Source organism: Salvelinus fontinalis, chromosome 6 (assembly GCF_029448725.1).
Source record: "Salvelinus fontinalis isolate EN_2023a chromosome 6, ASM2944872v1, whole genome shotgun sequence".
Taxonomy (NCBI): Eukaryota; Metazoa; Chordata; class Actinopteri; order Salmoniformes; family Salmonidae; genus Salvelinus; species Salvelinus fontinalis.
In genome coordinates this window covers 55,999,374-56,141,565 of record NC_074670.1, presented here as the reverse complement: position 1 = coordinate 56,141,565, position 142,192 = coordinate 55,999,374, and the positions used below count along the sequence as shown (strand labels likewise).

Here is a 142,192-nt window from a genome sequence, read left to right as displayed (position 1 = left end):
CCTTTTGTTTTCAGATCACTGTGTCATTAATAGTCTCTTGATTTGTTTGACATGTTTGAAATGACTGTCTTCATCATCTTAAGTAGAAAAATACATTTGCATTCCATAATGAGCCCTGTCATTGTAATGGTGTCATGAAAATGTTATTCAGTTCTGTGTGTTCGCCAGGGGTATCTTTCAAAGCTTACCAGTGGCACAAATACTTAAAACGGCCTGATGCTTCAAAATATACAGTATATATTATATTGCGTCATGTATTGTATAACATACAGAACATACAATTAAGGAGAGGTCAAATCAACATATGGAGTGGATCCAGATGGCTATAAGCACACTATAGAGACCATTATTGGAACATGGGCCATAAATAAGGGTTGAGAGTAAGAAATATAGTTAGATCACTAACTGTGGTGTGTTATCTTTATACAATAGAAGTGTCTCAAACACTTTTCTCAATGCAAAGGTATAATGCATTATAATAGTCATACTGTATTAAAATAGTCATAATGCATTATAATAGTCATATGGTATTATAATAGTCATAATGAATTATAACAGGCATAATGCATTATAATAGTCATAATGCATTATAATAGGCATAATGCATTAAAATAGTCATAATGAATTATAATAGTCATAATGCATTATAATAGTCATGAATTATAATAGTCACAATGCATTATAATAGGCATAATGCGTTATAATAGGCATAATACATTATAATAGTCATAATGAATTATAATAGTCATAATGCATTATAATAGGCATAATGCGTTATAATAGGCATAATACATTATAATAGTCATAAGGAATTATAATAGTCATAATGCATTATAATAGTCATGAATTATAATAGTCATAATGCATTATAATAGTCATGCATTATAATAGTCATAAAGCATTATAATAGGCATAATGCGTTATAATAGGCATAATGCATTATAATAGTCATAATGAATTATAATAGCCAAAATGCATTGTAATAGCCATACGGTATTATAATAGTCATAATGAATTATAGTAGTCATAATGCATTATAATAGTCAAAATGCATTATAATAGCCATACGGTATTATAATAGTCATAATGAATTGTAGTAGTCATAATGTATTATAATAGCCATAATGCATTATAATTGCCATAATGCATTATAATAGCCATACTGCATTTTAATAGCCGTACTGCATTATAATAGTCATACTGTATTATAATAGCCATAATGCATTATAATAGCCATACTGCATTTTAATAGCCGTACTGCATTATAATAGTCATACTGTATTATAATAGTCATAATGCATTATAATAGCCATAATGCATTATAATAGCCATGCTGCATTTTAATAGCCATAATACATTATAATAGCCGTACTGCATTATAATAGTCATAATGCATTATAATAGCCATACTGCATTTTAAAAATCATAATGCATTATAATAGCCATACTGCATTATAATAGTCATAATGCATTATAATAGCCATACTGCATTTTAAAAATCATAATACATTATAATAGCCATACTGCATTATAATAGCCATACTGCATTTTAATAGCCATAATGCATTATAATAGCCATACTGCATTTTAATAGCCATATTGCATTATAATAGTCATACTGTATTATAATAGTCATAATGCATTTTAATAGCCATACTGCATTTTAATAGCCATAATGCATTATAATAGCCATAATGCATTATAATAGCCATAATGCATTTTAATAGCCATAATGCATTATAATAGCCATAATGCATTATAATAGCCATAATGCATTATAATAGCCATAATGCATTATAATAGCCATAATGCATTATAATAGCCATAATGCATTATAATAGTCATAATGCATTATAATAGCCATAATGCATTATAATAGCCATAATGCATTATAATAGCCATAATGCATTATAATAGCCATAATGCATTATAATAGCCATAATGCATTATAATAGCCATAATGCATTATAATAGTCATAATGCATTATCACTTGCTGTGAGAACCATATAATGACATTCTATCCTGACTAACAGCCGTGTCTGGTGAAGTGTTGCATAGATGTATAACATATTAAGAGCCATATGATCTCACATAATAGGCTGTCATACACAAGTAGTAATAAGGTATTATAACTGTCTGTTAGGTAAAGTGTTAACAGTGTTGCTCAACTGCTGAAGGATAAAGAGAATCTGTAGAGAAAAAGTAGCCCACTTGACCAAAATAACTCTCTTTCAAGAGGAAGCAGAGAGGGCTAAGACCTATAACCGAAGTGTTCGGGTGGTATAGGGTCTCAACTTAATCCTCCCTGCAGCAGCAGTGCCCCAAAGAGCTGTCATTGTAAAACTTCTCACACAACAAGCGAGGAAGCATTATAAATAATAAGGCAATTTGCTGGAGGTGTCATCTCCCTCCTGCTTTAATAAATAACCTGCTACAACTACTAGTCTCCAGATCTCACAGAGCATGCACCTAGGATGCTACTTAAACTACTAGTCCCCAGATCTCACAGAGCATACACCTAGGAGGCTACTTAAACTACTAGTCCCCAGATCTCACAGAGCATACACCTAGAAGGTTACTTAAACTACTAGTCCCCAGATCTCACAGAGCATACACCTAAAAGGTTACTTAAACTACTAGTCCCCAGATCTCATAGAGCATACACCTAGGAGGTTACTTAAACTACTAGTCCCCAGATCTCACAGAGCATACACCTAGGAGGTTACTTAAACTACTAGTTCCCAGATCTCACAGAGCATACACCTACTTAAAGATGCACTCCGGAATCTTTTAAAAACATTTTCTCCCCAATTTTGTGTTATCAAATTGGTAGTTACAGTCTTTTCCCATCGCTGCAACTCCCGTACGGACTCTGGTGAGGTGAAGGTCGAGAGCCGTGCGTCCTCCAAAACACAACCCAGCCAAGCCGCACTGCTTCTTGACACAATGCCCGCTTAAACCGGAAGCCAGCCGCACCAATGTGTCAGAGGAAACATCGTACACCTAGCGACTGTATCAGCGTGCATTGCGCCCGGCCCGCCACAGGAGTCACTAGTGCACTTTGGGACAAGAACCTCCCTGCTGGCCAAACCCTCCCCTATTCCGGACGACGCTGGACCAATTGTGTGCTGCTCCATGGGTCTCCCGGTCGGGGCCGGCTGCGACAGAGCCTGGACTCGAACCAGGATCTCTAGTGGCACAGCTAGTAACTGCGATGCATTGCCTTAGACCATTGCGCCACTCGAGAGGCCACACTCCAGAGTCTTAAGCACAATAAATATTTGTAACATATTGTACTAATTGGATTTGTAACATATTATACGAATTGCAAAACTCGTATGATATCAAACTAATTGTGAAATTCGTAACAAGTCACACGAAATGGATGACCTAGTACACAAAGAACGGGGAGACGTTTTGGATCTTGAGCACAACTTTCAAAACTATTAGCTGAAATTATGCAAAAGTTTAAGAGTGCATCTTTAAGCCGGGCTACACACATATAACATGGCTTGATTTTCACTAGGAGAGAAGATTTGCTATTAGCTGTACAACTTCTATACAGTATCAAGTGGATTTTCTGTTTGTAAACACATTTTTCCAAGAGCACCTTTGCCTATACTGTTTGGTTGGTTAATTTTGAGAGTTGTTACTGCTCCAATCTGCGTTTCCTGTAAACTTATTCTCCCCTTCACACGGGCCTATAATTAATAGATGTGAATAAGGTGTAAGAAGCACAGAGCAACAGTATAGTGTATAGTGAGATTACTACCTTGTCAAATCTCATGAACTTCAAATAAAATGTTACTTTATGTTTGAACTGTTTATCAAAACTTAATTGAGTGATATGGCAAAAATCTGTAAGGTGGTCAGCTCCGGTTCGACAGTGGGTCCACAGCAGCACATTAAAGCATATCAGCACGACTTGTACATCAATCACTGAGATAGTCTCTCATCACCTTGGAAACAAGACCGAGTTTTCCCTCCTTACATAACCCACTCGAAAGGTGCCCAAGTAGGCTACTGTCAAGTGCTCAAAGATGTCAAAACTTTTCAAAGCAATGTCAAATGTTAGAGGCTTCCCATAAGTGAAGAGTAACCAAATTAACAATTTAATTCCTCCAATTAACTTTTCAGGGGTTTCCTGCACCTTAACCCTAATCAAACTAGCCGCTCAAAGGAAGGACTGTATAATAATTCTACAATCAAAGCTGGTTGGAGATAATTATGGAATATCCATTAGTTTAGGTGACAATTCTCATTACATTGTTGAGAAGAATGGGGAGGCTTGGCAATATAATGTAGTTGAACCATTTGGATGGCATCTACTGAGCGATTTCCCATTAACACCTGTGGCAAGGAGGTTAACATTCCCATTTTAATAGGCGTTTTAGCCTTGTTTCACATGCATTTTTAAAGCAAACTAAACCATACCCGTCAAGCGAACGTGTTGATCAGTCCCATAGAAAATGGATCATCATACTGTAGCCCCTGTGTGTTCTGTCGAGTGAATGTGCTTATTAGTTTGCATGGTCAACTATTGAAATCAAGGAAATGCTGTCCTCTGTGATAATTTAATCACTTCACTGTGTTGATTTATACTGACATCAACCCATTCGTACATTGCTAGACAGTGTTCTGAGTTCATGTAAAATTCCCATGGACTGACTCATCCTTATTTACTCTACATGTTAGTGAGTGAAATATGAGCCAGGGACACCAGTAAATAATGTGCAGTGTGTAGACACTCCCTTGTAAATGAAGGCAACCACAACACTTAGTTTGATCTATTATGTACTTGGATGCGTGTCCCTAGCATGAGTGACACACCTAGCCCAGTTTGAAAAGGAGCAAGTAAAGTCACAGTGACTAGCACTAGCAACTTTCCACATACAATTTATATGTCAACGGTCACAGTATCAAGAATGAGCATTATGTTTCAGGAAGGAATTCCAGAATGCAACAGGAGGGAATTCCAGAATACAACAGGACGGAATACCAGAATGAGATATGGTCATTCAAACATATTTGTTCCTATAGGGGCAATAGGAGTGGTCTCGCACTAAATCCCATGTTTAATGGTATTTGTACCTCATTGAATTTCATGGGAAATATGTTTAGCTGATCCTCTTGGGAGAGAGTGAATAGGAAGATTCCCGATCTGCTGGCGGCTGGGAGGAACAGGGATTACATCCCAGCCTCCTGGGGAGATTCACAGATGCAGCATTGATGGGGCTGGTACACACTTAATGGCTGGATACAAGGACCGGTGTCAGGTTTCTACAAATGGAAACACCAAGACGGCTCGGGATGGGGCTTTAGACACCATATGGAGGGTTTGGAGATCCATGTAAGATTAGCCAAAATCCTAGACTATTTCTCAAACAATCTGTCTACAGTTACATTGGCTACTTCCGCATAGTTGTACAATGGGCCGGATTTGTACAGATGGAAATTAGATCTCATGCTCCTGCTCTTTGATTTGCGCAACATGCAATGACTGTTTCCAAGGGTACAAACATTGCCCAGTGGCCACCCACTAGGTAGGAACTCTATAGAACTGTAGAGTGTGCTGGGTTTCGAGAGGCCCTCATAAATTAGAGATACATTCAGTGAGTTGCAGGGGAGGCCAGCTAATTGCCTTTAGCTCTGCTAATTGATTAGGTACAAGGTCAGAGCTTGAGTGACAGAGGGTAAGGGGGAGGAATTTCCTGTTTCTGTATCTATAATTCAGTGGCTTCCTGTAGTCCTGTGTTCCTATGTGTGTGTGTGTGTATTGCTGTAGAGATATGTTGTAACGGTTTCTCTCCTCCTCTTCGTCTGAAGAGGAGGAGTAGGGATCAGACCAAAATGCAGCGGGTTGTGAAGATATAAAGAATATTTATGAACAGAACGACGAAACACGAAAACTCTTTAACAAACTACAAAACAAATAAACGACGTATACTGACCTAAAACATGAGAACTTACAAATACACGAAGAACGCACGAACAGGTACAGACTACAAACCAACGCTACAGTCCCGTGTGGTACGAACATACATACAGACACGGAAGACAATCACCCACAAACAAACAGTGAGAACAGCCTACCTTAAATATGGTTCTCAATCAGAGGAAACGTCAAACACCTGCCTCTAATTGAGAACCATATCAGGCAACACATTAAACCCAACATAGAAACACAACACATAGAATGCCCACCCAGCTCACGTACTGACCAAAAAACAAAGGATTAACACAATAACTAGGGTCAGAACGTGACATATGTAGTATTGCTGTAGAGACCGTATTGCTGTAGAGATATGTAGAAAATAGATCTCTATAGAAAATTATATTTGAAGCAATTTCTCATTAACTTCACATTCGCAAAGGGTCAATTGTCAGCTCACAAATCTAGACTTCCTCTTGTAATTAAATTTGCATTCCTTTATGAACCTTTACCAAGCTCATACAGCCTATGTTGTAATGTATAAGGCCCATTTCAAGTCACCGTTGGGAGAGAGCACTCACATGGCTAGGCGTTTAATTCTGGGGAAGTGCCCTGCTTGAGGGCAAAACAGCCAGTCTCCTCTCATGGGATTTGAAACAGCCGCCCTCTGATCGCCATTTCCTCAACCACTGGACCAGGCCACCGCTGATGAACCACTGCTTACTAAATGAAAGGGGGAGGTGTGTGTGTGTGTGTGTGTGTGTGTGTGTGTGTGTGTGTGTGTGTGTGTGTGTGTGTGTGTGTGTGTGTGTGTGTGTGTGTGTGTGTGTGTGTGTGTGTGTGTGTGTGTGTGTGTGTGTGTGTGTGTGTGTGTGTGTGTGTGTGTGTGTGTGAGAGAGAGTGCGTGTGTGCGTAAGTGCTCGTGTGTGTTTGTGCACATGTGCGTATGTTTGTGTGTGTGAATTTGTGTATCCTCTCTCAGGAAAGCGAGAAGGTGTATTTCCCCAGTAGCACCCAGGAGTTTCAGTGAGTATGTTGGAGAGCCTGGCTCAGCTCTGGATTTCAAACAGCCCAAAGCAACCGCAGACTCTCTTGCCTCTTACCTAACCCACAAAGTGTCCAAGAACTACTACCGCATTAAACAGAAGCATCTGTCACTTGAGGGGGCTTCATCATGTGTCACAGTAAACAGGTTTATGTCAAATAAATGCTAAGTGTTTCCTGAGGAACCATAGCAGAATTACAGTGTTGGTTTGAAGGCTCTGTGGATCATTCTCTTCCAAAGCAGGTTCAAGCCCTAATCACATTTCCAGCTCATGTCCCAGGCCAACTTTGTGTCCTGATTAGGGTTGCAAAGTTCCTGGTAATTTACTAAAGTTACAGGAATCTTCAGTAATTGGTAATTAACAGAGAATCTATGGCAATCTATCAAAACTTTGGTAATTTATACTTTGGTAATTTATATCTATAATTGTTTTTATTGATAAATAGTATTAATGTTGTATATTTGTGTTCATATTGTCCATGAGTTTCTAGTAGATAGACCACATGGTTTCAGAGAAAATAGCCTAATATTTTTTTTAAAGCATCTAATCAACAATGGAATTATATTCAATTAACTCTGCAAACTATTGACTGTTTTCATATTTTGTGCTGAAACCCTCATATTAAACACCAATGGTGTTCACTAAGTTGGTTTAAATTGAGGATAATGTTTAACAGCTTTGTCATTCTATTTTAAAATCTTCTTATTTCGTTATTTCATATATTTGACATGTAATAAAGCCACACAGATGGCCAGATACTGTAATTACAGACACCTGTGATAATGTGAAGTACCCAAAAGGGCCACTAGATTTCTTGTGATAGATTACACAAAATCCTTGAAAAGATACCAAAATTCTGGTTGTTTACTGGTAAACTTCGAAAGTTACCAATAATATTGCCTCCCTTTGCAGCCCCAGTCTTGATGGATTTGCACCTTGAATCTTACTCTGGAAACTTTTTGGAACACTTCAAGTTAGATAGTGCAGACATGTGGCGCCATAGGAATTTGGAGTGCAACACTTTTAACGGAGACAGTGATAACCCACTGGGGCATACTGTAAGATGGACTGTCGATTGGCTATAGGCTTATTACCCTTTTAGCTGCAGACAGAATTGGCCTTCAGACTACCTTACTACCAACACTGTCAATTATAGAATACAGAGTATTCTATGTAGAGCCTTTAGATTTATCAAAGTGCATTCAGAAAGTATTCAGACCCCTTGACTTTTCCACATTTTGTTACGTTACAGCCTTATTCTAAAATGGATTAAATACATGTTTTTCCTCATCAATCTACACACAATACCCCATAATGAAAAAGCAAAAACAAGATGTGAGATTTTTGGGGCAAATTTATAAAATCTTAAAAACAGAAAGAATCTTACATAAGAATTCAGACCCTTTGCTATGAGACTCGAAATTGAGCGCAGGTGCATCCTGTTTCCATTGATCATCCTTGAGATGTTTCTACAACTTGATTGTCCACCTGTGGTAAATTCAATTGATTGACATGATTTGGAAAGGCACACACCTGTCTATATAAGGCCCTACAGTTGACAGTGCATGTCAGAGCAAAAACCAAGCCATGAGGTTGAAGGAATTGTCTGTAGAGCTCCGGGACAGGATTGTGTCGAGGCACAGATCTGGGGAAGGGTACCAAAACATTTCTGCAGCATTGAAGGTCCTCAAGAACATGGTGGCCTCCATTATTCTTAAATGGATGAAGTTTGGAACCACCAAGACTCTTCCTAGAGCTGGCCGCCCGGCCAAACTGAGCAATCGGGTGAGAAAGGTCTTGGTCACGGAGGTGACCAAGAAGCCGATGGTCACTCTGACAGAGCTCCAGAGTTCCTTTGTAGAGATGGGAGAACCTTCCAGAAGGACAACCATCTCTGCAGCACTCCACCAATCAGGACTTTATGGTCGAGTGGCCAGACGGAAGCCACTCCTCAGTAAAAGGCACATGACTGCCCGCTTGGAGTTTGCCAAAAGGCAGAAACAAGGCAGAAACAAGATTCTCTGGTCTGAGGAAACCAAGATTGAACTCTTTGGCCTGAATGCCAAGCGTTACATCTGGACGCTGGCACCATCTCTATGGTGAAGCATGGTGGTGGCAGCATCATGCTGCGGGGATGTTTTTCAGCGGCAGGGAAGGGTAGACTAGTCAGGATCGAGGGAAAGATGAGCGGAGCAAAGTACAGAAAGATGCTTGATGAAAACCTGCTCCAGAGCGCTCAGGACCTCAGACTGGGGCAAAGGTTCACCTTCCAACAGGACAACGACCCTAAGCACACAGCCAAGACAACGCACGAGTGGCTTCGGGACAAGTCTCTGAATGTCCTTGAGTGGCCCAGACAGAGCCCAGACTTGAACCCGTTCGAACATCTCTGGAGAGACCTGAAAATAGCTGTGCAGCGACGCTCCCCATCCAACCTGACAGAGCTGGAGAGGATCTGCTGAGAAGAATTGGAGAAACTCCCCAAATACAGGTGTGCCAATCTTGTATCTTTATACCCAAGGATGTAATCGCTGCCCAAGGTGCTTCAACAAAGTACTGAATACTTATGTAAATGTGGTATTTCATATTTGATCAAATTTCAAAAAAGCTTTTTTGTTTTGTCATTGTGGGGTATTGTGTGTAGATTGATGAAGGAAAAAACGATTTAATCATTTTTAGAATAAGGCTGTAAAGTAACAAAAATTTTTTTTATCAAGGGGTCTTAATACTTTTCAAATGCACTGTAAAATTAAAATATTACTACTACTACCAATACTATTACTACTACTACTACTAATAATACTATTATTACTACTACTATTATTACTACTACTACTACTATTACTTCTGTTACTACTACTACTACTACTACTACTACTACTACAACTGCTATTGTTATTATTAGGGAGTAAAGATCTGGTCACATATTATACCATATATATTGGTATAATATTGATAAACCCTCCCCTTGCATCTTGTAGTACATTTGTCATTCTGTCTATGACACAATAGGAGTGGATGTAAGAGATCCTGTAGGGATTCAGCTTTGATCTGTCCCATTAGGGCCACCATAGTCCCCTCAACTTATCAGAGAAATCACATGAGTGTGTCAAAGATGAGATGAAACCACAGGCTGTTCCCACTACATACTAGGACATCCTCTTACTGAAACCCAGGTCTCATGCTACCCTGAACCATTTACTGTAGATTCACTCTCCTCTTTTTTTCTGCATAGTAATTCAATGATAGGAAATCAACTGAACCCACTGATCGCTCCTAATGACTTCTGTTTATATGAACCATTTGTTTGTTTGCTGACACCATCATGTTGCTTAGTTCAGTCATTTCCTGAGTAAATTGTGACAATTCTATTGACTAAACCTCAGATACTAAAGGATATGTCATTCAGCTGCACATAACTGTATCAACACAGACTATGCTTGGTCTTGTCTCACTCAAACTGTAAATGTTTGAAGACCCACATTTTACAAAAGCCCAAACTTCAAATCATCAGTATGGTTGTTTGTGAATAAACAGAACATACATAATCAATCATTTCCCTCCAACTTGATAATTACAATAAGAGTTTTTTATAAACCTTGATAATTACGTAAGAGTTTTTAATAAACCATACTGTTGCTGCATGAACGACAGACAAATAAAGCCCTTTGTTTTACTTTTGCGGGCCAAAGCAAAGAAGAGGGATCATGTGAAACCAGTCGCCCTATGTGGTCTCTGATCAATGGAAATTGTGGGACCCACGAATAACTGCTCAAAGCGCTGGTATTTTTAATGGTATGAACTTCCTCTCTCCTCCCCCGTGGTGGTCAAAGCATGACTGGAGGGTATGCTGATGGGGGTGGTGGTGGTGGTGGGGGGGGGGGGGGGGGGGGGGGGGCAGGGGGTTGGGGGGGTGCTGCTCACTTTCACTCACAGGCTTTCATTTGAGACCGGGGACTGAATATTTACAGAAGAAGGGATCTGTTTCTTTTGGATCCAAAAAACGGACGCCATACATCTTGAAAGGGTCTGTTCCCAGCGGCACTCAAGCCTCTTAAGGGCATTTCCATTAAAGATTGACAGGAACAAGAAGTTCCCATGGGACCCACAAAATGGCGGCTGAGCAGGACTGGGTGATTGGGAAAAGTGAATGGGGGTAGGCTTACACACAAATAACAGAAGTAGAATTTACACACCTAGTATTAGAATCAATTATTGTGTGTTATTGTCAAATCAACAGGTACTCATTTCTATATAATCAAATTAATTCTGATCCAAAACTGATCCTATTGCAGCACTCCTACTCTCATACCCTTCATGAATACGGGTCCAGATTTCTGAATATTCACATATAAGGCAAAAATGATGAACAATATTGAATACAAGCAACATCTACATGGTGTTTTCAGTATAATACCCCAATTGCATATTGTAGAAGTTAATAGAGACCTTTTCTCCATGATGAGCTCTCCTGACATCAGTAAGACTCCCAAACAGATGGTATTAGTCCATATTGACTAGATCTACTGTCTTAATGGAAAATCTAATGGTAAACGACCAAGTCTTTTGAAGTCAACAGCCTGCCTCCATTGTGTAGCTACTGGCTAATATTCGTAACCAGGAAGGAGCACGCTCACATCATAGCACCAAATCAGCGAGACGTCTGATGGCTTTTCTCAGTCAGTTTCATGACATAAAGGCTTTGGCTTTCAATGCCATGGAAACCTTTTATTAACATTGCTTATCACCACCATCTCTCCAATTTAGCTCCCTGCGACCACTGAGCTCAATCCACAGAACACAAATCCATGCTAATTAAGGTGACTTTAGGTGAAAGTTAGAACATTTAGTTGGTGTCCTTTTTTTAGATCACTGAAAAGCGATTAATCAGTGGCAAATTCACAGTAAACACAACGGAATCAATTAAAAAGTCTAAAGTCTACTTCACTACTTTATGTTTGAAAGTGAGGCTTAAATTGAGTGGCTATTATTTTTCAGCAAGTCTCTCTCTCTAATGAGCTCATAAATGGGTATTGAAATTAAACGTTTTATTGTGCTGTACGCTAGGAGAGTGCCACATTGTTTGGGCCCAAGTATCCCGGTCCAGTGAGTCCAGCTAATGAACATGTTTTATTTTCAAATTCACTTTATTTTTTATTTCAGCCTTTCCTATTGGTTTCAGTTCCAAGCCTCTGGTGTGAGGTTGTGACCATAGGAGAGAGATGCAGGTCTTATCAAAAGATAACCCAGTGGGCAAAATTTGGCATAATAACATGATATTATAGTAGTAAACTGGTTTTCTGGTACTACAAATTTCAGGCAAACTTTTTTTTATGACGTCAAAAAATATATAAAGGAAAGATGTCATATTTTGGTTCTTATCTTTCAGTTAACTAGTTAAAGCTATAATTTTCTGGTTTCAACTAGCAAAAAACGTTACAATGACCCCACAAAAGAACCCATTTTTAAGTATCAATAAACTAGCAGACTGTAAAGCCAAGTTTTCAATCACCAAAGATCAGAGCTATGCATTCCCAAGTGCCATAGGCTCATCCTTACTTATACTGTACTGTTATTGAATACAATCATATACAGAGCCTTGGAAAATAATTCAGACCCCTTGTATTTCTTCACATTTTATTGTGTTACAAAGAACTATTCAAATGTATTTATTTGTCAACAATCTACACAAAATACTCTAATGTCAAAGTGGAATTTTTTATTTTTTTTTAAACATTTAAAATGAATACAAATTAAATAACTAAAATATATTAATCTCAATAGTATTCAGAAACACCTTTGGCATCGATTACAGCTGTAAGTCTTCTTGGGTAAGTCTATAAGAGCTGTACACACCTGGATTCTGCAATATTTGCACATTATTCTTGAAAAAATTAATCAATCTCTGTCAAGATGTTGGGGTTCATGGCTAGACAGGCATTTAAGTCTTGCCATAGATTTTCAAGCAGATTTAGGTCAAAACTGTAACTTGGCCACTCAGGATCATTCACTGTCTTCTTGGTAAGCGACTCCAGTGTACATTTGGCCTTGTGTTGTATGCTATTGTTCTGCTGAAAGAAGAATTCCTCTACCAGTCTGGTGTAAAGCAGACTGAAGCAGGGTTTTCTCTAGGATTTTGCCTGTGCTTAGCTCCATCCCATTAACTTGTATCCTGAGAAACTCCCCAGTATTTGCAGGCGTCAAGCACACCCATACCATGATGCAGCCACCACAATGCTTGAAAATAAGGGAGGCAGTTACTCAGTGATGTGTTGCATTGGATTTGCCCCAAACATAAGGCTTTGCATTTAGGCCAAAAAGTGTATTCCTTCGCTGTTTTTTCCCCCTCAGTATTACTTTATTGCCTTGTGGCATACAGAATGCATGTTTTGGAATATTTTTATTCTGTATATTTGTAATATTTTCACTCTGTCATTTAAGTCATTATTGTGGAGTCACTATGATATTAATCCATCCTCAGATTTCTCCCTTTACAGCCATTGAACTATAGTAGCTGTTTTAAAATCACCAATGGCCTCAGGGTAACATCCCTGAGCAGTTTCCTTCCTGTCCTGCAGCTTAGTTCAGAAGAACAACTGTATTTTTGATGTGTCTGGGTGGTTTAATACATCATCCCCAGCATAATGATGAACTTGACCATGCTTAAAGAGATATGCAATGTCTAATTTGATATTTTTACCAATCTACCAATCACTGCCCTTCTTTATGATTGTTTCGAAAAGCTCCCTGGCTACTGTAGTTGAATCTGTGCTTTAAATTCAACACTTGACAGAGACCTTACAGATGTTGCATTTATGGGGGACAGAGGAAGAGGTAGTCATTCAAAAATCCATGGAACTTATGTGATTTGTTAAGCAACATTTTACTCCTAAACTAATTTAGGCTTGCGTAAACAAAGGGGCTGAATACTTATGCATCAACTATATTTTAGCTATGATTTTTTTGTGTGTAGATTGTTGAGATTTTTTTTTGCAATTAAATCAATTTTAATATCACTTTGTAATACAAAATGTGAAGAAATCCAAGGGTTCTCAACACTTTTGCAAAGCACTGTATCTCAATGCATTTCAATTATAGATGATTCGGACTGGAAACCTGGTAAAATAACAGGATTGTCTTATAGAGTTCTACAAGTCTATTTTGTTGGAGTCCCAAAAATGATTCTGATATAATTGCTTCATGAACGTGACCTTTTGTATGATAACCAGCCCATCAGAAAGCTACCCGCAGGATTTGAGGGAAGCTCTTGATATTGAAAAATGTTTTATCTAGCCGAGCCATCTCGCTAGCCTGCAAAATATTCTGACTACTAGCATTGGCTGGACATAATTGGATACTGTTCATCCTTTTGTATCCCAGATTTTTTAAATGCCACAGCGAAAAGAAAGCATCAGCTTTATCCAACAAGGACGTGTAGAATGTCCAACAGAAAAGGATCTGAAATCGAGATAGTAGATAAAGCTGAATAGCTGGAGTGTTTCAAAAGTCTCATTTGCACTTTGTGACTCCAACCACATTTTGGTCTCTATGGGACTGCCTGGTCTGGCCTTCGAGAAAGAATTCATCTGGACATATACGCTTCGCTTCTTTCACAAGAAAGTTGGGCGGTTTTATTTTGATTGTCTACAACTCAAAATTGGAAAGGGTTGGAGAAATTTGGAAATGTCAACAAGTTCAAAAGGTCCCAAACCACCAGCGGGGAGAAATAATAAAGGAGAACTTCAACTGCCCGTGTTGAAGAATTAAAAACACTCAAACCAGTTCCTAATATAAATAAACACCCATCATTTTGTAGCAATATCATAGGCCTAATATTTTTTCAGGTTAAAGTATGGCTTATTCAGAAGACTTGACTTAATCACAAAAAGATGTCTGTCCGCACAAATGTTAGTTCTCTACTCCTGCAGCCTGTACTCCATCTGCTGCAGAATAAACTAATGATGCAGTAATTCTGTTCTTGAGTGATCCTGTTCTCTTGCTCTGGGCTAGACCTGTACATGACTTCTGATGGAGTTCCTGTTCTCTTGCTCTGGGCTAGACCTGTACATGACTTCTGATGGAGTTCCTGTTCTCTTGCTCTGGGCTAGACCTGTACATGACTTCTGATGGAGTTCCTGTTCTCTTGCTCTGGGCTAGACCTGTACATGACTTCTGATGGAGTTCCTGTTCTCTTGTTCTGGGCTAGACCTGTACATGACTTCTGATGGAGTTCCTGTTCTCTTGTTCTGGGCTAGACCTGTACATGACTTCTGATGGAGTTCCTGTTCTCTTGTTCTGGGCTAGACCTGTACATGACTTCTGATGGAGTTCCTGTTCTCTTGCTCTGGGCTAGACCTGTACATGACTTCTGATGGAGTTCCTGTTCTCTTGTTCTGGGCTAGACCTGTACATGACTTCTGATGGAGTTCCTGTTCTCTTGTTCTGGGCTAGACCTGTACATGACTTCTCCAGATGAGTTTCCACCATGGAAGAGGTTGCTGAACTACGATTATAAGATCCTAAACACATGACAACCTGACACTCTCCAAACAGATGGAAAAAACTGAAAACAAAGGACATTATTGCAGAATGATAACTTTACACAAACTTTAGCATTTTGACAAATTTCAATAAGCAGACACTGATAAAATCAAACAAACATACATACATACCTTCTTTGAACACTCGACCACATTCCAAACATTTCTTCAAAACAGAAACAACACAGCTCATAGCACACATGACCTTCAGGCAGTGGTGTATATTGCTTAAGTAAAAATATTAAAGTACGTAAATAGTTTTTTGGGGTATCTGTACTTTAAATATAAATAGTAAAGTTTTGACAACTTTTACTCCAATACAATACTAAAAAAAAAATGTACTTTTTATTCCATACATTTTCCTTGACACCCAACAGTACTTTTTGAACGAATTTTGAACGATTAGCAGGACAAGACAATGTTCAAAATCACGCATTTATCAAGAGAAAATCCCTGGTTATCCTTACTGCCTCTGATCTGGCGAAATCACTAAACACACATCCCTCGTTTGTAAATGATGTTGGAGTGTCCCTGGCTATCCATAAATTAAAAAACAAGAAAATCATGCCGTCTGGTTTGCTTAATATAAATAATGTGAAATGATTTATACTTTTGATACTTAAGTATATTTTAGCAATTACATGTACTTTGATACATAAGCATTTTTAAAACAAAAAACTTAGATTTTTACTCAAGTAGTATTTTTCAATTTTCTATTAAGATACACTATATATACAAAAGTATGTGGACACCACCTTCAAATAACTGGATTCAGCTATTTCAGCCACACCCGTTGCTGACAGGTGTATCGAATTGAGCACACAACTATGCAATCTCCATAGAATTGGCAGTAGAATGGCCTTCCTGAAAATCTCAGTGACTTTCAACGTGGCACCTTCACAGGATGTCACCTTTCCAACAGATCAGTTCATCAAATTTCCGCAAAGTGGTAGGCCACACAAGCTCACAGAACGGGACCGCTGAGTGCTGAAACGCGTAAGCGCTTAAAAATCAGAACGCTACCTGCCCCAATGCATAGCGCCAGTGAAGGGAAATCTTAATGCTACAGCATACAATTACATTCTAGATGATTCTGTGCTTCTAACTATGTGGAAACAATTTGGGGAAGGTCCTTTCCTGTTTCAGCATGACAAAGCCCCCATGCACAAAGTGAGGTCCATACAGAAATGGTTTGTCAAGAGCGGTGCGGAAGAGCTTGACTGGCCTGCACAGAGCCCTGACCGTAACTCCATTGAACACCTTTGGGATGAATTGGAATACCGACTGCGAGTCTAATCGCCCAACATCAGTGCCTGATCTCGAATGAAAGCAAGTCCCCGCAGCAATGTTCCAACATCTAGTGGAAAGCCTTCCCAGAAGAGTGGAGGCTGTTATAGCAGCAAAGGGGGGGACCTACTCCATATTAATGCCCATGATTTTGGAATTAGATTTTTGATGAGCACATGTAGTATATCTTTACTTTTACTCAAGTGTGACAATTGTGTACGTTTTCCACCACTGCCTTCAGGGACAAAAGCTCTCACCTGGACAAGTTTAAGGGGTGGTTTTATCAGAGAGGAAGAGGCGAAGCGAGAGGGTTTACACCAAAATCTGCAGAAAAAATAATCCCAGGATCATGTGCTAGTCGGAACTAGGAAACTGACATTTCCGGCTTGCTAACTGGTTGAACCAGTCACATGTATAACTACAACCAGCTAGGAAGTCTAGAATTTCTGAGTTTCCTAGTTCCTACATGAAATGCTCTATAATGTCAAAGTCAAAGAAAATTCTATAATTTGTAAAAAATAAAAATATTCCTTGATTAGATAAGAATTCAACTCCCCGAGTCACCTTTGGCAGCGATTACAGCTGTGAGTCTTCTGGGTAAGTCTCTAAGAGCGTTCCACACCTGGATTGTGCAACATTTGCCCATTATTATTTTCATAATTGTTAAGCTCTGTGAAATTGGTTTTTGATCATTGCTAGACAAGCCTTTCAGGTCTTGCCATAGATTTCCAAGCAGATTTAAGGCAAAACTATAATTCGGCCACTTCATTCACTCTCTCCTTGGTAAGAAACAACAGCGAAGAGTTGGCCTTGTGTTTTAAGTTATTGTACTGCTGAAAGATACATTTATCTCCCAGTGTCTTGTGGAAAGCAGACAGAACTAGGTTTTCCTCTAGAATTTTGACTGTGCTTAGCTCTATTCCATTTATTTTTTATCCTGAAAAACTCGCAGTCATTAATGATTACAAGCATACACATAACATGATGTAGCCACCACTATGCTTGAAAATATGGAGTGGTACTCAGTAATGTGTTGAATTGGATTTGCCTCAAACATTTTTTGTATTCAGGACAAAAAGTGAATTGCTTTGCCACATTCTTTTGCAGTATTACAGTACAGTCGTGGCCAAAAGTTTTGAGAATGACAAACATTCATTCTCACAAAGTTTGCTGTTTCAGTTGTCTTTAGATATTTTTGTCAGATGTTACTATGGAATACTGAAGTATAATTACAAGCATTTCATAAGTGTCAAAGGCTTTTATTGACAATTACATGAAGTTGATGCAAAGAGTCAATATTTGCAGTGTTGACCCTTCTTTTTCAAGACCTCTGCAATCCGCCCTGGCATGCTGTCAATTAACTTCTGGGCCACATCCTGACTGACAGCAGCCCATTCTTGCATAATCAATGCTTGGAGTTTGTCAGAATTTGTGGGTTTTTGTTTGTCTATGCGCCTCTTGAGGATTGACCACGAGTTCTCAATGGGATTAAGGTCTGGGGAGTTCCCTGGCCATGGACCCAAAATATCAATGTTTTGTTCCCCGAGCCACTTAGTTATCACTTTTGCCTTATGGCAAGGTGCTCCATCATGCTGGAAAAGGAATTGTTCGTCACCAAACTGTTCCTGGATGGTTGGGAGAAGTTGCTCTCGGAGGATGTGTTGGTACCATTCTTTATTCATGGCTGTGTTCTTAGGCAAAATTGTGAGTGAGCCCACTCCCTTGGCTGAGAAGCAACCCCACACATGAATGGTCTCAGGATGCTTTACTGTTGGCATGACAATGGACTGATGGTAGCGCTCACCTTGTCTTCTCCGGACAAGCTTTTTTCCGGATGCCCCAAGCCATCAAAGGGGATTCATCAGAGAAAATTACTTTACCCCAGTCCTCAGCAGTCTAATCCCTGTACCTTTTGCAGAATATCAGTCTGTCCCTGATGTTTTTCCTGGAGAGAAGTGGTGTTTTTCCTCCAAAAGTCTTTGCCTCACTGTGCGTGCAGATGCACTCACACCTGCCTGCTGCCATTCCCGAGCAAGCTCTGTATTGGTGGTGCCCCAATCCCGCAGCTGAATCAACTTTAGGAGAAGGTCCTGGTTCTTGCTGGACTTTCTTGGGCGCCCTGAAGCCTTCTTCACAACAATTGAACCGCTCTCCTTGAAGTTTTTGACGATCTGATAAATGGTTGATTTAGGTGCAATCTTACTGGCAGCAATATCCTTGCATGTGAAGACCTTTTTGTGCAAAGCAATTATAGCAGCATGTGTTTCATTGCAGGTAACCATGTTTGACAGAGGAAGAACAATGATTCCAAGCACCACCCTCCCTTTGAAGCTTCCAGTCTGTTATTTGAACTCAATCAGCATGACAGAGTGATCTCCAGCCTTGTCCTCGTCAACACTCACACCTGTGTTAACGAGAGAATCACTGACATGATGTCAGCTGGTCCTTTTGTGGCAGGGCTGGAATGCAGTGGAAATGTTTTTGGGGGGATTCAGTTCATTTGCATGGCAAAGAGGGACTTTGCAATTAATTGCAATTCATCTGATCACTCTTCATGACATTCTGGAGTATATGCAAATTGCCATCATACAAACTGAGGCAGCAGACTTTGTGAAAATAAATATTTGTGTCATTCTCAAAACTTTTGGCCACGACTGTAGTGTCTTGTTGGAAACAGGATGCATGTTTTGGGATAGTTATTATTTTTGCTCTGTCAATTACATTAGTATTGTGGAGTAACCACAATGTTGTTGATCCAACATCAGTCTTCTCCTATCACAGGCATAAAACTTTGTAACTGTTTTAAAGTCATCATTGGGCTCATGGTGAAATCCCTGAGCAGTTTCCTTGCTCTCTGGCAACTGAGTTAGGAAGGACACCTGCCTGTATTTTTGCAGTGACTGTTTTAATACACCATCACCATGCTCAAAAGGATTTTCAATGTCTGCTTTTTTGTACCAATCTACCAATAGGTGCCCTTCAACGATTAATGTGAGGCAATTGGCTAGCCCACAACGTTTCCACAAGGTAACATTAGTCCTATTGACTTTGCAGTCAAGGTACTTTTGACACACTTCAACCCCATTTTGACTTTGTCAGGGAAATGGTTCGGGAAAACTGACCACAGATATCCAATGCATTCTATCTAAACCCTAAAAGTGTTATTTTACTACGGTACTGGTAGTGATCATGATATTGCTGTCCATCATGTTTGTTTTCATACATGGTTAGCTACGGTGCAACCACCCTCCCTCAGGTTGGCTGGTCACAACTCAAGTGGCCATCTATCACTCAACCTTGGAGTAACCCTCCAAGGCAGTCATGGTATTCATTGCAGTAACCGATTTGGACGGGCCTAATGTAGATTGTAGATTGTTTCCATATGGTACCCACTTCAACCCCAGTGACTCGTTCTGGTCTCGAAACGGCTTCCATTTCAACACTGCCCCGTCAATCATGGTGTGCCCACTTTAAACACATTTTGGTATAAATCTATAATATTGGTAAGTATTAGCAATATCACTCTCCACCTAGAGGAAAGGGACTGACAAAAGAGAAACTGTTGGACCAAAATAAAACAAAAAGTAATCTGATGCCTCCAAGATGAGAACGCAATCCAATATGTTACAAGTAGGTGCAAATTCAGTCAAATAAGACTGGGAAACATAAAGCCTATATTTGTAACTGATGACTTTGAATGTTTGTCATTACTTGTGGGGGACTCCTGGTAATTGAAAATGTCAGTTATATGCAGAAGTCAGTTGGGTAGATGTGGCACTGAACCCCATAAAATAAAAACATATTTCAGTGTGACAATCGGAGTGGTGCCATGTTTTTCATATTGTGATGCTTATTATGGAATTTGGCTACATGTTAAAATTGATTACATTTCGATTTTGTGTCACTGATCTACACACAATACCCCATAATGTCAAAGTGGAATTTTGTTTGTAGAACATTTTAGAATTTAATAAAAAATGAAAAGATGAAATGTCTTGAGTCAATAAGTATTCAAAATAAGTTCAGTAATACAAATGTGCTTAACAAATCACATAATAAGTTGCAAGGACCCACTGTGTTCAATAATAGTGGTTAACATTATTTTTTAATGACTACCCCATCTCTGTACCCCACACATACAATTATCTATAAGTTCCCTTAATCAAGTAGTGAATTTTAACAGATTCAACCACAAAGACCAGGGCATTTATTGGTAGATGGATAAAAATACAAAAAGCAGACACTGAATATCCCTTTCAGCATGGTGAAGTTTTTAATTAAGCTTTGGATAGTGTATCAATACACCCAGTCACTACAAAGATACAGGCGTCTTTCCTCTAACTCAGTTTCCGGGGAGGAAGGAAACAGCTCAGGGATTTCACCATGAGGCCAATGTTGACTTTAAAACAGTTACAAAGTCATGGTTGTGATGTGAGAAAAATGAGGATGGATCAACAACACTGTAGCTACTCCACAACACTAACCTAAATGACAGAATGAAAAGAAGGAAGCCTGTTCAGAATACAAATACTCCAAAACATGCATCCTGTTTGCAACAAGGCACTTAGTAATACTGCAAAAAAATAAAAATAAACTTTTTGTCCTGAATTCAAAGCGGTATGTTTAGGGCAAATCCAACACTACACATCACTGTGTACCACTCTCCAAATTTTAAAGCATGGTGGTGGCTGCATCATGTTATGGGTATGGACTGGGGAGTTAAGGATAAAAATAAACGTAATAGAGCTAGCTTGCACAGGCAAAATCCTAGAGGAAAACCTGGTTCAGTTTTCTTTCCAACTGACACTGTGAGACGAATTCACCTTTCAGAAGAACAATAGACTAAAACACAAGGCCAAATCTACTTTGGAGTTGCTTACCAAGACAACGAATGTTCTTGAGTGGCGTAGATAGTTGTGACTTAAATCGTCTTGAAAATCTAGCAATGATCAACAACTTGAGAGAGCTTTTAAGAATTTTAAAAATAATAAAATGGGCAAATATTGTACAATCCAGATGTGCAAAGCTCTGAGACATAAATTACAATCAAATCCATTTGAATCCCACTTTGTAACAACAAAATGTGGAAAAAGTCAAGGTGTGCAGATACCCGTCAATATGAGACTCTGTATATGAATATTTAATCAGATACTGAAGGTTTTGTATTATAAATCACAGTGTGAACGTCAAACCTGCACATCTAAGTCTGACATGATTTGATCTGATTTTACCGTTTTAAATCATGAGATGCTAATTTTATAATTTCTCTCCATCTGCATGTCTTGGCAATGATTATAATGCACCAACTTTTCTTCCCTTCCAATTTCATTACTGAAATATAGATTGTGAGTGTTTTGGCCTTGGTGAGATAGAATAAAAGCCTCTTTCTCTAGACGCGTATAATTGCCTTTTATTTAGACACCGCCACCCCCCTCAACCCACTTCCTGTCCCCTTCCATCTTCAAATGAGGCTCTGGGTCAGCCCCTTTCTCCTGGGGTGTGACCTTTGACCTTCACACTTTCTCCATTTGAAGGGAGTGCAGTGTGTGGCAAACTGCACTCGACCCCTACTGTGGACCGCTCCGCTAAAAGCAGCCACATTCCAGAACTGCAGAGGCCCCGTGGGGATGCTGGCATGAGCTCAGAGGATGACAGCCGATGGGTGTTGGACTTCACTCCAAGACGCGTCCAGAGGTCCAGCCTCCAGCCACGCCAGATCCCAGGTGTGCATCCTCTCATGGAAGTAAAAATATGTTCCCTTTCATCTCTCATGTGAATATCCAGCGTACATTTGCATTTGACTCTTCTAAACCAATCCCATAGGGAAGAAAAGCTGACACTGATGATGTCCACAGAGAAAAATTTGCGTCACTGAAAAAATTGGGGGCAGGTGTGAAATCACAAAATAGGTCACTTAGAAAATGTGGCTATCAGATTTTTTTTCTTCCTATTCTAAAGATCTGCCGTTTTCTCGCTTCCTGTGTCGGCATCTTAACATCCAAGCAGAGTGGGAACAGCAAACACATGTTCACTGCTCCAATAAGATGTAGATGTATTTGCAAGGCTGTTCTTGAGTCACAATCTAGTATCAATAGAAAAGAGCCTATAGCAAAGGCAAGGTCGCATGAAGAGTCAACAGGCACAAATGAAACGGTCATTAAAATACCCATTGAGGTAGAAAATATGACTAGGAAGGAATACTTGTCAAATCTTCATGGTGTCACAGATGTTGGCGATTACTCACAAATAAGATTTAATGACTTCCCGAATATCCAGTTATCCACAGGGTATCGGTCTGCTTCAAGGCAATGCTGACGTGGTCATAGTTGGTAAAGACTGCCAGTTGGCTTAACTTATGCATACAATCAAATTGCACTAAGCAGAATACAAATAAAGAAAATAAGAGAAGACATTTTAATCTCAATGGTTTATGCCAGAGTGGTAAAAATTACAATTGCTAGGATTCTCATAGTGTTTGCTGCTGTTCTTATGCTGCAGCATGTCCTTGTGTGACATCAAAAGCAATTTGTTCTCATGCACCAGTGCTCTGAATGCCAACTGAGATAATTGAGGTTAGTCATTTGATGTTAGCCATATTTGTTCGGTAACATTGAAAACGTTGGCATTGAAGATTACGGTCATTGTAGTTCTATTGATTCATGAGTGGGCAGTAGCAGCAATTTCACTCATGTGAAAATAACAGTTCTCCTCAATAAACGGGGAAATAGCTAACAGACAATAGCTTTCTACTGGTCAAGGTTATTCTGGCTGATGGTTAACTTATAGGTTGCAATGAATGTTTCTAATGTTCCTTGATAGATCTCACATCACATGAAAATCGATGTACTTAATTTGGCCTGGTTACTTCAGCTACACTGTACATACTTTAATGTTATCACTACTAGATTGGCCAAGTGCATTATCCTTCTCAGAACAGACATTCTCACCGGACAGTTTATTAGGTACACACATCTAGTACCGGGTCAGACCTTCCTTTTCCATTAAATATGGGTGTCTTTAATGTAAACGTTTCCAATGAGCAGAAGCTACACTAGAGGTGAGAGACGAGGGCTGATGCTGCAGAGTCATGTGACCAAATGCTTTTCAACCGGGAGATCCAAAGCTTCAGGCCATTGAGTGACTTTTTCCTTGAAAAATTCTATTTTGGTACACAACTGAAGTTGATATGCTTGGAGTTTGATATGTCGTCTTTGAAATTGGTCTTCACTGGGCAGAGATGCAGTTAGCTAGCGTGGCTGAGTGGGATTGGGAGGTGAGTAGGAGGAGGGAGTTCCCCCTCAGACATCCGTTATCTCCTCCTCCATGTCATCCCCCTCCTCCTCCTCCTCCGTCAGATCCAGCTCATCCATCTGAGAGCCACATTTTGGACACGAGCAGACGAACAGGTAGTTCTCTCTGGGAAGACAATAACGATGTTACATAAGTCACACAGCTGCCTGTCTCGTTCTGGAGAGCAAGAAAGAAGATAACGCAGACTGATAGAATGCATTTGCGTCAATCTATCATCACTTCTGTTAAAAAAGAAATGCCATTATTCAACACGCATACTGTAAACACTATGTATATAACATAATAAAACAATATATAAGCATAATACACAGTGGGTCTGAATTGTTATCATTTGCTGAGAAAAAAGAGACAGAGGCCAGTCTTTGTTCACGCTTCACTACGTCCAGTTTCTGGGAGTTACGGCATTTCAAGGTAAAATGCCTTTCAACAGGATACAGTGAATCCAAAGTGGGCTTGCAGAGCAAGCCTGCCCTGGATTTAAAGTGCGACAACCAAAAAAACCTACTTCTACTTTTGAAAATGGCATACGTGGCATCGATATGAGTCAGAAACATTTATTCTAGTGTCAAAACGTAGTAAAGTGTAAATAGGATAATTTTGGTCATGAAGTCGGTCTGAGATTTGCGAGATGAATAAGGAAAAAAATTGTGACAAATGAAGGATACCCTAAGTTACAGTAGAGTTGGGTTTATTTCAATCCTGCCCACAGCTGGCAGCACCCAAGTAATCATCAATTCAGAGCTCAGCTGCATACGAGCCAATCGTAACGCCCATGGTCAATTTGGTTTGACATTCAATATCCCTATGGGGCAAGTTAAGGACCATCAGTACATTACAAAATGTACATGGGACAATATTTTTTAAAATGTGAATAACTCCAAATTTTATTGACTTAAAAACCTAAAACCAACTACAAATTGCAGAAATCCACACAAATATTGAAAGCATTTAATGAAACTAAAATATTGTCCCATTTACAATGTGCAATTTCTTGACGGCACCAACTATCCCCACAGATGGGCTATCCAAAGACAAATGGTCTGCGTTCGTGAGGCCAGTTGAACATACTGTCAAATTCTCTAAAACGACGTTATAGGAAGCTTATGGGAGAGAAAAGAACATAAAATTCTCTGGCAAAAGCTCTGGTGGACATTCCTGCAATCAGCATGCCAATTGCACGCTCCCTCAAAACTTGAGACTTCTGTGGGACTGTGTTGTGTGACAAAACTGCACATTTTGGAGTGTCCTTTTATTGGATAGATTATTTTACCAAAGGAGAATTGCTCACTAACAGGGATGTAAGCAAATTTGTGCACAAAATTTGAGTGAAATACGCATATTTTGCATATGGAACATTTTGGGGATCTATTATTTCAGCTCATGAAACCAAGACTTTACATGTTGCGTTTATATTTTTGTTCAGTGTTGAAGGGTGAGTTACTAACTGTACTGTTTTTGCAATGAACGTACAAACGCTTCCAATGTTCAAACACACACGCCTCCAAAACCCAAATCTCGTTCTCAGGTGCATTTCCCAATGAGGAGAATTAAAACAGAGGCTAAATCAGGAAGTTCAGCCCCAATTTAAGGGGGTAAAAATCGGTAGTGGATTGACAGCTTGCTAATCGATCAAGAGCGTTGTTAGGCACCGGAATAACCACCAGAACCCCTCGGCTACCTGGGAGGGTGGCCATTGAACTGGGAACAATTTGAGTCTGTCAAAGGGACACAGGGGATTTCAGTTGTTTACCTCAGGATTTTCTGTCTGCTATGACAGCTCCGGTCACGCTGACAGCAGTCTAAGTAACTGATGCAGATCTCCTGGAGATGTGAGGAAACAAAAGTTAGCAGATGAGGACATTCACATCAAAAGACCTCCCATTACTGTTACTATATTTACACAACAATGCGCTATTATTTTGGTGCCAGAATTCAATCGATGGCTGGCAAAAGATTTCTCTGGCCTCCTCAGACACTACATTTACAGGCAGATGCAAGCCTTCTCAATATCTGATAGCTTGACACATCAGCCTCAATCCTCAGTCTCTGACCGCTAAAACTGACTGACAACTGAACACAAAGTTCTCTCCAGTTTATCCATGGACAGAATGTATCCTCCCCGACCCAGCATCCTCTTCTGACCTCTCCAGGGCTGATGTCACTAAGGGCACTGAGGTGAAGCAAGAAGTTGTTGTTCGGGAAAGATGCCTCCGCTTTCGGTATGCAGCTGTGGTTACCTAGAGTAGACGACACAACCAAAACAAAAGTATTTGATAACGACTGTAAACATGGCCTTTTGACCAGCGCAGTAGTTAATTAAATTTATCCTGTATGATGTGTGTGTTTGTGGATTATGGAAGCTGAGGTCAGAAGCCACCTGATTGTGACGACTCACATGAGCTCTGAAGTAGGAAGAGCCCAGAACCCTCGCAGTTCAGGAAGTCACCGGTCTCTGTGGAGACAAATCAAATTCAGCTCTGACCTCCATTCTCAGTTGCAGAGATTTATTCAATTTTAGTAAGGATTTCAAATATGCTGAGTCAAGCCAACCCAATTCAGAGGCGCCAAGTATCCTTTTCAATCTATTATAAAATGTGAGCTGCACAAGGCCTTGCTTGGTAATGTAGGTTTAGACAAATGTTTTATCAGACAGCTTTTCCCCAGTATTCCTCAATAAACGGAACAGATGTCTCATGAAGCAGTGTAAGAAAGGAATTGTGACCTTTCTCGATGTCCTTGTATAGTTGATCAATGAAGCAATCCAATTGCTCCCTCTGCTGGCCAGTCAGCTCCAACGCATCACATGCATGAACCCATTGGCTATGTAAAGAAACATGATAAAACGATGTCAGCACTTTAAAAAAAAAGACTAATATTGGGACTAATGGCATTCCATAAGTGCATAATTTATGTCCATAACATCAATCATTTATGAGTTGGAAAGATTGAGAGCTGAACCTTACCTGGTACCTATGCCCTGTCCATTGGTGCCTACAAGGGCGAAGAGGGAGCGAAATCCCTCAGGTGTAAACCACTGTAACGTGAAAGGACACCCCTTATATAGCATACAGTATCTGCATCATTATCACACATGTTCAGCTCAGAGCTCACTCATGGGAAATTATTAAATCCAAGACAGATATTATTTTATATTCTTGTCTCCAGGCTGACAAGGAAGTAGCCAAGTACTTGTATTAGCTTGACAAACATGTATGCCCATAAATAAATTGGTAATGTAAAGGGAAATCGTGCCATACTTACCATATTGAGATTATCATCGTAAAGTGCTGTCGTAAACAGGGTTCGTAGTAAGGTCAAATGTCCCTACAAAATGCAACATACCATAAAACTTTAATTACACGCAGACTCAAATAGCTGCATGTCATTTTTTATATCCGGGCAACAGCACACATTTCAGCAAATAAAGGCTTGATGTAAATTAAATGTTTATGAGGTTTAATGTTTGATTTGTTACATTAAATACACTGAACAAAAATATAAAACGCAACATATAAAGTGTTGGTCCCATGTTTCATGAGCTGAAATAACACCCCCTGAAATTTCCCATATGCACAAAAAGCTTATTTCTCTAAAATTGAGCACAAATTTGTTTAAATCCCTGTTAGTAAGCATTTCTTCTTTGCCAACATAATCCATCCACCGGACAGGTGTGGCATGTCAAGAAGTTGATTAAACAGCATGATCATTACAGAGGTGCATCTTGTGCTGGGGAAAATAAAAGGCCAATAAAATGTGCAGTTTTGTCACACAACGCCACAGATGTCTCAAGTTGAGGGAGCGTGCAATTGGCATGCTGACTGCAGTAATGTCCACCAGAGCTGTTGCCAAAAAATGGAATGTTAATTTCTCTACCATAACGTCGTTTTAGAGAATTTGACAGTATGTCCAACCAGCCTCACAACCGCAGACGACGTGTATGGCGTCGTGTGGGCGACTGGTTTGCTGATGTCAACGTTGTGGCGGTGGGTTTATGGTATGGGCAGGCATAAGCTACGGACAACAAACACAATTGCATTTTATCAATGGCAATTTGAATGCACAGGGATACCATGACGAGATCCTGAGACCCAATGTGAGGCCCATTATTTTTAAGGTATCTGTGACCAGATGCATATCTGTATTCCTAGGCATGTGAAATCCATAAATTAGGGCCTAATGAATATTCCAATTGATTGATATCCTTAAATGAACTGTAACTCAGTAAAACCTTTGAAATTGTTGCATGTTGCGTTTATATTTTTGTTCAGTATAATTTGAAAACTAAAAAATGATGGCACTCATACGTTTTTAATCACCTGTAAGAAACTGCTAGCCATTTGGCTGCTAACAGCTGAGAACTGCTAGCTAACTGGCAAGCACAAAAACAGTCAACTTCGAGAGTACAGAGCCCTACAGTTTGGCTGATCCCTCTCTAACAGCGAAAGTACGAACTTACAAAAATGCACAGTTGGAGAATAATTATGTACATTTTTGTTTTTTTTAAAATAGAGACATACTAAGACAAAATAAACATCAATGTGTAAATAAATGATAGCAGTGCAGGAAATTAAGAAATGTATTAAAATGTTGGAAGAGAATGCTGGAATTAAACAATTAAAGTAAAGATGTGCCCATTTTGAATGTTATATTGTTTTTGTGCATCTGAGCTGTTGTCGTTCAAGCAGGCAGAAATTCGGCAAGTGTGACATGGAATTGCGATAAAGACGCCCTCACTACACTTAACAGGAATGTGACTTTTAGGTCACAAAAATGTCTATCATGCATGTCAGATTTCAATACTGGCCAATGTCATAACAGGGTAGTGTCATGACGTTGCCTGTTTGGGTACATCAAGCCCCATCCCCCTCTCCCTGCCTCCCCCTTTCCTCATTCAACCCATGCTGTGGCCAGAGAGACGTCGTAAATTCCTGAGAATCTCCTCATGGACACACAGTATAGCAGTGGGTAAAACTTCCATAGAGAACAAAGAGATTTCTTCCACCTCACAGAACATGAGGTACGAACACATTTCATGTTCCTGAAAAAGTATAAAAGATCAGTGAAGATTCCAGCTATTTACCGGTCCATTTGTCACAACTTGGAAAACTCATGAGAGACTGTGTGGCTACATTACCATACCGCTGTTTATATAATAACCTCAGATATGAGGTTTACATCTAATTGTTGTATAAAATGAATGAGTGAGTATGATACTGTTTGTATAATTGTGTAATATGATTTTGGACTGTTTAATGAAGAAAAATACAAATCACTTTTGATTTGAACTAAATCCGAGGACCCGCCCCTGAGCCCAGTTGGGTCAGACATCCTGGGACAGCCCCTCCGCCATCCTAATAAAAACCCAACTCTGAGAAATTATCACTAGACCATGTTTTTCTCCATAGGAGGAGAACGAAGGTTGAGTAACATTGCTGAATCTGTTAACCATACCAAGTGGTTAACTTCTTTGGGCTGCAGGGGCAGTATTGAGTAGCCTGGATAAAAGGTGCCCATTTCAAACGGCCTCGTACTCAATTATTGCTCGTACAATATGCATATTATTATTACTATTGGATATAATTCAAACGGTTTTAGAAACTAGAGAGTGTTTTCTATCTGTTAGTAAAACAGAACTCATTTTGCAGCAAACTTCCTGACAGGAAGTGGAAAATCTGAAATCGATGCTCTGTTCTAGGGCCTGCCTATAAATGTGCTTGATATGTATTAGTATACATGCACTTCATACGCCTTCCACTAGATGTCAATAGGGAGTGAGAGAAGAAATGGAGTGTATAACTTGATCTGTGGTCGAATAAGAGCTCTTGGCATGACGTGTCACCAATTTCTTGTTTTCAGGAAGGCGCGAAAAGTACCCGGGGATTGCCTTCTGAAAAGCTGTCGTTATAGACGGCTACTATCTCCGGCTTTGATTTTATTTGATAAATGTGACAATAATAATATTAGATTATTGACATTTTTTCGGGACGTTAGGCGTGTTGCGTTGTCTGCGTTTGTTCACGAAGGAGAGCTTCGCGCCACTTTGCTAGCTTTCCGTGCTAATTGACTGGAGAAGAGGACATTCTAAAACCAAACAACGATTGCTCCCGACAAAGGACCCCTTGTAAAACATTGTGATGGAAGATCATCAAAAGTAGGACCCATTTATGATGCCATTTCATATATCTGTCGGAACATGTTTACTAATAGTTTGCGCCCAGATTTTGGGCACTCTCTCGCTATAACGTAAGCTGGATGTCGTAATGAAGTTATTTGTAGAATTCTAACACAGCGATTGCATTAAGAACTAGTGTATCTATCATTTCCTATACAACATGTATTTTTTAGTAACGCTTATGAATAGTTATTTTGTCAGAATAGGTGAGTGTCATAAAAATATCCGGACATTCTGGGGAAAAGATGCTACGTTAGCACAATGTATAACCACTGATTTCAGCTCTAAATATGCACATTTTCGAACAAAACATAAGTGTATGTATAACCTGATGTTATAGGACTGTCATCTGATGAAGCTTATCAAGGTTAGTCAAAAATTATATATCTTTTTCTGGTTTGTTACGATCGCTAACTTTTGCTGCTGGTAAATGGCTTGTGTTTCTGGCTATTGTGGTAAGCTAATATAATGCTATATTGTGTTTTCGCTGTAAAACACTTAAGAAATCGGAAATATTGGCTGGATTCACAAGATGCTTGTCTTTCATTTGCTGTACACCATGTATTTTTCAGAAATGTTTTATGATGAGTATTTAGGTATTTGACGATGGTGTCTGTAATTACTCTGGCTGCGTCGGAGCTATTTGTGACGGTAGCTGTGATGGTAGCTGCAATGTAAAACTGATTTATACCTCAAATATGCACATTTTTCGAAACAAAACATAGATTTATTGTATAACATGTTATAAGACTGTCATCTGATGAAGTTGTTTCTTGGTTAGTTAGGTTGGTTTTGTGCATGCTACCTGTGCTGTGAAAAATGTCTGTCCTTTTTTGTATTTGGTGAGCTAACATAAATATACGTGGTGTTTTCGCTGTAAAACATTTTAAAAATCGGACATGTTGGCTGGATTCACAAGATGTTTATCTTTCATTTGCTGTATTGGACTTGTTAATGTGTGAAAGTTAAATATTTCTAAAAAATATATTTTGAATTTCGCGCCCTGCACTTGAGCTGGCTGTTGTCATAAGTGTACCGACACGGGCTTGCAGCCATAAGAAGTTAAACACTTAGACGAATAAGAACAAGTCTTTGATATTGACTACTAGTCTGCAGCTAGGAATTCGGTATCATTGAACGCGAAGAACGACAACCGCCGAAACATCCATTCTATAACGAATGTCACTCTGAACTATCCACAATAACCAAGACAGAGACAGACGAAACTCTCCAACAGAAACTAACTTTTCTCCAGCGATCAAGACGACACACTGAGTGTAAATATATATATATATTGATTGCAATTGTTCCCAAATGAGTGAGCGTTCATGTGTAAAGGATTAGCATGTCAATTGTTATAGTTATGAACTCTGTAGTGACTTCTTAGTCGACCCCCAATTTTCCCTTTGTCTAACAAGCCGCCATGCCGGTTCAGCCCACTAGGGCATATTTCTCCCATCATTTCATGTAACCATTTTAAGTTTGTTTGTTTGTTTATGCATTTCTGTGAATTACTTAGTTAGTAATAAATAAATGATTTAAGACAATTGATGTATGGATGACTCAGTGAAGACTGGGTTCGTGCAGATAACCAACAATTTACGACGTTTGGAATGAGACTAACGTGAGGTAAAAATAAATAGTCTTCAAGTCTTCAATTTAATGACAGTAAAGACACGACAGTAGGTTGTCTTCTTTCGAATATTCTTTTGTGATGTTCCTACCTCGAGAAATGTGTAATTTAACAGAGGGTCTAACACATTTCTCCTAATTGTCTGCCTCTTCAGTTCAGGGTGCATTGCATGATGCCGTTGAGATTGTCAAACTCCACTCTGTGAGCCACATCAATCTGCAGGTTAAACATGGTGAGATTGTACTACAAAATTGATTGCGCAGTTTGTTAGAGCCATTTTACAGCTAACTAGATACTTCACATGCTGATATTGACTTTGGTATTATTGTGGGTACCTACACTCGCTAGCTAGCTAAATAGCCAGCCCATAGAGCATTGCATTGTGGGTTTTGTAGTTGACTTGCGCTGCCAGAGACTTCCACAACGATTTTCACATGTTGCTACCAACCTTATTTTAGAGTCAAAATTAATCATTTGTTCAAAAAAACTATTTCCCACATATTAGCATTATGTAACACTAAATTACAGGAATGAGTGGTTTTGGGTGGATTTTTCCTTTAACTATGCAAATAAGCAAAAGCTGTGTGCATTAAGTAAATAGACGCCGGGCTCAAATAGAAGCCTATCTGTAAGCGCCTGTTGTGTTCAGTGATTTAAGCAAATAAACACACAGGCAATTAATTTAAGTTTTACAGTAGTCTATAATCTATTACAATAACAATGAGTCAAATCTAATAGTTAGCACAAATGTGAAAACTAATTTGAAGCTCAATCCCTGTTCCCTCAATTCCTCTCTAAGCACATTGGAGGAGAGGTTCCAAGGTCTCTTCCTCAGACCTCCTCCTCCAAATGAGCCTTAAGGGGAATTGATGAAACATGGATGAGGAAGCAAGGATTTGACAGCTAGTAGTTAACATTTTCAGGCACAGCCACTACCTCTATTCTTACCTGGAACGTCTCTCCCAGCAGCTTGTGTGCAATTTCCTCCTCCTCGTTGGCCGCACGGCTGCAGAACTGAAAGAACAACTTCTGCCAGCAGCATTTGTCTTGGGCCTGCATGACAAATTCAAACATTATATAGTGCTTGAGTTACCTATTATGCACAGGTATGCACATATAGTATTATAATAGCAAACTGACAGGTTAAATGCTTCTCCAGACATTGTAAAGGTCTGTTCATCTACAGACACCCGATTTTCAAACAAGCATTCACTACAAATCGTCACTGTCTGATAAACCTTTCAACTCTATTTTTGCAAATGTTATTTTTCCCCCCCACATTTATTGAAAGCAGTAACTTCCCTCAATGTACTCTGAACATGACTCTCGGACCAAGAACACATTCGAAATAGCTTCTGACTTTTCATAATTGAATGTTTGTTAAATGGGGGATTTTTTAAATATTTTTTTCCGTTTTCAGCCGACAACGAAATAGAGAATGCAAATATAGAGAGCAACTCACTTTGGAATTAAAGCAGCTGAACAAAAAAGGCAAAGGTAGGAGGTGGCTCACCTGTTTGACAGTGGCCACCATCCTGGCCATGAGCATGATGCTGGAGGTCTCAGGAGGGTAGTGCATACTCCTAGGGGACAGATGGAGGGGATCATGTCACCTCATGCAATTACAGCCAAAATATCACTGAGGCTGGATCTGAAAACATTAATGGCTGCCAAATCCTTGCTTTCTCGTCCTCATTTGCTCCAATTCCTGTTTCCCTGTCAAAGCCAATTGAAAGAGGAGTTGCAAGGGAGGGAGCTTTGAGAGGGAGATAAAGAATTGGAGTAAACAAGGACAGAGAAAGCTAGTAACATTGTTTCAAAACCCAGAGACTCAGCACACCAGGGTTTGGCAAGTCAATGGGAGAAGTGAAAAATGTGTCATTAATTTCCTCAAAATTTAAAGGCAAAACCTAGATTTGAGATAATGTCTTAGGTAGCTGAAACTGTAATTACTACAACCTCGTGAAATTGACATACTGACATGTTTTTATTTTCATCAAAACATTTTATCGAAGTGGTGCTTTTGATTTGACGGCCTGCACATAAGCAGTTCGGCACGACAACCGTTAGTCCCGATGACGTGTTTCTGCGCATGAGCTTGGCTAGCTAACGTCGCCATGGCATTTACCAGCATGATTGGGGATTCTATTTGAGAAGCAGTTTCTATACATCTTCATAATGTACTGTCTTTGGTAAAATTTTCAGATTCAGTGCAAGAGAAATATGGGCCCCATCAATTGGAATTAAATTAAACAGCAAATCCATCTCACCTCCAGGCATCCTTAAGTTTGTTGACCGGATGGTCCGGGTCCTCTTGGGAGTGGCCTAAGCACAGGGCCCGATGGTACTGGTCTGCCGACACTCGTTACTACAGTACATCACCTGGAGGGGGAGATAAAGTCTACTTCAGTGAGAGGTCTTGTTTGGTCCAATAAGTTGGACCTGTTCCTGACCCGAATAAATTTGTTTTAAATATAGAGACAACGGTTCAAATGGACCCAAAGACAACCAGACCCGGCCCTGTATAGACCCGGTCTGATCCGATCCCAGTGAAGGAAGCAGCAGAAAATATATATTTTAAGCTACGTTATTAACTGAAGCTGTTAATGCATGCACAGAGGGAGAGCGGAACGGAGCTAAGAGGGGACTCGCTGTGTTTGTGACTGTGTGGCTCGAGGAAGAGACACAGCAGCAATCAAGCCGACTCGCACCACTAAATTCTAGCTGCAAAAGCTAGATGACTTATCATCCAATCTTACATAGTACCCGTTTTGACTGCATCAAACCAAGAAGAGAAGCTAGTTAAGATAGCTTGGCTAAGCAAGCTATTTAGGATGCACTTTCCCCCTCGTCCTACACAATAACTCCATTCAAAGTATTAAGCAGCAGACCATCTGCTGGCTCTTGGTCGTTGAAAGGGAAACATATCCTTCTCATTTAACTTTTAACTCCATGGATCTCCTAACTTGTTTACCAATACACATACGGGGCCAGAGTCTAGTGCCTCTTTGATGACTTGTGATTGGCCAACAAAAAAACAAGCTACACTCCTGTGAAAAATATGCGTCTCTCTCAATAAGCCGAAGCAGCATAAACGAGACAATTTTCTCTCCCTCCCTCTACTTCAGCAGTCGGGTCTGTACCTTGCCTTACCGGCAAATCAGTTCTAATTACACATAACCGAGAAAATTAAATCAGAACCAGATCAGAGGTCAACTACAGAATTTCGGACCTGGCCTGGTCGGGGCCTGGGTAATAGAGTTTCGGGAGGACCCGTGAATAACTACACTGAAGACCAAAGCGAAACACTGGACTAGGCTGGAGGAAGTAGCTACAGTATATCAACGCATCTCCATATGGAGTACAGGCATTGGGTAGGTGTATCACATTTAAGTGGCTTCTAATCCTTCATCTTTACCGATCTAAAAACACAGGCTAGGAAAAAGCATATAGGCATGCTCCATTTTGCTTTCAACAATGTATTTGTAGATCCGTAGTGTCCAGTCCTTAAAGCTTAAATATGTAACTTTTTGGGCGATCCAACCAAATTCACATATAAATGTGATTTATAGATCTACCATTCTCAGTGAAAGCAAGTCTAAGAAGCGGAAGATGTGTTATGTGCACTATTTCTATGCCTCCCATTATTAGGTTTTGTTATTGCATCTTTTACTTTCGGTTTTGTCCACCAGCTTCAAACAGCTGAATATACAATATTTTTAGTTAGGGAAAAGATTTCACAGTGGTTCACACAGTACAATGATTCTCTATACTATACTTACTTGTTTGTTTACAAATTAAAGTTAGGCGATCTATAAGAATTTTTGCAACCAGGAAATGGGAGTGATTTCTGCATAGTGCACCTTTAATTGGCAGTGCAGATGGGGGAAGACTTGTGAGAGACACTCACCTGGCATTGTGGGCAAGCTTGGTGCAGCTCTGGGCGCACCTTGCACAGCTCAGTGTGGGGTAGACTTAGGCCAGGGTTGCCACTCAGTCTTCGGGCATTATCCTCAGCTGTCTCCAGAGCACTCAAGCAGTATTCACAGGCTGGAGGAGACACAGGGATGGATGATTAAATGGGAGATAACTAAGGGTGATTTTATCACTAAATACACTACATGACCAAAAGTATGTGAACTGCTCGTCAAACATCTCATTCCAAAATCATTGGCATTATGGAGTTGGTCCTCCATTTGCTGCTATAAACAGCCTCCACTCTTCTGGGAAGGCTTTCCACTAGATGTTGGAACGTTACTGCGAGGACTTGCTCCTGCTCAGCCACAAGAGCATTAGTGAGGTCAGGCACTGATGTTGGCCAATTAGGCCTGACTCGCAGTCACCATTCTCATTCATCCCACAAGTGTTCCGATGGGGTTGAAGTCAGGGCTCTGTGCAGGCCAGTCAAGTTTTTCCACACCAATCACAGGGGATTTGTCATGCTGAAACAGGAAAGGGCCTTCCCCAAACTGTTGCCACAAAGTTGGAAACACAGAATCATCTAGAATGTCATTGTATGCTGTAGCATTAAGATCTCTTCACTGGAACTAAGGGACCTTGCCGGAACCATAAAAAACAGCCCCAGACAATTATTCCTCCTCCACCAACCTTTACAGTTGACACTATGCTTTGGTGCAGGTAGTGTTCTCCTGGCATCTGCCAAACCCAGATTCGGCCGCCAGACGGTGAAGTGTGATTCATCACTCCAAAGAACAAGTTTCCACTGCTCTACAGTCCAATGGCGACGAGCTTTACACCACTCCAGCCGACACTTGGCATTCCATGGCTGCTCAAACCCATTTCATGAAGCTCCCAACTAACAGTTCTTGTGCTGACGTTGCTTCCAGAGGCAGTTTGGAAAAATCGGTAGTGAATGTTGCAACCGAGGACAGACGATTTTTACGCGCTACGTACTTCCGTTCTGTGAGCTAGTTTGGCCTACCACTTCGCGGCTGAGTTGTTGTTGCTCATAAACATTTCCACTTCACAATAGCAGCACTTACTAGTTGACCGGGGCAGCTCTAGCAGGGCAGAAATTTTACCAACTGACTTGTTGGAACGGTAGCATCCTATGACGGTGCCACGTTGAAAATCAGTGAGCTCTTCGGTAAGGCCATTCTACTGCCAATGTTTGTCTATGGAGATAGCGTGGTTGTGTGCTCAAATTTGATACACCTGTCAGCAAAGGGTGTGGCTGACTAATTTGAAGGGGTGTCCACATACTTTCGTATATACAGTAAGAAACACCATTAATAAACCCCAGCAGTTCCCCCTGGCCTATGTCTATCTAAAATATGGATTACAAAAGCAAAGCCAGCTGGAACATTTTGCTCCAAGATTTTCAGTCATCAACAGGAACATAAGAGGATTTGTTGTTACTTCTTAGTTGTTCAGTCTGTCAACCACCTAAATCTTGAAACTATATGGCACCCCACCTTCATATTTGTACTGGGAATTCCACAAGAACTGGGAAGAGACAAGAGGGCGCTCTACAAAAATGGTGTCTCCCTTCTTGATGGCCTTCTTGGCAAATAATCCTTTGCCCTAAAAGCAAATGTTTGTTAGTTTGCTATGACAATTACATTACGCACCTAGCTACATATACTTTATCTATACCAAGTGCATCCTATTGAGTCAGACCAGGATAGCCTTTGCACTTTATTAGCCCCTTCAAAAAGGTATAACGTTAGGAGACTAATCTGTGCATACCTTTCATTAGCTAGCTAGCTACTTAACTAGCTAGCATCATGTAACGTTAACATTAATCAGTTAGTCACCTCCATGAAACATGGATTGCTAACTGACATTTCCTAACTAGCTAGCTACAGTAATAAACATAGGCCATATGTGACGTTTTAAATGTATGAATTTCAGTCCTTGACTAACAATGTTACTCTGTACTACTGTATGTATTGTCATGTTTCATGTGGACCCCAGAAAGAGTAGCTGATGCTTTTGCAGTGGCTAATGGGGTTACTAACGTTAAATACCAACAAAAAAAATATTAACAAGGCTGGTAGCTAAGTAACCGCGTAGATACTTAGGTAACATTTTTTTTTTTTTTTAACAGTGTAGTAGCTAGCTATGGCCAGCCAGTAAACATAAACAAAAAAAGTGACAAGAGATTCTGCCCTGCTCATAATTTGAGCCAGCCAGTTTGACAGCATGCGTGGCACTGCATTTGGCATCAAAACGGTGCTAGAAAACGACAAACTTGAAATTAGCCCTTTCAAAAGAATCCCTGTCGGCACATTACCTTATCCTTGTCAATGAATCGGATTTCCACAGAACTGCAAACTTTAGTTGTGTCCACGCAGAAAGAAAGCATGTCATCTTGGGAGGCAGCCATCTTCAAATTAAACCTTGGCCTTTGAACTCTATAGTTTTTAGAGGAGCCTACGCGTAAACATTTAGCGGCCTCTATTTCTTTTATTTTTCACCTTTATTTAACCAGGTAGGCTAGTTGAGAACAAGTTCTCATTTACAACTGCGACCTGGCCAAGATAAAGCAAAGCAGTGCAACACAAACACAGAGTTACACATGGAATAAACAAACATACAGTCAATAATAAAATAGAAAAAAGTCTATATACAGTGTGCGCAAAAGCAGTTGATATAGTACTTTTATTTTCAGTAATACGCTACAGTGAGTGCCTTGCAAAATTATACTACATGATTTCATCTTCCATTAGATGCAATGAATTATACCATGAAGACCAAACTTCCAATACTGTTTTAAAATGTACACACAGTGCCTGATGAATTAATTCAAAATGCTGGAAGCGTACCCTCAGTTGTCACACACTCGGGGAAGATGGCTCACATTGTCTGTTACACACATATGACTGGAGACAAATAAAAATGATATATATTTTATCAAACATTATTATTAAACATTTTGATATACCATTGAATAACATTTAGTACATTTTGAGTAGCAGATCATCCATTGAAGCTAGAGTCCTTACTTGAAACAATAACAACGTGCAAGCGGTCACCCGTTTCTGTAAAAAGCTGAGGGATGGGCCTTGAGAAATGTAACCACTCTCAAATTCATAGAGCTATAGATGCAGGGACTGACCATACATGATATCAACATCATATACTGTACAAAAATATAAACGCAACACGTAAAGTGTTGGTCCCATGTTTAATGAGCTGAAATAAAAGATCAGACACTTTCCATTTGGACAAAAAGCGTATTTCTCTCAAATTTTGTGGACACATTTTTTATATACTTGTTAGTGAGCATTTCTACTTTGCCAATATAATCTATCCACCTAACAGCTTTGGCATGTGAAGAAGCTGATTACAGCATGATTATTACACAGGTGCACCTTGTGCTGGGGACAAAAGGACACTAAAATGTGCAGTTTGTCACACAACACAATGCCACTGATTGCCGTTGGCATGCTGACTGCAGGAATGTCTACCAGAGCTGTTGCCTGAGAATGTAATGTTAATTTCTCTACCATAAGGCGCCTCCAATGTTGTTTTAGAGAATTTGGCAGTACGTCAAACTGGCCTCACAACCGCTGTCCATGTGTATGGCGTTGTGTGGGCGAGTGGTTTGTGGATGTCAACATGGTGAACGGGGTGCCCCATAATGGCGCTGGGGGTTATGGTTTGGGCAGGCATAAGCTACTGACAACGAACACAATTGCATTTTATCAATGGCAACTTGAATGTACATAGATACCGTCAGAAGATCCTGAGACCCATTGTCGTGCTATTCATTCACCGACATCACCTCATGTTTCAGCATGATAATGCACGGCCCCATGTCACAAGAATCTGTACACAATTCCTGGAAACGGAACATTTCCCAGTTCTTCCATGGCCTGCACACTCACCAGACATGTTACCCATTGAGCATGCTTGGGATGCCCTGGATTGACATGTTCAATAGTGTGTTCCAGTTACCGTCAATATCCAGCAACTAAGCACAGCCATCGAAGAGGAGTGAGACAACATTCCACTGGCCACAATCAACAGCTTGGTCAACTCTATGTGAAAGAGATGTGTTGTGCTGGATGAGGCAAATGATGGTCACACCAGATACTGACTGGTTTTCTGATCCACACCAGTACATTTATTTAAGGTATCTGTGACCAACCGATGCATATCTGTATTACCAGTCATGTGAAATCCATAGATCAGGGCCTAATTTATTTCTTTAAATAGACTGATTTCCTTATATGAACTGTACCTCAGTAAAATCATTGAAATTGTTGCATCTTGCGTTCATTTTTTTGTTCAGTATAGTTTTAACCTTGTTTCGAGGTGATAGCGTTTGTTTACATTTACATCGTTTACAAACATTGGAGTAAAACGTGCTTATTGGGATGTGATGGGGTACGGCTGTTGAACAAAGCTCATTGTGCATTTCTAGGTTATATTCTAAGAATTAATGAGCATATATATAATTAATTAAGTCCAAAAATGGATGTAGAAACTAAGAATTCCAGCTTTAAATACAGCGCATTCAGACACCTTGACTTTTTCCACATTTTGTTACGTTACAGCCTAATTATAAATGAAATTAAAACAAAAAAAATCCTCAATCAACACACACACACAATACCCCATAATGACAAAGCGAAAACTGTTTTTTAGATTTTTTTAGCAAATATGATAAAAAAAACAGAAATACCTCATTTACATAAGAATTCAAACCCTTTGCTATGAGACTCAATTGATCTCAGGTGCATCCTTTTTCCATTGATCATCCTTGAGATGTTTCTACTTGATTTGAGTCCAACTGTTGTAAATTCAATTGATTGGACAAGGCACACACTTGCATATATAAGGTCCCACAGTGCAAGTCAGAGCAAAAACCAAACCATGATGTTTAAGGAATTGTCCATAGAGCTCTGAAACAGGATTGTGTCAAGGCACAGATCTGGGGAAGGGTACCACAAAATGTCTGCAGCATTGAAGGTCCCCAAGAACATATTGGCCTCCATCATTCTTAAATGGAAGCCGTTTGGAACCACCAAGAGTCTTCCTAGAGCTGGCCTCTGGGCAGCTGAGCCATCGGGGGAGAAGGGCCTTGGTCAGGGAGGTGACCAAAAACCCGATGGTCACTCTGACAGAGCTCCAGAGTTCTTCTGTGGAGATGGGAGAACCTTGCAGCACTCCACCAATCAGGCCTTTATGGTAGAGTGTCCAGACGGAAGCCACTACTCTGTAAAAGGCACATGAAAGTCCGCTTGGAGTTTGCCAAAAGGCACCTAAAGACTCTCATACCATGAGGAACAAGATTCTCTGCTCTGATGAAACCAAAATTGAACTCTTTGGCCTGAATGCCAAGCATCACATCTGGAGGAAACCTGGCACCATCCCTATGGTGAAGCATGGTGGTGGCAGCATCATGCTGTGGGGATGTCTTTCAGCGGCAGGGACTGGGAGACTAGTCAGGATCGAGGGAAAGATGAACGGAGCAAAGTACAGAGAGATCCTTGATGAAAACCATATCCAGAGCGCTCAGGACCTCAGACAGGGGTGAAATGTTCACCTTCCAACAGTACAATGACCCCAAGCATACAGCCAAGACAACACATGAGTGGCTCCGGGACAAGTCTCTGAATGTCCTTGAGTGGCCCAGACAGAGCCCAGACATCTCTGGAGAGACCTGAAAATAGCTGTGCAGCGACACTCACCAGCCAACCTGACAGAGCTTGAGGATCTGCAGAGAAAAATGGTGAGACACTCCCCAAATACAAGTGTGCCAAGCTTGTAGCGTCATACCCAAGAATACTCGAGGCTGTAATCGCTGCCAAAGGTGCTTCAACAAAGTACTGAGTAAAGGGTCTAAATACTTCCGTAAATGTAATATTTGAGGTTTTTATTTGTAATATACTTACAAAATTTCTAAAAAACAATCTTTTGCCTTGTCATTATGGGGTATTGTGTGTAGATTGATGAGGTGAAAAAGCAATTGAATCAATTTTAGAATAAGGCTGTAACATTACAAAATGTGGAAAAAGTGAAGGGGTCTGAATACTTCCCGAATGCATTGTATGTACAAGAGGATGTGGATAACACATATTGGTTAGTACAATATATTCTGGTAACAACGTTATTATATATACACACAAACATTTTACTGTGCAAAAATAAGTTATTCACCAGTTATTTAACTTATTCAATACTGTATTGTACCATTTCTCATACTATGATCATTTAAAGGGGAATGTATAAAAATATAAAAAGTAGAATATAAAACTTTTTTTTTTAGGAACCATCTTCCACAGACCTTCCTCTATAATGTCCTAGAATGGCCCTTGTCAAGAAACAGACCTAAGCTGCATCCCAATTCTCCACCCTTCTCCCGAAGCGTGCACTTGCACATTACCCATCATGGTGGCAGAAACGTCCTCCAGCCAACGCTTACAGCAATCCAGTGCTTTTAAATCCATGATGGTGTACACTTAGGGAGGAGAACTGGGATTCAACAGTAGCTTGTAGGACAGGGTGTAGAGGCTAGGACAGGGTGTAGAGGCTAGTGCAGGGTGTGGAGGCTAGTGCAGGGTGTAGAGGCTACAGGCTGATTCTGAACAGGGTCCTCTTTGTTAATCTTTCTATCAGAATCAAGTGGCTTACTGTGTAGCCTAGCCTAGTCTACTGAGTAGCGTAGCCTGATATGTAGCGTAGCCTAGCCTACTGTGTAATGTAGCCAAGCCTACTTTTTAACATTATATGGGGCATCATAAGACATGAACAGCCAATCAGGATCTATCACTCAATACTGATTGATATGTTTGTAAAACTCTTGATTTAAAAAATACAAAATAATTCAGAAAAATCCTACAAATGTTTGTCAGTACATGTACAGTTGAAGTCGGAAGATTACATACACTTAGGTTGGAGTCATTAAAACTCGTTTTTCAACCACTCCACAAATTTTTTGTTAACAAACTAGCATTGGCAAGTCGGTTAGGACATCTACTTTGTGCAGGACACAAGTCATTTTTCCAACAATTGTTCACAGACAGATTATTTCACTTATAAGTCAGAAGTTTACATCCACTAAGTTGACTGTGCCTTTAAACAGCTTGGAAAATTCCAGAAAATGATGTCACGGCTTTAGAAGCTTCTGATAGGCTATTTGACATCATGTGAGTCAATTGGAGATGTACCTGTGGATGCATTTCAAGGCCTAACTTCAAACTCAGTGCCTCTTTGCTTGACATCATGGGAAAATCAAAAGAAATCAACCAAGACCTCCACAAGTCTGGTTCATCCTTGGGAGCAATTTCCAAACGCCTGAAGGTACCACGTTCATCTGTACAAACAATAGTACGCAAGTATAAACACCATGGGACCACGCAGCCCTCCTACCGCTCAGGAAGGAGACGCTTTCTGTCTCCTAGAGATTAATGTACTTTGGTGTGAAAAGTGCAAATCAATCCCAGAACAACAGCAAAGGACCTTGTGAAGATGCTGGAGGAAACAGGTACAAAAGTATCTATACCCACAGTAAAACGAGTCCTATAAATTGACATAACCTGAAAGTCCGCTCAGCAAGGAAGAATCCACTGCTCCAAAGCCAGACTACGGTTTGCAACTGCACATGGGGACAAAGATCATACTTTTTGGAAAAATGTCTTCTGGTCTGATTAAACAATAATAGAACTGTTTGGCCATAATGACCATCGTTACGTTTGGAGGAAAAAGGGGGAGGCTTGCAAGCCGAAGAACACCATCCCAACCGTGAAGAACAGGGGTGGCAGCATCATGTTGTGGGGGTGCTTTGCTGCAGGAGGGACTGGTGCACTTCACAAAATAGATGGCATCATGAGGTAGGAAAATTATGTGGATATATTGAACCAACATCATCACATCAGTCAGGAAGTTAAAGCTTGGTCGTAAATGGGTCTTCCAAATGGACAATGACCCCAAGCATACTTCCAAAGTTGTGACAAAATGGCATAAGGACAACAAAGTCAAGGTATTAGAGTGGCCATGAGAAAGCCCTGACCTCAATCCTATAGAACATTTGTGGGCAGAACTGAAAAAGCATGTGCGAGCAAGGAGGCCTACAAACCTGACTCAGATACACCAGCTCTGTCAGAAAGAATGAGCTAAAATTCACCCAACTTATTGTGGGAAGCTTGTGGAAGGCTACCCGAAATGTTTGACCCAAGTTAAACAATTTAAAGGCAATGCTACCAAATACTAATTGAGTGTATGTAAACTTCTGACCCACTGGGAATGTGATGAAATAAATAAAAGCTGAAATAAATCAATCATTCTCTCTCCTATTATTCTGACATTTCGCATTCTTAGAATAAAGTGGTGATCTTAACTGACCTAAAACAGGGAATTTCTACTTGGATTAAATGTCAGAAATTGTGAAAAACTGAGTTTAAATGTATTTTGCTAAAGTGTATGTAAACTTCCGACTTCAACTGTATGTCCTCCTCCAAACATTCAAACAACTACAGCAGTTTAGGTCAACAATAAAAATAAATTTCATATTAAAGTTAAAGACAAATGGGTTGATCAGCACCACCAATTGTAAAATAGCTGGTATAGGCATAACATTATAAAGCTCCATCATAAAATATTATTAGTCTATTATTTCCTTAACTTCCTCAATCATTACTGATGGGCCTCATAGGTGGCATGTAGTCTAGCGGTTGGAGTGTTGGACCAGTAACCGAAAGGTTAAAAAAATCTGCTGATGTGCCCTTAAGCAAGGCACTTAACCCTAATATGCTCCAGGGGTGCTGGACTGTTATGGCTGACCCTGTAAAACAACACAATTCACTGCACCTCTCTGGTGTAAGTGACAATGAAACACATTTGTGTATATGTTGTATTAAAACCATTGGTTAAGACAGCACATGATAATATATGTTACACTATATTAATGCAGCAGAAAGTGCCTGGACCTGTTACCATATTAGGCTATGGGAGAGAGAGCTCTGGAGTGAAGCTTCCCCTAGTTACAGATCTAGGATCAGCTACCCTTCCGCCAATCCATTAGTGGGGAAACTGGAGTGTCCGTGACAGCCAATCAAAAAGGAGGCTCATTTGAATCGCTGTTCCCGGGACGGTCATCACAGTCCCTTGTTGTAGGTCACCACCTTGCTATTGGTTGCCATGGCAATTTCAGGCTCAAGCTGAGACACCTCAATCTATTGACATTGAACCAGAGAAAGAGAAGTAAGTACACAATACGCCTACCAGTACTCTGCAACACCTAATAGCCCTTCACAGTACCTCCAAACCCAAAACCTTTGTAGTTCGTTCTTAATTACAAGTGAAGAAGGAAATGACAAGTGAAGTGTGTGTGAGGTGAATTCCTCCCCAGCTGTCCAGGCACCCTCCAGGGATAGCAGCAGCAGTAGTACCTGAGACATCTGTGGGAATAGGCTGATGGCCAGGGGCAGCGAGAGGCTGAAGGTAGCCAGACACACCAGGCTGTGGATGGGCAGCAACAGCCTCCGATTCGTCTGCAGGAATGGAAGTCTAACAGACATGAAGGGAAGCACACATTTTGATATTGCCATTTCTATGGAGTACAATCTCAACACTAATACAATATTTCTTACACACGATTCCAATAGTAATTGTCAACAAGACAAAAAAATGTATACCACAGACTGTTGATCTGTAATAAACATTGTCCTATCCAGGGCCCCGTTTCTCAGGCTTTTGGTATTTCAACTGATACTATCCTGACATTAATGCAGGGACTTGACAAGGCAGTACACTAAATATTTCTGACCCATCTAGAAGCATGACATACTTTTCTAGGTAGGACATGATGATGGGAGGAAGGACAAAGATTGGCATCGGGAGGACCACTCTGGTAAAGGCAGTTTCCATAATTGCCTGGGGGGAGAGAAAAATATTCTGCACATGATTCAATTCAAAATATTGCAATGTGTTGGGATAAATTCCCCCTCATGAGATTAGGATATGGCATATGTGGAAAAAGGCATAAATATGTTAGACTAATAATAAATCATCAAATAAACCTGTTGTTTATTCAACCTCATATGATGAATCATACTGACTTCAGTAGTGGACAGACTATTCAGAAACGGATTCTCCACACAAAAATAAAAATTTCGCATTGAATATACAATACTAACAGTTTACAGACAACATATTTTGTCAGGAACACATCAAATAAAACACTAGAATGGTCATATATCGACAACGTGATAACAGGACGGCCATCTTGGTCAGGGTATCTTTCAGTCTAAAGACCCCTCAAATTTGGTAAAATATTGCATTTGATATATCTGCACAGTATGTTTGATAGCTAGCTAGCCAGTCAGTTTTTGTGGAATGATTTCATACATTTAATGGCCAGGAAGGAAACAGTGTTTTTATACAGGCTAGTGTGAGTTCCGATAGCCAGCCACTCACATGTTTGGCTGCAATCTTTGAGGAGCCCACCACGTTCCCATTTCCGTCCAGCACGTCGATGCCCTCCGACAGCTCATTGTGCCTCATGAGGCCCACATTGCAAATGTTGGCACTGGCTGAGGAAGTGGAGAAGACTGGTTGTGAAAGTGCCGCCGCATAACATTCAGCTGACATTGAGACCTACCTGTTAAAAGACTGTAAAAATGTGTCTTTCATCCCTCCCATCCTTGAAGTAATCACTAATCCAACGACTAGACTACTTTAAAAATGGAAGGAAGTATAGATGCATTTTAAGAGTATTCCAACATGGCCAACGCATACATTTCACATTAATTTGTTTGGAGGATTCCACTTCAGCAAGTGATTTCTATAGACCAGCCCTCAGTAAGGACAGGTTTCACATGTACAACTAGGGAGAGCTTACAGTATAACCTTGTCAACATTGAACAGTGATCTAGGTAGTAGGAGGATAGCTATTAGCTACACAAAGCTAACCACACAAATCTTAGGGAGTGAACGTTATATATAATAAAAGGATTACATGGAGAAAAATCAGGCTTCTCTAAAATGAAAATGGATGGCCATCCCTTCAGCAAAATATATTTTACCGAAACTCTCCCTGAACGTTTGAAAAGAAACAACTGACCATCCCCTATACCCAAAATAATAACAAAACAAAAAAAGTGGATAGCAGAAAACATGTCTACAGTTTCCCCTCACATCTTGGATAGACCAGAGCCTTAGATGTGCAGGTTACGAAACTGTTCTTCATCCAGTAAGCATTACATGGCAACACAGACATTTTGATAGAGCAGATGGCTGAGGGCCAGAAGGTTGTGGGTCCACAGATCACCATGCACAAGAGTAGGGGTGGAAAGAGCTCCTTTAGATTAATGCAATCTCCTTTAGATTAATGCAATGCTTTTATCATCGTATTTGCAGGTCCAAGAAAAAAGTGCCTTTTATAAAAATTTCATGCAGTTCCACGTCATTTTACATATCAGAATGTTTATTTATACCACACAAATTACAGGCTAAATTGAACTAGGCAAGTCAGTTAAGAACAACATATTTACAAAGACAGCCTACTCCGGCCAAACCCGGACAACTCCGCCCTATGGGACTCCCAATCATGGCCGGATGTGATATGGCCTGGAATCGAACCAGGTACTATAATGACACCTCTTGCACTGAGATGCAGTGCCTTAGACCATTGTGCGACTCGGGAGGCCAAATCAGTGTGCCTTGTTTGCAACAAAACTGTCCGTTTACAAAGACGTCATTATGAATCTTTCAAAAGCTAGGCCTACCTTTCCACCCCAGGCAGAGTAGGCCTACCGACGCAGAATAATGTAAGCTTTATCTGCTGGCTACTCTTCTTCTGTGGCTCAACCCAACGAGAGATGGTCACAAGTGTTTCTCAAAAAGCTGTCTGGGTTCAAACATCTTCTATTCTACAGAAAGTGAATAGCTTAATCAATTGATAGTGACAGTAATAAATTACTTCCCAAGCAAAGTAAATTTTTTGTCTCCTCGACTATAGAAGGTTGGTTTGTTTGACATTTAGAGGCTGAGCTACAAACAATGATATCCCCATATGCATTGGAGTCACGGTCTTTCTAGCATAAAGCAACACGGACCAAAGCTCTGCTATAGATCCATTTATTTTCTTCAAAATTTAAGCTAACAAGGGGCAGGTCTGTGATTTTCGCCATTTTCTTTAATAAAAGGTAGGCCTATGGCATACCCTCTCATAGCCCCTCAATTCGAGTCTTGGTTTGAACTTAACAGCCGTTCACTGACACGAAGGTAGGCTATTTAAAGAGTGCATGGTGGGTGGAGGATATAGCAGCCTATAGCCTAATTTCGTCATTCAAACAGATAGGCCTACCTCTTATTTCTTAAATAGGAATAAATAGGCCCCAACACAAATCTTGTTGGTAGTAAAGTGTAATTAAAATGAGGACTGTTGAAATGAATTATGCCTACTCGAATTTGCCGATTGATTGTGCTATGGCTGCCGCTTCAAGGTTCAGAACCACAATGTAAGTTACTAGAATCTGGCATACATTTAAACATATACAGTTGAAATCAGAAGTTTACATACACTTAGGTTGGAGTCATTAAAACTCGTTTTTCAACCACTCCACAAATTTCTTGTTAACAAACTATAGTTTTGGCAAGTCGGTTAAGACATCTACTTTGCGCATGACAAAATACATTTTTCCAACAATTGTTTACAGACAAATTATTTCACTGTATCACAATTCCAGTGGGTCAGAAGTTTACATACACTAAGTGCCTTTAAACAGCTTGGAAAATTCCAGAAAATGATGTTATGGCTTTAGAAGCGTCTGATAGGCTAATTGACATCATTTGAGTCAATTGGAGGTGTACCTGTGGATGTATTTCAAGGTCTACCTTCAAACTAAGTGCCTCTTTGCTTGACATCATGGGAACATCAAAAGAAATGAGCCAAGACCTCAGACATTTTTTTTAGACCTCCTCAAGTCTGGTTCATCCTTGGGAGCAATTTCCAAACGCCTGAAGGTACCACGTTCATCTGTACAAACAATAGTACGCAAGTATAAACACCATGGGACCACGCAGCCATCATACCACTCAGGAAGGAGACGAGTTCTGTCTCCTAGAGATGAACGTACTTTGGTGTGAAAAGTGCAAATCAATCCCAGAACAACAGCAAAGGACCTTGTGAAGATGCTGGAGGAAACAGGTACAAAAGTATCTATAGAGACAGTAAAATGAGTCCTATATCGACATAACCTGAAAGGCTGCTCAGCAAGGAAGAAGACACTTTTTGGAGAAATGTCCTGTGGTCTGATGAAACAAAAATAGAACTGTTTGGCCATAATGACCATCGTTATGTTTGGAGGAAAAAGGGGGAGGCTTGCAAGCCGAAGAACACCATCCCAACTATGAAGCACGGGGATGGCAGCATCATGTTGTGGGGGTGCTTTGCTGCATGAGGGACTGGTGCACTTCACAAAATAGATGGCATCATGAGGTAGGAAAATTATGTGGATATATTGAACCAACATCTCAAGACATCAGTCAGGAAGTTAAAGCTTGGTCGCAAATGGGTCTTCCAAATGGACAATGACCCCAAGCATACTTCCAAAGTTGTGGAAAAATGGCTTAAGGACAACAAAGTCAAGGTATTGGAGTGGCCATCACAAAGCCCTGACCTCAATCCTATAGAACATTTGTGGGCAGCACTGAAAAAGCATGCGCGAGCAAGGAGGCCTACAAACCTGACTCAGTTACACCAGCTCTGTCAGGAGTAATGGGTAAAAATTCACCCAACTTATTGTGGGAAGCTTGTGGAAGGCTACCCGAAACGTTTGACCCAAGTTAAACAATTTAAAGGCAATGCTACCAAATACTAATTGAGTGTATGTAAACTTCTGACTGGGAATGTGATGAATGAAATAAAAGCTGAAATAAATAATTCTCTCTATTATTCTGACATTTCACATTCTTAAAATAAAGTGGTGATCCTAACTAAGACAGGGGATTTTTACTAGGATTAAATGACAGGAATGGTGAAAAACTGAGTTTAAATGTATTTGGCTAAGGTGTATGTAAACTTCCGGCTTCAACTGTATGTATGTATGTATGTATATATATATATAAATATATATATATATATATATATATATAAATATATATATATATATATATATACATATATACATATATACATATATACATATATACATATATATATACATATATGTATATACATATATACATATATACATATATACATATACGTATATATATATATATATACATATATACATATATACATATATATATATACATATATGTATATGTATATGTATATATATATACATATATACATATACATATACGTATACGTATACGTATATGTATATGTATATATATATATATACGTATATACATATATATATATACATATATATATACATATACATATATATATATATATATATACATATACATATACATATATACATATATATATATATATATAGCAATGGTGAACCCCCCCCAAAAAATATATATTACATATATTTTTGCAATATTTAGATTTTTTACTTATTTTTTTTTTAACAAACAAATATCAACAATCAAAAGAGGAATAGTCACATGCAAACAAGCATACATAAACTATTTACATTGCCAGGAATCCTAAACTAACAAACATATTCATTAAGAATAAAAGTTTTAATTGCCTTTTTTTAAATATATGTAAGCAGTGACATATTGTTTAAATTCAATTATAAAGTGAACAAAACGTTTTTCTGAATTGGACCATTTGCATTTGTGAATATTAAATGTACCTAATATTATTAGCAGTTCAATTAAATATCTTCAGTCAGAATTTCTGAAATAAATCATATCAAAATCTTTAAAATTGTACAACCTGTCCTGTTTTCTTTGTAACAAAGTTCTGTATGTCAATTCCAAAAAAGTATACTATAAATATAGGTAAAAACAAATAATGGTCTCCTTCTCCATTCCAAAGAAATCACAACTTGAATCTTTCTAAAACATGTTTCACAGGATAAATTATATGTAACATTTTGAATGAAACATGCTTTACCTTGTTACTGATACAATATTTGATAGAAATTTTAGCAAGTTATTTAACTGAAAAAATCTTGCTGAGGGAAATGTAGTATCACAAACAATATTACTAATCTGTTCATTACTACATTTATCTTTGAGGATATTAATATTGCTAATGAATATATTTGAATGTAAATCTGTTACATCAACCACAGAGAAGAAATGTATATATTGGAGTCGCATAGAATTTGCAACAACAACAAAAATTCTGGGTTATTGGAATTCTAAACGTATCAAAAAATTCCCCATATGAGAGTAGATATCCATCCTCATTCAGTAACTGACCAACCAAAATAAATGTATTCTCAAACCAGTTCCGAAAAAAACAAACTTATTTTTAATTGTATATCTCTGTTGTTCCATAGAAAGTATCTGTGTGGGGGACAATTATGTTTATACGCTAACATCCAAGCTAAAAGTGCCTGACTGCTTATGAAATTTGGCCAATTTTATTGAGATTTTATAAACATCAAAATTACACGGAAGCAGAAATTCTAAACCACCACCAGTCAAATAAATACTTAGGGTAGACATTCCAAATACTGTCCTGGGTGGCGCAGCTGTCTAAGGCACTGCAGTGCGTGAAGCGTCACTACAGATCCGGGTTCGAGCCCGGGCTGTGTTTGCAGCCGGCCGCGACCGGGAGACCAATGAGGCGATGCACAATTGGCCCAGCTTTGTCCGGGTTAGGGGAGGGTTTGGCCGCCCGAGATGTCTTTGTCCCAACGCGCTCTAGCGACTCCTGTGGCGGGCCAGGCGCATACACGCTGACACGGTCGCCACGGGTTAAGCAAACAGTGTGTCAAGAAGCAGTGCAGCTTGGCAGGGTCGTGTTTTGGTAGACGCATGGCTCTCGACCTTCGCCTCTCCCGGGTCCGTACGGGAGTTGCAGCGATGGGACAAGACAAACTACCAATTGGGTACCAAGAAATTGGGCAGCAAAAGTGGTAAAAAAAAGTTTTTAAAAATAAATATAAAAATCTATTATTTAGAGTATTGAAATGTAAAACCTCAAGACCTCCTTGTTCTTGGGTAATACTGAGAATATATTTCCATAGATATTGAGGCTTGTTCTGAATCTGGCTTATTTTGAGGTCATTAACTCTGATAAATACATCATGGGCAATAAACATGACTTTTAATCAAATCTATCAAAGTTGACCTCTGGTCCTCATCCTCCTCACTCTCTCCTTCTCAAATTGAACATAGGCTAGTCCACGACACAAGATTTAAAAAAATGTGTGCTCTGTAGGTCTAATCACATATTAGTTTTGGAAAGAAGCTTTTGACTCTCTTCCTGAACTGCCACCGTATTCCTACACAGCACAGCCATTGATTAGGCAGCACACAAAACAGTTTTTGATCAGCAAGAGCAGAGCAGGCCAGGGCTCAGGGTTGGAATATTCATTGCAATGTGTAATGCAGCCTAGTTGTATTTACACCATCCCAGCAGCTATCTTAGAAATATAACTTTGCTCTGAGCATGCACTTGGCAGTATATAGTCTATAGCCTATGGATCATTTGATTGAGACCACACTAAATATTCTATAGACACTTAATATTGCACGCCCAGCGGAGAATCAGAGATGAGGGGTGGCATCGGGCACACATCGATGTGTAGCCTAATAAGCAACTAATTCTAAAACACTGAGAAATATAGAAATGTCATCAATAACAAATTACATGACCATCCCTGGACTATATATTATTATTTTTTAACTTAACCTTCCCCTTAACTGACATTGAAAAGCATGACCCTCCCCATTATCCTCTAGGTAACCCTTCTGTACATTTTTATCCATCCCTTTTGAGGAGAAGTCAACAGCAAAACATCAGCAAGGACATTTTATAAGCCTGCAAAACTCTGCCTCCTCTGACACCAGTTTATTTGTAGCTCTTGTTAAAGGTGATTTATCCATGTGAGGGATGCAAAGGGGGAGACCTACATACAGGAGAGGACAGAGAATGAACCCAAACGTAAATGGCAGTATTTATTTGCACCTGTAGCTCATATTACATTGTGGTAAACGGGTGTCTAGATTTTCACATTAATACTGTCATGATAATCACTTAATAAATCATTATTTATGAATACATACCCACAGCTGGGAAAGGGATGAGTCTCTTTATGATTATTTGGGTTGCTGGACTCAACCTGTTGGCTCTCTGAATCAGTACATTCAGTCCCACCTAAACACAGCAAAAACTTTAGGATAAACCCTCAACTAAATGAGGTACTGTTTTACACCTGTCGTATCCTATGCATGTGGCAAATAAACTTTGAAACTTAAACCTATTCAACTTGTAGCACCTATGTTATTACATATAACACAAATAGGCAGGACAGAATCCCTGCTCTGAGACTGAATATTAATTACCATAAATGTATAATAAATCAACAACTGACCGCAAGGGAGACAGCACTGGTCACAGCTCCGAAGTAACCTTGAAGAAACGTGGATGTTGGTGTAGGCTAATATGAACAACAACATGAATGACTTAGTATTTCACAGCCTCTCACATAAGTCTAACGCTGGCTTGAATACCAAAACTCTAAATAGAAAATGGACACTTCGACATCAGCCATATGTGCAAAACACTTTTTTTTTAGGGCAAACCATAGCAAAACATTTCTTATTGCAAGTCCAGGTAATCCCTCCCTGTTTCAGTCAATTGTATTCTGTTTGGGCCTAATAAACATGACCCATGGTTAAATAGGTCATTATTAATACAACATCACAATAAGGTGCAGAGAGTTTCAATTTGCCTGCTGGGGAGAAATTCATTGCTGTATAACTCTGATGATGGAACTAAAAGTGCATTGTTTTGCATTGAATAATCTGAAATTTGTAGTTCTGACTATGCTCTTCAAGAGGTGATAATGCAATAAAATAGTTCACATTTATTTAACAATCCCTTGAAAACGGAACGTACTTGTCAATGGTTTTAGCTGAGCTGGGGTTCTCCTTGCCCTAGGCTACCTTAGAAACATCCTAGGCTACCTTAGAAACATCATACGCTACCGTAGAAACATCATACACTACCTTAGTAGCATTGCGGTTTGAGTAGTTGACACAGGCATTGTGACTTTGGTTCAGCCACTGAAAGGAAAAAAAACATTCAGTAAAATTAAAGTACATCAGTTAACAGAACTGGAAAGGAGAGCATATCCAATGAAAAGGTGTCTTGGCATTTTTTTACCTGCCAAAAAATAGTAGATACCACAGTCTGATTTGGAAGAAGAAGGCCCACAACCTAGATGACACCAGATAGGGAGACAATAGTTCAACTACGTTCTTACATTGCCTCTATCAGATCCAGAATGACGGCTTCCATTAGCTCTGGTCATGTCGTTAGCGCACATTCCTCTACTAATTGCAGTAAAGCACACTAAAACCCTGGACCAGAGCTAAGCTTCCATCTACCCCAAGAAGTCAGTAAAGACAATGTATAATTAAACAAATGGCCAAAGTTGAATATTCTTTCCATAGATACATATGAAATACAGTCATATTTCATATAAGACTTACAATTGGTGTTCCAAATGGGACATAACCTGTTTAGATACAAAATAATATAAAATCAGTGTAAAAATGACCAGTAACAAAATAAGTCACTGTCGAAAATCTTCATTCGGAAGTCATACCTGACATTCGGAAAGGCATGAAGATCTTCTCTCCTGTGTCAGGATGAATGATGGCCTGCATACAGATATGAGATATAGAGTGTAACATCATCATCATGCTGCCAAGAGGAGAGGGGGAATGTACTGTATGGCAATAAATGCATGGGGTCAAAATGGGGTCAAACTGCTTTATACAAAGCAGACGTGCACCAAAACTTACCTGCTTCACCTTTTGGGCTTCCCATAGCTAGAGAGTCAAAAACAACATCTGTGTCATTTCAGAGCAGTGAGGGAAAATTTTGGGCTGCTAAATGTAAGGAGTATGCTACAACTACATATTGCAAGCGTCACAAACAATATGCTTGTAAACAAAAAACCTCTTTGGAATAGTACAGTGCCTTCAGAAAGTATCCATACCCCTTGACTTACTCCACATTTTGTTGTGTTACAGTCTGAATTCAAAATGGATTAAATAAAACATTCTCATCCATCTACACACAATACCCCATAATGACAAAGTGAACAAAATATTTTCAGAAATTGTTGCTAATATATTGAAAATGAAATACACAAATATCTCATAGCTGAGTAAATACTTTGTAGAAGCACCTTTGGCAGCGATTACAGCTGGGTGTCACGCCCCCTGACCATAGTTTGCTTTGTATGTTTTGTTTGGTCAGGGTGTGATCTGAGTGGGCATTCTATGTTGTATGTCTGGTTTGTCTATTTATGTGTTTGGCCTGATATGGTTCTCAATCAGAGACAGGTGTTTTGCGTTGTCTCTGATTGGGAACCATATTTAGGTAGCCTGTTTTGTATTGTGGGTTGTGGGTTATTGTCTGTGTGTTAGTTGCTTGTGTCTGCACTATTAATTATAGCGTCACGTTCGTTTTGTTGTTTGTATTAGTTTGGTTAGTGTTTCTTCTTAAATAAATAGAAGAATGAACGTTACCTCGTTTCAACAACCCGGTCGCATTCCGCTTCGCTCCACGGGTAGTATCACATTTCATTTCATTACAGTACAACGGTTTGACTTGTTTGATCTTAGCTAGCTACATAGCCGTCTTTGTATCAAAGATAATTGTGTAGTTTAGAGCGATTTTCTAGGTTAGCTAGCCAGCTATTTTCGTCCTTTTAACGTAACGTAACGTAATCAACACTGCTAGCTAGCCAGCTAGCCACCTAATAGCGGCACTGTAGAAACTATTACATTCAACGGAACAACGGAACGACTTGATTAGTGTAGTGTTAGCTAGCTACATAGTTGTCTTTGCTGTCTTTGTATCTAAGATAACTGTGGAGTCTAGAGTAATTATCGGTTAGCTAGCCAGCTATTTTCGTCCGCCGCGCTGCCGTTCTCCTACCTAGTCAACACTGCTAGTCAACACTGCTAACACTGCTAGCTAGCCAACTTCTACCGAATAGCAGCACTGTAGAAACTATTACATTACAACGGAACGATTTGATTAGTGTAGTGTTAGCTAGCTAGTGTTAGCTAGCTACATAGTTGTCTTTGCTGTCCTTGCATCTAAGACAATTGTGTAGTTTAGACTAATTATCTAGCCAGTTACCGAGGTTACCTAGCCAGCTATCGAGGTTACCTAGCCAGCTACACTTTCAAACAAAGTCAACAACACAGCCACTGCTAGCTAGCCTACTAGCTAGCCTACTTCAGCAGTACTGTATCATTTTAATCATTTTAGTCAATAAGATTTTTGCAACGTAAGCTTAACTTTCTGAACATTCGAGACGTGTAGTCCACTTGTCATTCCAATCTCCTTTGCATTAGCGTAGCCTCATCTGTAGCCTGTCAACTATGTGTCTGTCTATCCCTGTTCTCTCCTCTCTGCACAGACCATACAAACGCTTCACACCGCGTGGCCGCAGACAGCCTAACCTCCACCCACGTGGAGTTCCAGGTCTCCGGTAGCCTCTGGAACTGCCGATCTGCGGCCAACAAGGCAGAGTTCATCTCAGCCTATGCTTCCCTCCAGTCCCTCGACTTCTTGGCACTGACGGAAACATGGATCACCACAGATAACACTGCTACTCCTACTGCTCTCTCTTCGTCTGCCCACGTGTTCTCGCACACCCCGAGAGCTTCTGGTCAGCGGGGTGGTGGCACCGGGATCCTCATCTCTCCCAAGTGGTCATTCTCTCTTTCTCCCCTTACCCATCTATCTATCGCCTCCTTTGAATTCCATGCTGTCACAGTTACCAGCCCTTTCAAGCTTAACATCCTTATCATTTATCGCCCTCCAGGTTCCCTCGGAGAGTTCATCAATGAGCTTGATGCCTTGATAAGCTCCTTTCCTGAGGACGGCTCACCTCTCACAGTTCTGGGTGACTTTAACCTCCCCACGTCTACCTTTGACTCATTCCTCTCTGCCTCCTTCTTTCCACTCCTCTCCTCTTTTGACCTCACCCTCTCACCTTCCCCCCCTACTCACAAGGCAGGCAATACGCTTGACCTCATCTTTACTAGATGCTGTTCTTCCACTAACCTCATTGCAACTCCCCTCCAAGTCTCCGACCACTACCTTGTATCCTTTTCCCTCTCGCTCTCATCCAACACTTCCCACACTGCCCCTACTCGGATGGTATCGTGCCGTCCCAACCTTCGCTCTCTCTCCCCCGCTACTCTCTCCTCTTCCATCCTATCATCTCTTCCCTCTGCTCAAACCTTCTCCAACCTATCTCCTGATTCTGCCTCCTCAACCCTCCTCTCCTCCCTTTCTGCATCCTTTGACTCTCTATGTCCCCTATCCTCCAGGCCGGCTCGGTCCTCCCCTCCCGCTCCGTGGCTCGACGACTCATTGCGAGCTCACAGAACAGGACTCCGGGCAGCCGAGCGGAAATGGAGGAAAACTCGCCTCCCTGCGGACCTGGCATCCTTTCACTCCCTCCTCTCTACATTTTCCTCTTCTGTCTCGGCTGCTAAAGCCACTTTCTACCACTCTAAATTCCAAGCATCTGCCTCTAACCCTAGAAAGCTCTTTGCCACCTCCTCCCCCTCCCCCCCCCTCCTCCCTCTCTGCAGATGACTTCGTCAACCATTTTGAAAAGAAGGTCGACGACATCCGATCCTCGTTTGCTAAGTCAAACGACACCGCTGGTTCTGCTCACACTGCCCTACCCTGTGCTCTGACCTCTTTCTCCCCTCTCTCTCCAGATGAAATCTCGCGTCTTGTGACGGCCGGCCGCCCATCAACCTGCCCGCTTGACCCTATCCCCTCCTCTCTTCTCCAGACCATTTCCGGAGACCTTCTCCCTTACCTCACCTCGCTCATCCTTGACCGCTGGCTACGTCCCTTCCGTCTTCAAGAGAGCGAGAGTTGCACCCCTTCTGAAAAAACCTACACTCGATCCCTCCGATGTCAACAACTACAGACCAGTATCCCTTCTTTCTTTTCTCTCCAAAACTCTTGAACGTGCCGTCCTTGGCCAGCTCTCCTGCTATCTCTCTCAGAATGACCTTCTTGATCCAAATCAGTCAGGTTTCAAGACTAGTCATTCAACTGAGACTGCTCTTCTCTGTATCACGGAGGCGCTCCGCACTGCTAAAGCTAACTCTCTCTCCTCTGCTCTCATCCTTCTAGACCTATCGGCTGCCTTCGATACTGTGAACCATCAGATCCTCCTCTCCACCCTCTCCGAGTTGGGCATCTCCGGCGCGGCCCACGCTTGGATTGCGTCCTACCTGACAGGTCGCTCCTACCAGGTGGCGTGGCGAGAATCTGTCTCCTCACCACTGGTGTCCCCCAGGGCTCTGTTCTAGGCCCTCTCCTATTCCCGCTAAACACCAAGTCACTTGGCTCTGTCATAACCTCACATGGTCTCTCCTATCATTGCTATGCAGACGACACACAATTAATCTTCTCCTTTCCCCCTTCTGATGACCAGGTGGCGAATCGCATCTCTGCATGTCTGGCAGACATATCAGTGTTAATGACGGATCACCACCTCAAGCTGAACCTCGGCAAGACGGATCTGCTCTTCCTCCCGGGGAAGGACTGCCCGTTCCATGATCTCGCCATCACGGTTGACAACTCCATTGTGTCCTCCTCCCAGAGCGCTAAGAACCTTGGCGTGATCCTGGACAACACCCTGTCGTTCTCAACTAACATCAAGGCGGTGGCCCGTTCCTGTAGGTTCATGCTCTACAACATCCACAGAGTACGACCCTGCCTCACACAGGAAGCGGCGCAGGTCCTAATCCAGGCACTTGTCATCTCCCGTCTGGATTACTGCAACTCGCTGTTGGCTGGGCTCCCTGCCTGTGCCATTAAACCCCTACAACTCATCCAGAACGCCGCAGCCCGTCTGGTGTTCAACCTTCCCAAGTTCTCTCACGTCACCCCGCTCCTCCGCTCTCTCCACTGGCTTCCAGTTGAAGCTCGCATCCGCTACAAGACCATGGTGCTTGCCTACGGAGCTGTGAGGGGAACGGCACCTCAGTACCTTCAGGCTCTGATCAGGCCCTACACCCAAACAAGGGCACTGCGTTCATCCACCTCTGGCCTGCTCGCCTCCCTACCACTGAGGAAGTACAGTTCCCGCTCAGCCCAGTCAAAACTGTTCGCTGCTCTGGCCCCCCAATGGTGGAGCAAACTCCCTCACGACGCCAGGACAGCGGAGTCAATCACCACCTTCCGGAGACACCTGAAACCCCACCTCTTTAAGGAATACCTAGGATAGGATAAAGTAATCCTTCTGAACCCCACCCCTTAAAAGATTTAGATGCACTATTGTAAAGTGGCTGTCCCACTGGATGTCATAAGGTGAATGCACCAATTTGTAAGTCGCTCTGGATAAGAGCGTCTGCTAAATGACTTAAATGTAAATGTAAGAATGTATTCACTTCACGCTGCGCCTTGGTCCTACTCTCTTCCACATTACGACGATCGTGACACTGGGAGTCCTTCTGGGTAAGGTACTAAGAGCTTTGCACACCTGGATTGTGCAACATTTGCCCAAGCTCTGTCAAATTGGTAGACAACCATTTTCAGGTCTTGCCATAGATTTTGAAGCATACTGAACAAAAATATAAAACGCAACATGCAAAACTTAAAGATTTTACAGAGTTACAGTTTATTTAAGGATATCAGTCAATTTAAATAAATTCATTGGGCCCTAATCTATGGATCTCACATGACTGGGCAGGTGTGCAGCCATGGGTGGGCCTGGGAGGGCATAGGCCAACTCACTTGGCAGCCAGTTCCAACCACTGGGGAGCAAGAATTTAGGACAAAAAGTGAATTGCTTTGCCGTGGCGTGTATTCATGGATGCCAAGGGAAGCCAGGCTTCCGCAAACAATTCCAAGACAAAAAGAAAAAAACATACAAAATAATTTATACTTCGTCTCTCTGTGTTCCATACATTTCCATCAATTCACAAGAGGCTGCTGAATGTATCTTACCGGAGAAAGCATCAGAGCAAACAAAACAGCATTCCTCTGTCTCAGTAAGTGTAGGGTATCTATCTGAAGCTGTCTGGTCAGAAAGAGTATGACATTGTTGCCCCCGTAGCATTGTATGCAAGGGAAGCCAGCGAGCATTTGGGCTCCCTTGATAAAAAAAACTAATAAACCAATAACCATTGAGCTAAACTGAGTAATCTCAGCTGTGAATGGTCCTGCAGCATCGGGGGGGAAAAAATAGGTCAATGGAAGTCAGTTTGGATTTGGCTTCAGACCAATTACGTCACAAGCCAAACGTCATTATTGACAGAAAAAAACTTGAATTGTTGCATCTCGTTGTGTTGTTGTCCTCTGGTGGCTAGCTAGCTAAAATCATCCCTTTTCTAAATTAGCCATGGATGGAGATAGAGATTTGGACTTGTGGTTTAACTTAATTCTCTGTACTGGGCAATGATTATAACGCTGATTCTGATCCAACCATAAATTCATACATTGTGACCCTGGCCTGAGAGGATGGAAGTTCCACATGTAGCTAGATGTAGAATACTAATGTTAACTAGATGGCCTGGCGTATCGCTGCCCATGAAAAGGAAGTTAGGCTAACAAGCAACTATTTTAGCCAGGTAGCCCAGGACAACAAAAACTAAAAGTGTGTACTGTATGACATAGTCATAGACCGTTTAGGCAACATGAAGAGGATGGCATTGGCGTTTCTCTACAAGTAGCGTGAGTAAACATGTTTTCTTCTACTTGCAAACACACACAGAGAGAGAGAAATCCATACCATGCACAGCCACATCATATTTACCTTACCAAAAACGATTTAGTCCAATCAATGTATCTTTTCGTTGTCACTGGATTAGACTAAGCATAGGGGATTAGAGGATGAAATGTTGAAGTTGAAATGGTGCTGGAATAGTCGAGGCAGCTCCTGTTTTCTTTGTGACTTCTGGTAACTCTCCGTGGTTCTAAATCAATAGCTGTTTAGTAGTCCGAAAATGTCTGAAACATTACCTTGCTTGACCATGCTGTAGGTCATGTAACTTATTTGTTACATGCAACATGTTTTGTGGTCTTCACCGGACAGATTTTGCTCTCCGGTTATGTAATGAAACAAATGTGTGGTTGGATTTATTCTACCACTGTCTTGTTATTGTCTCGGCCTTAGGCCTATATATAACGGCATCAAGGCATATGAACTAATTATAGAGCAAACAACGCAATTATCACAACACATAAGTTGTAATACACCTTTATTATCCTGAATTAGCTTCCCCTGTGATTTTACCCATGCATCGCTACTGTTGCTTTACCAATCTTTTTTGCAGTATTACTTTAGTGCCTTCTTGCAAACAGGATGCATGTTTTGGAATATTTGTATTCTGAAAAGGCTTCCTTCTTTTAACTCTGTCAATTAGGTTAGTATTGTGGAGTACCTAAAATGTTGTTGATCCATCCTCAGTTTTCTCCTATCACAGCCATTAAACTCTAACTGTCACCATTTACCTCATGGTGAAATCCCTGAGCGGTTTCCTTCCTCTCCGGCAACTGAGTAAGGAAGGACGCCTGTATCTTTGTAGTGTCTGGGTGTATTGTTACACCATCCAAAGTGTAATTAATAGCATTTTACCCATCTACCAATAGGTGCCCTTCTTTGTGAGGCATTGGAAAACCTCCCTGGTCTTTGTGGTTGAATCTGTGTTTGAAATTCACTGCTCAACTGAGGGACCTTACAGATAATTGTATGTGTTGGGTTCAGAGTTGAGATAGTCATTCAAAAATCATGTTGAATGCCTAGTTAAATAAAGGTAAAAATAAAAGGGGTTGAATAATTATTAACTCAATACATTTAAGCATTTTTTCAATTTGAATGAATTTGTAAAAATGTCAAAAATATATATTTCCACTTTGACATTATGGGGTATTTTAATCCATTTTAAATTCAGGCTGTAACACAACAAAATGTGGAAAAAGTGAAGGTGTATGAATACTTTCTGAAGGTACTGTAAATAATCTAACACTGACAAATGAATTTTTATAGAAAAAACTCACCTGCAGATCTGTAACTCTTGGTGGTAGTGTTCCATGTTTAAACCCTTACCTGTAGATCTGAAACTCCCGGTGGTAGTGTTCCATGTTTAAAACCTCACCTATAGATCTGAAACTCCCGGTGGTAGTGTTCCATGTTTAAAACCTCACCTGTAGATCTGAAACTCCTGGTGGTAGTGTTTCATGTTTAAAACCTCACCTGTAGATCTGAAACTCCCGGTGGTAGTGTTCCATGTTTAAAACCTCACCTATAGATCTGAAACTCCTGGTGGTAGTGTTCCATGTTAAAAATCTCACCTGTAGATCTGTAACTCCCAGTGGTAGTGTTCCATGTTTAAAATCTCACCTGTAGATCTGAAACTCCCGGTGGTAGTGTTCCATGTTTAAAACCTCACCTGTAGATCTGTAACTCCCGGTGGTAGTGTTCCATGTTTAAAACCTCACCTGTAGATCTGAAACTCCCGGTGGTAGTGTTCCATGTTTAAAACCTCACCTGTAGATCTGAAACTCCCGGTGGTAGTGTTCCATGTTTAAAACCTCACCTGTAGATCTGTAACTCCCGGTGGTAGTGTTCCATGTTTAAAACCTCACCTGTAGATCTGTAACTCCTGGTGGTAGTGTTCCACATTTAAAATCATCCAGGAGTTTGACGCATTCTTTCAATCGTCTCTGGAGAGAAGTGTAATTTGAGTCAACAAGAGAATTAACAGTAGGTAGTTAGGTTTCTTCTTAATGTGTTATCTTAGAGAAGGACTAGGTAATGGCAGTTCTGGCAAATGTCAGATGGGCCGGCCCATCGTTAGCCCAGGGGGCCTGTCTAAATTGTTCATTTTTTTGCGAATAACTATAATGATTTGGCTAATTATAGGGACGTTGGGGGGGGGGGGGGGGGGGGGGGGGGGGTTCTGTTGTGTGAGAAATTCTCTTCCAAGTCCGTCCCTGTGTTATCAGATTAAATTCCAGATCTACAGTATAATCTACAGTGGACGGCATTCTCCTGTTGCCACAGTTCAAGTCTCATATTCAATCAGAAAGTCAGTGAAAGGCCACATTTTTTGTATCTCTTACAAAAACTACAGCTGATTTACTAAAACAGTATGTGGATGGATGTTTTCAACTGTACCTTACCTCAGACACAAAGAGTGTGCCGGGGTCGATGATCGCTACAAAGTGTCTCAGCCGGCCAAGAAAGGTACTCTGGAAGCGAGAAAGAGCCTAGTTAATTATTGATGAGCTAACCATACAGTACAGCCAGACGTCTTGGCTCGTTCAGTGTAACAGTGTCTAGGTCTGCCGAATAAGTACTTTACGTGCGGCCATGGGCTCCGATAGTTCTGGCAGTGTACGATTTTTGGGGCCTTTATCGTGTAGTATGGCTGGTGTTACGAGACTATACTGACCAATAGGAACATGGCCAGCACTGTGTATGCACACAATAATATGATCATTGTGAATAGTCAGATTAATATTTATATTGTGGGGTTTTTATAAGGTTTTTGACATGCTTAACTAACTATAAGCTTGTAGGGCTTCTTATGCATTAAAGTTTGAATTGCTGACTCTTGTGAACCTGCATTTTCCATTGTTCTCACTTTTACCAGTGCTCAGGGCCTAACCATGAATATCAGCCTGAAATGTGTGTGTTAAAGAGAGCGCTGTACTGTGTGAAATGCAGTACTACTGATACATTTGTATGCAACAAATGTATCAGTAGTGTGGGCGCTGTACTATGTGGCCGAGACTGTGCTAATCTTAGAGAGACACAGGAGGGGGGTGAATCAGGAGACTGCTGACCAGACAATAACAGATAAACTATACACACGAAAAACATATGTGAGGTTCTGAGTTATGCACTATAACCCAATACTATAACAAAAGTGATTAGCAACTGTATTATATGTGATTGAATACTATAACAAACGTGATTGGATATTGATAACCTGTTGGCCTGGGCGCCTGGATGTCTGTGTGTGTGTGCTGGAAGTAACAGTTAGCTCAGATAAGAAGCTGGGAAGCTGTAGTTAGCCTTGAGCGACAATGTATACAGGTGCAGATATCTCAGACAATGTTATAAAACTGTCTGACCCCAGTCTCTGGGGTGAAGGAGCGTAATCTACACAGCAACAGCGAAAGGACACCAGAAAGCGCAAAGAAGCTGGGACCAGCTTATGTGCCAACATCAACGATAGGCTGGGTGAGTCTAAACCACGCCCAGTCTCTACTCTGACAGGCCGGCTCGGAAGCGGGAACTATCTCTGTCACGAGTATAATATATTATCTTTGTCAGAAACAAATCAGTTCTCTGTCTTATCCTGCGTGATGAAACATTGAACCCGTATATACGGAAATTGTATTTGCCATTTATTAACTTTTGAATTAAACAATTATTTTAACCAAGTTCAGGTGTGCTAGTGTTCCTATCTCAGTTTAACTTTCGCAACCCTAACAATAGTTTGATTTAAACTGTGCACGAAGAATGATTTACCTACTAATCTTGTTAACATGACATCTGAAATCAAGCTCCATGATTGGATTTTGATAAATGCACAAAATAGCCAATCAAAATAAACGTTCTACTACAGCTCCCCATGTTATTTTGGGGAATCCTTTTTGATTCCGAGTTCAGACATATAAAATGTATGTGAATTATTTCTACGATGCATCATTTCAGTCGGCTAACCTTGCAAGCCAATTGCAGAATAAAAGGGGGAAAGAGGGAGAGGACATCTTCAACGGCTACGCATGTTGTCAGTGATGCACTGAGTGCACTGTTAAAATAGAAAGACTCAAAACACCATCATTGTCTAGTAAAACCATGAAAAGTAGTGCACGTAAATGGAGATCTGGCGTTTGAATGTAAACCTAATGTATGTGTTATGAAATAGTAAATGCATTTCAAAACAGAATGGAAGTACTCTGAAACACCCAATGTGGTTCTTCAATCTGCATAATTGTGCTTTTAAGAGAGTTGTGAAAACCCTTTTGGTGATTCTGTGTATTCTGTGTATACCCCGAGTGGCGCAATAGTCTAAGGCACTGCATCTCAGTGCCTTAGGCGTCACTACAGTCCCTGGTTCGAATTCAGGCTGTATCACATCCGGCCATGACTGGGAGTCCCATTGGGCTGCGCACAATTGGCCAGCGTCGTTGTAGACCGTCATTGTAAATAAGAAGTTGTTCTTAACTGACTTGCCTAGTTAAATAAAAAGGTAAACAATACAAATAAAGTAAAAAGGCAGCATCAAAACACAAAAACAATGGTTTTGGCAGACTGTCTCCCATACAATCAAAATGTTTTTAATGGTTTTTATAACATAACTATTGATTGATGATGATTTTCAGTCAATATTTTGATCAACATTTTAAAGAATAATTTAAAATTTTGACACTAATTATAGGCTACAGTTGCTAGGCCCGTGAGATTATAAATAATGGTACAATCAAGACGTTTTGAACTATGGAAGATATAGCAGTAACGTGAACGTGTGTAAAGTGGGCAGTCATGTGAGAAGGTCAAATCAAATTTGATTTGGATTTGATTTGTTGTTTATTCCCTGCTCTTTTACAGTGTTTATAAACTCATCAGCAATTCCAAAAGGTCAAGTGTACAGCATTATGCTCAAACAAAGGACACAAGAAAATATATTTTTGTGAGAACAAAAATTACAATGTTTCTCCAGGATAATAATTACAAAACATGATTTTGACACTTCAAGTGCTTTATCTTTTCAGATTACCAAAATTACATAGCATTAACAGGTCTTTCACATTTTTATATTGATAAAGTAAGACAGTTCAAAGATTTGTAAGGTATTTATCATATTAATATTCTTAAAAATCTACAGAAATATGGTATTATTTCTGACATTCATTGGGGGGAAAAAATACTGCTAATGTCAGCAGTAGCAGACATACAAAACTTCAGTCCAGGGATCAATGCGATCCACTAGTCATCCATTACGTTAAGGTTTCGTCTCCTTTAAGGTGGTGACAGCTCAGTCGTCACTAGTTTTAGTTTTACAAAGCACTTCATTTTTAACAGTGTGGGTGGGTCCAAGAAGGACAAAATTCAAACCACCCGATACTTTACTTTATTGAATACCATTAATGTTGCATAGTCACATCTTCAATAATCCGGTCCCACTCTAAAGATCACTTTTAAGGCTCAAGGAAGCCTTCATAAACCCTTTAATAAGGCCTACAGTGAGGGGGGAAAGTATTTTATCCCCTGATGATTTTGTACGTTTGCCCATTGACAAAGAAATGATCAGTCTATAATTTTAATGGTAGGTTTATTTGAACAGTGAGAGACAGAATAACAACAAAGAAATCCTGAAAAACACGTCAAAAATGTTATAAATTGATTTGCATTTTAATGAGGGAAATAAGTATTTGACCCCTCTGCAAAACATGACTTAGTACTTGGTGGCAAAACCCTTGTTGGCAATCACAGAGGTCAGACGTTTCTTGTAGTTGGCCACCAGGTTTGCACACATCTCAGGAGGGATATTGTTCCACTCCTCTTTGCAGATCTTCTCCAAGTCATTAAGGTTGAGGCTGAAGTTTGGCAACTCGAACCTTCAGCTCCCTCCACAGATTTTCTATTGGATTAAGGTCTGGAGACTGGCTAGGCCACTCCAGGACCTTAATGTGCTTCTTCTTGAGCCACTCCATTGTTGCCTTGGCCGTGTGTTTTGGGTCATTGTCATGCTGGAATACCCATCCACGACCCATTTTCAATGCCCTGGCTGAGGGAAGGAGGTTCTCACCCAAGATTTGACGGTACATGGCCCCGTCCATCGTCCCTTTGATGCGGTGAAGTTGTCCTGTCCCCTTAGCAGAAAAACACCCCCAAAGCATAATGTTTCCACCTCCATGTTTGACGGTGGGGATGGTGTTCTTGGGGTCATAGGCAGCATTCCTCCTCCTCCAAACACCGCAAGTTGAGTTGATGCCAAAGAGCTCCATTTTGGTCTCATCTGACAACAACCCTTTCACCCAGTTGTCCTCTGAATCATTCAGATGTTCATTGGCAAACTTCAGACGGGCATGTTTATGAGCTTTCTTGAGCAGGGGGACCTTGCAGGCGCTACAGGATTTCAGTCCTTCGTGGCGTAGTGTGTTACCAATTGTTTTCTTGGTGACTATGGTCCCAGCTGCCTTGAGATCATTGACAAGATCCTCCTGTGTAGTTCTGGGCTGATTCCTCACCGTTCTCATGATTATTGTAACTCCACGAGGTGAGATCTTGCATGGAGCCCCAGGCCGAGGGAGATTGACAGTTCTTTTGTGTTTCTTCCATTTGCGAATAATCGCACCAACTGTTGTCACCTTCTCACCAAGCTGCTTGGCGATGGTCTTGTAGCCCATTCCAGCCTTGTGTAGGTCTACAATCTTGTCCCTGACATCCTTGGAGAGCTCTTTGGTCTTGGCCATGGTGGAGAGTTTGGAATCAGATTGATTGATTGCTTCTGTGGACAGGTGTCTTTTATACAGGTAACAAGCTGAGATTAGGAGCACTCCCTTTAAGAGTGTGCTCCTAATCTCAGCTCGTTACCTGTATAAAAGACACCTGGGAGCCAGAAATCTTTCTGATTGAGAGGGGGTCAAATGTATTTCCCTCATTAAAATGCAAATAAATTTTTAACATTTTTGACATGCGTTATTCTGGATTTTTGGGATTTTTTGGTGTTACTCTGTCTCACTGTTCAAATAAAGCTACCATTAAAATTATAGACTGATCATTTCTTTGTCAGTGGGCAAACATACAAAATCAGCATGGGATCAAATACTTTTTTCCCCTCACTGTATATGGATGGCCCATGGCTCAGAAATCACCCAGAAAAAAATCCCATGTTATGCAAAGGGTGACAAAAGGGTTATGTCACATTATGTCACACAAGTACCAGATGTAGGGACTTTTTATAATCACCCTTTCTGTAGTATAACATTACTCATAGATGCTTTGTAAAGTCATGTAGGGCTTACGAAAACTTTATGAATGCTTTAATACATTTTAGTCATAGTCATTTAGCAGTTGCTTTTTATTAACGTGTTGTTTGTCTAAAGTGGGACCCTTAATTCAACATCAAAATACTTAACATCTCATTTCACATGACTTGATGTGGATTGAATCAAAGTGATTAACTTCTCTAAGATATGTGTAGCTTTAATGTCCCACTCTAACGTCCCACTTGGCCAAAATCCAGAAAAAAAATGTATCACGCCAAATTCAAATATATTACTATAAAAAAATCAATCTTTCATGAAATCACACATGAAAGACACCAAATTAAAGCTACACATGTTGTGAATCCAGCCAACATGTCTCATTTCAAAAAGGATTTACGGGGAAAGCACACCAAACAATTATTTTTGCTCAGTACATAGCCACAGAAAAACACAGCTATTTTCCCAGCAAAATATAGTAGTAACAAAAAGCAGAAATAGAGATAAAATTAATCACTAACCTTTGAACATCTTCATCAGATGAAACTCATAAGACATCATGTTACACAGTACATTTATGTTTTGTTCGATAATGTGCATATTTATATCCACAAATCTCAGTTGCGCCATGGCGCCATGTTCAGAAATGCCTCCAAAATATCCAGAGTAATTACAGAGAGCCACGTCAAATAACAGAAATACTCATCATAAACTTTGATGAAAGATACATGTTTTACATAGAATTAAAGATACATGTGTTCTTAATGCAACCGCTGTGTCAGATTTAAAAAAGAAACTTTATGTAAAAAGCACACCATGCAATAATCTGAGACGGCGCTCAGATTTAACAACATTTCATACGAAATTACATCATAAATATTCCCTTACCTTTGATTATCTGCATCAGAAGATAGTTCCTAGTTCCACAATAAATCGTTGTTTTGTTCGATAATGTCCATTACTTATGTCCAATTAGCTAATTTTGCTAGCATGTGTAGTACACATGTCCAAACGCTCGAGATGCAGGCAAACATCGGACGAAAACTTCAAAAAGTTATATTACAAGTCAAATAAACTGGTCAAACTTAGTAGAGAATCAATCTTCAGGATGTTGTTATCATATATATCCAATAACGTTCCAACCGGAGCATTCTTTTCAGTCTCTATAAGTAATGGAACGCATGACGATATCATGAGGAAAGTGTGTGACCAAGAACTGGCACTCTGCCAGATCACTGACTCAAACACCTCCCATCCGGTCCCACAACACAGCATAAGCTACATTCCACGTTCTACTGACTGTTGACATCTAGTGAAAGGCGTAGGAAGTGCAAACAGATCCATATGTTACAGGGAATTGAATAGGCGATGACTTTAACATCGACCACTCTCAGAATTCTCACTTCCTGTTTTGATTTTTTCTCAGGTTTTTGCCTGCCATATGAGTTCTGTTATACTCACAGACATCATTCAAACAGTTTTAGAAACTTCAGAGTGTTTTCTATCCAATAGTAATAATAATATGCATGCATTAGCATCTGGGACAGAGTAGGAGGCAGTTCACTATGGGCATGCAATTCATCCAAAAGTGAAAATGCTGCCCCCTTTTTCAAAGAAGTTAACCTGCTAATTGTGTAGAGTTCAGTGATTTAATGTTTAGGGGATACAAAGTAAGACAGAGCAGCTGTGTGGGTTGACTCTTAAGACACAGTGCAAGAGCTGCTAGCAAACATGCAATCTTTGGATGAGTTACTGGGAAGATTAAACAACCAACGGGACATTAAAAACTGTAACATCTTATGCTTCACGGAGTCGTGGCTGAACGACAACAATATCAACATACAGCTGGCTGGTTATACGATGTACCGGCAGGATAGAACAGCGGCATCTGGAAAAACAAAGGGCGGTGGTCTATGTCCAGGTGAAGTCGGAAGTTTACATACACTTAGGTTGGAGTCATTAAAACTAGTTTTTCCAACCACTCCATGAATTATTTGTTAAAAACTATCGTTTTGGCAAGTCGGTTAGGACAGCTACTTTGCGCATGACACAAGTAATTTTTTCAACAATTGTTTATAGACAGATTATTTCACTGTATCACAATTCCAGTGGGTCAGAAGTTTACATACATTAAGTTGACTGTGCCTTTAAACAGCTTGGAAAATTCCAGAAAATTATGTCATGGCTTTAGAAGCTTCTGATAGGCTAATTGACATAATTTGAGTCAATTGGAGGTGTACCTGTGGATGTATTTCAAGGCCTACCTTCAAACTCAATGCCTCTTTGCTTGACATCATGGGAAAAATCAAAAGAAATTAGCCAAGACCTCAGAAAAGAAATTGGAGACCTCTACACGTCTGGTTCATCCTTGGGAGCAATTTCCAAAAGCCAGAAGGTACCATGTTCATCTGTAAAAACAATAGTACACAAATATAAACACCATGGGACCACGCACCAATCATACCGCTCAGGAAGGACACGCGTTCTGTCTCCTAGAGATGAACGTACCTTGGTGCGAAAAGTGCAAATCAATATCCCAGAACAACAGCAAAAGACCTTGTGAAGATGTTGGAGGAAACAGGTACAAAATAATCTATATCCACAGTAAAACAAGTCCTATATCGACATAACCTGAAAGGCCGCTCAGCAAGGAGGAAGCCACTGCTCTAAAACTGCCATAAAAAAGCCAGACTACGGTTTGCAACTGCACATGGTGACAAAGATCATACTTTTTGGAGAAATGTCCTCTGGTCTAATGAAACAATAATAGAACTGTTTGGCCATAATAACCATCGTTATGTTTGGAGGAAAAAGGGGGAGGCTTGCAAGCCGAAGAACACCATCCCAACCGTGAAGCACGGGGGTGGCAGCATTGTGTTGTGGGGGTGCTTTGCTGCAGGAGGGACTGGTGCACTTCACAAAATAGATGGCATCATGAGGTAGGAAAATTATGTGGATATATTGAAGCAACATCTCATCACATCAGTCAGGAAGTTAAAGCTTGGTCGCAAATGGGTCTTCCAAATGGACAATGACCCCAAGCATACTTCCAAAGGTGTGGCAAAATGGCTTAAGGACAACAAAATCAAGGTATTGGAGTGGCCATCACAAAGCCCTGGGCTCAATCCTATAGAAAATGTGTGGGCAGAACTGTAAAAGCGTGTGTGAACAAAGGGGCCTAAAAACCTGACTCAGTTACACCAGCTCTGTCAGGAGGAATGGGCCAAAATTCACCCAACTTATTGTGGCCCACTGATGAAATATATCACTCTCTACTATTATTCTGGCATTTCATATTCTTAAAATAAAAGTGGCGATCCTAACTGACCTAAGACATGGAATTTTTACCAGGATTAAATGTCAGGAATTGTGAAAAACTGAGTTTAAATGTACTTGGCTAAGGTGTATGTAAACATCCGACTTCAACTGTATTTTTGTAAACAACAGCTGTTGCACGATATCTAAGGCAGTCTCGAGCTATTGCTCACCTGAGATAGAGTTTCTCATGACAAGCTGCAGACCACACTACCTACCGAGAGAGTTTTCATCTATATTCTTTGTAGCTGTTTACATACCACCACAGTCAGAGGCTGGCACTAAGACAGCATTTAATGAGCTGTATTCCGCCATAAGCAAACAAGAAAACGCTCACCCAGAGGCGGTGCTCCTAGTAGCCGGGGACTTTAATGCAGGGAAACTTAAATCAGCTTTACCAAATTTCTATCAGCATGTTAAATGTGCAACCAGAGGGAAAATAACTCTGGACCACCTATACTCCACACATAGAGATACATACAAAGCTCTCCCTCGCCCTCCATTTGGCAAATCTGACCATAATTCCATCCTCATGATTCTTGCTTACAAGCAACAATTACAGCACGAAGCACAAGTGACTAGATGCTAAGCTACAGATCGTGGACTTCAGGAAACAGCAGAGGGAGCACCCCTTATCCACATCGATGGGACAGTAGTGGAGAAGGTGGAAAGTTTTAAGTTCCTCGGCATACACATTACAGACAAACTGAAATGGTTCACCCACACAGACAGCAAGGTGAAGAACGCGCAACAGCGCCTCTTGAACCTCAGGAGGTTGAATAAATTTGGCTTGTCACCAAAAACACTCACAAACTTTTACAGATCTTTTACAGACTTTTACAGATCGAGAGCATCCTGTCGGGCTGTATCACCGCCTGGTACGGCAACTGCTCTGCCCACAACCGTAAGGCTCTCCAGAGGGTAGTGAGGTCTGCACAACGCATCACCGGGGGCAAACTACCTGCCCTCCAGGACACCTACACCACCCGATGTCACAGGAAGGTCAAAAAGATCATCAAGGACAACAACCACCCGAGCCACTGCCTGTTCACCCCGAATTCATCCAGAAGGCGAGGTCAGTACAGGTGCATCAAAGCTGGGACCGAGAGACTGAAAAACATCTTCTATCTGGCCATCAGACTGTTAACCAGCCATCACTAACGTTGAGAGGCTGCTGCCAACATACTGACTCAAATCTCTAGCCACTTTAATAATAAAACATTGGATGTAATAAAAGTATCACTAGTCACTTTAAACAATGCCACTTTATATAATGTTTACATACCCTACATTACTCATCTCATATGTATATACACTGTACTCTATACCATCTACTGCATCTTGCCTATGCCGTTCGGCCATCGCTCATCCATATATTTATATGTATATATTCTTATTCATTCCTTTACACTTGTGTGTATAAGGTAGTGGTTGTGAAATTGTTAGATATTACTGCTAGGTCGGAATTAGAAGCACAAGAATTTTGCTACGCTCACATTAACATCTGCTAACCATGTGTATGTCACCAATAAAATTTGATTTGATTTGATACAGGACTGTTTTTCTAGCACAGACTGGAACATGTTCCGGGATTCCTCCAATGGCATTGAGGAGTACACCACATCTGTCATTGGCTTCATCAGTAAGTACATCGATGACGTCGTCCCCAAAGTGACTGTACGTACATACCCCAACCAGAAGCCATGTATTACAGGCAGCATCCACACTGAGCTAAAGGCTAGAGCTTCCGCTTTCAAAGAGCGGGACTCTAACCCGGAAGCTTATAAGAAATCCCCCTATGCCCTCCAACGAACCATCAAACAGGCAAAGTTCCAATATAGGACTAAGATCGAATCACCGGCTCTGACGCTCGTCGGATGTGACAGGGCCTGCAAACCATTACAGACTACAAAGGGAAGCACAGCCGAGAGCTGCCCAGTGACACGAGCCTACCGGGCGAGCTAAACTGCTTCTATGCTTGCGTTGAGGCAAATAACACTGAAACGTGCATGAGAGCACCAGCTGTACCGGAAGACTGTGATCACACTCTCCGCAGCCAATGTGATTAAGACCTTTAAACGGGTCAACATTCACAAGGCCGCAGGGCTAGACGGATTACAGGGACGTGTACTGCGAGCATGCGCTGACCAACTAGCAAGTGTCTTCACTGACATTTTCAACCTCTCCGAGTCTGTAATACCAACATGTTTTAAGCAGACCAGCATAGTGCCTCTGCCTAAATGACTACTGACCTGTAGCACTCACGTCTGTAGCTATGAAGTGCTTTGAAAGGCTGGTCATGGCTCACAACACCATCATCCCAGAAACCCTAGACCCACTTCAATTTGCATACCGCCCAAAAAGATCCACAGATGATGCAGTCTCTACTGCACTCCACACTGAACTTTCCCACCTGGACAAAAGGAACACCTATGTGAGAATGCTATTCATTGACTACAGCTTAGCGTTCAACACCATAGTGCCCTCAAACTCATCACTAAGCGAAGGAGCCTTGGACTAAACACCTCTCTCTGCAACTGGATCCTGGACTTCCTGACACATCCACCCCTCTGATCCTCACCACAGGGGCCCCTCAAGGATGTGTGCTCAGCCCCCTCCCGTACTCCCTGTTCACTCATGACTGCATGGCCAGGCACGACTCCAACAACATTATTCAATTTGCCGATGACACAACAGTGATAGGCCTGATCACCGACTTCAACGAGACAGCCTATAGGGAGGAGGTCAGAGACCTGGCCGTGTGGTGCCAGGACAACAACCTCTCCCTCAACGTGATCAAGACAAAGGAGATGATTCTGGATTACAGGAAAGGAGGACCGAGCACGCCCCCATTCTCATCGACGGGGCTACAGTGGAGCAGGTTGAGAGCTTCAAGTTCCTTGGGGTCCACTAACAAATTAACATGGCCCAAGCACACCATGACAGTCGTGAAACGGGCACGACAAAACCTATTCCCCCTCAGGAGACTGAAAATATTTGGCATGGGTCCTTAGATCCTCAAAAAGGTTCTACAGCTGCACCATCAAGAGCATCCTGACTGGTTGCATCACTGCCTGGTAGTCAACTGCTCGGCCTCCGACCGCAAGGCACTACAGAGGGTAGTGCGAACGGCCCAGTACATCACTGGGGCCAAGCTTACTGCCACCCAGGACCTCTATACCAGGTGGTGTCAGAGGAAGGCCCTAAAAATTGTCAAAGACTCCAGCCACTCTAGTCATAGACTCTTCTCTCTGCTACCACAAGGCAAGCGGTCCTGGAGCACCAAGTCTAGGTTCATTAGGCTTCGAAACAGCTTCTACCCCCAAGCCATAAGACTCCTGAACATCTGGTCAAATGGCTACCCAGACTATTTGCATTGCCCCCCCTACGAGGGGCTCGTAAGTAAGCATTTCACTGTAAGTTTGTGCTTGGCGCATGTGACTAATAAAATTTGATTTGAGGAGCACTTGAGCATATTTTCTTCACCGCAGTCAGAATTGTCATTACTTGGTGGTGAAGCATATCACTTTTGAGGTCCCCTTACTAGAGGGGCCTGGCTGAACATTGTGTGCCAACAGTTTGAAAAGGCCTGATGGCAGTGCATGCCAAGAGTCTTTTGGCAACCAGATGGACTGAAACATTTCAGCTTCAGTCAGATGCCTTCGAGCCATTTATCACTTACAGAGGGCAGGTGACGAAAGGCAAGAGAGGAGTGCTAATTTCTCCATCTTCATTATCTTTCCTACATTCAGTTTTAATTTAAAACACGCTCCTCAACCTCTCATGACATGTAATTGTGAAGAACGTAGTAGCTACCATTCTGTAAATCTGTGTATCCTTTCATTATTCAGTGTCCTCACAGCCCCTAGACTGTATAATGTCCTCACTGCCCATAGACGGTATAATGTCCTCACTGCCCATAGACGGTATAATGTCCTCACTGCCCATAGACGGTATAATGTCCTCACTGCCCATAGACGGTATAATGTCCTCACTGCCCATAGACGGTATAATGTCCTCACTGCCCATAGACGGTATAATGTCCTCACTGCCCATAGACGGTATAATGTCCTCACTGCCCATAGACGGTATAATGTCCTCACTGCCCATAGACGGTATAATGTCCTCACTGCCCATAGACGGTATAATGTCCTCACTGCCCATAGACGGTATAATGTCCTCACTGCCCATAGACGGTATAATGTCCTCACTGCCCATAGACGGTATAATGTCCTCACTGCCCATAGACGGTATAATGTCCTCACTGCCCATAGACGGTATAATGTCCTCACTGCCCATAGACGGTATAATGTCCTCACTGCCCATAGACGGTATAATGTCCTCACTGCCCATAGACGGTATAATGTCCTCACTGCCCATAGACGGTATAATGTCCTCACTGCCCATAGACGGTATAATGTCCTCACTGCCCATAGACGGTATAATGTCCTCACTGCCCATAGACGGTATAATGTCCTCACTGCCCATAGACGGTATAATGTCCTCACTGCCCATAGACGGTATAATGTCCTCACTGCCCATAGACGGTATAATGTCCTCACTGCCCATAGACGGTATAATGTCCTCACTGCCCATAGACTGTATAATGTCCTCACTGCCCATAGACTGTATAATGTCCTCACTGCCCATAGACTGTATAATGTCCTCACTGCCCATAGACAGTATAATGTCCTCACTGCCCATAGACAGTATAATGTCCTCACTGCCCATAGACTGTATAATGTCCTCACTGCCCATAGACGGTATAATGTCCTCACTGCCCATAGACGGTATAATGTCCTCACTGCCCATAGACGGTATAATGTCCTCACTGCCCATAGACGGTATAATGTCCTCACTGCCCATAGACGGTATAATGTCCTCACTGCCCATAGACGGTATAATGTCCTCACTGCCCATAGACGGTATAATGTCCTCACTGCCCATAGACTGTATAATGTCCTCACTGCCCATAGACTGTATAATGTCCTCACTGCCCATAGACTGTATAATGTCCTCACTGCCCATAGACGGTATAATGTCCTCACTGCCCATAGACTGTATAATGTCCTCACTGCCCATAGACGGTATAATGTCCTCACTGCCCATAGACGGTATAATGTCCTCACTGCCCATAGACGGTATAATGTCCTCACTGCCCATAGACTGTATAATGTCCTCACTGCCCATAGACTGTATAATGTCCTCACTGCCCATAGACTGTATAATGTCCTCACTGCCCATAGACTGTATAATGTCCTCACTGCCCATAGACGGTATAATGTCCTCACTGCCCATAGACGGTATAATGTCCTCACTGCCCATAGACTGTATAATGTCCTCACTGCCCATAGACTGTATAATGTCCTCACTGCCCATAGACAGTATAATGTCCTCACTGCCCATAGACAGTATAATGTCCTCACTGCCCATAGACTGTATAATGTCCTCACTGCCCATATGTGTAGCTCTGTTTTGTATGGCTGGGTGAAGAGAACAGGCTCCATGTGAGAAGACCGATTTAATTATGCATGTGCTTCAGCTCACCAGAGAATACAAAACACAGCTAGCAGAGATGTGTCACGTGCAGCTGCAATAAGAGAGACAGGGAGATTTATGCTGATTCACGAGATGGCCTAATTGTAACTGCTTTGATGCAATAAACTGAAAATGTTACTGTATATTACTGTGCTGAAGGTTTTTGGGGCACAAAAAAAGGTGGATGTTCTATTTGTGAAACAATGAAACTGTCCCTCGCCCACTGATAAATGCAGTGTTTGACATATGAATGGATGCTTGTAATGACGAAATTCCAAATTTTGAAATGCAGGATGACTCAATGATTTTTGGAACAATTCACATGAACAAAATTGTTTGTGTTTTGCAATTGCATCAGAGGTTGCAAAATGGAAGTCTAAATAGACTGTTATTAAGCCTCTTGGCGCTGAGAAGAGACTACTTGGTACCATGCAATATCCTGATGAAAATTACTATCATCAGTTATCTGTGAGGGATTGGGTTGGTTCCAAGAGAAGGCGCAAGTGTCCCTTATTGATTGTCTTCTTGTTATTCCACCTCCATGCATTTTGATGAGAAATGTCTATAAAATATATAAAAAGGCAATAAAGATGGCCAGACAATAACAATAATAAGACTCTCTTTGGACTTTGTGCTTTACTATTTCAGCAGGTAAATAATTTCCTTATAACATAATATTGCATTCACAGCTGTTTTAATATAGGCTAGCCTCGAACACTGAATTCCACTATACAAGGCCAATTACAAGTGAGGTTACAGACCTTTTAATCTCATTAATTGCCAGCGGTCGTGAACGGTTTCCAAAAACAGAGTTGCAATTTGAGCCAACGTGAAGGTCACATTATCGGTCTAGTTGACCACTGCAAGTGCATAATCAATTCACAGGACGGACATTTTAACGCATATGCTAAAGAGAAGGACAGACAGAAATTACAATATGAGATAACCCAGACTCTTAGGAGCTTCACTCTCTGATTTAGCCAACAGTTTGGAAGATGCATAATATTCTACAAAAATCAGAAATTAAAGTGTTTTTCGCTAAACTTATTTAAAATGGGTGGAAGCGGGAAAAAATGATTTAGGAAAATGAAGAGCCTTCTAATACTGAACAAAAATATAAACACAACATGTAAAGTGTTGGTCCCATGTTTTATGAGCTAAAATAAAAGATCCCAGAAATGTTCCATATGCACAAAAAGCTTGTTTCTCTCAAATTGTGCACACATTTGTTTAAATCCCTGTTAGTGAGCATTTATTATTTGCCAAGATAATCCATCCATCTGACAGGTGTGGAATATCAAGAAGCTGATTAAACAGAATGATTATTACATGGGTGCACCTTGTGCTGGGGACAATAACAGGTCACTCTAAAATGTGCAGTTTTGTCACACAACACAATACCAAAGATGTCTCAGGTTGAGAGAGCGTGCAATTGACATTCTGACTGCAGGAATGTCCACCAGAGCTGTTGCCAGAGAATTTTACATTCATTTCTCTACCATAAGCCACCTCCAACCTCTTGGGGTTATGGTATGAGCAGGCAGGCATAAGCTACAGGCAACGAACACAATTGTATTTTATCGACAGCAATTTGAATGCACAGAGATACTGTGACAAGATCCTGAAGCCCATTTTTTTTTTAACCTATTTGTGACCAACAGATGCATATTTGTATTTCTAATCGTGTGAAATCCATATATTAGGGCCTAATTTATTATTTCAATTGACTGATTTCCTTATATGAACTGTAAAATCTTAGAAATTGTTGCATTGATATTTTTGTTCAGTGTACATAAGCTACATTCTTAATCGTCACTTTTTATCCCTCTTGAAAGTTTGAGTTTGTGCTAGACATAAAACTGCACAAATGTAGAAATCTATTCCGGATGTCACATAAGAAGTAAGAATAAAGCTATTCTATTTTGGCTGTTCTATTCTATATTAGGTGCAGTCTACTAAGGTTTAATAAATGCTGGGCGCACATGCGCAATAGGTTAATTCAGGACAGAGATTGTAGTTTGTATGCCCTGATATCAGGAGCTGGCTGCGAAAAGTTTGATTAAACAATTCAGAGACAGAAACGAATAGATCAGATGACAAATATTTAAGGAAAGCGAATTGATATACAATCCCTTAAATCAGCTGTAACTGTCAATAGTAAAACAAAACTTAAAATAATTGAGTGAACCTGAATCCTGAAATCAAATGTTGAAGTCGCTTGCAGACAGAGCAGACAGACTCCTCCTCCCTCCCTATAATTATTATGGCCATAGGATGTCCCAGACTGGTCTCATAGACTAGATGTAACATAGTAAACATAAATCCAGGACACTCAAATTAGTATGATATGTTTGGTATGGTTACACAAGATAGAAGGTTACTTATGGCAAAAATGAAAGGAGGGTGGATGGTCAAGTTGGATGGGTGGGCGTATAAGGTGAACATCTAGCAACCCAAAGGTTGCGTGTTCGAATCTCATCATGTACGACTTTAGCAACTTTGAAACTATTTAGCACGTCAGCTAACCCTTCACCTAACCCTTTTAGCTAACCCTTCCACTGATCCTTTAACCTAACAGCTAACCTTAACACCTGACCCTTAGAGCTAGCTAACGTTAACCACAACAAATTGTAATTTGTAACATATCATAAATTTTTCAAATTCATAACATGCTGTACTTTATGCAAATGTGTAACATATTGTACAAATTGTAATTCGTAACATATCATACAAAATGGATGATGGACATCCACAAATTAATACATACCATAAAGTACCACAGTACCAGTCATAATACCCATAAAACCTAGCAGTCAAACAAGGAAATGATAGTTTTGATAACCGTGTGAAACTCCCTAGAGAACAAGGTGACTTATCAATATATTCTCCTGTATTTAACCCCTCAAAATGAAATTCTAATTAGCTGCTGATGTGGCTATCATAAAGAAAATACTAATGCCATGATCTGGACTAGACTGCCGAATTGGGGCAATGGTAAGAATCTCTGGATTAACTATATAATGTTAGCTAAATTTAGTAATGAATAAGTTGGTTACATTTCTTTAAATTGACAATTCTGTTAACTGTCTTGTGCAAGTTTTAAATTGACACAATACCTCTTAGCAAAGGTGTCAACTTGAGATGATATGCAGGAGCTTGCCGGGATTTGTAGTCTTGCATGATGTCTACTTTGATACTAATTAGCATTTTCAAATTTCAGAATAAATAGACCCGAATATATTGATAAATCACCTTGTCCGAGAGAGATTTACATGGTTATCAAAACTTCACAGGGGTAAGCCTGCACAAAATGGGTATTATGACACCTCCACTGTGGGGCTCTATGAAACAGCTTACTAAAATAAGTTTCTCGGATATACGTACAGAATAATACGAAATGCTCTGAGAACACGTTGGATGTCCGCAAAGCATTGATGAAGAAGCTTCAGTATCTAGCTACACTGGGGCGGCCAACCCTGCTATCAACCCCGAAACACATCCTCGCTACTTGTTAATTCCAAGAAAGTAGCATACTTTCATGCATTTACACAGAGCATAAAGATAAATTGCACTACAAAGACAAAACATTTTTTCGAGCGGACACCAGAGGCAACTTTCGCTACAAAGTCAAAAGCTGCGAGCATAACGATGCAGGAACAGGTCGGAGATCTGCAAAAATGTTGTGTTTTGCACCCTTTTCAGAGATAACAATGTGATTAGTAAAAAAAAAAAAAATCCTTTACCTGATCATATCGAGGTCTTCCAAGCTGGAACGCAGGACAGGCTGCATATTGCGCCATGACAGCGAATCAGTTTATTTATTAATGAAGTGAATCATGAAACTGGATTTTTAAGTAGTCAACTAGCTATACTCCCAGTGAAACGGTTGTCACTAGTTACTACAACCACAAAGTCATAAACCCCGCCTATTTCTACAAATTCTCTTCTTAAAATGGGATTTTAAACCTAAACTTAACCACACTGCTAACCTTATGCCTAACCTTCAATTAAGACCAAAAGCTATTTTTTGTTTTCATTCGTTTTTACAATATAGTACTTTGTGACTGTGGAAACCCAGTGAAACGAGTGAAGCGATGAATCGCGATGTTACATGGGAGGTGTAGTTTCTGTCATGTCGCGTTACACAGCGAAAGTCATTCACGATGACTACACATCCCAAAGGACTGATCAGCTGAGGGGTTGCATAATGGTTCTTGTGGTGTGGTCATTCATATATGTTGCATAGATTCTCAGAGGAACCCCGTTGACCCAATTTTACTTGCACAGTGTTGCACTGTCTGTACCACAGGAGGTTGGTGGCACCTTAATTGGGGAGGACTGGCTTGTGGTAATTGCTGGAGCAGAATCAGTGGAATGGTGTCAAATACATCAAACACATGGTTTCAATGTATTTGATGCCATTCCATTCCCTCCTTTCCGGCCATTATTATGTGATGTCCTCCCCTCAAGATACTCCTGTGGCTACACGATTTAGCGACACAATGAGCCTATGAGCCTAGGAGATGGCAGAACACAGCATTATTCACAACACCCAATGGCATTCTTGTAATGAACGTGCTTGTGTAAAGGACCTCACGCTGCATGCTTAGCCAGTACCACTTCCTTGTGATTCGGCTCATACCTGGCGTGAAGCTGATCAAACAATGTTTGAAAAGGGTCCAAATCCAAATGCTGTAGGCTTACTGTACAGTAGGTTAGGGGTACCTCTATTCTGATTTAAGTTTTGCCAGAAATGTTTGACTTAAACCTTTGAGCTTCTGTAATGTCGAAATTTGAATCAAGCCTTGTTATAAAGTTACTAAAAAGACAAGCCATGCATTTTTACATTGGAAAGCTACTCATTCAAAGCTACTTATTCAATGTGTAAACTGATACTAACCTGATATTAGATCATGTGTAACCTTTTATTATTCAGCTGTTCACATCTAAGTAGCTTTTATACTGTGAGACATACATCAATTCAAATCAAACTTTATCTGTCACATGCGCCGAATACAAACAATGCAGTTCAAGAAAGAGTTAAGAAAATATTTACCAAATAAACGAAAGTAAACAATTATAAAAAGTAACACAATAAAATAATAGTAGCAGCAGTGTAAAAACAAATGGGGGTGGGGGGGGTCAATGTAAATAGTCAGGGTGGCCATTTGATTAATTGTTCGGCAGTCTTATGGCTTGGGGATAGAAGCTGTTAAGGAGCCTTTTGGTCCTAGACTTGGTGCTCCAGTAGCGTTTGCTGTGCGGTAGCAGAGAGAACAGTCAATGACTGGGTGACTGGAGTCTTTAACAATTTTTGGGGGCTTTCCTCTGACACCACCTGGTATAGAGCTTCAGGATGGTAGTAAGATTGGCCCCAGTGATGTACTGGGGCCTACGCACTACCCTCTATAGCGCCTTACGGTCAAATGCAAAGCAGTTGCCATATCAGGTGGTGATGCAACCGTTCCGGATGCTCTCGATGGTGCAGCTGTAGAACTTTTTGAGGATCTGGGGACCCATGCCAAATCTTTTCAGTCTTCCGAGGGGGAAAAGGTGCTGTTGTGCCCTCTTCACGACTGTCTTGGTGTGTTTGAACCATGATAGTTCGTTGGTGATGTGGACACCAAGGAACTTGAAACTCTCGACCCGCTCCACTACAGCCTTGTCGATGTTAATGGTGGCCTGTTCGGCCTGCCTTTCCTGTTGTCCACGATCTGCTCCTTTGTCTTGCTCACATTAAAGGAGAGGCTGTTGATCTGGCACCATACTGCCAGGTCTCTGACCTCCTCCCTATAGGCTGTCTTATCGTTGTTGGTAATCAGGCTTACCACTGTTGTGTCGTCAGCAAACTTCATGATGGTGTTGGAGTCGTGTTTGGCCATGCAGTCGTGCGTGGGTGAACATGGGGGGACCGGAAGGGACCAAGCCCGCACCCCTCAGGGGCCCCAGTGTTGAGGATCAGCGTGGCAGACGTGTTATTGCCTACCCTTACCACCTGGGGAGGCCCGTCAGGAAATCCAGGAACCAGTTGCAGAGGAAGGTGTTTAGTCCCAGGGTCCTTAGCTTAGTGATGACCTTTGTGGGCATTATGGTGTTGAACGCTGAGCTGTAGTCAATGAATAGCATTCTCACATACAGTGGGGCAAAAAAGTATTTAGTCAGCCATCAATTGTGCAAGTTCTCCCACTTAAAAAGATGAGAGAGGCCTGTAATTTTCATCATAGGTACACTTCAACTATGACGGACAAAATGAGAAAAGAAATTCCAGAAAATCACATTGTAGGATTTTTATTTATTTATTTGCAGACAAAATTTCTCATTTTGTCTGTCATAGTTGAAGTGTACCTATGATGAAAATTACAGGCCTCTCTCATCTTTTTAAGTGGGAGAACTTGCACAATTGGTGGCTGACTAAATACTTTTTTGCCCCACTGTAGGTGTTCCTTTTGTCCAGGTGGGAAAGGACAGTATGGAGTGCGATTGAGATTGCGTCATCTGTGGGTCTTTTGGGACGGTATGCAAATTGAAGTGGGTCTAGGGTATCCAGGATGATGCTGTTGATGTGAGCCATGACCAGCCTTTCAAAGCACTTCATGGCTACCAGCATGAGTGCTACGGGGCGGTAATCATTTAGGCAGGTTACCTTCGCTTCCTTGGGCACAGGGACTATGCTGGTCTGCTTGAAACATGTAGGTATTAGACTCGGTCAGGGAGAGGTTGAAAATGTGAGTGAAGACACTTGCCAGTTGGTCCGCGCATGCTATGAGTACACGTCCTGGTAATCAGTCTGGCCACGCGGATTTGTGAATGTTGACCTGTTTAAAGGTCTTGCTCACATCGGCTACTGAGAGCGTTATCACACAGTCGTCCGGAACAGCTGGCGCTCTCATGCATGCTTCAGTGTTGCTTGCCTCGAAGCGAGCATAAAAGGCATTTAGCTCGTCCAGTAGGCTCTCGTCACTGGACAGCTCACGGCTGGGTTTCACTTTGTAGTCCGTAATAGTTTTTATAGCCCTGCCACATCCAACGAACATCAGAGCCGGTGCAGTAGGATTCAATCTTAATCCTGTATTGACGCTTTGCCTGTCTGATGGTTCGTTTGAGGTAGTGGGATTTCTTATAAGCGTCCGGATTAGTGTCCCACTCCTTGAAAGCGGCAGCTCTAGACTTTAGCTCGATGCAGATGTTGCCTGTAATCCATGGCTTCTGCTTGGGATATGTATATACGGTCACTGTGGGGACGACGTTGTCGATGCACTTATTGATGAAGTCGATGACTATACTCCTCAATGCCATTGGATGAATCCCGGAACATATTCCAGTCTGTGCTAGCAAAACAGTCCTGTAGTGTAGCATCCGCATCAGCTGACCACTTCCGTATTGAGCGAGTCACTGGTACTTCCTGCTTTAATTTTTGTTTGTAAGCAGGAACCAGGAGAATAGATTTATGGTCAGATTTGCCAAATGGAGGGCGAGGGAGAGCTTTGTATGCGTCTGTGTGTGTGGTCTAGGATTTTCTTTCCTCTGGTTGCACATGTGACGTGCTGGTAGAAATGAGGTAAATTGGATTTAAGTTTGCCTGCATTAAATTCCCCGGGCCACTAAGAGCGCCGCTTCTGGTTTGCTTATGGCCTTATACAGCTCGTTGAGTGCGGTCTTAGTGCCAGCATCGGTTAGTGGTGGTAAATAGACGGCTATGAATAATATAGATGAGAACTCTCTTGGTAGATAGTGTGGTCTACAGCTTATAATAAGGTACTCTACCTCAGGCGAGCAATATCTGGAGACTTCTTTAATATTAGACATCGCGCACCAGCTGTTATTGATACACCCCTGCCCCTCTTCTTACCAGACGTAGCTTCTCTGTCCTACTGATGCATATATATATGTACTGAAAAGTGATTCTAAATTAAAAATTACAACAACAAAAATATCTTTGGAAATGTATTATAATTTATCTCACGCTTTGAAAAGTAGTGCTTTTATTTTTCGAATTAGTACATTGTATAGTCAGCGCGTTAACCTTTTCAACTGTGCTCCAAATCGTTTTGAAGTCGGAGCATCTGCGCCCTCAATTTAACATCATCCTGATCGGAACCTCTATCGTTGTCCTGTCTTGCCACAGCACTGTGAACCGCAGCACATTTAAGAATATGAATGGTCTAGTTATGTAAGGGATCAAGGGGATTGGATGCATGTTTTAAAGAAACGCCCCTCAAGATTAGAGTAAAAAGAGCAGCGCGAAAGCGCTGTTTAATGTACAATGTTGTCAACAAAAGTAGATTACTCTTACTCCCGTCCCTATTGCTGAATGCAGCCTTTTGACAGCATGTACTGAAATCGATTGAATTCACACTTGCATTAGTCCCCTCGTTTGGTGATTGGCATTTAGGATAAAAGCTAATTCATGCTTGATCTGAAAGTGTGGTCTGAGGCTCCGTATGGAGGGTGTGACGCAATCGCGAAGCCCTCCACAGGCAGGCGGTCCCCGTGGCCTCCCAAATTTTGGAACAATGCGGAGGGCTCCTTATAGCGCAGTATGTTTTAGCATGGAAGTTTGGTAGGGTGACCGGATTTGTAACTATGAAAATAATTTGGCAAACAGACTGTGAACCGAAAATGTATGTTTGTATGTTCTAGAGGGGGGACAATAAATTATTTGGTTAGGGTGTAGGCGCAGATATGTCATCTTGTCTTCGGGAGATTTTATAATCTATTTACATGATTTAGTCTGATCAGTGGAACAAGTCTTAACAATGGGCTAAAATATAGGGTCATTAGCGTGCTTGTTAGCATGAACACTACTGTTATTCCCCACACTTATTTTAGTATTCCACTTTTTCACATTTTTTGTCAGTGTAATCACATATTTTAAATCTGTTATGACTATTTGTGTCTTTTGAAAATGAATTATATGAGGCTATGTATTATTGCAGCCATTAATGGACCGTTTTGAATATGTCATACCAATAAGCATTGAATATTAAATGCTCCTGGAATCAAATGTCATTTTTTACATTTTTGTATTATGCACATGCTAGGCAGAAATGGTAGGGGGACTCACAACTCAAACACATCATATTTTGTCTATGTAGAGTAAAATAATGGCAATAATTTTCAACTAGTAGGCATAAACCACCTGAATATTGATATTCATTAAATGTTTCTTGAAGGTTGGGTGATTGAGAAATTAATTGTTATAACAAAAATATTTTCAAACACCAAGCACGTGGGAAACATAGAAGTGGTGGCCAACCTTCCTGGAAATTGAGCAGGATTTCTTCACCCAAATGAAAATAGAAAATGTTTGTGTCCTTACCTTGAAAGCAGTCTATGGACAAGCAGAATGCCATCAACATTAACCTTTCCTGTGCAGAGCCTTGTAGTGGTATCACCCCCCAGCACGTGTCTCATACAACTTTCCACCTGAGAACAGGGATCAATCCCTGCTTCTAACCTTCCCACTGTTTCTAGAATTTAAAGTGTAAAACCACCTAAAAAATATATTTAAAAAAATATTAGCATACTTTCAATTTAGTAAGCAACAAAGTCATTGAATTATGAGTGTTCATTTAATGTTCTAAGCATCCTAAATACACCTGACATGTGGTTTTTATTAGAACATTTTCCACCCTGGTCATAGGCCTAAGCCGTGTCAAAATATGTGGAAATTAGTTTTTTAAACAGTAACATTTTCCTGGGGGAGGACACCCAGTCCCCCATCTAGGGGTTGTGCCAGGGGGCAATGAAATTCACATAGCAAATCTCACTCCAAGCTTTCTTCAAAGGTTGGCAGACCTGCATCTATTGTTATCTCCAAAGTTTTGGCATATTCCATAAATTGAGGCAGCGATAAGTAAGGAAACCGCTCAGGGATTTCACAATGAGGCCAATGGTGACTTTTAAACAGTTAAGAGTTTAATGGCTGTGATAGGAGAAAACTGAGGATGGATCAACAACATTGTAGTTACTCCACAATGCTAACCTAATTGACAGAGTGAAAAGAAGGAAGCCTGTACATTATAGAAATATTCAAAAACATGCATCCTGTTTGCAATAAGGCAATAAAGTAAAACTGCAAAAACATGTGGCAAAGAAATTAACTTTGTCCTGAATACAAAGCATTATTTTTGGGGCAAATCCAACACATGACTGAGTACCACTCTTCATATTGTCAAGCATGGTGGTGGCTGCATCATGTTATGGGTATGCTTCTCATCGGCAAATACTAGGGAGTTTTTAGGATAAAAATAAATGGAATAGAGCTAAGCACAGGCAAAATCCTAGAAGAAAACCTGGTTCCGTCTGCTTTCCAACAGAGACTGGGAGACAAATTTGCCTTGCAGCAGGACAATAACCTAAAACACAAGGACCAATGTACACTGCATTTGCTTACCAAGACAACATTGAATGTTCCTGTGTGGCCTTATTACAGTTTTGACTTAAATTAGCTTGAAATCTATGGCAAGAGTTGAAAATGTCTGTCTAGCAATGATAAACAACCAACTTGACAGAGCTTGAAGAATTGTAAAAATAATAATTAATTGGCACGAATTTGCACGAAGGGGGCAGGTCGGTTTTGTCACTTCAAGCCCAAATATATCATCCTTTGATTAAAATGATTGCTTATTGACCTACATCGTTGTGCAACGTCATGCGTAAGCCCTGGCCATTGTCTTTCAGCTCGAAAAAGTGGATTTCTAGTTGTGTGGGAGTTAAAGTACTATACTAAATAATACAGGCAATGTCATACAAAAATTATACAAACAAACCAATATACATAATTATATACATTCGTTTTGCAAATGAAAAACAAAACGTGAAAATATAACTTAAATAGCAAAAATAAATGCCTTTTTGAATTCATTGTAATACCTATCTTACCACATGAACATTTATCACTTTATTCTTTGCACACACTTCATCCATGAATAGTAAAAAAAGATATATAATTATTTACTAAATATGACACTAGCTCAAGTTCACCTTTCTCCATGTAAACAAATTGAAATTCAGTGGAATTCTCGAGTCGGTCTGTTTTTGAGTCAGTGTCTTATGGCAAATAATTACAGTATTTACCATGATGAAGATAATTTGGGTCCATATCAAACTAATTCAGACACTTACATGTTTTTCTGAATTTGAGGCAATGTCATATCAAGTAAGAACAATTTATACCACTGAATATGACATTTTCTGTATTCTTCATCAATGCACATGTATAATAATTCTAATGCAGTACATTTGACAAAAGCTGTGCCACTTTCCTTATACTAAGTAGCAAGTGTAAAGTGACCAGTAACATTTGCTATGACTACAGTTTCTGATTAGTACTTGCAGCCTGACATTTGAGCTATAGCAAGCATGCACAGTGGGCAATATTGTGTCTTTAATCAACGAGGCAGGGTATCAGCAGTGAAACCTGGATGGTTGTGAGATTTACTTTTTGCTTAGGGATGTGTTGAATTACACCTGCCCCTGGAGAAGTGATCACCAACCCTGGTCCGGAAGAACTACTTGGATGTGTAGGCTTTTGTTTCAGCCCTGCACTATAACTCCTGGTTCAGCTAAACAACTAACCACCAAGACCTAATCATGGTCTGAGCTGGAACAAGAGTCTGCTCCTCCTTGTAGCTCTCTGGGACTAGGGTTTGATGGTGACCATGGCCCTATACTATACTAGCACTAGCGGTCACTTGTGTCGGGAGCGCACTTGAAGGAGTGTGGGTGTCTGCTCCATGATCTGCACCAGCAGCCTGTCGATGTAGTCCTCCAGGTCGCGCACCTGTGCCTTGATCTTCTTCATCTCCGCCTCGTGTTTCTTAAGCAGCACCGCCTGCTGTTCTGAGGCCGCCTGCTGGTCCTCCATATCCATCTGCTGCTGCAGTAGAAGGGAGATCAGCTCCATTTTGGTCAGCTGCTCGTACTGGGCAGACCTGTCCGTTAACGATTCCTGAGAAGACAAACACAGGCCCTGTCAGAATACTTTGAGAATACATCCTTCATTCCTATCTTGAAGTAATCACTGATCTGACAATTCTGGATCTGTTACATAAAATGGGAAAACACAGATTAACAAGAGGAGGTACTCAATTGATAAAAATCTATTTCTGTCAGAAGACATTTTATTGTCACATACACCGGATAGGTGCAGTGAAATGTATTGTTTTACAGAGTCAGCCATACATGACCAAAAACTTTTCCACTGAATTTTGAACTGCCCAGTTATTTCCAACGTTCTGGTTGGAAAGTCATTCATTATGTGAATTCATGGACTCTTTTATACCTCAATCTCAGTCTCAGCCTCAGCCAGTGTCTGCTTGGCGGCGAGGCCTGGGTGGATGGAAGACTTGAGCTTCTCTAGAACTGACCGGCCCTCTTTCTTCTCCCCCTGACTGGCTGTGGTGGTCAAGGGCTTCACTGGGTGGGGTCTGCAAAGAAAACATCACCATCAAAGGTTCACTGCATTGGATTATGTGTACATAACACTTTTCACATGAAAATCAATATATAGTACAGTACAATGTGAGGCACTGGCATTACATAGTATATGGTAAAATTCATAACAATGCACCAGCCTGGATTTAGAATTTTCTGTATATATCTCTACAAAAGAACAAAATGTGTTCAGCAACAGGTTTCAGCAAGAGAGCATAAAAAGAGCTTATGTTGTCTGATTTTAGTATAGCACAAAGCCGGTATGCCTCAGCAGTAATTACAGGCTCCAGGGTGAAGTTTCCTTAGGTACAGATCTTGGATCAGCTTCCCTAGTGGGAAAACGCAAACTGACCCAAGATCAGCATCTTGAGGAAACGTCACCCTATACCTAATGAGAGTGAAGGAAGGTACTTCCATTTTGCTTTCATTTACAGATAGTCAAAAATTCAGCAGAGAGCTGAAGCAGTTGTTTAAATCATCAAGATAAGGCTGAGATTTTCATTGTGGTGACTGTGATTGTGGATGTGGACTCCTAGATGTGATGGGACAGTCAGCAACACAAATGTATGACACATAAGTTAATTACAAAGAAGTGAGATGAGCAACGTAAAAGATTAAGCAATTTACAAAACTGTAGCGACCAATGGGTTTGCATGGGCAGGTGGTACTGGTAGGGGATATATACTGATTCATTTAGAGAACTTCCTCTTAAGGAAGCTACTTGAATAGATTAAATAAAAGGAACTGAAAATATTATTTTTTGTTTGGAAGAATGAGAATACAGACTAACAATATGTAGGTTCAGGTTTTTAAGCTATGGCTTGTAAACAGCTAGCAGGTATGCTATGTCTAACTATTTCTAATTCTTTCATCCCATTGTTGACTACAACCTGGCAACCCAAACCTGATATTTTCTCAAGAGAGGTCAAGTGGCTACACTCTGCAGAGCTTTAGTGTGAGGAGAAGTCTCACCTGCTCTCCTGTCGGGGCAGGCTGCTAGCTGGCTGGGTCTCCTCAGGTAAAAGTGTCTGCCGTGCATCGACCAGGGGCTGGACAGTGGTGGAGGAGGTAAAGGAGGAGGAGGAGAAGGAGGAAGAGGTGCAGGGGGCCATAGCCAAGGTGGCATTGTCTCCGGTACTGGGTCTCAAGGTTGGGGGGTGATGTATGGAGGAGGGGCCGGGGGTGGGGAGTAGCTTAGCCTGGGCATTAGTTTCAGTCACCAGGGAGGGGGCCACAGAGGAGGGACTGGAAGCATGCAGAGAGACACCAGGCCTTAACCTGGCACTCATGGGGCTTCTGATGTTCGGGGCTACTTTGGCGTGGAGGTCTTTGAAGCTGATGGTCCCGGCATGTTTGGATGGGGAACGTTCCGTTAAGCAGTTTTCTTTTGTAATTGACTGAGTGGAACTATTCGTGTTTGTTTTTTGCAAGGAAACAAATAATTTATCTGCCTTGAACGTTGTCTCTCTATCTGGTGACAAAGGTGAGGAAAAAATTGATTTGGTGGGTTGATATGAGAAGGGTACTTCAATGCTCTCTGAGAGTACATGCCCAGGAGACAGTGATTGGTGAAGAGGGCTCTCACGCAATCCTTTGCCAGGGCTATTTGCACCACCGTTGCCGTAGAGCTCTCGTATCATTTCCTTGAGACTTCTGTGTGAACTAGCACCCCTTGGTGAAGACTCATTGACAGGCTTGGTTCGTACAACTTCCTGTTGCATTCCAATCTGTGGAGAAACTGGAGAAGTTCTAATGTGACATGAAGGGTCGACTATTGAACTGTCTATCTTTGATTTAGAAATGTTGCCTTTGCTATTCAGTGGAGACTGTGTGTGTTTTATATCTTCAGTGTCTCTAGTGATGTCTTCAGACTCAATGTTAACACTGTCAGGCGTCAATTCACAACCTCCATCTTGCCAATTGTCTTGACAAAGCGAGGCTTCTGGTAAATTCGCTTTTAGGGCAGAGTTGACGTCTATAGTACTAGGCTTCTGAAAAGTTAACATATCCTCTGCAGATAGCCGTATATCATGAGCAGAAGAGACTATGTGAGTAACTTGTGGAGGTTGAGGAAAAATGCCACCTAAACTTTTGAGGGTATGCACTGTAATCATTTCAGATGGAGATGGGGAAGCATCAGAAGCAGAGTCAATAAAACTAAAATCAGAGTTACTTAGATTTTTATTTAGATCTTCCAAGGTTAGTGGAGGCGATTCATAATGGATGTTTCTGGACTTGGTAGGCTTATCTGGGTGAATTGAGAATAATTCCATTGTTGGGTCTGGTGTAATTAACGCAATGTCAAGCGTCTTAAGACCGGATTTAGAGTGTTTTGGGGAAGACATATACAGTAGGTCGGCAACAGTCATTTCACTATCAAGAAGCATTACTGGTAGAGATAAGGCTTTGATTTCCGAATGTGAAGTATTCTTTACAATGCCGTCTTCTCTAACAGTGGGACTGGTGTCCGTCGTATCCTCTGAGGCTAACAATATTATCGAATCCTTTACATTCAGGTCTAGATGGTTTTCTGTTGCACCTGGCCATAAGTCCTGCTCAGTAAACATAAATTTACAGCTATCATCTTCATCTCGCAATGGTTCATAGTCAAACTTCTTGAAGTCATCTTCAGACTTGAATGGAGATGGAGACTCTGGAGAAATATTGGCATAATGCTGTGAGTGTTCGGTATGAAAGTCCGACATGTCACTGCTGACGAGAAGGTCTTTGCCTAAGCTTGGGTACAGGTGGGGACTTGGTGTGCATCTCTTCTGCCCGCCTTCTCTTGTGTGCTGCAGGGAAGCTGCGACCGTTTGTGACAGGAGACAGGCCTCTTTCTGCACAGCCAGCTCCTGACCCCTGTGCAACCAGCTGTCAGAAGATCTCTTGTTTACCAAAGGTCTTGTTATGGGCCTCCGTGGAGGCAACGGTGGAGGCTCTGCTTCTTCTTCACTCATCCGCATCTCCTCAATGGGTGAAATAGTGTTACCCTTATGTGGAGGAGTGCTTCTTACTTGAGCTTGCCACAAGGTTGCATTTGAAGGGTGATTGGTAGGAGAGCCCTTTGGCGAATTCAGCCTGCTAGACGCAAAGGCGTCAAAGGACTCATCGCATTCTCTTCCCCCGCTCTCTGATATGGAGCGAGAGGTCAACGGATTCGGGGGGCTGGCAGTCACCGCTCTCGGGAGTAATGCAGGAAGGGATGTCTGCCTGGCTACAGGCCCGGGCCGCTCTCGCCGTATGGCGGCCATTTTCTTTTGCACTGCGACATCGTGGGCGGTACTAGGGATACAAGGCAAAGCTGTGGAATGACAGGGGGAGCAGGCAGCGCGAGGGGGGGACCTCCGGGCCTCTTCGGTTTTGAGGTCCTCAAAAAAGGGGTTACACTGCAAACACGGGAGGAAGGGGTTGGAGGGAGAGATAGGGTTGGGTGTCAGAGAGGGGGTGAAGGGGTTAGTGGGATGGCCACTGTCGGGTGAGGCACGGCCAGTGGAAGAAGAAGAGCACTGGGTGGGAATGGGGGAGCAAGGGGGGAGGGGAGGGGTGTCTGAGTCGCTTTCTACCTTAGAAGAAACTTCCAGCCTGTGGAGGGAAGGCACAAGCAGTCCTCTTTGTTAATTCTGTGCAAGCTGACCCATTCAAAATATGGGTGCCATTTTCTAACACACATAGAAAAAGGAAACCCAGATGTCTAAAGAGAAGAAGCATCTTCTGCCAACTACTGTCTATTTGAGGACTAGCTTCAAAATGTTTCATTTGTGAATATGCTACAATTGCCAAAAAATGAAAACAATAATGTGTTATGGAAAACAGCAACAAGAGTGTACTACAAAAAGCAAAACAACATTTAGCAAATTACTGAACCAAGGTGAAGAGCAAAAATGCAAGATGTACTACATTTGGAACAGTAATAGAAACAGTAATACTGCAGATCATTTAATAGCAAAAACAGGTGATTAGTGTACTGGGCCAGTATTCATAAAGCATCACAGAGTAAAGTACTAATCTAGGATCAGTTTGGACTTTTAGATCATAATGAATAAGGTTACATGGACAGGGGGGGGGGGATCTGATCCTAGATGAGCACTCCTATTCTGATATGCTTTATGAATACTGGCCCAGATGTTCCACAACATACCAAACCTAAAGCTTAAAGTGCAGGTAGATCTTTCTCTGCATACAGTATCTGATTCAATTTGACCCCAAGCAAGGTTAAGAGTGAAAAAAACTGTATATGCCATTATTTCCTTTTCAACTCCAGTCACATGGACTCTGTCTTTGATTTCCTCTGATTCAAAGGACAGTAACGTTACATATATTCTTATACAAATGGCCTAGATGTCGACTATTATCCTGTGTTAATAGTACAGTATGAAACTTAACATGTTGTGCCTTACATGAGGTGATATGAGATTGCATCACTTTGTGACAACTGCTGATGTAAAAAGGGCTTTATAAAATACATTTGATTGATTTGAAATAGTAGATGAACTGGCCACATTTCAATTTGAAAGGAACAGGGGGCAGCATAAACACTGAACACAAGGAAATCAAAACCTTCCAAGATGTAGATGTCTGTGTGCTTTTGATGGAAGGCAAAACTGTATGAAGCCCTGGAGTGTGGAGACATCTGAAATGACCCTCCACTCACCTTGGCTTGTTCTGGGAGTCACTGGAGCCAAACCAGCCTTGCAGTCTCCCCTCGGTGAGAGGACAACCCTGGCTTGGCGCCAACTTGGCAGGTAGAGAATCACTCCTCCCTCCGGAGAATAACGACTTTCTGAGCTTTTTCCTTTTGTCTGCTGAGTCCACCGTGGTGGTGGAAGACAGCATTGAGGCAGCTGCCAGCACAGAATGACCCCCCACCCGTGCGCTTTGAACCTGGGAGACATGCGGTTCGGCCTCCTTCTCCACGTACTTCTCTTCCTTATTCACCTTGTCGAAGGACCAGCGCCGTCCCTCACCGGCTGAACCATTGTCCTCGCTCCGCTTTGTGAGGTTCTGCAGCGAACGAGAGAGGGGGGAGCACTTCTCAAGGAGGACCAGCTTGGATGGGAGGGTGCCTGAGCCCTTGGGACCCACCGGTTCGGATCCGTCGATGTGGCTTCCGTTGATGCACAGAGAGGATTGGGAGAAAGTCATACCCTGACCCTTGAGGGATTCCACTGCAGGACAGGGCTGGAGAACGGCAGTAGTGGTGATCCTACTTGCCTCGTCGCTGAGGACTCGATTGTGAGTCAGTATCTTTGGGGAAGACTGTGTGGTGTTGAGCACTATTTGGGGGGAAAGAAAGGGGGTCAAAGTATTGGCCTGAAATGGATTGGCCTTAATAATAACCCCTCTTCCAAAACAATTCCTTAAAATGCATAAGCTTGCTAGATCCTTTAGATACAGTACATGCTTTTTTTGTGTCTGGTAAAGGTTCTGTCAGAATATAATCTAAATACAGGTCACTGCATATTACAGACATATAGGGCAATTTCTAATAAATTAAACACTTTGACAGAGGAAATCTGCATGCTTACCTTTTTTAGCTAGGTCTGTGTCTCTGTGGTGGGTGTCAACTTTGACCTTGTTGCTGTAGATGGGAGAGCTGGGGGGACTGGAAGGATCCACCACGATGCCTAGGCCCAGAGGAGGGGGGCAGGGCCTCTCACTGGTCAAGGACAACACGCTGCTCTCCGAGGCCAGCGACGAGCACGACCTTGTGTCGGACGAACTCTGCAGCTTTCCCTTCCCCTTGAAGAAATCCTTCACCTTGCTCCGCTTCTCCTCGGCTACCTCCACGGGGTCCTCTCCCCCTTCCCCTCGGTCCCCTTCTCGGAATGGCTTTCCTAGGGAACCCGACAGGGCGGCGAAGCGTCCCGGCACGATGGCTGATGAGGACTCCATGTCGCCGATCTTCCTCCCCGTAACGCGGTCCTTAAGTTTGCCGAAGGCAGACCGTGGCTTGTCCTTCATGGTTAGGTCGAACATGCTGGCTGTCAGGTTGTTGCGGGTGAACTGGACCGTCACCTGCATCTCGCCGCGCTCCTTCTCCTTCCGGCCGGCCTTGGAGTTGAGTTTGAGCCATCTGGACCCACAGTGAGAGGAGACTGTAAGACGGCAACCATCCCCAGCGCTCCACACATGCATTGTCATGCAACTTAAACGCATATTTTATATTATGAAACGTGTTGTTTGGATCCTGAATGCTGATTGGATGAGCAGCATTATAAGCTGTGCTGTATTGGCCGTCACAGGCATACCATGCCTGCTAACAGTTCCATCTCAAATTATCACTGTGCCTCCATTAGACTATCATGTTCACGTTGCTGTCCGAATCATCTCTTGCATTTATCTCAACTTTCACATTATTTACCCTTGCTTCCAGTCTAACATTTAGTTTGGTACAGCGGGGGTTAATATAGGCATAGCTGTCTGCCTGTCAGACATCTGAAGATTTATTTATTTCACTTTTTAAATGTGAACTCCCCTGGAGCCTATCATAGAGGGCGAACGGGTGTCCAGACGCAACTCAACTTTTTCTGAGCTAGGCGAAATCATGTATCAACCTCATTATTATGGATATATCCAAGTAAATCCCAATAAAATTGTGCTACTTGCTTTAGATTTTTTCTAAGGTATTTTTTGTGGTAGTGGAAGACGTATTCTGATTTTAGATTTGAAAAGCAGAGAAGTAGAATAAGATTTTATACTCCAAATTATTGGGAAAATTGTAAAAATGTCGGTTTTTAAAAGTTTACATAAAATGTATACTGAACAATAATATAAACGCAACATGCAACAATTTCAAATATTTTACTGAGTTACAGTTTATCTAAGGAAATCTGTCAATTTAAATAAATGCATTAGGCCCTAATATATGGATGTCACATGACTGGGAATACAGATGCATCTTTTGGTCACAGATACCTTAAAAAAGGTAGGGGTGTAGTTTACAAAACCTGTCAGTATCTGGTGTGACCACCATTTGCCTCATGCAGCGTGACACATCTCCTTCACATAGAGTTTATCAGGCTGTTGATTGTGGCCTGTGGAATGCTGTCCCACTCCTCTTCAATGGCTGGGCGAAGTTGCTGAATATTGTCGGGAACTGGAACACACTGTCGTTCATGTCGCTCCAGAGCATCCCAACATGCTCAATGGGTGACATGCAGGGTTGGGGAGTAACGGATTACATATAAGGGATTACAGAAAACGGTAACTGTAATGGTAAATTACGTTACCAGGTAAAATATTGTAATCAGATTACAGATACTTTTGACAAACTAGATTAAATTCCGAAAGGATGTTTGACACTGTTTTCTAAATGACATTCAAATCAGCATTGAAAAAGGCGCAAGTTTAAGTTTGTTCCACTTGAGCCAGTCTGACCACTAATCTGACACACCGAATGGGTTTGATAGATTGCGGGAAAAGAGCAGCAATAAGTTTTTGTAGGCTACAGTCCAAGCTATGTCTTCCAATGGTGCGACTGCTGTCGGCATCCAAAGATTATCCAACTTAAATAAATGCTTGGAGGTGAGGATGACAGCAATGGTGTAGTCTACGGCGATACGATACTACTTATTATTGATATTTACAGTTGAAGTCGGAAGTTTACATACACCTTAGCCAGATACATCTAAACTCAGTTTTTCACAATTCCTGACATTTAATCCTAGTAAAAATTCCCTGTTTTAGGTCAGTTGGGATCACCACTTTATTTTAAGAATGTGAAATGTCAGAATAATAGTAGAGAATTATTTATTTCAGCTTTTATTTATTTCATCACATTCCCAGTGGGTCAGAAGTTTACATACACTCAATTAGTATTTGGTAGCATTGCCTTTAAATTGTTTAACTTTGGTCAAACATTTTGGGTAGCCTTCCACAAGCTTCCCACAATAAGTTGGGTGAATTTAGCCCATTCCTCCTGACAGAGCTGGCATAACTGAGTCAGGTTTGTAGGCCTCCTTGCTCGCACACGCTTTTTCAGTTCTGCCACACATTTTCAATAAGATTGAGGTCAAGGCTTTGTGATGGCCACTGACTCCAGTACCTTGACTTTGCTGTCCTTAAGCCATTTTGCCACAAATTTGGAAGTATGCTTGGGGTCATTGTCCATTTGGAAGACCCATTTGCGACCAAGCTTTAACTTCCTGACTGATATCATGAGATGTTACTATAATATATCCACATAATTCTACTCTTCAAGATTCCATCTATTTTGTGAAGTGCACCAGTCCCTCCTGCAGCAATGCACCCCCACAGCATGATGCTGCCACCCCCGTGCTTCACGGTTGGGATGGTGTTCTTCGGCTTGCAAGCCTCCCCCTTTTTCCTCCAAACATAACGATGGTCATTATGGCCAAACAATTCTATTTTTGTTTCATCAGACCAGAGGACATTTCTCCAAAAAGTACAATCTTTGTCTCCATGTGCAGTTGCAAACCGTAGTCTGGCTTTTTATGGCGGTTTTGGATCAGTGGCTTCTTCCTTGCTGAGCGGCCTTTCAGGTTAAGCAATGGGTTAGAAGAAGCCTACATCACCAACTCAAAGTAAAATGTAACATCCATATATGGCCAGCTATGTACACTTTAACACAGATTTTTTTGTCTTCATCTAAATGCCTCTTAAAGGGAAACTAATCTAAAAGTAACTGAATGTAATCAGATTACATTACTGAGTTTGGGTAATCCAAAAGTTACATTACCGATTACAATTTTGGACAGGTAACTAGTAACTAGTAACATTTAGTAAGTAAATAAAAAAGAAACAGCCCTTTTTCAGGACCCTTTCTTTCAAAGATAATTCGTAAAAAAACAAATAACTTCACAGATCTTCATTGTAAAGGGTTTAAACACTGTTTCCCATGCTTGTTCAATGAACCATAAACAATTAATGAACAGGCACCTGTGGAACGGTCGTTAAGACACTAACAGCTTACAGACAGTAGGCAATTAAGGTCACAGTTATGAAAACTTAGAACACTAAAGAGGCCTTTCTACTGACTCTGAAAAACACCAAAAGAAAGATGCCCAGGGTCCCTGCTCATCTTTGTGAACGTGCCTTAGGCATGCTGCAAGGAGGCATGGGGACTGCAGATGTGGCCAGGGCAATAAATTGCAATGTCCGTACTATGAGACGCCTAAGACAGCGCTGCAGGGAGACAGGACGTACAGCTGATTGACCTCGCAGTGCAGACCACGTGTAACAATACCTGCACAGGATCGGTATATCCGAACATCACACCTGCGAGACAGGTACAGGATGGCAACAACAACTGCCCGAATTACACCAGGAATGCAATCCCTCCATCAGTGCTCAGACCTTCCGCAATAGGCCGAGAGAGACTGGACTGAGGGCTTGTAGGCCTGTTGTAAGGCAGGTCCTCACCAGACATCACCGGCAACAACGTCGCCTATTGGCACAAACCCACCGTCGCTGGACCAGACAGGACTGGCAAAAAGTGGTTGTTCACTGACGAGTCGCGGTTTTGTCTCACCAGGGGTGATGGTCGGATGTGTTTATCGTCGAAGGAAAGGAATGAGCGTTACACTGAGGCCTGTACCCTGGAGCGGGATCGATTTGGAGGTGGAGGGTCCGTCATGGTCTGGGGCGGTGTGTCACAGCATCATCGGACTGAGCTTGTTGTCATTGCAGGGAATTTCAATGCTGTGCGTTACAGGGAAGACATCCTCCTCGCTCATGTGGTACCCTTCCTGCAGGCTCATACTGACATGACCCTCCAGCATGACAATGCCACCAGCCATACTGCCTGTTCTGTGCGTGATTTCCTGCAAGACAGGAATGTCAGTATTCTGCCATGGCCAGAGAAGAGCCCGGATCTCAATCCCATTTGGGACCTGTTGTATCGGAGGGTGAGGGCTAGGGCCATTTCCCCCAGAAGTCCATGAGGAGGAGATGCACTGCAGTACTTAATGCAGCTGGTGGCCACACCAGATACTGACTGTTACTTTTGATTTTGACCCCCCTTTGTTCAGGGACACATTATTCCATATCTGTTAGTCACATGTCTGTGGAACTTGTTCAGTTTATGTCTCAGTTGTTGAATCATGTTATGTTCATACAAATATTTACACATGTTAAGTTTGCTGAAAATAAACGCAGTTGACAGTGAGAGGAAGTTTCTTTTTTTGCTGAGTTTAGTACCAGGGTCACCAACGCTAACATCGAAGTGCTAGACCGTCAAGAGGAAGATGCTACAACCCGGTTCACGGGTAAAAGAGTAAACGGAGAGGACAGCGAAGCCAAAGACAGTGCAGCCAAAGCAGTAGATATGTGTTACAAATACAACATGTTATATCAGAATTTATGAGTGAAATGCAAATACTATTGGTCAGCTACTGATGTATAAATGTACCAGAAAGAAAGAATTGAGGTAAAGACGTACAGTAACTGGGTGTAAAAACTCAAATTTGGCGTCGAGCATAGGTCTGAATGCCTAGATTTCGCCTTCCTGTGGGGATGTTGTGGGAAATGGCAATGAGTATCAGTGATTTACTGTTGTATAATTTTACTTAGCTAAAATAAGCATTTTCAATAGATTCTGATTGCTTTTGCCTTGTCGTTCTAAATGCTAAATTGCAAACGTTAATTAGCTAATTATATTTCATGTCTATACAGCCATTGGTTGCAAATAGTATACATATTGTAAAACCAATCAAGTCCTTTCCCTCTCAATTTCATATTTTGTGCGGGAGAATATGGCTACAGTGATGTTCTAGCTATGATCCTCATCGCCACGATTTCTACCACTTTGCCTCTTACTAGACAATGCATTGAAACTCATCATCATGCCAACAGTCTGGTGTGAACGGCGAGTAAAGCCACACAACAAAACGTGTTGTGTTGTCATTCATTCACTTAATATGAAATAGTGGGGCTGCAGCTGTGTTTTTGTAGTTCTTCAAAATTGGGCCTTTTATTAGTTAATTTATATATTTATTCATATCCAGGTTGATGATAGGTCCAGTCCAGTTTCAGTGGAAGTGAGCATTGATGTTGATGACAGGCCCAGTCCAGTTTCAGTGGAAGAGAGGATCTTTGGGGTTGATGACAGGTCCAGTCCAGTTTCAGTGGAAGTGAGCATTGATGTTGATGACAGGCCCAGTCCAGTTTCAGTGGAAGAGAGGATCTTTGGGGTTGATGACAGGCCCAATCCAGTTTCAGTGGAAGAGAGGATCTTTGGGGTTGATGACAGGCCCAATCCAGTTTCAGTGGAAGAGAGGATCTTTGGGGTTGATGACAGGCCCAATCCAGTTTCAGTGGAAGAGAGGATCTTTGGGGTTGATGACAGGTCCAGTCCAGTTTCAGTGGAAGAGAGGATCTTTGGGGTTGATGATAGGTCCAGTCCAGTTTCAGTGGAAGTGAGCATTGATGTTGATGACAGGCCCAGTCCAGTTTCAATGGAAGAGAGAGTCCAGGACCAACTTTTGATTATTTCAAAGACCCAAGTCAGATGACCTAAAAACGTTTTTTTGTTTCCACCCTATGCAGAAATAAAAAAAACTCTGTGGTACAGAGGGTTTTCTGTTTTAAAGACGGCACCAATAGGAAATGGCTGTCATACAATGAAGAACGCCATGCGTTATACTGTTCAATTTGTCTGGCATTTGCGAAGCCTACTGCAGAATTTTTATGAGTGGAATGATGGATTGGAAGAGCAACATGCACAGAAGGGTAGAAGAGCATGAGAAGAGCAACAAGCACAGAAGTAGTGCTGAGGAATACTTTTTAAGGTCCTCCAAAGCAGACATTCAAAGTCTGCTCAGTGGCTGTCAGGTGTCTGCCCACAGACCGCAGGTACGCAGGAGAAGGCAGGTGCTGGAACGTGTGAGGGGGCAAGAGGGGGCTCAGTTACAGTGGGTTGCAGTCTGAGGCTGCATATACATTATAGGACCCCAGTATCGATCACGGTAATTTCTTGGAGAGGATAATACTGCCGGGAAAGTATGACGTCTGCTTGAAAGAACACCTCACCGAATGCATTGAGAACAGTAAGAACCTACATCAGTCTGGGGTAAGAGGCAGAGGTCCTCTAATCACACTCCTCTAAAAAAAACTGTCAATCCCGTCAATCACACAATTCAGAGCATTATCCAAGAGACCATGTCAAGTGAAATTGTGCAAGCGGGAATGTTCTCTGTCCAGATCGACACAACTCAGGACATAACTTATCAAGACCAGTGCTCTGTCATTGTGAGATATGTGACAGACGTCATACAAGAGAGGCTTGTGGCTGTTGTGAAGTGTGAGGCATCCACTGGACAGTACTTTATCCAGTTGTTGACATATGTCGTGGATAAACTCAAATTAGACATGAGCAAGTGCATTGGCAATGCTACGGATGGAGCATCCAATATGCAGGGCAAATATAAGGGCTTCTCTACTCTGTTATCCTCAAAGTCCCCCAATCAAGTAATCTGGTTTTGATACAACTGAAATTGTCTTTGCAATCAGGTCACTGTTTGCTCTCCTTAACGACATTGCTGTGTTATTCCGTGAATCCTACCAATGGATGGATGTGTGGGAGAAGAGCAAGGACACACGACACAGACGCCGATCTCCAAACGAAGAAACACGCTGGTGGACTAAAGATAGTGCTTTGAAGAAGGTCTTTAGATCTTTTGGAAAATCAGACCAGGGTCTCTATGTTGAAGTACTCCTCACACTATCAGCCATACAAGGAAAGGCCAACATGAAGACAACTGTTCGGATGAAGGCAAGAGGAATTACTGAGGCTCTTCTCAGGTATGAGACGATACTGACAGCTCAAATATTTCTTTGGATATTTGAGAACACGTCACCACTGTCCAAATACCTGGTGGGATGGACATCCTGTCTGCCCATCGAATGGTTGTGGCTACACAGGAAACCCTGAAAGGCATGTCAAGAGACTTTGACACCATTAAGGCAGCTACAGACACATTTGTTCAGTTTGCAAATAAGAAGATCAAAGAACAGGATGATGACACAGAGCTGGAGGAGGTGGAAGCCACTCTGCCACAGAAAAGGGCAAGTAAGAAAAAAATCATGTTTGGAGTGATGGCTCAAGATGAAGCTTTGACAGAGGCAGAGAGTGCCTATAAAGTTCAAGTCCACAATCAAATGATGGATACAGTCACAGATAGTATCCTCAGGCGATTTATGTCTCGTGGCACTCTATATGCTGACCTAGCCCTTCTGGACCCTAGAAACTTCTCCCAAATAACATCCAATGGTCTTCCAGAGACAGCCCTTCAAGAGCTCAGCAAATGTTTGCTTCGATTTGATACGCGAGCAACTGTTGACAATTTGTAATGTGAGCTGAGAAGCCTCTCTGTACAGTGGAAAATACTGAAAAGTTCAGGAGGAATACAAGGACAGTGGAGGATGGCCCTGGTGGAAATGAAGATGAGGTCGAAATGAAGAATCCTGCAAATAATTTTGATTGATTGATCTTTTTCACTCTAGGCTTCAGGATGTGAGCTAGTTCAATCATGAGAAATTCAGCGTGTGTTCTGTAGAAGTTTTGTAACAATGTGCAGCGTTTGTGTGTGTGTGTGTTCTGTAGCCTTTTTAAAGTAGTACTGCAATAGTGATCAATGGTTGTGATGCAGCTAGGTGGTTGTATTAGGGGCTGGTCGTGTGTGTACATGCATGCATTAGCAGGGCGGCCGTGTGGAGTATACGGGGCCGGTTCTGGTGGGCCGGTCTGGATAAAAGTCCAGGGCTGTTTTTTACTCCCAGTCCGTCCCTGCCATAACCCCACCGCCATCATGGGGCATTCTGTTCACAACCTTGACATCAGCTTGCCCACACTAAGCCATACACATGGTCTGTGGTTGTGAGGCTTGTTGAACGCCGGGCTCGAAATTAATGGTCTCCCATCATCCTGGGGACGATAAAAAATATGCCTTGGAAGGTTCAAAACAGACTTTGGGACAGTTGCAGGACAATAGGCCAGAAAAATATAAAATGCATACAAGAGTGATTCCATACTAAAATGTTTAAACACAAAGACAAGGCTGATAAAACAGATCACAACATTTAGCTTAAAAGTTAATAAAACTATGAATAATTTACATTACAAGCGCAGCGATGTGTTCACTCGTCTCAGCCATATGCGTGAATGTTCCAAAATGCTATTACAGGAAAACGGCATTCTCAAACGCGCACCTGATAAAAGTATGTTTTATAATGCGACAGAATGATATACAGCCTAATGGTAGAAACTTAGAAAGAGGGAATATCTGAAGATGTAACAATAGGATTGTGCCATACTGCCTTTGGACAGTAGAAGAAAACTGCTGTTTTCAATGGCATATTAGGAAATCTTTGCTTTTTTTCTATGGTAGGATTTTGGCTGTAGGCTGTCAAAAGCATGGTAAAATAGGCTATGTAAAATGTCCAGGTTTCAAACAATGATATGGTTGGCTAGGCATCGCATGTGTTATTATTTAGGTTATGGAAATGTATAAGATTAAAATATCATTCCAATTATGGGCAAATAGCTCTTTCAGATTGCACATTTGACTCTCTCCCAACCGGTCTGCGGACCGCAGGCCCGGAGCAGAGGTTGCCTGTTCAGAGCGGAGGTTTCCTGTGCCGGGAGTTGCTGTGGCATTTGGGAGCTGAGGTTGCAGGGAGTTTATGTGGCATTTAGGAGCTGAGGTTACGTGTGCCAGGAGTTGCTGTGGCATTTAGGAGCTGAGGTTACGTGTGCCAGGAGTTGCTGTGGCATTTAGGAGCTGAGGTTACGTGTGCCAGGAGTTGCTGTGGCATTTGGGAGCTGAGGTTGTGTGTGCCAGGAGTTGCTGTGGCATTTAGGAGCTGAGGTTGCGTGTGCCAGAAGTTGCTGTGACATTTGGGAGCTGAGGTTGCAGGGAGTTTATGTGGCATTTAGGAGCTGAGGTTGCGTGTGTCAGGAGTTGCTGTGGCATTTGGGAGCTGAGGTTGCGTGTGCCAGGAGTTGCTGTGGCATTTAGGAGCTGAGGTTGCGTGTGCCAGAAGTTGCTGTGACATTTGGGAGCTGAGGTTGCAGGGAGTTTATGTGGCATTTAGGAGCTGAGGTTGCGTGTGTCAGGAGTTGCTGTGGCATTTGGGAGCTGAGGTTGCGTGTGCCAGGAGTTGCTGTGGCATTTAGGAGCTGAGGTTGCGTGTGCCAGGAGTTGCTGTGGCATTTAGGAGCTGAGGTTGCGTGTGCCAGAAGTTGCTGTGGCATTTGGGAGCTGAGGTTGCAGGGAGTTTGTGGCATTTAGGAGCTGAGGTTGCAGGGAGTTTATGTGGCGTTCAGGAGCTGAGGTTGCGTGTGCCAGGAGTTGCTGTGGCATTTGACCTGAACCAAATGCACACTGTAAAATGTGCAAAGTATTTCTGTCTCCCGCTGCAACACTGCCGAGCCTGTGCGTGCGCATGTGAAGACAGATTCGTTTTTAGAAGCACTGTTGATTTTTTAAATCTACCTGCCATAGTGGCCAGTGTACCAAAAAGTACATTTTAGACCCTGGCTGTTAGCAAGTGGTGGCACTCAAAAAGGTTAAGGCGACCATTCTTCAGTAACTGAAGAGGAAGGGTGAAGCAGAGAACGTGAAGGCCAGGGAACACACACGTTCTTTATTGTATATTGTTGTGTTGTTGTTTAATGGGGCAGCTGGTGGTGGAATGTCTCTAACTTACATTTCTTCAGTAACCAGTTCACAATAACATTGTTCTCTCTTAACTATATTGTATACATGTGGTTAACATGTTCAATTACTACATTATAATTATTAATGATGGAATGGATGTTTGTCTGTTTTCATTAAGATGCTAAACTTTTTTTTCTTAAGATATTAAGTTGATGTAATATAGAGTTTCTGTATCGGCCTCAGAAAAATACACAAATTACTTTAAAAGCATTGCAAATGATCTAGACCCATGTTGGCATATCAAAACATAAAAAATATATATATATTAATTTTGGGACAGTTCAAGTTCAGTTTGGGACAGTTGAAATTGCTCTTCCATGATGGTACCGGGACGGTAGGACAAAAGTTAGTTGAGAGCCCTGGTTGGACTGCTAAATTCTCTAAAATTAAGTTGGAGGTGGTTTATGGTATAGAAATTAACATTAAATTCTCTAGCAACAGTTTAGGTGGACATTCCTGCAGTCAGCATGCCAATTACACGCTCCCTCAAAACTTGAGACATCAAGTGTGTTTGTGTTTGTTGTGTGAGAAAACTGCACATTTTAGAGTGGCCTTTAACAGTGCAAGGTGCACCCGTGTAATGATCATGCTGTTAAATCAGGTTTTTGATATGCCACACCTGTCAGGAGGATGGATTATCTTGGAAAATGAGAAATGCTCACTAACAGGGATGTAAACAAATTTGTGCACAAAACTTGAGAAATATGCTTTTTGTGCGTATGGAACATTTCTGGGATCTTTTATTTCAGCTCATGAAACATGAGACCAACACTTTACATGTTGCATTAATATTTTTGTTCAGTGTAGTTAATGCGGTTACTAAAACAGCTATACATTTTGATTGGTAGAAGATAATTCTGTTCTGCAGAGATGTAGACCAAGATGTCATACCCATACAACTTGTTTTTGGGAAAGTTGTCAAAGTAGCTGATTTGTGTCAAAAGTTACATTGCTTAAAGTGAATAGAAAATAATATTGGAAATCATGTCACAAAAATCCCATGAAAGTGGATGGAGGACAAAAAAATAATAATAGTTTAAAAAGTATAAATGGTATCAAAAAGTTGTATGCAAGCAACTTAATCCAGATCAGTCTATAACTTTTAAAGTTTGAATTGTGTTTCTATCGGTGTTAGAGGAGTAACCTTCCAAATAATAGTAAGAAGTAAGAAATAATTCTTACAACATTTAGTGTGGCTGCTGTCACAAGCAAGTTAAACTTAAGGTATAAGAAGATTCCAAATAATAATAATTATATGGTAATTTTCAATGAAGAAAAAGTGTGACTTCCTTCAGCTCTTTGAAATAATTTTTGTGGTAGTGGAAGAATTTTTAAACGTTTTACTTAAGTGAAGCAGTGAAATATAGTCAAAGTTAAATATATTAAAATGTCTGGTCTGATTACTTTGATAGGCTATATAAAGCTTATAATTTTGGACTGTAGTAAATTTTGTATTTTTGCTAACAAAGATATCTACATACACTACATGGCCAAAAGTATGTGGACACTTGAAAGTCGAACATCTCATTCCAAAATCATGGGCATTTAATATGGAGTTGGTCCCCACTTTGATGCTACAACAGCCTCCAGCTTCTGGAAAGACTTTCCACTAGAAGTTGGAACATCGCTGCGGGAATTTGCTTCCATTCAGCCACAAGAGCATTTGTGATGTTGGGCGATTAGGCCTGGCTCGCAGTTGGCGTTCCAATTCATCTGAAAGGTGTTCAATGGGTTTGAGGTCAGGGCTCTGCGCAGGCCAGTCAAGTTCTTCCACACCGATCTCAACAAACCATTTCTGTATGGACCTCGCTTTGTGCACGGGGGATTTCTCATGCTGAAACAGGAAAGGGCTTCCCCAAACTGTTGCAACAAAGTTGGAAGGACAGAATTGTATAGAATGTAATTGTATGCCGTATCGTTAAGATTTTCCTTCACTGAACCATGAAAAACAGCTCCAGATCATTATTCGTCCTCCACCAAACTTTACAGTTGGCCCTACGCATTGTTGCAGGTAGTGTTTTCCTGGCATCCGCCAAACCCAGATTAGTCCGTCGGACTGCCAAATGGTGAAGCGTGATTCATCACTCCAGAGAACGCGTTTCTACTGCTCCAGAGTCCAATGGCGACGAGCTTTACACCACTCCAGCCGACACTTGGCATTGCGCATGGTGATTTTAGGCTTGTGTGGGGCTGCTCAACCATGGAAACCCATTTCATGAAGCTCCCGACTAGAACAGTTCTTGTACTGACTTTGCTTCCAGAGGCAGTTTGGAACTCAGTATTGAGTGTTGCAACTGAGCTACTGATGATTTTTTACGCGCTACAACACTTTCCGGTCCCGTTCTGTGAGCTTTTGAGGCCTGTTTCGCTCCCCCGACATGCAGGGTAGAAGGACACTGTCTACCGGTCACCCTTGCATCCCGCGTGCTAGCTAACTAGCTAGGTTGCTAGTTAGTGATACTGTGTGCTAGCTTGCTAGTGAGCTGGCACACAATGTCGCCCACACCTCCGGCCTGCTGTGTCCTGGAGAAAACCGTGCCCAATAGGCAGGGGCGAAGGACACTGTTTACCGGTCGTCGCCGCCTACTGTGTGCTAGCCAACTAGCTAGCTTGCTAGTTAGTGACATTGTGTGCTAGCTTGCTAGTTAGCTAGCACACGGTGTTGCCACTGCCTCCCAACTGTTGTGTCACAGAAAAAACCATGCCGACAGGCAGGGGCGATAATCCCTGCCTCCCGCTAGCACAGCAGGCGGGAGCTGGGGCGACAACATGTACTAGCTAGCTTGACAGTTAGCTAGCACACAGTGTTGATATCTTGATAGTTAGCTAGCCAGCACACTGTGCCTCCCCAGCCTGCTGTGTACCGGAATCCTCCTTAGGACTAGCTGGCTAAGATGGCACACAGCGTCCTTCGCTCCCGCCTGCCGAACAACTGCCCTTGCCATCATTAACATAACTGCGGGAAAACAGTGCCTGTGGGGTTTATCGGCGGCTGGCATCCAATGTTATTGTGCATTTAATGCCACCTTCCGTACTGGAGAAACCACACCACCTACCTGTTGTAATTTAAAATTTGACCAATAGAAGTATAAAGACGGTTCCAGCAGATGCAGGAATGCCGACATGCAGGAGCACCCCAAATTGCTGGCCGCAATTGCACCCTTCTCCATAGTTGGGCCTGCCCCAGTATCTGTGCATTAGAGATTATGAGTATGATGTGTCATCGTTGACATCTCTAATGCACAGATACTGGGGCAGATTGGGCTTATTAATGTTACTGTCAATCATGGCAAATTACTATGGCCATAATGGCCTATAAAGTGATGTGATATTATAATTTAGCCTACATTTCAATGTAATCAGTGGAAATAAGTTCATCATCATTAGCAAATTAACTTAGTAAGTGAGAGGAACCTACTCATCTCTAGGGCACATTCCATCTTGAAATATTTTATCCAAAGGGAGGATTGCTTGACCAAGAAACACGTCAAGTCCGATAAGCACCCGGTGCATAATGGTGAGGACCAAGTCACCGCTCCCTGAGGGAAAAACACTGCGACCCCCATCCTCCAGTATTCCGGGTAGAAGTTCAAAACAGCATTCCTCATTCCACTCTGGCACAGTCGCCTTCTCGACCAAACCGGTGGTGTATTTCTCCTTCCCCACCTGAATGATTGTGTAAACATAACGGCTACCTCCGTGCTTGCCCTTTGTCCGTAAACCCCTTGCACGAAGGACAGTTACATTCACATGTGTAGGCACCCATCTCTGGTCATCATTTAAATCTATAAAGGACATAATTTTAAATTACGTTGTATGGATTGGGGGAGCGTGACTGCATAGAAAGTCCAAAATAGCCGTCCCTTGACGCTTCTTTATTCTTGTAGCCTCGCCCTTGCATCTGTGTCCACCGGTTTGCTAGCACAAACAGACACAGGACCTCTGCAGAATTTATCCAAAATACTCCGGCATGTTTCAGACTTCAGTTTGTGGATATGCTGGCTATCCCGCGCTTGCGGCGCTCGTGTGCCATCTTCAAAGCTGCGTGCGATCTGCTAATTAGAATACTTGCTACTCGCTGCTGGCTGGTCAGTCCTCATCACTAGTCTACTGTCCGAAAACTCAGTGCTGTCGGTCCGCCTTCCTTAACAAAATAGGTCCGCATACGGTATAGGTTGCACAAAGTTAAATAGAACCCCCCCCCCCCGAAAAAATGGTGGAAAAAAATAGGCCTATCATAAGCCTTACTGTGACATTATTATGATACTACTACGTTACAATCGTGCATGCAATAACACAATGCGTTTTTCTTTGTCAATATTGCAACAATTGGATAATAGTAACCTGGGACTAATCCAAAAAATACATCCCACCCAATCAAGTTATAGTCTGGTTCAACGCGACAATGGAAGGCCCCTCTGTGCAATGTAGGCTAGGCTAAATATTAGCCTATCATAATGAAACGGTTCTAAATTGAAAACAAGTGCTTAACAATTGAGTTGACTGCTTGCGACAATGAATCAAGATGATAAGTAGTTATGCGATCATGTAAATATTTTATTTACTTTTGTATTTGTATTTGAATCCAATTAACAGTAGCCTAACATGCCTTTCTCGTGTCATGTGTTCAGATGAGGGGTGGGCAGGGTGGCTGTCTGTGGAGGATTAGAGTTTAACAGATGTTGTAAACATGAAACTGTGTAATTACGAACTTTATCCGCAACGTTATATTCCATTTGGTTAAACTGAAGCAATATCTCTGCCATGTACTTAATTGTAACATGGACAACATGGATGTAGGCTACAGTGGTCGCCAACAATCCGTTATGCCAGGTTGAGTTGAGTGAATCTGTCACTCTGGAAGCAATGTTTGAGGAATTGATTATTAGTTAGATAAGCAATGCAACTCATGGCCAAATGGCAGTTATCACAATCCTCACATCAGGAATGGTTCAGAACTTCCTCCCTGTGATTTACTTGTTCCTGCTTGGTAAAATACATTAGTTCAATAGAACCTTCAATGTTATTTATGCATTTCCATTGGCAAAAGACATACAAGTATTGGCAAACATGTACAGGCAAAAGACATGTATAGACAGAACATGTACATATTATTCCTCATTAATAAATTCAACATTAATTGATTGTTGTTTCAATGTACAGTATGTTTTTTTGGGGGGGGGGGATTTACTATAACTTACATGTATGCAAAAATGATTTTATTCACCCAGCTAAATGTTGAACAAGTAGAGGACAGGTTAACTTTTTACAGAAACTTTTTTTTAGCAATTTCACTTCACTTACATTTTGAGAAATGTACTGCACCGGCGATAGACTTCCTCGTGCTCATTCTGCAGTTGCAGGTGCACAGATAAAACATTAACAAACGCTCCAAAAACACCCAAATACGTCCTTTTAGAAACAGTAGTGCTCTCAGTATGGTGATGCAGGTCTTTAGATGGTTGTACACATGAAATTGTGCCATTCCAAACTTCATCCGCAACGTTATATTCATTTTGATTGGGCTCCAGCGATACTTTTCTGTGTGTGCATGCACAGGCCACACGTGCAGGATATGTGGAGTGGGGATTTTAGCATGTAAATCTTGGTGGGGCAAACTCCCCCCAAAAATGTTAGAGGCATGCCAGCAAAGTCACAACAACACTAAACAATACATTAATTGCACTATAACGGTGAAAAGTGGTGCCAACAAACTGTTAGGGCCTACATAAAGCTGTCCCAACAGCAGAGCTTTCTTTTCAGCACCATGGAGTGAATCCTTATCACCGCTACACTTAGCTATCAGCGAAGCCTTGTCTAAGAGCGAAACAGTTAATTCAGCCACATTTACTGCCTTTTTAGAAAACATAGCTGATATGGCTGACTTGCTTAAACAAATGTGGTTTCTTCTGACAATTGAGATGTACAGTCATGGCCAAAAGTTTTGAGAATTAAACAAATATACATTTTCGTGCAGATGCACTCACACCTGCCTGCTGCCATTACTGAGCAAGCTCTGTACTGGTGATGCCCCGATCCCACAGCTGAATCAACTTTAGGAGATGGTCCTAGCGCTTGCTGGACTTTCTTGGGCGCCCTGAATCCTTCTTCACAACAATTGAACCGCTCTCCTTGAAGTTCTTGATGATCCGATAAATGGTTGATTTAGGTGCAATCTTACTGGCAGCAATATCCTTGCCTGTGAAGCCCTTCTTGTGCAAAGCAATGATGGCAGCATGTGTTTCATTGCAGGTAACCATGATTGACAGAGGAAGAACAATAATTCCAAGCATCACCCTCCTTTGAAGCTTCCAGTCTGTTATTCGAACTCAATCAGCATGACAGTCTCCAGCCTTGTCCTCATCAACACGCACACCTGTGTTAACGAGAGAATCACTGGCATGATGTCAGCTGGTCCTTTTGTGGCAGGGCTGAAATGCAGTGGAAGTGTTTTTGTTGTTGTTTATTTTTGCATGTTACACGGCCGTCCGGAAGGAGACCAAGGTGCAGCGTGGTAAGCGTACATTTATTTTTATTTGAAATGAATGTCGCCAACAAAACAAGGAAACGACCGTGAAGCTTAACTTGGACAATAGTGTAGTGGCACAAAGATAACTACCCACAAACACCAAAGGAAAAAAGGCTGCCTAAGTATGATTCCCAATCAGAGACAACGATAGACAGCTGTCCCTGATTGAGAACCATACCAGGCCAAAACATAGAAATACAAAACATAGAAATAAAGAAACTAGAATGCCCACCCTAGTCATACCCTGACCTAACCAAAATAGAGAATAAAAGCCTCTCTATGGCCAGGGCGTGACAGCATGGCAAAGAGGGACAATTGCAATGAATTGCTATTCATCTGATCACTGTTCATAACATTCTGGAGTATATGCAAATTGCCATCATACAAACTGAGGCAGCAGACTTTGTGAAAATGTATATTTGTGTCATTCTCAAAACTTTTGGCCACGACTGTACAAACTATGGCATAAGGGAACGACTAGTGGATAAGAGGAAATTCGTAATTTAGATTAAGATATTGAGCGAGCTAGGACGGACGTGGTCAATATAGCTAATTGTTGAGCACTTTTGAAATGTACAGTGACAGAATTCTGAACATGGGCCATTCTTACAGTATTCTCCCTGTACACCAAGTCAGAATCGTTGGATAAATAAAGGGGGCATATAATCAGTCAATGAAAGCTCTTACAATATTCAATGATAACATTTCTCTAAAACAGGCTGTAGGCTACATGTGCACCACCAAGTCAGAACAATAGGCTAAGTTATGAGGGAAAGGAACCAAATTATTAGGGTGAGGCACATGGGCTACTAACAGCTTACTACACAACATTCACCTAGTATTACTTTCTTAGCTACTGTATATAGTGTTTACAGAAGTGGACAGATGTAGAATTTTGTGTGGCGAAGCTGCAATATACAAAACCTTCTATGGGTGTGATCCAACTTAATGTTATGCATTTTGTCTATATTTGGGGTTGCATTGTGTTTTTGAATTGCAAATAAATTACATCAAATAAACAACTTTTTTCATGTATGGTCTTTATGTATCTCAAATAGACCCTTTGATAGTATTTGAAATTATTTGAGATGCTATGCTCTAAAAATTCACTCTGAGACTTTCTGAAGTTGACGCCAGTCAATAGGGAAGTAAGAACAATGAACGTCAGCCACACCCTTTCACCTGAACAAGTAGCCTTGTTTGAGAGAAGGTTCTCGACCCCTCCCTCCATCTCTACATCAGGCTGGATGGTATACATACTCTATACAGACAGTGTAACAAAATTCTTCTTCTTGTCCAGGCAGTTTTAATACCAATTTAAGTTTAATAACTTGAATTGGGGGAGGAAAAACATATTATAATACAATATAAGTATGTAATATAAAGTATTGTACATAAGTATTTAATATTAAACATTTATAAAGGAAGATTTTTACCCAAATCTCTTTGGTGTTTTTTTTAAACCTCTCGTCCTCATCATTTTATTTTTATTACTATTTCACATTGTTTTGACTATTTTGTGTACATAACAGCATATTCATCAATACTGTAAAACGTGATGTATAATATTTTGTTTGGTTTGATAAAGACTGCAATGACATTTCATTAGATAATGGGGTAATAATTCAAGTACTGTACAAATGTTAGGGCTGTGATCAATTTAATCAAGATCTAGAGGTGGTCTTTGTTGCCACCCTGTGGTTATTGGCAGCTATGAATCAAGAAAGCTCAAACAAGTAAGAAATAAAAATGTAGTACACCTTTTACATATTCCAATTGCAAAAGGTGATAATATCCCATTTATATTTTTTCCAATTATTTATACTCTTTCCAAAATATTTACACTTCCGTTCAAAAGTTTGGGTCACTTAGAAATGTTCTTGTTTTTTAAAGAAAAGCACATACACTGCTCAAAAAAATAAAGGGAACACTTAAACAACACAATGTAACTCCAAGTCAATCACACTTCTGTGAAATCAAACTGTCCACTTAGGAAGCAACACTGATTGACAATAAATTTCACATGTTGTTGTGCAAATGGAATAGACAAAAGGTGGAAATTAAAGGCAATTAGCAAGACACCCTCAATACAGGAGTGATTCTGCAGGTGGTGACCACAGACCACTTCTCAGTTCCTATGCTTCCTGGCTGATGTTTTGGTCACTTTTGAATGCTGGCGGTGCTTTCACTCTAGTGGTAGCATGAGACGGAGTCTACAACCCCCACAAGTGGCTCAGGTAGTGCAGCTCATCCAGGATGGCACATCAATGCGAGCTGTGGCAAGAAGGTTTGCTGTGTCTGTCAGCGTAGTGTCCAGAGCATGGAGGCGCTACCAGGAGACAGGCCAGTACATCAGGAGACGTGGAGGAGGCCGTAGGAGGGCAACAACCCTGTGGCAGGGTTGATCTTTTGCCTTTGGATTAACTCGTCGTTGATCTGGTACAACGCTCTGTACTACTTCCTTCCCCCGAACAGCGCACACTGGCTCTAACCAGAACAGAAAGAGTGGGAGGCCGCGGTGCACAAATGAGCAAGAGGATAAGTACATTAGAGTGTCTAGTTTGAGATACAGACACCTCACAAGTCCTCAACTGGCAGCTTCATTAAATAGTACCCGCAAAACACCAGTCTCAACGTCAACAGTGAAGAGGCAACTCCGGGATGCTGGCCTTCTAGGCAGAGTTCCTCTGTCCAATGTCTGTGTTCTTTTGCCCGTCTTAATATTTTATTTTTATTGGCTAGTCTGAGATATGCATTTTTCTTTGCAACTCTGCCTAGAAGGCCAGCATCCCGGAGTCGGTTTCTCCTTTTTGTTTTGGTACTAAGTAGGCTATGTTTACAAAACTCTAAACTGGTAACACTTTTAATGCAGCAAGTCTTCTATTTAAAACCTTTTATTGTACATCCATTTTGTCTGGAGACATATTTCACCACACAACCATTGATCCAAAATTTAAGTTTACTGTGAAATACCATGAGAACATGGATTTAATCACCAAAACAACATAATATCTTCTCAGTTCAGCTGTTTTAATGACGAGTTAATCCAAAGGCAAAACATGCAAGATACATGTATCAAAATTGCCCTTTGAATGTAGTATGCTACAGTACTGTAAATTACAGTACAGTCATGGCCAAAAGTTTTGAGAATGACACAAATATTAATTTCCGCAAAGTTTGCTGCTTCAGTATCTTTAGATATATTGTCAGATGTTACTATAGAATACTGAAGTATAATTACAAGCATTTCATAAGTGTCAAAGGGGCGGCAGGGTAGCATAGTGGTTAGAGCGTTGGACTAGTAACCGAAAAGTTGCAAGTTCAAATCCCTGCGCTGACAATGTACAATTCTGTCGTTCTGCCCCTGAACAGGCAGTTATTGAAAATAAGATTTTTTTCTTAACTGACTTGCCTAGTTAAATAAAGATAAAATGCTTTTATTGACAATAACCTGAAGTTGATGCAAAGAGTCTATATTTGCAAGACCTCTGCAATCCACCCTGGCATGCTGTCAATTAACTTCTGGGGCACATCCTGACTGATGGCAGCCCATTCTTGCATAATCAATGCTTGGAGTTTGTCAGAATTTGTGGGGTTTTGTTTGTCCACCCGGCTCTTGAGAATTGACCACAAGTTCTCAATGGGATTAAGGTCTGGGGAGTTTCCTGGCCATGGACCCAAAATATTGATGTTTTGTTCCCCGAGCCACTTAGTTATCACTTTTGTGGAGCAATGGGTAATGACCCATCGTGGGTGACTGTTGTTGATGTGTACAGAAGGTCCCTGGTTCGCGCCCGTGTCGGGGCGAGGAGACGGTCTAAAGTTAAACTGCTACATTTGCTTAAGTTTCACTTTATTCATTAAAATTATGTGGAACTATAAGTACGCTGCGCCTTGGTCTGACATTCATTATTACGGACATCGTGACAGAATATCCCATCAAAACAGGACCAAGCAGCGTGCTCAGGAGAAGAAGACATTCTGGATTTGGGAGGAAATTATGGCTGGAGATGAAAGCCTTCCGTGGAAGCAGACGCAAATGGTGAGGGAAGGACAGCAACGACGCCAGGGATCACGGCCACGACGCAAGCCCAAAAGACAGGCCACGGGGTGGTCGGCGACGCTGAGGGGCACACGGGGTGGTCGGCGACGCTGAGGGGTGAGTCAGAGACCGAGGAGGAATATTGGGACAGATTGAGCGAGGAGTGGTTGGCGACAGTTGAGGAGAGTGATGAGAGAGAGCTGTTGGTTTGGCTGGAGAGGCAAGACAGTCGCCCTGAGGAGCGTGTTAGCCGTCCGATGCCACCTGTGCCAGCTCTCCGCACTCGCTTTGAGGAGAGTGTCATCGAACCGGTACCATTGATGCCGGCTATACGCACCAGGTCTCCAGTACGTCTCCACAGCCCGACACGTCCTGTGCCTGCTCCTCGCACTCTCCCTCAAGTGCGTCTTCCCAGTCAGGTACGTCCTGTGCCTGCTCCTCGCACTTTCCCTGAAGTGCATGTCCCCAGTCCAGTACGTCCTGTGCCTCCTCCCCGCACTCACCCTGAAGTGCGTGTCTCTAGTCCGGTGCCACCTGTACCGGCCCCACGCACCAGGCTTCCTGCGACGATCCCCAGTCCGGAGCTTCCGGAACCTCCTGAGACGGTTCCACGGTCCGGAACCTCCTGAGACGGTTCCACGGTCCGGAACCTCCTGAGACGGTCCGGAACCTCCAGCTCCATGGCCGGAGCCTTCCCCTGCGCCGTCTGAGCACGGCATCCAGTTCAGCTCCAAGGCCAGAGTCTTCTTCTGCGTTGGTGCCCAGTCCAGGCACAGCGTCCAGTCCCGCTCCATGGCGGGAGCCTTCCCCTGCGCCGAGGTCCAGTCCAGGCACAGTGTTCAGCCTGAGTCCATGGCTGGATCTGCGGGGTCTTTGTCCTGCACCAGAGCCGCCCCCGTTGCTGGCAGATCCGCGGGATGAGCGGGTACTTCACCCCGCACCAGAGCCACCACCGACACTAGATACCCCCCCCTAACCCTCCCTTTTTGTTTCAGGTTTTGCAGTCGGAGTCCGCACCTTTGGGTGGGTACTGTCACGTCCTGACCATAGAAAGCCTTTATTTTCTATGGTAGAGTAGGTCAGGGTGTGACTCGGGGGGTTAGTCTAGTTTATATTTTTTATGTGGGGTTCTAGGTTGTTTTTTCTATGTTGGTTTTGGTATGATTCCTAGTTGGAGGCAGCTGGCACCTGTAGGTTATGGGATATTGTTTATGTTTAGTTGCCTGTTAGCACTGCATTGTCGTCACGGTTAGTTTATTCTTTATTTGTTTTGTCTTTGCTTAAGTTTCACTTTATTCATTCAAATTATGTGGAACTCTAAGTACACTGCGCCTTGGTCCGACATTCATTATTACGGACATCGTGACATCATGGCTCTATGCTTAGGAAAAATTGTGAGTGAGCTCACTCCCTTGGCTGAGAAGCAACCCCACACATGAATGGTCTCAGGATGCTTTACTGTTGGCATGACAATGGACTGATGGTAGCGCTCACCTTGTCTTCTCCGGACAAGCTTTTTTCCGGAGGCCCCAAACAATCGGAAAGGGGATTCATCAGAGAAAATGATTTTTCCCCAGTCCTCAGCCGTCCAATCCCTGTACCTTTTGCAGAATATCAGTCTGTTCCTGATGTTTTTCCTGGAGAGAAGTGGCTTCTTTGCTGCCCTTCTTGACACCAGGCCATCCTCTAAAAGTCTTCGCCTCACTGTGCGTGCAGATGCACTCACACCTGCCTGCTGCCATTTCTGAGCAAGCTCTGTACTGGTGGTGCCCCGATCCCACAGCTGAATCAACTTTAGGAGACGGTCCTGGCGCTTGCTGGACTTTCTTGGGCGCCCTAAGCCTTCTTCACAACAATTGAACCGCTCTCCTTGAAGTTCTTGATGATCCGATAAATGGTTGATTTAGGTGCAATCTTACTGGCAGCAATATCCTTGCCTGCAAAGCCCTTTTTGTGCAAAGCAATGATGACGGCACGTGTTTCCTTGAAGGTAACCATGGTTGACAGAGGAAGAACAATGATTCCAAGCACCACCCTCCTTTTGAAGCTTCCAGTCTGTTATTCGAACTCAATCAGCATGACAGAGTGATCTCCAGCCTTGTCCTCGTCAACACTCACATCTGTGTTAATGAGAGAATCACTGACATGATTTCAGCTGGTCCTTTTGTGGCAGGGCTGAAATGCAGTGAAATTATTTTTGGGGGATTCAATTCAGTTCATTTGCATGGCAAAGAGGGACTTTGCAATTAAATGCAATTCATCTGATCACTCTTCATAACATTCTGGAGTATATGCAAATTGCCATCATACAAACTGAGGCAGCAGACTTTGTGAAAATTAATATTTGTGTCATTCAAAAAAACTTTTGGCCACGACTGTACATTTGAACATTGTCTTCTAGGGTGTGAACTGATATGGTCAGATTGAATTAAAACAGCTAGCCTTGCACTGGCCAGACAGGTCTGTTGCACGCTCCCGCAAGGGTATAAATATTGCCCTGAGCCTGACAGTGTTATCGTGGGTGGAGTTATGCACATTTTTCCCCAGGTGCCTGAACAATGACGACATTTACTGCGAAGCTGATGAGAACCTATGCCCAAATGCTCAAGACAGGCTTGATGCAAACTAATGCCTGCTAAACATTGTTAATTTTGTTTAATTTGATTACAGTAGACTTATGTTGTAACTATATCAGAACAATACATTTATTTTTGGGGTCAATGATTGTGAAAGATGTCTTCAATGATCACACCTTTGATCACAAATGGGATAGAAATTATGGATTTTTTTTTTTTTTACTGTTCCGATATAATTACAACATAGGTGTACTGTGATCAAATTAAACAAATGCTGATGACTGGTTGCCCTATGCTGGACAGCTGGCATCGACCTCCCCTAAATAAATAAGTTACTCACCAGGGAGAAGGGACATGGCAGAGCAGCGGTTGGATCTAAAGATGGAATCCAAGATAAATGTAAAAGAGACGCATGTGAAGAATAGAAGAAGTGCAGTTATGCTGTAATGGAAAGTATCATATGGAATGTTTTATTGAAATAACACGTCTGCGTACACGTCTACCCAGCCATGCATGCCGCATGAGATATGCATGATTAACATCTAACACTAATCGAGCGTTGAACCCAACAGTGCATGCTGTAATGATATATGTATGATTGACATGAAACGCTAACCGTGCACACCGAAATGCAGGAAGATATGGGCACCTAACCAAGTTAAGCCCAATGCTGATCGATTCTTATTGTTACGCTAATTTATTTAGAAGAAATGTTACGCACGCTGGTACGTAGAACCCGACCACACATTCTAATGCGATTTGTGAAATATGATACGTTTGCTCCTTTGAACCCAGTCGTGCATGCAGTAAACGAGGGATGGTGATGCATGCCTAAAGGTGTGTGACCCAAAAGCCAGGTGTAATATGAATGACTGCCACATACATGCGTGTCATTGAAAGCTCGAACTAAATTAGCTATTGATAGTTATGGTAAGGAGCCATTGCTGAGAAGTCAAATAGATTTGGCTTAACAAGTGAGGTGTAGCAGCACATAGCCAACCTAGTTGCTGGCTAAGGAGAGTGATGGTGGAATTATACCTAATGTAGCTGCAGTGGTTAATGCTCCAGTTCTGAACGAAAGACCAGTGTATCATAGAGAGGAAAGATAGGACCTTTATATTACTTAAGAAATGAGAGGAATGAAACAGAGGGTTGAATGGGAGGGATATAAATCAAATGTAATATGAGGAGCAGAGCAAGGTCCAGCGTGGAAAAATATAAGCATAAAGCAAGAGAAAGGATAAGTGTAGGTGCGAGCTCTTATGATAGTACCGCAGGAACCCAATTTAAAATGCTTGAGTGAAGCTACTGATTAAGGTGAGGAGACCAGATCAGAATCCCTAAATCACGTGAAGAAAATGTATAATAGGAGTTGTGAATGCCATTGAAGGGACAATGAAAAAGAAAGACCTTACGGAGACATCAAGCGGAGGGAACTGCCTTGTCTGAGACTGCAAGCATTGGCTGCAAAACAGGTAGCAAGTAGTTTAGGGTAGAGATTAAAATGGTTGCGTTGAAAAGTCGTTCTAATTGGATATAAATGGGAAAAGATGGCATGAGACGACAACTAGACATAGTGCCTGACTAATGTGATTCGCCTAGTGTGCGACATGCTGACGCTAGGCCTATGAGGCCCACTAAAGATGAACCAATTATCCGTAATGTAAAAACGATGACCTGCGGACTACTAGCCAAAAATTTCCACAAAGGTAAACAGATGGGAAGCGTCCAAGTAAACCCATACTCAGACCCAACTGTCTAACCCATAATGATATCTGAAACAGGCGCTATTGCAACATGACCATAGAAACTGTGGGGCCAACCCTAAAAAAGGGTGCTACCCAAACCCGTGCAGGTACCAGATGAACCTTGTATGCTAGTAGTAAAGGAAACAGTGTGGTAAACCCCTTGTTAGGCAGCCTTAATTTGCAACCAGAAGGTAGTGGCTGTGGGACCAAACTGTTGTAAGTAGGGTAGGATATTTGAAGCTTGCATAAAGAAGCCTTTTCCCGGATCAGTTCGGCAAGGTGTGACCCAATCTTAAGATTGAAGCTCCACCTGTAACAATAACACATTATTAGAATGCGGAGAAAACCATGAAATTACATGAATAAGCTACGAGCAACAACTGAAGCTGAAAGCCACAGTTCTTGATTGACATACAGTTGAAGTCGGAAGTTTACATACACCTTAGCCAAATACATTTAAACTCAGTTTCACAATTCCTGACATTTAATCCTAGTTAAAATTCCCTGTCTTAGGTCAGTTAGGATCACCACTTTATTTTAAGAATGTGAAATGTCAGAATAATAGTAGAGAGAATAATTTATTTTAGCTTTTAATTATTTCATCACATTCCCAGTGGGTCAGAAGTTTACATACAATCAATTAGTATATTGGTAGCATTGCCTTTAAATTGTTTAACTTGGGTCAAACGTTCCGGGTAGCCTTCCACAAGCTTCCCACAATAAGTTGGGTGAATTTTTACCCATTGCTCCTGACAGAGCTGGTGTACCTGAGTCAGGTTTGTAGGCCTCCTTGCTCACACAAGCTTTTTCAGTTCTGCCCACACATTTTCTATAGGATTGAGGTCAGTGCTTGTGATGGCCACTCCAATACCTTGACTTTGTTATCCTTAAGCCATTTTGCCACAACTTTGGAAGTATACTTGGGGTCATTGTGCATTTGGAAGACCCATTTGCGACCAATCTTTAACTTCCTGACTGATGTCTTGAGATGTTGCTTCAATATATCCACATAATTTCCCTACCTCATGATGCCATCTATTTTGTGAAGTGCACCAGTCCCTCCTGCAGCAAAGCACCCCCACAACATGATACTGCCACCACCGTGCTTCAAGGTTGGGATGGTGTTCTTCGGCTTGCAAGCTTCCCCCTTTTTCTCCAAACATAACAATGGTCATTATGGCCAAACAGTTCTATTTTTGTTTCATCAGACCAGTGGACATTTCTCCAAAAAGTACGATCTTTGACCCCATGTGCAGTTGCAAACCGTAGCCTGGCTTTTTTATGGCGGTTTTGGATCAGTGGCTTCTTCCTTGCTGAGCGGCCTTTCAGGTTATGTCGATATATGACTCGTTTTACTGTGGATATAGATACTTTGTACGTGTTTTCTCCAGCATCTTCACAAGGTCCTTTGCTGTTGTTCTGGGATTGATTTGCACTTTTCGCACCAGAGTACGTTCATATCTAGGAGACAGAATGCATCGCCTTCCTGAGCGGAATGATGGCTGCGTGGTCCCATGGTGTTTATACTTGCATACTATTGTTTGTATAGATGAGCATGGTACCTTCAGGCATTTGGAAATTGCTCCCAAGGATGAACCAGACATGTGGAGGTCAATTTATTTTTAATGAGGTCTTGGCTGATTTCTTTTGATTTTCCCATGATGTCAAGCAAAGAGGCACTTAGTTTGAAGGTAGGCCTTGAAATACATCCACAGGTACACATCCAATTGACTCAAATTATGTCAATTAGCCTATCAGAAGCTTCTAAAGCCATAACATCATTTTCTGGAATTTTCCAAGCTGTTTAAAGCCACAGTCAACTTAGTGTATGTAAACTTCTGACCCACTGGAATTGTGATACAGTGAAATAATCTGTCTGTAAACAGTTGTTGGAAAAATTACTTGTGTCATGCACAAAGTAGATGTCCTAACCGACTTGCCAAAACTATAGTTTGTTAACAAGAACTTTGTGGAGTGGTTGAAAAATGAGTTTTAATGACTCCAACCTACACCTCCAAGTGTATGTAAACTTCCGACTTCAACTGTATTACTGTCAATGGCCACCCTGCCACAGTTTGCTGCTGGTATTATTCGAGATAGTCCCTGCAATCAGTTCTGATACGACATTAAGGAAACGGAAGACATTTTGTTTATAACAAGATTAAATACAAATAAATTAAATAGAAATGCCAAGAGTGATGAGAGTGGAAGGCATTAGTAGCTCATAAATCATGGAAATATTTCATTTGAATCACTGACGAATCAATTGAAATTGACTAATGTTGCAAAGTATGACTTGTGCAAGGCTACGATTACGTGAGCCAATTTAATATCAAATATAAATGAATAGCTTATAAACTTAAACATAGTCTCTGATTATTATTATACAATACCAATCCACGATTGCAGCGATGGATTGTCGTCGAGGCCGTTCGACAAACTCTCGAGTTCACCTTAGTAGTCTACTCCAACGCAACCAAGTAGCTCTGAACAGCAATCAGCCTGTGTAGACCAGTGGACAGGAGTGCTCACGGCCGGTGGGGTACGACCATGAAAGACGTGCGGATATTATATAGCATTCCAAACATTGTAATATAATTAATAGAGAGAAGAGAGTAATAGCGAGGGAAGAGGAAACAGTAGTGATGGGATACCGAAGCTTTCTGAAGGCGTCGGCGCTTTCACCAAATTGTGCCAAAAAACTACATTACTCAGAGCTTCATTATCTGTTCACAATGCAAGTTAGTGGCATCTGCTGGTCAACAATAAATAGCAGCGTGTGATCAAATATGCTTTTTTCTCCGCGGTTTTCATGAAAACTCTGTAGCGCAGCGGTATGTCGTTGGCTTTAGTAGCCTAGAATTAGTTGGAATACCAGGTTTGCATCTTACATTTCTTCCCTTTTTTCCCTTCAAGTTTACTCTTTTTCAAAAGCTATGGCATTATTTAGGATGCTTAAGACAGAAGCTTATACTATACTAAATAAAACAAATTATTTGAACAGTACAGAAAGTGTGATTCACAACTTTCTAAATAGTGTGCTTTCAACGGGATTCAACCTCATACCCTCACATCCCTGAACGTTCCATAGTTCCCTATGCAACATGTAAAGTGTTGGTCCCATGTTTCATGAGCTGAAATAAAATACCCCAGAAATATTCCATACACAAAAAGCTTATTTCTTTCAAGTTTTGTGCGCAAATTTGTTTGCATTTCTCCTTTGCCAAGATGATCCATCCATCTGGTGTGGCATATCAAGAAACTGATTAACAGCATCATCATAACACAGGTGTGTCCAGTAAAGGTTGTTGATTGAAAGCAGTTTGGAATCGAAGAAATCAGTGGGATCTCACATTTTGCAACATACGCTTTGAAAAAGCATGTGATCAAACGACGCTCCGGACGTCATTGATGAAGTACTTCTGATCCACACAAGGCACGCATAAATGAACCAGTGTTGCCAATTTAGCGACTTTGTCGCTATATTTAGCAAATATTCAGACCCCTCGGCCTCACCCCAGTCCCAAAGCACTCACAGGCGGTCCAGTCCACGCGCAGCAGTCCCTCCCAGCTGCAGTCAGAGCAGGAGACGCATCCAGACTGCAAATAAATCGCGCATGCAAGAAGCCACCGCTGGCTGATCCCGCCCTGGCTTACATTTTAAAAAAACTATTCACCTGAATTAGGGCCAGACTAGTTACCATAATTTTCTCACATTGCCATTGACAGTTTTTTCTACTGTCTCTTTTTGGTCCATTGTATACAAAAAAATAAAAATAAATGTAATGTTTAAAAATGTTCTTGTTTTACTGTGTAATGTTTAAAAATGTTCTTGTTTTACTGTGACTTGTTGTAGGCTCCTAAGTGGACCATAAGGTTAAAAACCAAACCAAATTAAGAAAACTAAACTAAAAAACTAAAAAAATTAAATAAAAACTTAAATAAAAAACGAAGTAACTCCGCCAGAGTGTCTCTTTTGGGTCACTTTTGCCAGTCCCAAGCCCAGATAAAGGAGGAGGGTTGGAATTGTGACCCCCCCCCCAAAAAAAGAATCGACAGAAGAAAGAAAATTTGTAGTTCTAAACATATTTAGGATGTGTTTTACTAACTTTTTGTCTCTCCCACGACGTTATTCCTCTCTCCTACAGCGTCCATCACAATTACATGCACATGGCCAATTATGCAAATTAGGCAATGACGTCATTTAGCAACTTCTGGCGACTTTTAGGACAGCCAATAGCTACTTTCCTTACTGAGGAGTTGGCAACACTGATCAGAACAAGGCATTTACCTGCTTAGTGATTTCGACACATGCCACAGAGCCCTGGTATCCAACATAACATTACTAGGAAACAGCACAACATGGGGAAAGAGTAGTTCCATGAGCTACACACCTAAAACCAAACAAGCCTTCACTGCAAATGTATGCTAGATCAACATGATCTAATAAAATTGGCATCACCCTATGATGAGTGAACAAGAATGCCACCAGTAAGCATGTCATTGAACTGTGAGGCCTACACCATGTCTATCCTATGTGACGATACAATCTGATTGTATTGATTTGTGCAGTAACAATATCCGCTACAAAGGCTATATTATAATGACTATGCATTGCATGGAGAACTCAAGAATGAAGTGACAATGAGCAATTGTTTTATTTGATATTTAACTAGGCAAGCCAGTTAAGAACAAATTCTTATTTGCAATGACGGCCTACACCGGCCAAACCTTAACCCGGACAACGCTGGGCCAATTGTATGCCGTCCTATGGGACTCCCAATCGCAGTCGGTTGGGATACAGCCTGGAATCGAACCAGGGTCTGTAGTGACGCCTCTAGCACTGAGATGCAGTGTCTTACACCGCTGTGTCACTCGGGAGCCATAATAATGATGAATATCTTCAGATAAACAGGCTAAACAGGGATTACACTTGCGTACCAATATAAACAGAACATGTACCCTTGTCCCTGTAGAGGATAGATTTGGATATATCTGTGCACTTCCTGCAAAGTAACATTTGACACAAGACAACATATTGTTTACCCGACAGGCCTAGTGGGTCTAAAAATGCCTCAGTCTATGCCTAAATGTGCATTTACAATGCTCCATCTGGATCTGATAGCTGTAGTTAATTAATTTATATTAACATGGGAGGATGGCTAGACGTGGTAGCATGATGGGGGAATCAAAATGCCGCCAGGCTTATGCGATGTAGTGATGAGAAACAAAAGTAGGCTACAGTGATACTTAAGTGGCAAACATCAGCTGGGCAAGTAGACTGTAGCCGTGCATGTGCTTGACTGAGATGGGAGATGAGAGCTATCCCTGGCAATTGAAATACAGCAGACAATGATGATCTGTCCGAGTGGCCAGGGTCCATCCCTTTCATCAATTTGCGGAAATAATTCTACTTGTTGAATAGCCTACAGTTACCAGCTCAGCAATCATGAATTCTAAAATATGTCATGGATAGTGAACTGAGCTGATCGAAATGAGCAACAATTCCCACTCAGAAATGCCATACAAGCACAGGCTGAAGCCTACACAATTGCCATGATGGCTAAGCATGAATGTGTAAATTATCGAGGCGATGTGGATGAGTTGTCGAAGACTGTTGCTGCAAAATAACAAGTGTGACACAAGGTTTGAGTTGACATATACACTACATGGCCAAAAGTATGTGGACACTTGTATGTATGGACATCGCTTTCTGTTTCCTGCTGAAACAGGAAAGGGCCTTCCCCAAACTGTTGCCACAAAGATGGGAGCACAGAATCATCTAGAATGTCACTGTATGCTGTAGAGTTACGATTCCCTTCACTTGAACTAAGGGGCCTAGCCCAAACCATGAACAACAGCCTCAGACCATTATTCCTCCTCCACCAAACTTTACAGTTGGCGCTATGCATTGGGGCAGATAGTGTTTTCCTGGCATCCGCCAAATCCAGATTCATCTGTCGGACTGCCAGATGGTGAAGCGTGATTCATCACTCCAGAGAACACGTTTCCAATGCTCCAGAGTCCAATAGCGATACGTTTTACATCACTCCAGTCAACGCTTGGCATTGCACATGGTAATCTTAGGCTTGTGTGCTACTGCTCAGCCATGGAAACCCATAATTTACAAACTAAGCATGTGTGTTTATTAAGTCTGCCTGATCAGAGGCAGTAGGGATGACCAGGGATGTTCTGTTGATAAGTGCATGAATTGGACCATTTTCCTGTTCTGCTAAGCATTCAAAATGTAACGAGTACTTTTGTACTGTAGTGTAGAGTATGTAGTGAAGTAAAAGTAAAAGTAGTCAAAAATATAAATAGCAAAGTATAGTACAGATACCTCAAAAAAGTACTTAAGTAGTACTTTAAAGTATTTTTACTTAAGTACTTTACACCACTTTACACCGCAGGCCTTAATGCTCAAATCAGTTTTGTTGTTTTAAATCACTTTTTGGAATACTGACTGTTCAAACAGCAAGTTACCAAATGGGATTTGTGTGTAAAGTGGTGTATTTGTGTGTGTTCAGACAGCAGTCATTTTCTGACATGGCTACGCTAGTTGTCATAGTAACGACTGGTGTGTGTGCAGTGGTGTAGCCTGATTGGTGGTGGTCCTTCTGCTTCCTATCACTCAGAAGTTATGTATCAAGCTAAGGTGACAACAATGCCTGCCATGGACGTTTATCAGTTGCTTTGAATGTTCAAAATCATAGTGTAAGAACACTTTTAAAGCCTAAAGATGACCCAACTTTCAAAACGAGTCCTTTTTGGCTAGCCATGGCAGTCAACTAGCTAGCTAGGTAGCTGTTTAGCTACCTAGCACATTCACTAATTTGTTTGTAAACCAGCTAGTTATCTACCACATGTTCTTGTCAAACAGAGTAGCTAGCAAGCAACAATATATGCCAAATAGCAGTCTAAAAACCACTTGAGGACAAATAAATCAGATTTCACCTTCAGACAAGTCGCATAGCCAGGATTTAGCCAGGACTACGAAGGTGGTTTAAAATGTGGTTTGAAATTTCAGATTCCATTAGCCTTTTGGCTATTCAGACTGCATGAAAAATAACATATTCTAATCAGAAAGGCAAACCAATAGGATTTGAGTCACTTCAAACTGCCAGTGTGAACAAGGCTTTTTTAATCACAAGATAAAACAGGTACTACAATGACTGATTTCCGTCTTAACTTAATTTCAACCAAATTTGTAGTTACTGCTGTTTGGCAATTGTACTGCAGAGTACATATCTGAGTTTATCAATATCAGATTTTTAAAAACTTACTGTGAAGTAAAATCAGAATATTCATCATCATCATAGTACATTACAGTATATATATCATACTTTTCATTTTTCATTTTCATTATGTAGTTCTCAAAATCTGTAGCATAAAAAACAGTCTAAAATCTTTAGGTTTACCAAACAGTTAAGTGATTATCAATTAAGTCATATTAAGTAATAGTACAATGTATTTTAACAAATGAGAAGACAATCATATCAAAAGTAATGAGAGCGTTCCATTGTAAAAGGCAATTATTTTAAATGAACATGTTTTGCAATGTGAAACATATATTTCTAGATGAACCACTAACTAAGTTTGGTAAAAAAGTGACTGTATGATTTTGTGTGTTGTACTGTACTTAGTTAATAAAAAAGGTGTTTGAGTTTTGAAACAACTGCCGTTTGATTATCTGTTTTGAGTTTTGTACTAAGCGTTGTAAAACTGTAACACATACTTGGGAAAATTGCACCAAAGCGATAAAACAAAACTGCCATTCAATTTATGTAATTCAGCATGGCGACCTTCAGAATGGTGATATTCTCACTTCAATGGGCAAATCTGTCTGCACTGGTTCATGGCAACGAGGTCGCGTTAGAAGGACGCCATCTGTCGAAAGTCAATGGCAAATGGCTTTGTCTGGGTTATGCCAAAGGAACTACAGATGAGTTTGCATGGCTCCCTTTCATGTACGGGTTGAAGCAAAATTTGGCCACATAATCTCTGGACAAAGAGTTGACCAAATTAAGAGATGAATAAAGTGTGTTATCTGTGTCAGCAGGCTCAAACCTGAGTGTGTGTTGTGTGTGTTTGGAGAGCAAGTTTAAGGAGTTTCCCAGCAGACAGAAGCACTTGGAAAGCATGAGACCAGCTTGTGAAAACAGTGAGGTATGTGGAGAGAAAGTTGGTCCATGCATCCAGTGGAACTTTTTGAAGGAATTGGCTCACAAGCTGCTCCTTGAGAATATCCTGATAATCAAGAACCAGAGGGTGGAAGCTGAGGTGTAAAGGATATGTAGACAGCTGTCCCTCAAACTGGTGGTTTACAGTATTTAGCTGACCTGGCGAATACATCACCCTCTTGAAAATAGCCACAGAAGTACTGGCGCAAGTAGGCCTGCCGGGTTGTGTAAGAGGGTGTGTGTGGTTCAATGGCAGTAGTAATTACATCTGCCACACTGCATTGATCTGTAATTGTAGGTCAGTAAAACCAGTTAATTTATCTCACTGAGCAAACCCCCCAAAAATGACATAATTTAGAATAACAGAATTTATCACTATATAATATCTGCTAAGTATGTGAGGTGATTGTATACATAAATCATGTTTGATCAAGTCAAATAGGATGGAATGTTTATTTCATCATAAATAAAAACACAAGCATCATATTGTTGTAAAAATCTACTTGGGAGTTTCACAGTGTTGACACAGTCACTTGGAGAATAAAGGATTATTTGTCAGAATGTGCAGTAATCACAGGGAAATATTTACATTCAAAACAGTACGCGTCACGACAACAGAACCTCACTGACAAGGTCTCTGTGGCACTTTTCTACTTAGCTGAGGCATTTAAGAGAGAATACGTATTTAAAGACTACCTTTACACACTTTTCAAAAGGGCTATTATTATTAACAATTATGTTATTATTATAGTTATTCACCACACACACACTGCATGTCTTTGTTTTTCAATGTAACTTTACCAACTTGTAGTCAACAGTAAAATGTTATACATTCAAATTTATAAAACGAGTGCAGTGCACTATTGAAGGACAAGAATGTCCCAAATTAAATAAGTACAATGAAAAACACAGCAGACTTCTCTCTCCCTATTGGTACAATGATTCACAATGAATCACTGCTTTGGTTGAAGCCACATTGATAGATATTTAGTATAGTTAAGGACTGTGAGAGAAAATGTTTGGTATTGTTGAACATCTATTTCACTTATTGACATTCTCTATTATAATCAACTCCAGAAATGACTGAAAGACCAGGAAGTAACATAATGATGAATTCTGCAACAGTTAGTATAATGCCAGGTGTTTCAGAAGGTGAAAGGCTCAAATCTCTTCATTAGATGTGTACTAGAGAGCTCCTCTCAATGGTCGCTTCTGTGACAGCTTGGGCAGCGCATTGAGGGATATCGACATTTTTAGGTAGACAATTTCTTCTTCTTGTACTTCAAGTTTCAAGTTTGAGTGTAGGTAGTTTGAAAATAAACTGAAAAGGCGCATACCAACACCTACTGTGCTGGAGTGTGTAAAGAACAGGTATAAAGTCAAGGTTGGTGATTTACTGCCACCTACAGTTACAGAATGTTTGCTCTGGAGTATAATTCATTGGCTGACTGCCCCTGCTGTCCTGGATGGAATTCTATGATCCTTCCTTAACTCATAGCAAGTCCTACCCAGTTGATGACACCAACATGACGCCCTATGAGGCGCTGCCCATGCTGTCACAGAAGCGGCCATTGAGAGGAGCTCTCTACTACACATCTATGGTATATAATAATAATACAAATAATAAACTTGGTGGGTGCTTACATTTGTCCTATTTCACACAAGTGTGTATTAATTGGGAATGTGTTTTTTTGCATATCCCTGAGACACCTGTGGAGCGTGGGGTCACGGGTCAGGGTCTGCCATTATCAATGGTGACCATGGAGCAATTTGGTGTAAGTGCCTTGCTCAAGGGCACATCAACAGATTTTTCACATTGAGGATTCGAACTAGTAACCTTTCAGTTACTGGCCAAACGCTCTAACCGATAGACTACCTGCCACCCTTATCTTATGATTTTAGTAGTCTAGAAGCAGTCTGACACTAGCTAGCATTATGGGTACTGTAGTTCTTGGAGTATAATTATAATTTTATGGTCATTTAGAAAACACAGTTAACACATATACAGTATTATGTGGCCCACGTGGCAAACCCATAACTCAGTGATGCAAGCACCATGTTCTGAACAACTAAGTCATCAGAACTACAGATATACACATGGGTGTTAAACTTTATCTTAAAGGTCTAATGCAGCCATTTTTATCTCAACATCAAATCATTTCAGGGTAACAATTAAGTACCTTACTGTGATTGTTTTCAATTAAAATGGTAAAAAGGAAACAGAAATAGCTTCTCAGCAAAGAGACTGTCTGTGAGTGGTCTGAGTGGGGAGGGGAAAACAGAAAACTAGCTGTTATTGGCAGAGAGATTTGGAACTCTCTTTCTTATTGGTCTAACTAATTTACCACCTGGTGATGTCAATAGGCAGGCTAAAACTCCATCCCACCACAACAGGCTGACATTTCTGGCAGTCTTTTCAAACAGCTCTTACATGAAAAGGGCATTATTAGGATTTTCACAGTATTATTCCAACCTCATAGTGTGGAAATATATATCAAACACAGGAAATCTAGTTTTGACTGCACTGGACCTTTAAGGCATTTCAAATATAGTGTTTCTTTCTGTATGTGTGTGTGTGTGTGTGTGGGTGGGGAGTTATCATTCCAAAGTTTCAAATTAGTCTGGGCTTTTGTGGTTTGTCTCTACCACCAATCTCTTGAATATTTACCATCAATGAATTGAAATGTATCACGATTAAATACAATCAATGGCAATCCATCAATCAATAGTCATCGTACAGTTGCACGAATCCTGCATGTCTACTTGAATTATCTTTGGTTAACATAAGTTGCCTGGCTGATACCAAAGATCCAGGCCTCTGAGTCTGGGGAGGGAGGCTGTTTGATGTTGTCAGCACGATGTGTCAATAATGAAATGGGCTGTGCTTTTTCTGGTTGGTTCTCATCTGTCTTTCGTACCCAAACACCCACAGGCACAGCCACACACATCCGCCGGGTGCCGCCCCCTTCCGATACAATTGATGGCTTTTCAAACCCCCAGGAAAAAGTTTCAGAGAACCAACCAATGTAGCTGCTCTCTGAGACAACCGGAATATTACTTTCTGAAGACTGTCTTTAGACCAGTGGGGCGCAGTGTGTTGTGTACCACGTGGGTCTGCGCGTCAGCCAGAACATAACACAAGAGGGAGTTTTGTCTAAAGTAGCCAACATAATTTATCTGTACAAGGATAATGTCTCATTTTCATTTTCTCTTCTCATTACAGATATCATAATGACCATCTCAATCAGTGCATCATATAGTATAGTACATTCCAGTATATTCTTGGCAATGTTCTATAGCAAAAGGAAACTGTTATAATCCTAATTGAAAAACTGCACACTAGATTTGTCTTAATTGTCATTTGGAAATGACCCAGCTACAGTCAGACCTACTGATTTCTGTAGCTCCCTTAGTTTGTGAAATTCTATATTACTGTATGTAACCTTTTTCTAACATTTTCCACAAAGCAATGGCAGAAGGAAGACTGAGGGAAAACTAGCGTTGTAGTTTTACAAACAGTTGAACATGACTTGTACAACATTCTGCTGCTTTCATGTACCTTAATAAATGCATGTTACAACATTGGAACATTTGAGCAGAAACACCCTTGCACCCCCCAAGAAAATAAGCCCCAAAAACAGCTGTTTTAGAATGTTGAACGGGGAGACTACTTCCCCTTGAATGTTGTTTGAATGTTATTTTCCTGCCCTGCTCTGTAGCATTACGGAAGAAGAGCAGGTTAGTACCAGTTGGTTCGGCCTACAGTTCTACCATTCTCATCCTCATTGTCTTATGTCAGATAGCGTTAGTTTGGTCTGAACCAGTGTTATGATACTGATGACTTGTCACCACAGATGGTCTGTTAAGGTTTCTACTGTTGTGGCTAGATGGAGTAGGCCTACATCGCCATCTAGTGGGCGTGTTGGAGACAACAGTTGTTGACAACTAGCATTGTAGCGAAGACTAACTCTAACCCTTTTCCTAACCTGCCACGCTAATTCTCCTAACCTGCCACGCTAATTCTCCTAACCTGCTATGTAAACAAACCATCTGTGGTGACAAATCAGCAGTATCACCACCTCGGTTGAGGGACTAACATCGCGTAGGAGTGACGCCACATGTTAGAAGACAGTGGCCAGGATTAAATCCAAGTCGCGTTGTAGAGCAGCGCCCAAGACAGCCAACAATGCGCCTTTTAAAGGTAATTTACGCTTGAGCCAACAATTGCAGCGTTTACCATGAATGCGATCTCTGTGAAATTGCCTTTAAAAAGGCGCACTGTCGGCTGTCTAGTGTGCTTCTCAATAACGCACCTTGGATTAAATCCTGACCAAGGCTTCATTCTTTCTCCTTTCAATCCCCCAGGCCATTGTGAGAGCCCTTCAGGTACACTTCATCCTGTGACAGGGGCCCGTCGTAAGCCTCCATGTAAAGACTGCTAGTGCTACTGCCACTGCTGCCCAGGAAGGTGCCCACGGCCCGACCCTGGCGCGCATGGCCCACCGCGTCGCTGAACACCTTGTTGATCTGCTCCTCAGAAGGCATCCACCAGTCAGGGTTAGAGGCACAGTGCATTCGGATAAACTCTGAGGAGTACAAGTAAATATTTGTTATGATTAGAAAAACAAACTTCACACAATTTGATGTTGCCAACATCTGTTCACCAATCTCTTTAGTAGCATACATGTTGCTGTAGTACCCATCTCTTTAGTAGCATACATGTTGCTGTAGTACCCATCTCTTTAGTAGCATACATGTTGCTGTAGTACCCATCTCTTTAGTAGCATACATGTTGCTGTAGTACCAATCTCTTTAGTAGCATACATGTTGCTGTAGTACCCTCTCTTTAGTAGCATACATGTTGCTGTAGTACCCATCTCTTTAGTAGCATACATGTTGCTGTAGTACCCATCTCTTTAGTAGCATACATGTTGCTGTAGTACCAATCTCTTTAGTAGCATACATGTTGCTGTAGTACCCTCTCTTTAGTAGCATACATGTTGCTGTAGTACCAATCTCTTTAGTAGCATACATGTTGCTGTAGTACCCTCTCTTTAGTAGCATACATGTTGCTGTAGTACCCATCTCTTTAGTAGCATACATGTTGCTGTAGTACCAATCTCTTTAGTAGCATACATGTTGCTGTAGTACCCATCTCTTTAGTAGCATACATGTTGCTGTAGTACCCATCTCTTTAGTAGCATACATGTTGCTGTAGTACCCTCTCTTTAGTAGCATACATGTTGCTGTAGTACCAATCTCTTTAGTAGCATACATGTTGCTGTAGTACCCATCTCTTTAGTAGCATACATGTTGCTGTAGTACCAATCTCTTTAGTAGCATACATGTTGCTGTAGTACCCTCTCTTTAGTAGCATACATGTTGCTGTAGTACCCATCTCTTTAGTAGCATACATGTTGCTGTAGTACCAATCTCTTTAGTAGCATACATGTTGCTGTAGTACCAATCTCTTTAGTAGCATACATGTTGCTGTAGTACCCATCTCTTTAGTAGCATACATGTTGCTGTAGTACCCTCTCTTTAGTAGCATACATGTTGCTGTAGTACCAATCTCTTTAGTAGCATACATGTTGCTGTAGTACCCTCTCTTTAGTAGCATACATGTTGCTGTAGTACCAATCTCTTTAGTAGCATACATGTTGCTGTAGTACCCTCTCTTTAGTAGCATACATGTTGCTGTAGTACCCATCTCTTTAGTAGCATACATGTTGCTGTAGTACCCTCTCTTTAGTAGCATACATGTTGCTGTAGTACCCATCTCTTTAGTAGCATACATGTTGCTGTAGTACCCTCTCTTTAGTAGCATACATGTTGCTGTAGTACCCATCTCTTTAGTAGCATACATGTTGCTGTAGTACCCTCTCTTTAGTAGCATACATGTTGCTGTAGTACCAATCTCTTTAGTAGCATACATGTTGCTGTAGTACCCTCTCTTTAGTAGCATACATGTTGCTGTAGTACCAATCTCTTTAGTAGCATACATGTTGCTGTAGTACCCATCTCTTTAGTAGAGATGCCGCCAGTACCTCTGAGGCAGGTGACTTTGACGGGGTTGAGGGGCCGTCTCTCCGGCCCAGGCTCTCCTGAGTGAACTGAGCGTTTCCTCTTGCCCAGGCCGCACGAGTACTTGAGCTCGTCCGTAGTGAAGACGAAGCGGATCAGGTAGCGCAGCAGCCGCCGGCCATCTTTCTTGGATGAGTTGACTGCCTCGTCCCACTGCTTGTTGGTGATGAAGAGGGGGTAGTTCCCCAGGAGCTGTTTACTGCCCTGAGGAGGGGTACAAAGAAGTGAAGAGGGTGAGAATGACAGGAGGTTGGTGAGGGAAGGACGGCTGATAATAAAGGTTGGAATGGAGTGAACGGAATGGTATAAAACCATGTTTTTGATGTGTTTGACACCATTCCATTTATTCGGTTTCAGCCATTACTATGAACCTGTCCTCCCCTTTTTAAATTGCCACAAGCCACAACTGGTGAGAATGGTACGGCTTAGTTATGAGCTCTGAGTACCCTGCCATAGAGCCACCAGGGTTGGGGCCAATTCCATTTCAGTTCCGCCAATTCAGAAAGTAAACTGAAGTCAACTGAAATTTCTTTTCCATTTTTTCCCTCATTGAAAAGCAATGAAACGAAAAAGTAAAATTGGAATTGGATTACAGTTGATTGACTGAATTGAAATGGAATTGACCCCAACCCTGAGGGGCACTAGCAGGGTATTAAAAAGTGCATTCAAGCTGTCAAAGCATTCAGAAGAAGTGCAGTCATTCATGTGTTTTAACAAGGTTGTTAACTTCATGCTCAATATGTGATGGAGAACTATGATATTTTTAGTTAGTCTAGTTTCTCAAATAAATCGAAAGCATTATTTGTGCTATACACCTGATACCAACAATAACCAATTCCTATTGTTGTAAACCCATTGCCCCATAGAACAAGAAGTTATTGCCAGATTTAACTGCAATGTTGAGGAAAAGGTGGCGGTGGTGTCCATGAACCTTTTCTCCATTGAACAGAACCTATTTTATCTTGTTATGCAACACTGTTGCAAGATGGTATTTTCACATCCTTAATAGAGAAGCTGATTTGAATGGCAGTTTCACATCTTGTGCCACTAGTTTCGGTTTTATCTATAAAGCTGCTGTGCAACTGAGTTGAACATTACTTAAAGTTAGTCAGTGACAACATCCCAAAAAATCTATATATCCACTCCCCTATTTAACTGGGCTTTTAAGTGATTGTTTACTCCAAAATCAAAGTTTGTTAGTCTGTCAGAGAGGAGTCCATGCCCAATGCCATTTGTTGTGTAGGTCTCGCTATATGCTTGATTAAAACATGAATGGGAAAGATAGGCCCCAGTTAATTTCACATTTTAGATGGATCTATATAACAGATTGTGAAACTCTTTCTAAGACTGGACTACTTTTGAGGTCTCAAAATGTCTGACAAACTAAGATGGGGGTGGGGACGACGACGCTTCTCATGCTGAGAAAGCCACCAAGGTGAGTAGGTGATATTTAAGGCCCATTAGAAAGACACAAACTAAGTGAGAGGTCATTCCGTTACATACAGTATGAAAACACATCTTGAAAACACAAACCTCATATAATGTTTTCTGTTCTTCTTCCTGTAGAGATAGAGCGCTCTTTAGATCTAAAAGTTCACCCTGGTGTCTTATTTTGCATCTCTCATGTAACATCTATAATATACACATTGGCCGTGTCCGAATACCCGTACTAAGCTTCTAAATAGTAGACATTTTGAGTATGCAAAAATAGAAAGTTTTATAGTGTGTGAAATTTCAGAAATGTAGTATGCTATATAAAGGATGTCATACTGTACTCACTTTGGCTTTTCTGAAATGAGTATGGCTGGGGTCCTCCCTGCGGCAGGGAGCTGGCTGGATGGAGTTGCATCCCTGGCGGCCTTGGCAGGGGTTGCTCCCCCTCCCCTCCATGGGGGTCGCCCCGCTCCCTGGGTCAACCCCTACCTGGCCCTCTGGAGCTATCTCTCATTCAATTCAATGAAGCCCAGGTAAATGGTTGGAGTGACTAGGACTCTCTTGGAATTCATGATTCACCTGAGAGGGCCCCTGTCGGCCGACTTCTAAATGGCTCCTCGCTCCCCATGTGGATTGGCCTCCATTGGTGGAGGCACTTTCGGAGACGGTTCACCTTTGGTGACTCTAGATAACCTTGAGCCAATCGCGCGCCCTTTGTGGCGGTGACGCTCCAATAGCGTATCTTAAAGTTGCTGCAGTTAAAAAGCCTATAGTTGGATCTCGGGACCGCCTGTCCCAGCCCCTAACTCTTGGTTCCCCCTTGATGCAAGACGGATAAAAGTGAAAGCATTTGCATTTGCCAAGAATGTTTTCATTAATCAAGAACGAAAGTCGGAGGTTCGAAGACGATCAGATACCGTCGTAGTTCCGACCATAAACGATGCCAACTAGCGATCCGGCGGCGTTATTCCCATGACCCGCCGGGCAGCGTCCGGGAAACCAAAGTCTTTGGGTTCTGGGGAACATGGAAAGGATTACGCAATACCCTGGCCATTGTGACCCATGCAATAATTGTATAAAAAGAGTCTACTGACAAGACCACCCGGGAAATGGCCTCAGAACACTTGCAGCACCAGGGCGACCAACCCGGGTCATCAAAACTGGCACCTACGGTGGGCGTTTACGGACGCCATCAGGTTGAGCAAGCAAGATATTCCACAGTCCTATGTTCCGGGGACTCTGGGGGCAAAATTTCCGGAAGATTAGATGCATCAGTCTGGCTAAGCCAGACTTGCAAGTGCAGAATACGCGAAGGAAACACCAGAAACACCTTGCCGGCACTGGCCGATATTACAAACTTGAACGAACCCCGGTCTAGCCATCGGAGAAAACGCCGCTGCCTAGATCTTTCTCAGTCCACAAGCTAGGATCCCCCCAGACGGCCGAATGCCGGCATCAGATAATGGAGATGAGGATGACGTGTTGTCACCGCAGCCAGCTCAGTCTGAATCAATTCTCCTACCCGACCCCACTCCAGCCACGTCTGTTGATTTTGTCAACCCACACCAGACGCGATCAGGACACACAGGTTGAAATATCAAAACGAACTCTGAACTAACTATATTCATTTGGGGACAGGTCGAAAAGCATGAAACATTTATGGCAATTTAGCTAGCTAGCTTGCTGTTGCTAGATAATTTGTCCTGGGATATACACATTGGGTTGTTATTTTACCTGAAATGCACAAGATCCTCTACAGATAAAAGGGTAAACCGAGTTTGTTTCTAGTAATCTCTCCTCCTTTAGGTTTCTTCATCTTCTCTTGATTTTATATGGCGGTTGGCAACCAACTTTAAGGTGCATTACCACCACCAACTGGACTGGAGTGTGGACCTCAGCTCATCTTTGAATCACCAATGTGGGCATATGCTCCTACAAACCAATGAGGAGATAAGAGAGGCAGGACTTGCAGAGCACAAAGCTTCACAAATAGACCTAAGTTCTATTTTAGAGCTTGACTACGCAGACTGTCATTGACGCACGCAAGAAGTGTGGGTGCAATGATTGAATAAAATGTACGTGTACATTTATTTTGCAACGTTTTCACAAGCAACGCGGGCGGTGTGGTCAGCATGTAAGACCCTTCATAGCTTGGTGAAAGTTCTATAGAAGTGTAGCTCTTGTGGGGGAACCGGTATCAGTCATCATGCAAACATTTGGCATGTAAACATTTCCCAAAAAGCTTTGGTTTTGGGATCAGCCTCTCCCAGCATAAGCCTTTTATTGCCAGCAAAAGTCTGAGGAAGCAAGAGCGAACAATGGAAAACAGAACGGAAGGAAAACTACCAACGATGGCTGGACAGAGTGGAAAGAGTATAAACTATTCAAGAGTCACAAATCCATCTATAGCATGGTTGTGATTGGCCGACTGGGAAGGATTCGAGAGCAGGTGAGGTATAAATAAAGAGCCCTGAGAAAGGCAGCGACTTGAAACAATGTTCCTGAGGAAGCCCATGTTGTGAATGATGAATTATGTCTGTCCCAGGTGAACCACCACCCTCAGTACACGAGCTGCGGTCGAGGCCAACATGGGCGTGGATGGAGATTTCGAAATCGGGGCCATCACATTATCTTTAAGGGGTGTGGATCAGAATCCTGCACTGATCGAGTCTTCGGCACTGGAAATAGAGAAGTTGCTGGGCAAAGTTGCTTGAGGAACCGTTAGGCAGAGCGATACAGCGGGAAGCAGGCCTATGAGCGGGAATAAGAGATGGAAAGAAAAGAGGGCTGACTTCCGTCAGCAACAGTTGTTATTTGACAAAGACCAGTCAAAGACCGGCCCTAATCTTAGATGGAGAGGTGTTCGGTTCGTGTGCCATCCCTATGACAGAACTCACTCTGGCCTTTGCCGACCGATGGCGGGCCACAAAGCCGTTCAACGGGCTGGGCCAATTCCACGCGGAAGGAGGAGCTGACAACATCTGATCTCAGCATCTGATCTCAGCAGCGGAGGTCCCGATGGAGTCACCAGAGAAACTGTTAAGTTGGGACCCCAGAGGACAGAAGTTGGCTCGCTTGTTCTTGATGTGGCTAGTGTCAGGGGCCCTATCGTTGACCTTCAAAGAGTGCCGCACTACATTGATACCAAAAACGTCCGACCCAGTGGAACGGGGACAGATCAGAGGGTGGCAGCCTATCACCATCGGAATCCATAGCCGCACGGCTCTTCTCTAGGATTATTACAGCCAGGTTGGTGCGTGCCTGCCCAAGTCTGTGACAAAGGGGCTTCATATCTGCCCCGGGGGGTGTTCTGAAAATTGTATGTCACTCCAGGGGCTCATCAAACAGAGTAAAAAACAATGTACACCTCTAGCCGTGGTACTTGTGGACTTTGTGAAGGCTTTTGACTTGGCATTGCATGAGCACCTTCTGGGTGTTCTTGGGCAAAGGGGCCTTGACCGGCACATCATTGAGTTGATCGGGAGCATCTATGAGAACAGCGTAACAAGGGTCATTCTCGATGGAGTGAAATCCTTGATGATTGACATGTTGGTCTGGGTTAAGCAATACGATCCAAGGTCGCAGCTGCTGTTCAATCCAGACACTCGAACGCCAGGGCTCTGGGGTCGGGCCGGAAAGCCGCCAGACTACCACTTTAGTGTTTGCCGATGACTTGGTACTGTTGAACAGCTCGGTGAAAGGTATGGGAAAAAACATGGCAATTCTGGAACAATATTGCCAACTGACGGAGTTGAGAGTTCAACCCAAAAAGTGCCGCAGATTCTTAATTGAGAAAGGTGGTAATGACAAGGGCCAGTCCTCATTCAAGGTTAATGACTGTTTATCCTGGAAACTGATTGGAGAGGACTTGCACTTAATTGGGCCCGAGGAATCCTAAAAATATCTCGGAATGCAAGTGACCCCTGGGCAGGCATTATTAAACCGGAACTGATCGGGCTACTTCGTGACTGGATATGCAAGATTGGATGGGCGGCGCTAAAACCTTCTCAGAAGGTCAAGATGTTGAACTCTTTCGCTGTCCCGAGGCTAATCTACAGAGCTGACCACAGCAACCTAAAGGCGGTCGACCTGACCAAAATAGATGGAATGATAAGAACCGCTGTGAAAGAATGGCTCCCCCACCCACAAGCACATGTAATGGGTTGCTCTATGTGAAACACCGATACGGGGGCCTAGGTATCGTGAAGCTGGCCCCCCAGATTCCATTGATCCAGGCCAGAAGGATCCACCGGCAGTGGCTCTCGGCAGATGAGGGAATATGGCTGCAAGCCGGTAAGAGCGACACAAAGATGCCCTCCCTCGACAACAACACAACTGGCTTAGTGACACTGCATTTCCCAATACCGTGTGATTGGAGGCAGGAAGAAATGTGAAAATGGATATGCCTCGCAACTCAAGGTGTGGGGACGCAGGCCTTTGGCAGTGATAAGATCAGCAAAACTAGGCTTACCTCAGTGGGATTCGGCCAGTATAACAATGGACTGAAGTTGAGGCAAATGTCTATCCTACTCGGGAGATGTTCAAAAGGGGAAGGCCGGAGAAGGATTCCTCTTGGAGGCACTTTCCAGCCCTGTATGAATCTTGCTGACATATACCGGGTCGATGCCAGTTGATCCAAGAAGCCCGCATAAATAGGCACAACAGGGTGTGTGACCTATCAGTAACGGAAGCCGAAAGCAACGGATGGAACGTTATCAAGGAGATGCATATCTCCACGCTGGATGGGAGACTAAGGAAACCAGACTTGATATTCGTGAAAAATGGTGCAGCTTTGGTGGTTGACGTTACAGTGCGATACGAAGACGCCGTTGACACCGTCGAGGTGGCTAGATCTGAAAAGATTGCATACTACATCACTGTTGCTGCATCAATCATTAACAAGCCGCTGGGAGTCGATAGGGTCACCTTGTTTGGCTTCCCGAGAGGGGCCCTGGGCAAGTGGCCTACTCCTAACGATCAAGTATTGCAAGCCATGGGACTCTCGGTCTCGAAGGGCGGACTTCGCAAAGCTGGAAAACAAAGAGTCCTGCTCTACTCCGTAGATCTGCTGAGAGATGTCAACGGTGCAGATCGGCTCGACGAAGAGGCACAGAGTGATGAAGGTGTTTAAACCACATCAGGCCAAGTGGGTCTGATATTCCTCCCTACTCCATAGAACGAAAACCCTAACCGGGGTCGGGAGTCCACTTAGGTGGCCGTCAGAGCATGGTGGAATACAAGGGTTGGCCGGGACAAGATCCGATAATAAGGGTAACTGACCTGGGCTATGTGTCCATTGGTGATTAACATGGGTAACTGGGATCCCGAGACTGTTTTAACAGAGTTGGTCCCCGTTAAGATATAGTACCTTGATACTTAAACTATTTCCACTCTTCATCTCCCCCATTATTCATGATCAATCTGTATAATCATCAACTTGATTTAGCCAAATATAGGATATATTTATTATATTAAATATTATGTCATTCATTGAAGGAGGTTATCTAGCAAGCTTAGCAACTTTGTTCATTTTACTTTTGTTGGACTGCCATTACAAAGTTGTATGATTCGAAGACGCTATACGCGGGGTGCACTCCGTGCGTCCTTAGCATGCTCTGTGTCCAGTTAGCCTACTGCTGAAATGCTCTGAATTAATTGAGGAACATTATGAACGGCCTGTTTTGCTATTCAAAACAATGTTGTTGGCGATCAAAGATAGTTCCTCTAGGCCTCCCGGGTGGCGCAGTGGTCTAGAGCACTGCTTCGCAGTGCTAGCTGCGCCACCAGTCTCTGGGTTCGCGCCCAGGCTCTGTCGCAGCCGGCCGCGACCGGGAGGTCCGTGGGGCGACATACAATTGGCTTAGCGTCGTCCGGGTTAGGGAGGGTTTGGCCGGTAGGGATATCCTTGTCTCATCGCGCTCCAGCGACTCCTGTGGCGGGCCGGGCGCAGTGCGCGCTAACCGAGGGGGGCGGGTGCACGGTGTTTCCTCCGACACATTGGTGCGGCTGGCTTCCGGGTTGGAGGCGCGCTGTGTTAAGAAGCAGTGCGGCTTGGTTGGGTTGTGCTTCGGAGGACGCATGGCTTTCGACCTTCATCTCTCCCGAGCCCGTACGGGAGTTGTAGCGATGAGACAAGATAGTAATTACTAGCGATTGGATACCACGAAAATTGGGGAGAAAAGGGGATAAAAAAATAAATAATAATAAAATAAAAAAAGATAGTTCCTCTATCATTACTGAATATCAGTTTAATTTGCCCTGAAATCCTTACATAGTGACACTGCCAAGCTGACAAGGTGGCGCAGCGACAATCTTATTTGGGGAGAACCCTGGCATAGTGACCATATCTTGGTTTAACACGCTTTAAATGGGAACTTCTGATTTTTGCCATATTTCCCGGACACTCTGGATAAATATGAATTCTTCTCGGTATTGAAACTGGAAAATATGAATCCTTCCATGGAACAGAGTCCTGCATGGGTAAACGGCTAGGTTGAACTCACTTGGCCCCTGGATCAGCCTAAATGTATGTCAAAGTGAAGAAATTCTAAGTGTAGCTGTGGGACCGGTCTAGCCCAATAAATATCAAAGGAAAGAGGGGACTCAGAGGACCATGCACAACGAAGGAAGTAAACACTG

The 142,192-nt window shown here is 41.7% G+C and overlaps 3 protein-coding genes and 1 pseudogene across 9 annotated transcripts in view; all 4 read right to left on the bottom strand.

The window, feature by feature from the left end:
• Positions 1 to 21,054: 21,054 nt before the first annotated feature.
• Positions 21,055 to 38,341, bottom strand: LOC129858178 (histone-lysine N-trimethyltransferase SMYD5-like; annotated as a pseudogene).
• A 171-nt stretch (positions 38,342 to 38,512) lies between these two features.
• On the bottom strand, positions 38,513 to 80,863 carry LOC129858177 (sideroflexin-5-like). 5 transcript variants are annotated; one of them, XM_055927200.1, is made up of 14 exons: positions 80,589 to 80,753; positions 63,172 to 63,240; positions 62,635 to 62,712; positions 54,795 to 54,821; positions 54,596 to 54,650; positions 54,480 to 54,505; positions 54,151 to 54,204; positions 53,994 to 54,050; positions 53,357 to 53,422; positions 53,049 to 53,139; positions 46,311 to 46,426; positions 45,682 to 45,767; positions 45,284 to 45,401; positions 38,513 to 45,067 (listed from the first exon to the last, which is right to left on the bottom strand). In XM_055927200.1, the coding sequence occupies exons 1-14, from the start codon at positions 80,643 to 80,645 to the stop codon at positions 44,990 to 44,992; spliced, it is 978 nt and encodes a 325-aa protein (XP_055783175.1). In that variant the 5' UTR covers positions 80,646 to 80,753; the 3' UTR covers positions 38,513 to 44,989. The 5 variants fall into 5 exon arrangements, with proteins under 5 accessions (XP_055783175.1, XP_055783177.1, XP_055783178.1 ...); XM_055927202.1 differs by lacking the exon at positions 62,635 to 62,712; XM_055927203.1 differs by lacking the exons at positions 62,635 to 62,712; positions 63,172 to 63,240.
• Positions 80,864 to 86,741: 5,878 nt separating this feature from the next.
• Positions 86,742 to 109,397, bottom strand: LOC129858176 (rab11 family-interacting protein 5-like). 2 transcript variants are annotated; one of them, XM_055927198.1, is made up of 6 exons: positions 108,379 to 109,397; positions 94,809 to 95,356; positions 93,935 to 94,556; positions 90,256 to 92,865; positions 89,132 to 89,276; positions 86,742 to 88,798 (listed from the first exon to the last, which is right to left on the bottom strand). In XM_055927198.1, exons 1-6 carry the CDS (start codon positions 108,756 to 108,758, stop codon positions 88,538 to 88,540), a joined length of 4,566 nt encoding a protein of 1,521 aa, XP_055783173.1. In that variant the 5' UTR covers positions 108,759 to 109,397; the 3' UTR covers positions 86,742 to 88,537. The 2 variants fall into 2 exon arrangements, with proteins under 2 accessions (XP_055783173.1, XP_055783174.1); XM_055927199.1 differs by lacking the exon at positions 90,256 to 92,865 and having other exon boundaries at positions 108,379 to 109,395.
• Positions 109,398 to 128,469: 19,072 nt separating this feature from the next.
• The window catches only part of LOC129858174 (BEN domain-containing protein 4), a 21,071-nt gene continuing 7,348 nt past the window's right edge, over positions 128,470 to 142,192 (bottom strand). Inside the window, exons 4-6 of one of the 2 annotated variants that reach the window (XM_055927196.1) lie at positions 135,653 to 135,679; positions 134,083 to 134,323; positions 128,470 to 132,621 (exon numbers count right to left, since the gene is read on the bottom strand). In XM_055927196.1, coding sequence (XP_055783171.1) covers positions 132,389 to 132,621; positions 134,083 to 134,323; positions 135,653 to 135,679 — 501 coding nt within the window. In that variant the 3' untranslated portion in view covers positions 128,470 to 132,388. The remainder of the gene's footprint in view (positions 132,622 to 134,082; positions 134,324 to 135,652; positions 135,680 to 142,192) is intronic. The other variant, XM_055927197.1, reaches the window with a different exon arrangement.

Excerpts from the sequence above, each read along its gene's own strand:
- LOC129858177 (XM_055927200.1), bottom strand. The coding sequence starts at position 80,645 with ATGGCGCAATATGCAGCCTGTCCTGCGTTCCAGCTTGGAAGACCTCGA. Across the intron at positions 46,427-53,048 it reads CATCCCTTTCCCAGCTGTGG|CCAGTGCCAACATTTGCAAT; the intron begins GTATGTATTCAT and ends CCACTTCCTCAG. Across the intron at positions 45,068-45,283 it reads TATTCCCACAGATGTCTCAG|ATTGAGGTGTCTCAGCTTGA; the intron begins GTACTACTGCTG and ends CAATGTCAATAG.
- LOC129858176 (XM_055927198.1), bottom strand. The coding sequence starts at position 108,758 with ATGTCCTTTATAGATTTAAATGATGACCAGAGATGGGTGCCTACACAT. Across the intron at positions 95,357-108,378 it reads GGAATGTGCCCTAGAGATGA|ATGGCTCAAACTCAACTCCA; the intron begins GTAGGTTCCTCT and ends CTGTGGGTCCAG. Across the intron at positions 92,866-93,934 it reads GACTCCCAGAACAAGCCAAG|GCTGGAAGTTTCTTCTAAGG; the intron begins GTGAGTGGAGGG and ends TTCCCTCCACAG.